At 30.8% G+C, this 105600-nt stretch overlaps 5 protein-coding genes across 12 annotated transcripts; 3 read left to right on the plus strand and 2 right to left on the minus strand.

Moving 5' to 3' along the window:
- Positions 1–29928: 29928 nt before the first annotated feature.
- LOC108331748 (uncharacterized) lies at positions 29929–35337 on the plus strand. Its single transcript, XM_017566657.2, has 21 exons — positions 29929–30300; positions 30668–30747; positions 30931–31017; positions 31106–31156; positions 31299–31416; positions 31525–31581; positions 31684–31748; positions 31839–31922; positions 32276–32326; positions 32428–32490; positions 32580–32626; positions 32752–32821; positions 32904–32966; positions 33408–33497; positions 33593–33631; positions 33715–33942; positions 34040–34125; positions 34295–34343; positions 34411–34491; positions 34569–34662; positions 34753–35337. The coding sequence occupies exons 1-21, from the start codon at positions 30183–30185 to the stop codon at positions 34941–34943; spliced, it is 1812 nt and encodes a 603-aa protein (XP_017422146.1). The 5' UTR covers positions 29929–30182; the 3' UTR covers positions 34944–35337.
- A 5205-nt stretch (positions 35338–40542) lies between these two features.
- On the minus strand, positions 40543–52710 carry LOC108344683 (phototropin-2). Of its 2 annotated transcripts, none has more exons than XM_017583146.2 (23): positions 52561–52710; positions 51578–52320; positions 51212–51394; positions 49667–49758; positions 49322–49592; positions 48915–49131; positions 48740–48810; positions 48150–48256; positions 47862–47911; positions 47636–47740; positions 46974–47033; positions 46728–46817; positions 46430–46506; positions 45961–46045; positions 45450–45530; positions 44693–44796; positions 44519–44568; positions 43126–43232; positions 42631–42753; positions 42418–42469; positions 41766–41878; positions 41312–41452; positions 40543–40928 (listed from the first exon to the last, which is right to left on the minus strand). In XM_017583146.2, the coding sequence occupies exons 2-23, from the start codon at positions 52252–52254 to the stop codon at positions 40812–40814; spliced, it is 2973 nt and encodes a 990-aa protein (XP_017438635.1). In that variant the 5' UTR covers positions 52255–52320; positions 52561–52710; the 3' UTR covers positions 40543–40811. The 2 variants fall into 2 exon arrangements, with proteins under 2 accessions (XP_017438635.1, XP_017438626.1); XM_017583137.2 differs by lacking the exon at positions 52561–52710 and adding an exon at positions 52417–52554.
- A 5664-nt stretch (positions 52711–58374) lies between these two features.
- Positions 58375–68746, minus strand: LOC108320246 (actin-related protein 8). The gene is made up of 13 exons (XM_052872054.1): positions 68314–68746; positions 68144–68232; positions 67977–68047; positions 67816–67883; positions 67469–67530; positions 66667–66764; positions 64136–64217; positions 63768–63910; positions 62667–62812; positions 59301–59434; positions 58947–59065; positions 58661–58734; positions 58375–58585 (listed from the first exon to the last, which is right to left on the minus strand). Exons 1-13 carry the CDS (start codon positions 68625–68627, stop codon positions 58489–58491), a joined length of 1497 nt encoding a protein of 498 aa, XP_052728014.1. The 5' UTR covers positions 68628–68746; the 3' UTR covers positions 58375–58488.
- A 6346-nt stretch (positions 68747–75092) lies between these two features.
- On the plus strand, positions 75093–78396 carry LOC108331643 (probable calcium-binding protein CML21). Of its 2 annotated transcripts, none has more exons than XM_017566473.2 (5): positions 75093–75449; positions 76068–76301; positions 76713–76915; positions 77311–77485; positions 78061–78396. In XM_017566473.2, the coding sequence occupies exons 2-5, from the start codon at positions 76103–76105 to the stop codon at positions 78162–78164; spliced, it is 681 nt and encodes a 226-aa protein (XP_017421962.1). In that variant the 5' UTR covers positions 75093–75449; positions 76068–76102; the 3' UTR covers positions 78165–78396. The 2 variants fall into 2 exon arrangements, with proteins under 2 accessions (XP_017421962.1, XP_017421972.1); XM_017566483.2 differs by having other exon boundaries at positions 75104–75425.
- A 6519-nt stretch (positions 78397–84915) lies between these two features.
- On the plus strand, positions 84916–102549 carry LOC108343061 (protein RRC1). 6 transcript variants are annotated; one of them, XM_017581107.2, is made up of 19 exons: positions 84916–85061; positions 85238–85344; positions 85808–85894; positions 85983–86118; positions 86302–86347; positions 95020–95080; positions 95172–95324; positions 95414–95533; positions 95621–95786; positions 95904–96016; positions 96905–96976; positions 97804–98025; positions 98182–98240; positions 98403–98487; positions 98595–98732; positions 99408–99632; positions 99719–100521; positions 100792–100958; positions 101816–102549. In XM_017581107.2, the coding sequence occupies exons 3-19, from the start codon at positions 85820–85822 to the stop codon at positions 102094–102096; spliced, it is 2922 nt and encodes a 973-aa protein (XP_017436596.1). In that variant the 5' UTR covers positions 84916–85061; positions 85238–85344; positions 85808–85819; the 3' UTR covers positions 102097–102549. The 6 variants fall into 6 exon arrangements, with proteins under 6 accessions (XP_017436596.1, XP_017436613.1, XP_017436604.1 ...); XM_017581124.2 differs by having other exon boundaries at positions 100792–100952; XM_017581115.2 differs by having other exon boundaries at positions 95417–95533.
- The last annotated feature ends 3051 nt before the right edge of the window (positions 102550–105600 follow it).

Raw genomic sequence — 105600 nt, forward strand, 5'->3', positions numbered from 1 at the left:
TACCCGCCTATAGACTTGACACGAGTGTGGGTTTTCTCTATCAAAGTTGAAGTTGACATTCAACACTCTTTACCACACAACCATGTCTTCATCAAAGCTTAACACAATCACATTTTTACAAATTTAAATATAAGTAAAAAATCTTACATAAATAAAAAAGTTGTATAATATGTAAAAACCACAAAAACTCATAAGTATTAAATTTTAAGATTTTATACTGAAAATAATCTCAAGTCTCTTACATAAACAATTCATAAATATTCAATTTCTCTCCATTCTAATTCAATAAAAAGTTCTATCACACACCAAATCAAGTCAGTCTTATTGTGTAATTGATATAATAACAATAATAATAATAATAATAATTTTTTGTGTATTGTTTATTAATACTCCTTTTTGAACCTAACGGTATAGAAAACGATGAAAACAAAACTGGTTTAGAAAAAGCAATGTAAGATACTAGAATGAGATGACGTAACAAAAATAGAAGATGAAATAAAAAGGAAGTATACAAGTTTCTTTGGAAATCTCTAACTTTTGAAAGAGTGTGGACCAAGGATATTGTAGAAATTGAAAAGGTGAAACTCAAAAAAGATTAAAAAAATATGAATTTACAAGGAAAATTTGATCTCAAAGAGTTTCTTTGAAAGAATAGTGTTTGAAAAGGAGTGATTGGACATTTCAAAATTTTGTGAATAGGATTTGAAAAAAAAAAGACACCATTAGGTCTAATTTGTTTCATACTATTCAAATAGTTGAATTGAAATTAAATTCAAATTTATATCCTTTCAAAAGTTTGAATTTTTGTGAATTTCAATTTGAATAATTAGATTGAAGTTCAAATTCATGTTTAAGAAAATAGTTATGATATTTATAAATTAGTTTACTATCAATTTTTATTTTTTTAAACCAATTTTAAATTTTAAAAAATTTATATTAATAATAATAGTACATTTAGTGTGAAACAGCTTTATATAATAAATATAATGGCTAATTAACTATTAATTAGAAATATATAAAATATGGTTTCATACAATATTATACTCTCCATAAAGTACACTCTCTATGCATATATTAGATAATTTAATTCATAGTTATTAGAACTTTAAAATTAAAAAATGAGAATCATAATTATTGTTTATATAATTTTAAATTAAAAAATATATTTTTTTGTTAATCATAAATATTTTGTTACCAATGGACGAAATATTCAAACATTTTAGATGGTAACATGGCATTTTGTTCATTATGGTTTAACTTGAAGTCCATTGATTGTACTAACATAATTTGGAAGAAAATGACATGTGTTTGAATAGATGGAAATTTATAACATATAAGTCAAATATGAAGTAATCAAAAGGAATAAAATTGATTACATATAAAATTGTTAATCTTATGTATCTAAAGCAAATACAAAATAAGTAAAGGACCGAGTAAAATTCAACATAAATGGATGTGAATATAAGTTAACTTATAATTATTTATATGTGCATGACTTAATATAAGTTTTGAAAGTACAAAATATTTGATTATTTTTATGATATTTAATTATTATTTTTTCATGCTCTCCATTAATGTTTTCCTCAAAGATTCACAAAAGTAAACTCAATTATAAACCACGTAGAATACTTAAATATGCACACTTATACATTTGGAACATGAATATACATTCATTTCATTAGTACTAAGCATGTGATAAAGCATTATTCAAGTTAACCAAAAGGAAAAGGAAAACTTCTTCGTATACTGTGTGCTTTAATCTTATATCTTGCTAAAGGAGTATAAGATAAAAACTAAAGTCTTCTAATATTTTCCTACCAACATAACATTAACACTTTGTTCACTTGAATTGATTTCGAGAGTGATTGAATCAATTTGAGATTATTTGAAGGTAAATTTTGTTGTTGTTTATTTGAGTGAATTTGAAGATAAGTGGGAGTGGATTTGAAAGTAAATTTTTTTAATTTGTCACATCAATCAAATCCTACACTAATGCTCACAAACTTTATTTCTAAATTCACTCTCACTTACCTCTAAATCAACTCAAATAAGCAACAAAAAATTTATCTTCAAATCCTCTCAAATTCATTCAATCACTCTCTCCCAAATCCATTCAAGTGAACAAAGTCTAAAACTTTCAAGGCAAATATCATTTTGGAATGTAGATAAAATTTATGAAACCATAAGCGGTTGTATAAAAATTGTCAAAAAAAAGTATTAAAAAAACATTTTCCATATTAAAATTCTCTAAAAACTCAATTTTCTATTGAATAATATTCTTCTAATTTCTTTACAACTCATTCAGGAAATAATACATCTATAATGTGTTATCTCTTTAATAATCTGTTGATCACCTAAGAATGTATGTATAACTAATTTCTTCTCCGCCTAATTATTTATTTTACATAATAAACATATACTGAGAGTTCCTAATGCATTGTATAACTAATTTTATGTTAACTTAAAGATTTATCTACAACTCATCCCCATTAATCTAACATACAGAGAAATAACTCATAATACAATTTAATTGATCCTATTATAAATTATTTCAAATAAAAAATCAATTAAAATTCGAATTGTTGAACATAATTAATACAGAGAATTTTGTTTTCTATTTCTTTTCTTTTGTTGAAACACAGATAAATCCACACTTGTATGATTGTTTCAAGTCAAGCCTTGCGTGTAACATTTAAAGTATCAAAACGTTAATCTCAATTAGATATTCCTTACTTTATTCTTCTCCTCTTTCATATATGCTATTTTGTGAGATGTGGAGTTCTTTTTGTTAGTTAATATAAACCATAAATGGCTTTAGGGAGTTTATTTAATGTATGTGATAGGTTCTTTAAAATAATGGGATCATGAGAAGGATATCGAACTTTCAATAATTTAACTTTTAAATGTTTACAAAAAAATCAAGAACAAAGTACCAACAACAACATTAATCAAAGTCCATGGAACTTCTTGAAGGGTTAATATCCTATCAAGTAAAAATATGTTAGTAAGAGATATTAAAAAAGTCACCTAAACTAACTTCAAAGCACCCACTCTAAAAGAACACTCACTTTCACTTATAAACACTTACCAAAAACGTGAAAGTTGAACTCCCACTTAAATTATTTCCAACAAATAACAATATTTTTAATCCAACATTTTAAGTTGATAAATTTATAATTATTTTTCTTTATGTTATTTTCTTATATATTTTTATTCAATATATAATCTGTTTAATATAAATATATTTCCTTTTTAGTACAGTAAAAAAATAGTTTTATTACAACAATTTTAATTTTATTAGTTCTATTTGAATCTATGGTATAATGGATATTATAATTGAGTATGTGTTTGATATCTAATAATTGTCAAATATCTTTAATAAAGGAAAGATTAATGTTAATACATAATTAATCGAAAAAACTATTGAGGATTTCAAATTTTCACAGCAAATAGTAAGATATCGGGTTTATTGTCTACTAACATAATTTTTTCTTTAGTAATAAACATGTGACAATTACTAATAACCAAATCCTTTTAACCATTAAAAAATTTCAAATAAAATTAACAAAATTAAAATTTATATACTAAAATATATTTTTTATTATACTAAAAGTAAAATAAATCAATATTCCTTGTATACTATTTACCCATATAAAATTCAACCAAATTTTTACAACAATAAAAATATAATTCAGAAGATATTATATGAACAGAGCATGACACTGATGAATAGACCCAGAACGTGTATTCTGTGAACAATTGAATTATGCTAACTAAAAGACGTCTCTAATCTTAAGTGATTGTATGTGACTTTGGTAATTGTCAAAGGTTTTAAACAAATAATAATAATATTTTTTACAACAATTTTTTTAACAATATTTTAAAATTATTTACGTATCATCTAAAATTATTCTAAAATTATTTTATAATTAATAATAATAATCATAACATCAATAGATCAATTATAAAATGATACTGGTATTAAAATGTTATAAAAAAAAATTGTGAAAGTATCGTTATTCTTAAACAAATCAAGAATTTCGGCTGAAAAAAAAAGTTAAGTTTTTGAAGCAACAGTCTGAGAATATGCAGTGAATGTATCTGACAAAAAAACATTAGGTAACATATTTTGGGAGGCATGGAGACTTGGGTGGCCATGATTATCGGAAGGAAGGTTGAAAGAAAGAGAGAGAGATACGTATTGATGTTTCCGAAGGCAGAGAAGAGAAGGTGTCGGCATGATTCCTGCTATCCTCATCAATGGTCATTGGTCAAATTATACTGCAACATTATTTCCTCTCACATCACCCTCTCTCTATTCTTCTTCTCTATTCTCAATTTTTTTTCATTTTTCTTTAACTGCTAATTATTAGCATCAGTATAGATAATAAGTGTGGTAACAATTTCAAGCAAAATAAATAAGTTTTTATACACGGATGTTGGTGAAACTGAGGATTACCTCACCTTCCAAACCTTTTAGATTTTGTATATTATAATCAAAATTTATTGGAATTAAATTAGATCAATTTTTTATTTTTGTATAAAGTATGTTAATGTAAAATATAAAATTAAAAATGATAAAAAATAAATTTATTAAGATATTTATTTTATTTTATTGTCTTTTAATTATTTATTGAAGAAAAAAAGTAATTACACTCTATCCTATTTTGTAGTAAAATATTATTTTTATAGTATAATTCTTTTATATACACGTAAATGAAAAAAAAAATACAAATTTAATGGTTTAATTTGAAGAGTCTTTTCTTAACATTTAAAAACAATAATATGTGAGGAGTTTTATGTTAATTTTTTATAACAAAATAAAAAAATGTCCTCAAATATGATAATATTTTAATGAGTGAAATATAAAAATGAGACTCATATTAATACAATTTCAAAATTATAATTTTTTAGATAAACATCTAACAAGATTCAAATACCAAATTGTGTATTTTTGTTGTATTAGTAACAATAGTAAAACATAAAACTTTTACATATATTATTTTGGCTCTCCAAAATTGTTGGTCAATAACCTCATTTAAATTATAGATAAAAATACATAGAAAATAAGAATGGTGACAATTTCACAATAAAACAAAAGATTTTCTATGACAGTTATACCTGTAATTGACATAAAAAGTGAATGTGTACATTATTTTAAATTAAAAAAATAGATACTATGTTAGTTGTTTATTATAATTGACGTACAATTTTTAATTTTCTTCTTTCTCCTTCTTTCTCTTGTCCTACACTTCACTGTTTTGGTGGCACATCTCCTCTCTCATACTAACTTTTGTCTTTTCTATAGAGGAAGTGACTTTTGTATTCTCCCTCTCATTCTCGCTTTCACTATGCAAGTTTCTTTCGTTTTAATTCTGGTTAGTCATAAATCCTAATTTGCTATTTTGTTTATTGACTCTGTTATTGGTGTTTATTAGGACAATATCACAATGTGTTTACTGTGTTTGTTATGTCATCGCCAGAGTCTCAGACCTCTTGGAAGTGAAGAAAAGGTCGATGAAAACATAAACCTTGCAAATGTGAAGAGATACAAGAAGTGGAGTAGAGCAGCGATGAGTAAAGGTTGAGATAAAATGTATTACTTATCATGGAATTAGGATTTTATGAAAAATTTAGGAATGAAATGGGAGTGAGATTTTCTATCTCAATTATAGCATAACTATAATAGAAATTAAAACCAAATATATATATATATATATATATATATATATATATATATATATATATATATATTCTAGAACTAATACAGATAACATTTTTTAACTGACAATTAAAAGCTTTCATTGCACTAAGATAACTCAAGTAACTACAATATAAATTTCCTACAAAAGGTTTTAAAACAGTAAAATTCTTTTATAAATATTGTTCAACTACTTTTTATTAAGTAGTTCTATTTATAAAATAAATAAATATCAATAATTATTCTTTACTAATGTATTTTAATAAAAACTATTTTAAAATATATGGTAATTTTATGAATAAACAAATTTATCAAAATTATTCTCTTATATTTACTAAAAAATTAGATATATGGATTTATGAGTATAAATAACTTTATATTATCATTAAATTATAAATTACAATATACAAAATAATTATTGTTTTATCACCATTTCTCAAACCAAAATTAAAATAACTTCTAATTGCATGATAGGGAATTTTTTTTTCAAAATCATTTAATCACCAACTGTTATATATGTAATAGATTTCATGAACTTTAATAATATTTTTTTAACCTATAGTAAGTGTTTTACATGGTTAACCCTAAAGCCGACTATGAATATAAAAGTTTGCATAAAGTAAATATAAATGTATTCCATTATATGTATGAGAGAGATATTTATGCATGGAATGCAATGAGAGTATTTAGGTAGAATAAGTGGAAAAGTGGGGCCTGGGAGAAGAGACGTAACGTTACATTTGACTAAAGAAAAAGAAAAGAGAGGGAAAGGGAAAGAGATTTGTCGGTGGGGTTAGTGGGCCTGGGCTAGGTTGGGCCCACGGGAAATAAGAGGAGCATGTGGGCGTTACGTGGCAAACTGCCATAACCGACAATAACCGTGACCTTGTCCTTGCCTCGAGTTCCGTGTTGCTTCCTCCTTTGCTTTGGGACCTCCACTTTTTCAGGTGTCACCACCGCATTTCTGTGCTCTCATCATCTATCACTTCCTATCTTTTAACCTCTCTTTTTTAATTACTTTTAAATTTATCTAAATTATATTTCTTTTTAGCATTAATCTAAATTATATTTTCTATTTTAGTAATTATTCTATAACATTCTGTATTTTTGTCGGTTTAAATACGTCTTTTTTTGTTAAATTCCCTGAAGAAAAAAAATGTATCCATGCAAATTTTATAGTTTACTTTTTATTGATGTTAATACAACACATTTTATGAGTGTAAAAATTTGTTAAACTAACAATGACATTGTGATTTGGAATCAATTCTTAATGGCGATGATGACAATGTGACATTAAATTTTCATTTGTTGAGCACACTTTTTTTGTTTTTCTGACTAGATTTAATAATAAATGTAATAAATGATTAAAATTAATCAACCATGATTTTTTTTGTTTACAGTAAACGGGAAAAAAAAATCAAAAATTCATTTAAAATATGAATTTTAGTCCTTCCAAAAAATGTAATGTGTTTTTAGTTTCTTTATTTATATTAAGAGTAGATAGTTTTGTATTGAGAAGTAAATAGTGTGGTTTTGAATAACCGTTCGAAACTTAAAATATCGTATAAAATTGTAATGAAGATAGTGGGTACGTAGCATTTAATATTTAGAGGAATTAAAAGGATAAATTAGCTTTTCATCTAAATGAAAGATTAAAATATATTTATGAATTTTGTTATGGATTGAGTTTCAAAAGCCCACAGCACAAACACTAATCGAGTGGTCCACAATCAAATAACCCAAACTCGCGAAAATAAATCATTAAACAATGGAACGAGAATGGTGTAATAAAAGATAACGGTAACACAGCCTACAAATTTCACTCCATAAATATTATTTAAAAAGAAAAAAAAAACTATGTGACCCATTACTTCACTTTTTGTTAGCATATGGTTTTTTAATAACTTATAATTTATTCTTAAATAAAAAACAACCGAACTGACAAGTGTGGCTGTTACATGTATTGATGATATTGGATAACCTTATTTAATACAGGATTACATTGAAAAACCCTACGAGGACAAAGTTTGCAATAAAGTTGATGTCAAGTGGTTACTTAAAAAGTCAATATTTTTGGTAAAAGATTTGACCGACGAAAACACATGTATACAACACACACATGTTGCAGATTTGAAGACTTGAAATCTTTGTAAGATTTTTGGATATAATATAAAATGTATTAAAATTTTGAATGTTTTTGTGATAAATAATAATATAATAGATTCAGAGTAGGAGAGAGAAGGTGAGTGATTACGAGAGAAGTTGTGTAAGAGGAAATGTTGATAGATATAAAAAAAAGGGATATTATTGTTTTTATATAGCTAACAAAAATTTAGACGTATTTATTTTTTGAATTTTTTGAATTTTTAAATGATGGAAATAGTTTTTAAAAAATATTGTATAGAATTAACAAGACAGGGAGTTGAATGGGTGGTTTTCTTTGTCAGATACAACACAGCACATTAGTTGTAGCTTTCATTCCAACGTAGCGCCACGTGTTTGTTCTCCATTTTTCAATCCTATGAAAGCCCCCTTTTCACGTTTTTTCTTTTCCCATTTAATTCATGACTGCATGCCACGTTAGCATGCCGGGAATTTGTTTTGAAAGGCAATCTGTTAAAAAAGGGATAATGTTTAAATTTTTGTGTGTGAGTGTCGTAAATAAAAAAGTATTTTGTGTATGTGCGTTGTGCGTGTATAAATAGAGAAAAATCAGTTAGCTTTCGCGATCTTTGAAAATGTGATGTAGCATAATGATTTGAGGGTATTAGAAAATTGTTTAGCCTGATTTGTTGAAGACTATTACCTTGGTGTGTATGGCGAATGTTGGAAAGATGAAAAAGAAGAAAAGGTTTTGATGGTGTGAATGATAATTATTGGATTTGATGAATGTTTAAAAGGGGAAAGAAAGGAGAGAAGAAAGTTGTTGTATTGCATAATGGTCCCATTGGGGAAGAAGAGCGTGATATTGGACTTTCTAACTACCATACCTAACCCTTATAAACAGTTCAACACTCTCTTTTGTATTCCTTGGCACACCATGTGGCTTTGTGCTCTGTGGTCCCTTTCACCTCTTCTTCCTTCTCATCCACACGTAAGCTCTACTCACGACACACACTTTTTTCTCTTTCTTCATTCTCATTTCCAACATCATCGTAATTGCAACTCATTTAACCATTTTTTCTACTACACACCGCTTTCTTTATTAACTCAATTTCAACTTCCTCTCCTGCTTTTTCCTTTCTCTATATTCAAAAATACACACATCAAATATATTTTAAGTTTAACTCTTTTTTATAAAATCAAAAATTTCAACTCATTCTTTAAAATTAACTCGATTCCACAAAATCGATTGGTAAAATAAACATTACACTCACTTATATATTTTAAATTAATTTTATCTTTAATTGATATGAGACTTCCAACACACCTCCTTCATATCGAGATATATATATATATATATATATATATATATATATATATATATATATATATATATATATATATATATATATATATATATATATCGAGTTTGAAACTAAACATTAATGGGTAATTAGATAATGGCTCGATAGCATATGAAACAATATGTCTAACAAATAACAAATATCATTAGAATAAAATCTAACCTAACTCTGATATTATGTTAAGAAGAGGACTTTAAATCGGTTTTGTAGAATTGAATTAAATTTAAAATTCACTTCTTAACATAGTGAAATATTAAATTTACCAAATAATAATTTTTATTGAAATAAACTGATTCATAATTCAACAACAAATAATTTAACATTTCAAAACCAGTTTACAAAATGATATTTACATGAAAAAAAACATGTACGAAAAATATGTATAATCTGGTTTATTAATTATGTGTAAAAATATTTTAACCCTAAAGTTAAATGGATGAAGTGGTAGAAAGGAAAGAGTGAGGTATTGATGTTTACTAGAATAAGTTTGTTGTTTTGTTGTTGATTTTTTTCATGAGTAGCTACCTACTAATGCCTATGGGCTATGGTTTATAGTTGATAGTTTCTCTGGAGCACATGCAGATGCAGATGCTGATACACCAAACAAAGCCCTAATAAATGCCACTTTTGTCTGCACTCATGGTGGGGGAACACTGTCGTGGTCAAACTTGAGAGTAATAAATTATATATAGTAACAGCAACTATAATGCCTTTTTTCTGTTCCGTAATGTTGGTCTTTCATTGCATCAATTTTAATTAATGCCCACCACAATCAAAGTAAAAAAAAAAAAAAGAATATTAGTATACGGTAATGGAAGAAGCTTTAGTCAGATCAGATTGTTCTGTTCTTCACGTGATGGCAGTTATCTTCAGAACACACACATGGTAGCATATCTTTCAGGACAAAACCAAATCTTTCTTGTTTTATCAATTTCTCATTTGCCCATCATCATACACAAAATCAAACTCCATTTTCCATACATATGTTCATCAAGTTTTCCAAATTTTTATAATCACGTTTAATTATATAATATATGTTCTTATAACGTTTCTTCAACTTATTAATAAGGTACGTCTCTTATCTCTCTCTGCATGCCAACGAAATATTTAAATTATTCTATATAATTTAACCAATAAAATATAGAATAAATTATCTTCCTTACTTGAATTAAGTATTTCAAAACAACATTTAACAAAATAGATGTGTTAATAGCAAGTAAAGGAAAAAAAAAAACAACTCAAGAATATGAATTAATAAGCATGAAACAGAAGAATGTAGCAAGAACATGTAAAACAAAAATGAAAAGATAAAAGTGGACAAGTCTTAGATGGACGAAGAACATGAGACTTAAAGTTGCAAAACTTTCTCCATAATAAGTGTAATGAAAAAACACCACTTTGACTTCTAAGAAATTAAGATAAGTCTAAAGAAGAACATCACTTTCTCAAGTGTTTCAAACTCTTTCAAATTTTCATACATGTCAACGTAAGTGTAGTGTAGCTATTCACAAGCCTCCTATGCTAGCTATATATCTATGAAAAAGGAAGGAAAATTAAAAAAAAAAACATGGATCTAGTCCAATTATCAAGATTAATATCATGTTTTCCACACTTATATTTCATGCATATCACCCGTATTTTTTTCTTCTATCTTTTGATTGAACTTTGATTATCTCATTTGAATTTGATTGGATATTCAACTAAAGCTTAATTACAACCTAAACTACAATTGCTATTTGCATCTAAAACTACAAAGAAATTAACGGAAACAAATCTAACAATTATTAGTCCAAAATAATAGTTGAGATATAACTCACCATGATGTCCGAGTTTAAAGCACAATGCTAGTCATATATATCTATAAGGTGTTTGATAATAATATTTTTGTGTGATAATCTGATACGTTATCATTTACGAATAATTAGGTTTGAGAGTGTTATTTATTTTACTGATATTATACAAAACTCGATCAATTTGATTAGACTATAAAATTATGAGACATAAAAGAATAAACAGATAACTTACCAAGGAGTCCTACACGTAGAAATTGTAGTTACCAAAATTAATAGTGTTTTAAAATTAAGTGATAATCTCACTTAACTAAAAATAAGTTTTTTATTATATAAAATGATGGTAAAATTAAAATTAATCAGTAATATATCCATGAATATTATTTATAAATAGAATTCAAATTTATTCAATCTAAACAACTAATTAATTATAATATATATTACTTATATTTTATAGTAAATCTGAAAATCTTGAGTATCTGTAAAACTTCTCCCCAAGATTTCAAGGACTTTATATCCATAAGAAAACTATAATCATTATGTCAGCAAGGGTGGTCCCAAACAATATTTTCCTTTAATAACCAACACATACCCCAAAATAGATCAAATAGATTTTAGTAGAGAAACTAGATTAAATATGTGAGCATTCTCATAAAATTAATGCATATTTATTCAGTATGATCGTATAAAAATGTATATTAAGCATCTACGTAAGATTGGTTCCGCAGATAATTGCGCCACTGGCTTTGACCATTTGTGCTCAAAACAAAATTCGAATGTTGGGCCAATTTAAGAAATAATTATTTTAAATACCCTATTGAAATATTTATTTGATAGCATATGATGACCCTAATTTGGAAGTCACACCACAATTTCTTGTTCTTAGTCGATGTAAAAAATGATATTATAAAAAGACTTGATACCAAATACATACTAAATTGATTTGTGATGTGAGCCATGAAAATTATTCTAGGAGAGAATCATATGACAGAAAAATTATTCCGAGATAATGAGTTAAAAGAATATATTCTTAAGCCAAAAAGAAGTCAAAAAAGGGCATGCCTCAAAAAAATATTGTAATTTTGCCTTTGAATAAGGACACGACTTAGACCCAATGGTCCACCATGTTATACGGATCAAGACATATTCTATTGTTGTTAAGTGTTACACTTAGTTTAATACAAACCTAACCACTTTTAAGAGGCCACTTCAATATAATTATCATATAATAAATAAATAATTAACATTTTTCTTTTCTTATTTATAAAATCTTCCTCATGTTACACATTCATCGTATTCATGGTCATAATACTGAGTATTTTTTGTTCTTCACACTGATAATATATCGTCCGCTTTAAGTCAAAGTCTCACGGATTTGCTTTTGATACTACTTTAAAAGGCCTTTACCAATAGATGTATTTTATGTACATATAGACTCATGTCCATCTTTTATTTTATCTTATGTATGACTTTGTTTGTATCTAAGAGAACTTGTATTTATCACATATATAGCTAATTTTAACAAGAAGGATATTCTATGTTAAGGTGAATATATTTGGCTTTGAGTAAGATATTAATTAATCTCTAAATCTTAATTAAGTTATATGTTGTGAGGATAATTAAGTTTAAAAAAAAATGGGTTATCTTTTCACCTAACGGGTGAGTGATACCCGGGACAATATGAAAGAAGCAGTTATGCAAATAAGATATATTTATTATAATGTTAATTTTGGTGGTGTTATTATTTAAAGATTGAAGCATGTGGATGATTGACATATCACCAATTCGTAGATCTGAGGTCTCTAAATTTTATATTTTTGTTGAACATGTAAAGTTAGGTCTGCGTTTAACTATGATCACAGTTCCTTCAATAGTGCTGCTACTAAAAATATGTCACAAATTTTATAGTAATAACACATTTTAAATCAAGATTATTATTGGTTTAAATTGATTGAGAATTATAAAATTATTAGTGAAATTTAATAAATAAGATTTTGTTTTGTAAATTCTGTGTTCCAGTGGCTTCGAGTAACATGCTTTAGAGTCAGCATATATGCCGACTCTATGTTTCCTTGCAGCTTGAATGCAAATTACCTACCCGACAACGGTGGGGCACTAACTTCATTGGTCTTTATTTGCTTAAACTGAACACATCAAACTTTAAAATGAAATAATTGATTTTTTTTTTTATAGAAAAGTAGCATGTGAAAATAAATTCAACCCAATTCAACTTATTAATTCTTTAAATTTAAATGAATCTTATTATAGAATCAGTTTCCTTCAATAAGTTAAAATCTATCTCTATTTATATCTATTATAATTTAGTTTTATATGACATTTTAAAAATATTATTTAAGTTGAAAGTATATAATATGAAGAGAAATTCAACGGTCTGTTGTTTCTATGAAATAAATAGTACTATGAAAGCTTGATCTCATTCTCATTTTTTAAAGCTTGTATTTGCTACCATGGTGTATCCTAAGGTGGGTGTGAAATGAAGAAGATGGATTGTATAATGTTTGCTTTTCTCTAAAAATATTTAAATGTAAGTCTTATTATTGTGCTCCCATGTGTTATGCACATTTCAACCATGTGAAGTGTAGCATGACTGAAATTATTTAAGTCTTCATTATGTAAATTTATATTTCTATCTTAGAGTTACTATTCTCTTTTTACTTGTAATAGTATGTGTCATTATAATTAGAGCACAACATTATTTTCTATTATATATTAATTTCAAGTTATTATTATAATTCAAAAATAAACTCATTACATTTTTTTTTCAATTCTTTTAAATAAGTAATATATGTATTTACAACATTTTAGTTATTTTTTTATTTCATTCAAATAATTTCATTTTTATTTTTATTTTTTTACCTTCCATCTCTGCATTTTTATTAAAAACTAATATTGTGTTTTTTTTTTAAAGAAATACTATTTTCACAATTTATGAGTCTTCATTTCCTTTTTATTTAAATATGTCCTTTTTTTACTCTCTCAAATCCAAACAAAGCGTAAGAGCGTTATTAATACAAAGAAAAGGTATAGAATCTAAAGAAGAAAATTTGTTTGTAAAGGTTGAAGAAGTTTTCACATCATAAAAACAATTGCTATTGGTAAGACAATATTTGCATTCTTTAATTCATTATGATCTTGATTTGTCTTTCATTATTGTTCCTTTAGGTTTGAAAGATTGAGAAAAATAATAAATATTTAAATAAAGATATCAAAAGTATCTCACGAAATATTAGATACCTCTAAATTCTAACTTTTTGAAGTATCGAAGAAACTATATGAAATATTTTAAATTAAGAATAATACCTCTAAAATTGAAGGATGATCATATGTATGATACAAATATAAGTTCTTTGAAAACAACTTTTTATAGAAATTTTAAGAAATGTTTTGAAATACTCGTACTCTGAAACATGAGATTGTTTCAATTTTAAGAAAATTTGAAAATGAATTTTAAATATTCAATTTTTATAAATGATTATTTTTATGAAGTTTTATTTTATGAAAATCAAAGAAAAAAAAACATTCATATTTGATCTTGTTATGAGATATTAATTTTTCTCTTCTTCAAATCTTTCCAAATTTGAAGTTGACTTCTATTATAAGTGGATAGACACATCTCCTTAAATTTGACCAACTAGCATCATCTCTACATCCAAAATTTAAACTTGAATTTTGGAAATTTATTTAAGCAAAAACAAATTGAAGAATTTTTAGGGTATTTGGTCATCGAAAGAGTTTTTTTCTTTTCCGTTTTTGACCTATTCTTTCCAATAATGATTATTTGATGCACTTATTATTTTAGTAATAAAAGATAAATTTTACAATAACATTATATCTTTCTTCTTCACTTTCTCCTTCACATTCTTAAATAGAAAGAATAAAAAATTTAAAACATTTTGACGTTGACATTTATATAGAGATATCAACTTGATTCATGGCCTATGAATCTTTCATAGCTCATCTTAAATAAACTTTTTTTTAAGGGACTTGAATTGAAAAGGTGAAAAAAATGTCTAAACCCCACTTTTAAGAGAGTTAAGGTCAAAATTACATTACATTGAGTTTGATCGTATTGCAAAACTTTAATTAATATATTCTTAAAAATAATATCATCAGCTTAAGTCATATATCTAGTCAAGTTATCTGGCTGAAGGCCAAGACAAGCTAGGCTAAATCAAATGACGAAATACATTGTTTTAAACAAATATTCAAGACGAGACACATTTTTAATATTAATAAAAATCAAGTCTTATTAAATAAATCAAATTGACATAAATAAAAAACAATATTTCCATCATACTCCAAACTTACTCAACATAGAAAAGAAGAAAATAAAGACTTTGAAGAGAATCTTTATGCTCTTTTTCAACATACCACTTTTTTTTTTTAATTTATTTATTATAATTTTAAAAAAGTACATATTCTAGGTGTATGACCACTTGATTCTCTCCATTTGATCATACCGTTACAAAATTGAAAGTCACTTTCTGGAAAAGTAAAATGTGCACGAATTTAAAAATGCAAATGGTGATGTTCACAAATAAAATTGTCATGGACATTTTGCATAAGTACAAAAAGTTTAGAGAAAAATAATGTAATATGTTTTTTTCCTATTTTGGTAAGAGACAGTAATGGTTTAGTTATGGATTTAGTTCCTAAAATTTGGAACAATATTTACTTTGCCCCCCAAATTTAATTTGTTTTAGTCCTTCCAAAATTGTTTGAAAAAAAAATGATTTTAGTGACCGACTATTAAATTTGAGGGACAAAAATGAGTTTGTCAAGGTTTAGAATTTAAAATTTAAGAATAGATTTTACAATATGATTTTTAGTCTATCAAATTTAGTGTTTAGTTTTTGTTTTTTTATTTTAGTTTTTAGAGTTTAAACAATTTTGAATTTAGAAAACAAAAATTAAAACTGAAAGACAATTTTTATTTTAATTTTCCTTTCCAGCGATCTCTGGAAGGCTGTTTCGTGTATTTTATTTTCTATTTTTATAACTACTGATAGCCCTGTCCCCTTTGTAGGAATTTCGATTATTAGGAAGTTTAAAGATGAATTAGTAATCCAAAAGAATTTAGTGCTATATAGTAAAAAGTAAGTCGAGTTTAATTTTGCTAACAAATATAAAATATAGAATTTTGTTAACGAAATGAGAATTTGGTACAGAGAAGCAGTTAAATTTGATTGGATATAATAATTAATATATTTTATTGGAGATATTGATTTTTTGTAAAAAAGAAAAAAAAAAGAAAAGTATTTTATATGTAGTGAGTTGGTTGGTCGTTAGGTGGTTTGCTTTCGGTTGAAGGATTCTTTGTTTCGTGGGTTGCTTGACTTATCGATATTTGCGGTCCTTTTCTGTTCAAAGGTTTGACCAAATTTTCACGATTAATTTTTTTATTATCTTTTCTTTTCTGTATTTTTTAAATATTTTCAAGAACTTTCGGAAAAGAAGCCAAATCAATTACTCCTCTTTTTGTGAATCCCATTAGCCACACCTCAGAATATCCTTTTCTTCCTCACCAAACTTCCCAGATACTCTTACCATCCACACTTCCTTTTCATTCTATTCTTCATTAAAACCTTATCTCATCTTTCTCTCAATTTCTTTTTTTTTTCAAAATATTTTCTATATCACTTCAAAAATATATTATTTCTTCTGTTCTTCTATACCATGGTTTCAAATAGATTAACGATTTTATTCCCTTTTAAAAATACATTGTAAATTCAGTCGTCATTTAGATCAATAAATATTTAGAATTGAACTAACATATAAGAGATAAAATTTAAGACATTTTTTATTTTTTCCAAATATAAGTTTTGTGTGAATTTATATTTCGAATCAGAGATAATATCAATTTTGTGTCTGACTCATTCATCTTAGTGATAGAATACTTTGTAGTTCCAGTTATGGCTTATACATGCCATATTCTTCTTTTATCTTGAATTTTCACTTATTATTATATTTATTTTTAGTTAGTAATATTTTGTTGGAGTTAAAAATACCTCTTCATTGCTTTCATAAAATTATTTTGATTATAGTTTAAAGATGAACCTTTTTCAAGTATTTGTTAATATATGTTTAGTACTTTAAACGTAGGAAACATGTTTATTTATTGATCGATTAAAGTATAGGATTGATAATTTTATTTAATAATTTAAGAATTACATATATTATCAGTCTCTTGAATTTAAAAATTATATTTATTTATTTTTAAAGTTTAGAACTCAAATTATATTAATTTAATAAAATTCACATAACGGTTTATAATGTATATCGGCTTTCCAAATAGAACATTTAGTATTATTGTGCTTTTTTGTCTATAAATTTGGTTGGTATGAAATCCATTGCATACATTGTATAGGACATTGATATTGACTTTTAAACTCATATATTGTGTTTGAAAATTAATTTTTTAGGAAAACCTTTTTCTTAATTTTTAATTTTTATATTGATGATTATTTTTTGTTTTTCATTTAGCTTATGTTGTTACGTGGTGAGTTCTTTTTTAATTTATCCATAATATTTTGAAACATTATTGTAAGACCTTGGAAATTTAACCCAAAAACTCACCTGTCAAATCTCATTTAATGCACCCAAAACCCTGCTCAGACCATTTAAAATGCACTCCCAAACTCTGCACACTGACGCTAGGTGTCAAGAACGAAAAGTTCGAAAATCAGTAGTGGAAGACAGGTGTCCGTATGAGAGTGCACGTTCGTTTTGCCTTGGGAAGAAAAATGATTTTTCTGAAACACTTCTTCCCACTCTCTCTGCATGCACCCTTCATCTTCCAAAAATCTGATCTTTCATTTTCCTCCTCCTTTTCTCTAGAAAACATTTTCTTCTCTCTACTGTAACTCACTACTCCCTTCTCCGATCCCATTTCAGAAACCATAGAAGAAGTCCCGGCGTCGTGAGCTTCATTCTGAATCGAACAGCTTCGGAATCTGAAACTGGTAAGTCGCTCGTCCCTAGTTGTTGTTCGTATGAACATGCGAACCAAGCCTGGTTGCATGCATTCACTTTGTCTGAATCAAATCTTGGTTCTGTAACTTGTTCTAGTTTGAAAGAGTTGAGTGATCTTGAGGGTAGAAGTTGTAGTTGGGCGAACCAAGAACCATACGTTAGGACATTTTCACTCACGAATCCAGGTAAGGGAAGCTTAATTAATTTAATTGACATTTGTATGTTGTTTTACTGTATGAACGTCTGTTGATTGAAGGAATGTATATGATGCATGCTGCTTGATATACATGATAATGGTTGATATGTATGATTGTGAATATGAGTAATCGTTTGGAGTATGAATCATAAATGTGAAATTCTATAAAGTCTGTAAATTGATATTTGATATGAATGTATAAGGTATGGACGGATATGTTGAAAACTTGAGTTGAAAATAGATGAAATTCTGAATATGATATCCTCATTATGATAATGTACGTTCGTTATCGAACGGTCCTCTACCGTTCGGTTTGTTCTAGTAAATTATTTTAAAATGGAACTCTTTCATTTGGAGAGAATTCTAGTCAAAAACGAGCATCCTCGTGTGAAAATACTATGTTTGAGCGTTCGGCTCAGCATAGTTGTACCCCGACATCTGAAATAGAGTAATACATATATATAAACCCTTTTATGTTAAGATTAGTAGCGTTCGGTCCTATACCTAGCGTTCGTAATAATTAGGGCTTGGTCTTACACCTAGCGTCCGTCCTAAGTAGTGTTCGGTCTTATACCAAACGCTCGCATCATTGTATAACCAGCCTTGATAAAATAGCGTTCGTTCAATTGTAATAATATTTCCCTTTTTCCATGTTCGGTCATTTACTGGCATTTGACTTCCGTATGTGAATTATTCTAAAGATAGTCCTTAACACCTTGATTTTCTTCTTGCATTGGATCCGGTCTAAAGTCTCCATACTTGACTTATTTCTTGAGTATTGGTTTGAATTCAAGAGAGTTAGTTCATTTAACTGACTCACGTGGTAATTACCATTCGTCACCGATTTCCTTAGTTTACTCAATCCATTTCTTAAATCTAAAAGATATTCTCTTAGTCTTCTTCTGTTCTGAACGGGAGAATTATTGGTCTTATTATTATCGTTCGTCCTCGTTCTGAAGAGGGCTGAACGTTCGTTATTTTATGTCCTTGTAACTGATGATGAAAATGATAATAAAGTGGAAGATTTTAAAGGATGAATATTATATGAGATGAATAAGCGATTATGGATTTTGAACGAGCGTTCCGGGGAGGAACGACTCCTGTATTGAATATTGGAATTGGTAAAGTATGACTGTGGTTATGCTAATGCTGGCAGTTCATTCTGATGTTCCGTGAGTACTCATCCTCACGTAGAGGGGGTAGGTCATGTGTGGGAATGGCAGGAGGTCCTAGTCCTTAGGGGTACTTTGGATAGGGCTAACCTCGGGTGGCAGCTGTTGAGTGTATCCCAGTTACTACATCACTCGGGTGCAAGAACGCCTGTAGCTACACAGATTCATACAGTCCGGACGGTCCGTCTAGTGATGTTTTTCATATGGTCATATACATGTTGAACTATTCTTGTGTTGTTGTAAATGTTTAATTTATATGTTGATGTGTGAATTAAATTACTTAAGCTTACCTTGTGTATTTCTTTGTGTTGTCCTGTATCTGTACGTCCGTCTTGTCATTGCAATGATCATCCGTGTGGATGTGAGCAGACGGCGATGCACTGTTGGAGGACGCGCTGGAAGAGGAAAACCTAATAGAAGTAGAAGTGAAGGCTGAGCAATAGAAGCGTTCGTCTTGTATTTCGTTTTGTATCGTTCAGCCGCTTATTTTTCTTTTCTTCTAATTGAACGTTCGATATTTGTTTTGGTTGTAAACCGTTCGTTCATGTTTTCTCGTATCTGTATTGTTTAAGTTGTAAATGACTTAAGTAAGGCCGTTCGGCCATAGACGTGCGTTACTTTTAGTATAAGATTGAACTGAATTATTATCAAATGTAATTGATTCTATTATATGGTAATTACTGTATTTTGGGATGTTACAATTATAAACATTATATGCACAAAACCTCACAAGTAATAAAGTGAAAGTTTGAAACATTGGTAAGAGAGATAAAAAAGGCAATCTATATCATGCTTAAATCTTAAGGAACAATTAATCAAAATGATGAATTATTTAAAAACTTTCATTAAAAAAAATGTTAAACGTGGAAGTTGTTTTTTTTTTTTTCAGTTTATTCTTTTCATATCTCCAATAATGCACGAGGATATATTGTTTGGTTCGTGAACAACTAGATAAGTATTCTAATAGTGTTTGATAGTGTAAGTACCTCGTGGGATGATATGTATGGCAAAGGCCATATAGGTTTAATTTATTTTTTCTTTTATTCTTCCTCCTTTTTCATTTTTATTATGTTTTAAATTTACTCAACTTTTACCTTTCTTCTCTTTCTAATTTTTTAGAATGATTTCTTATCTATTTTCACAAATAAATTCCACTGACTAGAAGGTGACTAATGATAGAATATTTTTAAGTTATCATATTTTTATTTAAGCTACATTCTCTTTTTAATTTGTTTTGGCTTTGTATGTGAGTATTTCTAAGTTTCATAAATTTTCTCAGTTCAAAAATGTTATCCTTTAACCTTGTTAATCTTTTTTATCACTATGATTTTATTGATTTCGTGGTATTTCTTTTACGAGTTTGGTACGATTTTTTTTTCTCTTTCTATTATTTGAGAAATAAATGACTGTATGACGAAAATTATTTTGAATTATAAATGAATTTGACTATAATTACGGATTGAATATTGAAAGTTATATATAAGATAGGTAGAAGTAAAAGTGATGTTTTATAAGATGAGCTTGAATATTTTATTATAAAAATGTAAAAATTATAAATAGAAAAATCAAATAGTCATGTTTCATTCTATAAAAATCATTATCTCTTTGTACATTATTTCTTTAACTTTTTTTTATATATTTTCTCTAATATTTTTACCAATTTATCAAATTTTTTTAATATTAGATTCTGTCTTAGAAATCTTAATGTAAAATACAACAATGTTTTTCCGTTCAACATTTTCATCATAGTATATTCATATTTTTTTTTCTTGAATTATATTAGAAATTTGACATACATGAGGTGTTTGATACTATATGTGACACTTTGGATTCAAAATAAATCTTTATTTAAATAGGATTATTAGGATTTGTTTAGATCATTAATATATATATATATATATATATATATATATATATATATATATATATATATATATATATATATATATATATATATATATATATATATATATATATATATATATATATATATATATATATATATATATATATATATATATATATATATATATATATATATTAGAACTGGAGCTCTTGAAACTCTTTAGAGTCAAGAAACCTAGAACAAGTGAAAGAAATTAGTTTATTTTCTAATTTATTCTAAGCTGAATGATTTGATTTAGGTGAATGTTGTAGTTACTATACTTTATTTTCTAAAATCATACAATTCTATCTTGTCAAATTGTGTTTTTAGGAGAGTGTAGGGTATTCGACCTTTGTATAGCTTATTAATGTTTTGTTTGATTAAAAATATTAAATTACAGTTATTATGATATCAGTATTAATTTGTAAAATTTGTTATTTTTCTTTATTCTATATAATTTGTTTAGTTGATGAGAATTATTTATCTAGCAAATCTCAATTAGAGAGAAATAAACTAATTTTTTTATTTAAATTTTCAAACATATTATACTTCACCTAGGGTCTGTTTAAGATTATTTGTTATATATGATGTGTATGATTTGTATATAATTGGAAGAACTCATGTATATATAATTGCAATGTGAGTTGAAATGAGATTTGATTAATAAATTGAATGGGAAACTAATATATGTTTATATTATATAAACTCATCAATTCAATTTGTATTTGTGTAATTATTTGACGACGATGTAATATTTGTGATTTTTAAACTTGTACATGTATAATATATGTAAGTATATTGAGTATGTTATTTTGTATTGAATAATCTGAATGAAATTGTATTCTATTGAGTATATTATATGAATTGTATAATTTAAGGTTAAGTACCGATACTATATATTAAACCTAAATATAATTTGTAGAATTAAGTACGAGATCACCCTGCTAAAAGTAATTTATGATATTAAGAATGAAATTTGATATTAAAATTATTTATATTTATTTTTTTAATGGTATAAATGACCGACCAAAATATGAAATAATAAAAAATATTGGATTATATAATTTGAAATACATATCCGTACGAGATCACATAGATAAAGGTAATCCATAATATTAGAAACAAAAAAATATTAAAATTGTACTGTGTGGTTCGGACGGCCACACAAGCACCCAATTACCAAGTCAATAGAACGGTCCTAAAGAGCAGGATACAACTAAAGAGTGACTGAACACAGCAGAATCAGTGAGTAAGACCGGACGACCATAGGTAGAATGTCTGGTCCTAGTCAATAATCAGTTTTCCATCCAAAGATTAAGGTAATCAGTGATTGAAAGTATTAGACTGAGATTGGACCGTGATTAAGATTTCACTAATCTCAAGCTCATGTCGAAAAATATAAATACAGGTCAAAGGTAAGAGATAGGGGTTCGCATTTACTGCATATTTATTATTATTGCATTGAACTTCTGTACAGACAGTCAACTGACTTAAACATCAGAGAACCTTTGGCATGTACACCTCCGGATGGTGGAGCGAAGAGAAGGACTAGAAGTGCAAATACCAGTGCAGATACCGGACGACTTTTCATAAAAAATTGTATAGATGTTAGTGACTCTATCTTATATCCGAAACAAAAATTATTTGTCTTTATTTTTCGAATGCTATAAATGACAAGATTAAAATACGAAATAATAAGAAGTTAATGAAATGTTATGTTGATTGTGTTTGTAAACCAAAATTGTTTACAATGAATATGGTAAGATATCCGTGTGATTCTATATTAATTGAAATTGATAATAATATTTCAAAACGAATCACATATTCGATACGAATAAACTGTTTTGAGATTATAGTTGTTATATTCCTGTATATTAATTTTAATTAAATTTTTGGTAGCTTATTTTTCTTATATTTTTTATATAAATTTGTTGTTGTTGTAATATACTTAATATATGGAGAACTTAGGCAGATACATGAAAGGGTTTTAACTGAGCATAATATTGTTTGTTAGTTGACATTTTGAAATCCTTTGAAAAGCTTCTGTTGAATATAATAATTGGAGTGTACAAATGACACATACAATCACATTACAATCTCTGAGGATAATTTTATCCTTATTAAAATTTATTAAACATAATTTTGTTACGAGAATTATATTATATAAATACATAATTAACTTTTATGTTTTACAAAATAAACTTGTTTTCTAGAAGAAAAAAAATATTTTAATATAGATAAAGCTTCTTTTTGAATAAAGATGTGCACTGTTTCTAATTTTAATTGACCAATTACCATTAATATAATTTTAATATGCAAAACTTCTTCAAAAATCACATCTAATTAGATTTTTTATCGTCAAAATTTTCAATATTTAAATTAAGAAAAATACGATGATTTCTTATATAGACATAATATGACAAAAGTTTTTTCTATTAATTAGTTTTAAGATAAATATTAATCATGTAGCTAGAGGTTTGTTTTAATTTGGTTTAGTGTATTGGTATTTTTAAAAGAAGTCGGAATGTATATGTAAATAGTTTTTCAACTTTTTTAAAAAAGTATATTTCTATTTGAGTTGAGTTTACGAGAATTGATTATATATATTTTAAAATTGGAAGATGATTTTTAAAGGCTTTAATGGAAAAATTATTATTTTTATTTTGTTATGATTTTTTGGATTAACGAATGATTCGCTAAAATTTTAGAGAAAGATGGATTATTAATTGTATAATACAACTCAAAATTTCTCATGCTTATTGAAATCATATTGATAAATTAGTTAATTTAGATTTTATTCATAGAAAATAATTCAAATGGTTTAACATTTTTATGTTTTTTAATCATAATAGATATAATTTGTCTAGATTTCATGAAATATAATTTTTATAATAGATTTTGTGTAATCCCATGTTTTTTATTTTTTTATTTTATTTTATTTTTTAATACATTTTTATGTAATAAAAATGATTGATAGACTTTAGAATTTAAAATATAAATATAGTTGAGATGTCAAAATTCATAATAATCCAATGTAGTCTTAATTAGAAACATGTAATTATCAAAATTAATATTTGATTTGAATCCAAGTTAAAACAAAACATCTTTCCTTAAAATGAAACTAAGATCAAATGTAAATTAACATCTTATACCAAGATTCTAAAATAAACAGCAAAATGTTTGCCCTATTATGTCAAAAGTTCTGATATTTTTTAATATATATAATTAAGCCGAGTAATAATATTTTAACACATATTACACTCATTTGACAATACTTAGAGTAATATAGTTATAAAAAAATGATTTTTTTTATTTGTAAAAAGAAAAGTGAAAGATAATATCCAATTAGTATAAAAAGAATTTGTGTATCAAAATATCATTACTCGATTAAGTTTACTAGAATAATTATATTTAATGTAGGATCAAAATTAAAAATCAAATGCCCTCGTGGTAAATATTCTAATTCATGGTTCTGGTAATTTTTTTTAAGAGAATATATTTTTGTATACTTTAAATTAAAATAATATAAATAATGTTTGAATATAAAATTACATGAAGATATGTTAATATTTATCATATATGTATATACGTATATGTACTAACATATTTAATAAATTTAAAAATATATAAACTGATATTTACAAACTTAATATAAGGTGTTATTATTACAATGGTTAAATAGTATGCCGACTGATGCGAAAAAAGAGTTAATTATAATTTAAATATGCTTAAGAATTTTACGTCAAATTACAATTTTATTCCTCTTATATATATAGAGAATTACATATTTTTGAAAATTTAAAAACTAAAATATAAAATAAACAAGGGATTAAAATCTCAAATAAGGAATTAAAGAATATAAAAGGCAATTTAGTCACTGTTCCAAAAACAAATACAAAATGTTACGTGTATTCGAATATAGTATAATGACAGCTTGCATTCTTAAACACGAAATTTGATCATAGTCTCTTCATTACAAATAATAACTTATCCAATAATTCACGATATTAATTAAAAATATTAAATTTTGAGTTTCGCATTAAAAAAAATAGCCATTTTAGTGTCGGCAACTTTAATTAATCTCCATCATTGGTCTTTTTAGTGTCACCAACACGCAATATTAGAATCTAAAAGAAAAATAAAATTTTCAAAATAATACTATTATTACCTAAAGTAGGGGTGAAAATGAGAATTGCCGTTATTTGTTCTTCGTGAAAAAAATATATTTTTGCCTACCCGTAAAAAGTCCCTATGATAGTTATTTACGGATTAAATACTAACAAACATTTATGGTATTTAAAAAAAATCATTTTCATTTCAATAAAAATAATAAATAGTAGTACAAAACATAAATTTAAACATGCTTTACTGATTTAATTCCAATAAAATTAATTTAAACAAAAATTTATCCTATACAAAAATAAAAAAAAGTAAGTACATTATGTAAAGTAAAACAAAACTATAATTTATAATTGATATTTTCCCTTACAACAACCTTACCGATCACACTTTAAATTTCAAAGAGAAAATAAAATAAAATAATAACAATAGTTATTAGTATTAATTTATATGGATAATAGATGTCTGTAAGGGCGTGGTTATGATCAGAAAAAAAAGAGATTTGATACTCCCATTTTTTTTTATTGTTGAATTCATCTTTAATAATTAAACCAAAAATTATAATTAAAACACAATATTTTATATTTTATAATGATTTAAATATTAGGATTGGATTCGATTTGTAATTTGATTTACATAATCTATATCAGATAATAATTGATACAGCACGTTAAATGTTAAATATGAATTAAGAAGAAACTACACCCTTAAATAAATGTGGCTATTTAGAAAACGTGTGAAATATCTCATAAATTTATTCATAAACATAAGCATGTAAAATGGTATGTCTACCAAATTCTGTTCTCCTTTTTTGAAAAAAGATTTTAAATATACATATATTTTTTGATTGAATATCTCAATGCAACTTGAACTTTTATTTTCAATATTTTGAAATAATAAGATGAAATTATTTTTTTTAAAAAAATAGTAATATAAAAAATGTAGCATATGATTAAAAATGTAATAATATATTTAATGAGATGGATAAAATGAAAAATGTTTGGAGAGGAATGGGTGGGTTTGGCCTACCAACCTGGTTCATGCTTGCTGCCGCCCCCACGCCAACCGTGTTAGCGAGTGTGTCCCAGGATTCTCACCTTTCATTTTCTCCCTCCTAATTTCTTCTATGACTTGGAGCTGACACGATGATGTGACCGTATCCATTTTTTATTTAATTCATCAAATTAATATTCTCAACTTCTTTCCCACACACCTCAACCCAAAACATTCCATATTTTTAATTCAATTATAAATTACTCACAGAAAATTACACATTTCTATTATTTATTTTTGTTATTTAAGTCTTTTATTTAATTTTTTTACTTGTTTTTATATGCGATTATATGAGTGATTTAAAAATAATATTGTAATTAATGTGAAATAACTTGTGACTTTTATTAAAAACATAATGGGTTATGATATGGTTATATTTTCTAATGATTTTTCTTTATTATCTATAATGACAAAAAGAAATAACTCTTATTATTAATATTAATGGAATTCTCTTTGTTATTCAACATAATCTTCATTAAAAACAATAAAAGTCATTTATTATCTTACACTGATAGTAATATAATTTTATATTAATATTCGAGTTTTCTATTAAATTTATTTTATTTTCTTCTGTTATACTTTTAACACTAAATTCTAATTTCAATATTTTAAAAAATATTAAAATCCATTTTAATACACCCAAAGCAGTATATTTTGAAGAGAAAACATAAACAACACAAAAACCACTCTTTTATATTAACCACAACAAAATTTATTGTTTCGGTGTACATTTTCCTGTGTGTCTCTGTTGCTCCTGGATGTCTGGGATGCTTGCATTTCTTCAACTGTTGTCCTTCGTATTCACCAAAGGAGGGGGAGGTACCTGCAAAGATACTCCGACGTTCAAGTCAGATATGAGTTATGGAGCTGAAGCTCAGAAGAGAGTAATTGGATACTGCTCTGAAATATTATTCAGGATCTCTAGAGCATAAAGAGAACGTACCTGGACTTGGGTCCTGTCACTGTATTTATAAAGAATAAAAATAACCACCTTACCTAAAAGTGTGGTTAGTGGCTTTGACTGATATTTTAACTGTCTAAAATATCTAAGATATTTATGTTATTACATAAATATCCTTACTACATAACACTTGTATTTCTTTAACACTTAATAAATCAAAAGAATCCTAAGATAGTAATTAGATAATAATAAATTAAATGATAGATAGTCAATTAAAAATATATATATTTTAAGTATTTTATAAAATAAAAAAATGATAAATATATTTTTATTTTCTAAATTTTGATTAAAATTATAATTTATTTTAATTTAAAAATTTAATATATTTTGATTCTCAAACCTTATAAACTAATATATAATTTTTCTAATCTAATTACGTTATATATTTTTTAATTACTTGTGAAACATATTTTTTAACTAATATTAAAACAAAAACGTATCAACCAATATAAATAAATTAAATATTATCTTGAAACATATTTAAAATATAATTGGGATTAAAAGAACTTAAAGTTTGAGAATACAAATAAAGATAAATTCTAATTTTATGTTAAAATTAAAAAATTTAAAAAATATATAATTAACAAAATTTAATAGAAACTTAATTAAAAGTATTCAATTTCACAAAGAATTTAAAACTTATTTATATATTTTAAAATTTTAAAAAATTAATAAATTTAATTTTAAAAATTTAATTTTGAAATTAAAATTGACAAAGAATTTAAAACTTAATTAAATATTTAAATTTTTTAAAATTTTAAAAAATTAATAAATTGAATTTTAAAATTTTAATTTTGAAATGAAAAAGAAATTATTATCGTACAAAACTTTAGTTTTGATAGTTTTTTAAAATTAACAAGTCTTATTCCACTTCTTTATATTTTTAATTAAAATTGTATTTTAAACCTTATACATACTCTCACACACACACACACACACACACACACATATATATATATATATATATATATATATATATATATATATATATATATATATATATATATATATATATATATATATATTATCTACTTCTTGTAATCATTTTTATAATATAAGTTTTTTTTCATACGCAACTTTCATTTTTTTCAAAATAAAAGTAATACACAGAAGTACAATTTCTAACCTTTTTTTATAGTATTATTAGGCGTGGCGACTAATATTTTTTATGTTATGCTTTTTTTTTCTGACAGTTTTTTTACATTATTTTTTCACAATATAATTTTTTTATTAAATTATATTTTTATTATTTAATTTTTTTAAAATAAACAAAAATAATCATATTAAACAACAATTAACATAAACACAGATAATTATTTAATTTACATAATATAGATAGTCTTTACTCAGATAAAAATATAAGTCATCGCACTCACAATATCTATTAAAATTTGTAGAAGTCTTTCCTAAACAAAATACGATTTTCATTAAAAGAATAAATAAAACAAAATTTTATTAAATACGATAAGTCATGACACCCACAATATAAATACGACTTCTAAACAAAAAATTAAAAATCATCAAAACACGTTTTTTTTATATAAAAAAGTCAATCAAAAATATCTATATGAATACAATTCTTTATTGTTTTTGACAACTCATTCTACAACAAATCTTTTAAAATTGACCTATTTTCTTAAAAACACCTTAAATTTCCTCATTTTGATAATCATCCTCGTTAAGAACTAATACTTATGTTAAAATTTAGCTTATGCTTGTAAAGAATTAAAATAGTTTTTATTTTAAAATATATTGATACATTTCTTTTAAATTGTTGCTTATACTAACTTTATTTTCAGTCCTAAATAAAAAACAAACCATTGCCTTTAATTCCTTATATTGTTAGTGGTAATTTTATAAAATTATCAAAAGTGAGTTTGAAATTATCAAAAAGTGATTATTCTAAAATTTAGATTCTTAACATTAATACTACAGTTTGGTGCTTCAACAATTTATTGTAACGGCAAAAACTGTTCAAATACACACACGTAAGCACTACATAGGTTGTCCTCAAATTATTTCTGGTGCATGAATTGTTCTCAAATTACACCTATATTTCTTTTTTAATAAATGTTGTTTGTTTAAGGTGTATGGTATTAAAATAGATAAATTATTTCAAGTATATGATATGTTGTCGTAAATTCCACATCATTGTATTCCTTAATATATAATAGATTAATATGCTTAATTACTATCTATCAGAAAAGAAATGTAAAGAAACAAAATAACTTTGTGGGGTTAAAAATTGACATGAGGTCAATTCCCTCAAAAATATATTTCTTAAAAAGTTGAATTTCCAAGCAATATTATCAATCAATTAAAAATTATGTTAAATATACATTTTAAAAATAACTATTATAAAAATAAATAAGTTTATTAATCAGTAGAAAGACAATTTATTTAGATGTAATGATTAATATTTTCACGCCTATACAAGAAAGTTAAAAATAATAAATTTTTGGATATGTTTTGAATAAAAAATTGAAAAGAGCAATTTATTAATTTATATTTTTGGAGTGAAGTTTTTTCCGTTATATTCTCTCTCTCATCTCTTTTATGTCTCACCCTTGGAATCAGAAGCAGATACTTTTTTGTATATAAAGCAACCAATATTAGCATCGGTTGCCATTCCCTGCTACTTTCCCTCCTCTTTCTTCAAACTCTGTTTCTTTTTCTACTCTGCATATTTTGGTTGCAACACACAGATTCTGTCTTGCTTGGGCTCTTCTAAGCCACCTGCTTCTGCTACACAGAGTGCAAAAGCAAAAACCATTTTTTCAGTGCTCTGTTTCTCATTGAAGAGAGTGAGGAATAGGAAGGAAAAAGAGACCCCACAATTCAGAAAATGAAGTACGTGCTGGTGACTGGTGGAGTTGTTAGTGGTCTTGGCAAAGGTGTTACGGCCAGTAGTATTGGCTTGCTTCTCAAAGCTTGTGGACTTAGAGTCACTGCCATTAAAATTGGTAAACTTTTCTTCATTTTCTTCCTTTTTTGTTTTTTTGTGGAAAAGCAAAGTGGATAAAGCATGCATGCTTTTTTATCCACCAAACTTTAAATACTCTCTCCCAGTTTTCTTGTCAAAAATTTGCTGTCTTCTTCTCAGCTTCCTTTTTTTTCCTTTTCTTTTCCGAGTGTAAACACCACCCAAATCATGTAAGGTTTCAAATTTACGGCAGTGACAGTTGATATTGCGGAAAAGATTGTATATAAATGTAACCACAATTGTGGTTGAAACAGTGGCTATTTAAAGCTTTTCATCTAAGCATGGACTGTTAATTTGAAGGGATGTTGCATTCTAATTCTGGTCTCACTTTTTTCTCTGCCGTTCAGATCCTTACTTAAACACAGATGCGGGAACAATGTCCCCCTTTGAGCATGGAGAAGTGTTTGTGTTGGATGATGGTGGTGAGGTACACAACTTGCTCTGATTCACTGATTCACCATCCTTTTTCATGCCCAAAAGAAAACCCCAAAAACGTAAAAAAGAAAAGAAAGTTAATTCAAGGAAAACAAGAGAAAAATAACAGTGCCAACCTTTCTAAAGTAGTAGTGTCTTGGAAAATAATGAAACTTGACCCTCTTTCTGTTGTAAGGTGGACCTGGATCTTGGAAACTATGAGCGTTTTATGGACGTCAAGTTGACCCGTGATAATAACATAACTACTGGGAAGATTTACCAGGCAGGTTCCTTAGATTATCACGCAGATTTTGAAGATCATTGCAAGTTTTTTTCCTAACTTTACTTTTCTTTTCCTGTTTTCATGACAGTCTGTCATTAATAGAGAGAGAAGAGGAGACTATTTGGGAAAAACTGTTCAGGTCTGGTTTAACCAATTTGTACTGTGTTTTTACTGTGATGATAATTTATCTATAAACAAAGGTTTTCATGTTGGTCCTTATATTATTATTATTAACACCATGATGACGATGATGGTGATGATGATGGCGTTTTCATCTTTAGGTTGTTCCTCATATCACTGATGATATTCAAGATTGGATTGAAAGGGTGGCCCACATACCGGTAGATGGAAAAATCGGTCCAGCTGATGTATGTGTCATAGAATTGGGTGGAACCATAGGTACAGTGTTGAAAACATTCTTCAGTCTTCTTCACAGTTGGATAATTGTTTCCATCTTATATGTGAATAATTAATTCATTCTATTTATAATAACTTTGATGGGTGCAGGAGATATAGAGTCCATGCCATTTATTCAGGCACTAGGACAATTCTCATACAGAGTAGGTGAGTGATGATACTTCTTTTTTGTTCACAGATTCTGTTTTTGTTGAATAATTAATGTGAGCTGTATATAAATATATAAATAATACACTTTATATTTTGCAGGTGCTGGAAACTTTTGCTTAGTTCATGTCAGCCTTGTTCCTGTTTTAAATGTTGTTGGTGAACAGGTTTGTAATGTCTCACATCTTTTAGATCCTTGTAGAAAATGATTTAGTTTCATCTAACATGGGAAATTACTTTATTATTATTTTGTTCAGAAAACAAAACCAACCCAGCATAGTGTTCGTGCACTGCGAGGTCAAGGGCTGACTCCACATATTTTAGCATGCCGCAGTACAATGGTTAATCTCTCTCTCTCTCTCTCTCTCTCTCTCTCTCTCTCTCTCTCTCTCTCTCTCTCTCTGCAACAGAGAACATGAAATAGGATTGGTGCAGACGAATTCATGTAGTCAGATAACAGGAATAGTTAGATGAAGATCGGATGACTCACATCTGTAATGCTTCAATTTACTAAGATGTGATGTGAGCCGTCTGATTTTTATCCGACAGTTCCAGTTCACCAACCGCTTGATTGCATGAAAATCTGAATGTAGGGACAAACACATACTATGATGCACAGAAGGAACATCCAAACTTTTCTTAACTGTAAAATTTTGTAAGGTTCTAACCGTAACTTGTTTGTAACTTGTTTCAGGTACTGGATGAAAATGCAAGGGGAAAACTCTCTCAATTTTGCCTAATTCCGGTATGAGTTTTTAAGGATAAGCATTCTGATGAATATGTTTGACTTCAAATCATTGTGTCTGCTTTGCAAGAGTTTTCTCTACTGAAGCTTCATGTTTACAGGCGCAAAACATTATTACCCTTTATGATGTTCCCAACATCTGGCACATTCCTTTGCTTTTAAGGGTATGTATTCCTCTAAAACTGCTGAACTCAAATCATCTTATATCTGTAGGAACCATTTCTTATGAACTATATTCTTCTGGCTTATATAGGACCAAAAGGCTCATGAAGCAATGTTTAAAGTGCTGAATCTTCAGGGGTTAGTCTCACAAACTCAAATGTTTGTTCTATTGCCTGGATCGGGCTTTTATGGATACAAAGAAGTTTCAATCCTTTATTACTCTTGTAGAAAGCTTAAGTTGCAGTTTTTTTTAATGTATACAGTGTAGCTAAAGAGCCTAATTTAGAGGAATGGACTTGCAGAGCTGAATCTAGTGATTTGCTTCATGAACCAGTGGGTTTCTATTCCAAAGCTGATCTATATTATCCTTGATTTTTGGCAATAACTATATTTTTTTTCTTCTTTTAATTGGCAGGTTCGTATAGCCTTAGTGGGGAAATATACATGCCTTTCAGATTCCTACCTCTCCGTTCTAAAGGTGGAGTTCAACTTCATGGCTGTGTTACTGTATTATAGTTTCAACATCTTTCAAAGAGTAAAAGACATAAGTTTCTTTTAACATCCCACCCTGCATAATTGTACCTATCTGTCTTCTTTATGATGTGCATTCCTATGCCCTTTTTGTTAACCATCCTCGTTTCACACACTCAGGTTATTTGATACTTTATTCATACTGATAAAAGTTGATTTGATATATAGTTTTGAAATATATTAAAATGTGAATAATTTGATTATCTTATTATTTAAAAAATCAGGATAATGTAAAATTATAACTCAACTGTTCGATTGATAAAACTTTTATTTTTTATAAGGTTATTAATAGTTTGCAAGATTTACATTACACCACTATAATTTAAATATAATTGTATAAGCATAAGTTTGCTAAGTTCGCTGATGTACCTTTAATTATTTACTTCAGGCCTTACTGCACGCTTCTGTTGATTGTAAAAAGAAGCTTGTTGTAGACTGGATTCCAGCTACCAACCTTGAAAGTGCAACTGCAAAAGAGGTAAGACCAATTATGATCATTATATCACAAGCATGTTTTGTTTATTATTGTTCATAATAGAAATTTCAACGACGTGTTATTGTTCAATTTTGCAGAATCCTGATGCATATAAGGCAGCATGGAAGTTATTGAAGGTTTTCCTCACAGTCATGAAATTAACCAGTCTTATATTGTCAATTTCTTCATTTTCAGTTATCTAACTAGTCTTTGCCTTCAGGGTGCAGATGGTGTGCTGGTTCCAGGAGGGTTTGGGGATAGAGGAGTGCAAGGAAAGATTATTGCAGCTAGATATGCCCGCGAAAACAGGATTCCATTCCTTGGCATTTGTCTTGGAATGCAAATTGCTGTCATAGAGTTTGCAAGATCTGTTCTTGGTGTGCAAGATGCTAACAGTACTGAATTTGATCCCCATACCAAAAGCCCATACATCATATTTATGCCTGAGGTGTCTATACTTGCTTATTTCACTCGAAAAATCAGAAAATAGATTAAAGAAACTGTCCTGTATCTTATTTTTTATTTACTTGGACTGTTTGCTACAGGGATCAAAAACACAAATGGGAGGTACCATGCGCCTTGGATCAAGGAGGACATATTTCCAGACCAAGGAATGCAAATCTTCAAAATTGTAAGCATTATCACTGCATTCAATTTTTTAGGACATTTTCTGTGCTTACAATAGGAAATATGAATGAGAGTAATTTGTGCATGTTATGACTGCACTACACATGACTTGCTACATTATTTGGCTCCCACGGTGAGATTTATTAGGTTTTTAACCCTTTGACCCTTCATAGATATGGCTGCAAAAGCTTCATTGATGAGAGACATCGGCATAGATATGAGGTATGAATGTTGAATAAAACTATCTTGTAAATGTCAGTAGAACAGAAAATGATCTTTTCATATGCAGGTGAACCCAGAATTGGTATCTCGCCTTGAAAATGCAGGTCTTTCTTTTACTGGGAAGGATGAAACAGGTCAACGCATGGAGGTATGAACAGTCTCATATGACTTTTTGAATTATTATTACATGCATATCCTTTGCTTATTTGCTTTGTCATGCTACAGATTGTTGAGCTACCTAACCACCCATATTTCATTGGAGCTCAATTTCATCCTGAATTCAAATCAAGACCGGGAAAACCTTCTCCTTTGTTCCTAGGTAATTCTCTGATACATGTCCGCATTGTGCGTGCACTTTCACATTTTGCAATGTAGCTTCTAAATTTCTTGTTGATCATGTCAAATTCAGGGTTCATTGGAGCAGCATGTGGACAATTTGATGCTGTCTTACAGAGGTCTTCAATTGTTGATAATAGTCTCTCAAAAGGAGTAGGCAGTGACATCTCTGCAGTGAACAAAACATACAAAAATAAAACTGCAACAAAGACAGGTTATAGGACTGAGTTTATATATGGGAGTTGCAACGGGTTGCATTTCTAAATGTTAACGGTGTTCCTTCATCTTTTAGAGTTTTCAAGTTAATTGGTTAAATGTTGAGGGCTTTGAGTTGTGTAGGAGAGATTGTTTGTACAGTGAATCAATTGAACCTTGGTAGGTATAGAGTTTTCAGAGGATACAGAGAAGAGCTTACTCCCGGTCTTTTTAATGGGACCAGCTCATCTAAGTTTATAATGGTTTGATTGGGGAACTATGAAGCTTGTCTTATGTTTCAGGCAATGGAAACTCTTGGTTTTGTAAAGATCTTAAGCAGACTATAGAGAAATTCTTGTGAGCTTCAACTATTTTCTTATATTTATTGTAATGTCAATTTTCTTGTCACAATGTTTTACAAAGTTGTTTAGTGAATGAAATCTCAATTATTTCTTCTTGATCATTTCATGGTTGTCTACTATGGCTAGACCAAAAAAATCTCACAAACATCTACAACTGCAAATTTTTGAATGATGACATATTGTTCATTGAAAATGACATCCTAACACTACAACATTTTAAAACATGGTTGTGTTAGGAATAAGGATCTTTAGAGTGCATATATTGACACTGAGTATGCATGATTCCAAAAAGGAATTCTCCTGTGTCACATGTCAGCATTTGTTCATCAAATGAAAGGGAACACATAAATAAGATTGCTTGTGCTTCGTAAGTGGGGTTATATCATATATGAAGATATCTCTTATGCCTTGAGCAAGATTGATGCTAGCTTCAGAGTTCAAAGTAGAAGACAATGGTCAATTCTACTATAAAAAGGGTCTTGAAGATTTTGATATTTCAAGTTATAGTCAAGAATGAAAAAACAAATAAATATTTAAATATTCCTATCCATAAACTGTTTTAGAATCACCTATTAATCAAATTCAACTAATTGAATTTATAGAAATATAAGTTATAAAGGAAGAATTGGGATGATTTAGAAATAAATTACAAACCTATTTTAAAAAAATAAAGAACACACAGAAGTTGATTAAGGAAATGAAAAAAAAAAACACAAAGAATGTGATTAGACTAAGAATCAAAGTGAAAAAAAAAACACAAGGAGACCAAGAATCAAAGTGAAAAACATGGATCAGATTCAAACTCAGATATGTGAAATGGGTTTCATACCCATTTTTTTAACCCTTCAAGAACACACTTAGTTGAATCAAGAAATAACATATATGATTCATGCTTGAAAATACATGAAAAGGAAACAGAGAGCTATTGCTTCTTGCACCCCAGTTTTCTTCATCCCACATCCCATGAAAGCAGTAATTCCCAAATTACCTCTCATTAAAATTATAATAAAAATCCCTTTTGTATCCTTATTTTTAATATTTTTCAGATTGAATGTTTTAAAAGGTATTTTTAAGTTCAAAAATATATTCCAAAATACTCAATTTGAAAAGTATAAAAATATAATTCTGAATGGATATTCTAAAAGGCATTTTCAAATTCAAAAATATCTTTCAGAATATTTGTTTTAATTCTTTTTGTTTAGATTTTGAAATAAATAAACACTTCTTTCAGATTTTTTTTTTCTATGTTTCAAAAAGTATTTTCATATTTAAAAAAATATTTTAAAACAGTTATTCCAAAATAAATAAAAAATTCTAGAACAAGTAATCCAAAAGACCTTTCTGAATAAAAAAGTAAAATGAAAAAGATTTAAGACAAGAATGTGAAGAAAATGGCCGCTAAACAACGGGTTCAACGTAAGTATAAGTGAAGAATGACTACATGAATGTAAAAAATTCAAAATAAAATTCACCAAACTCTTATCTTAAAGGTAAACTCTCCAAAATGTTTTTTTACATTAATGCTAGGTACCAAGTAGCTTCCAAGACAACTCTATATGCTTAAAAGCAAATATAAACATTGATATATAAAGATTTAAGTATGGATATAATCATTTGCAGAGACAAAATATTCATGGAACTCTGTTATGTTTGGGAGATACTAAAGCATGCATTGAAGGTATTTGCGGTAGTAATCCAGCAGGATTAAAATGAGATGGGTTTTACTAGAAAATGATATAAGTGACCAAGAATTTGAAAACATTGTATACATTATGCAAAATCTTCATGTCTTGTGAGTATGATACAAAATCTAGTGTTAATTAGAGAACACAATATTCAATCCACATACAATATTCTTCATACTTACATGTCATAACACTAGGCTCCTTTCTTCCTAAACTAAAATAAATTAATTTGGTATTGTTATGATTATCCAAAGCATTATAGATTTTGAGGCGTTAGTCAAGGGTATTTTGATGATTTTCTTATTTAAATTGTTCTTTCATTTAAAACATATGTATAGGTTATGTAAATAATTTAGACATTTTATTTAAATAACGAAATTAGCAAAATTCCTTAACGATAAAAGGTTTATTAAGCTTTAGAAAACTCACAATTGTAAGGACCCAGAAAATAAATGGTTAAGAGTAGATAGATGTATTAAAATAATGAGACTGAACAATTAATGTTATAATAAACTAACAGTATAAATAGAAGTTTTAAAACACTCAACTCATTATATCAGTACATTATATCTCTCTAAAAACTCTATTCTCTACCTTTTCTTCTCCTTCTCTCTAAAATTTCTCACCAATGGTTAGCCTGAAGATCGGCGATCAGGAGCTTCCTAGGTGATCCTGAGATCAAGGACTTCCTTTTCCACCGATCAATTTCAGGTTTAGAGCCGGTAAGTTTGTCTCTCTTTGATTCTTGAAATTTCTACAATTTATGGTACATGCAAACACTGTTCGATTTTGCATGTGTTCATCGGTTCTTCATCTGGGTTCTGATTCTGTTTCTAGTTCGGTGGTTGGTTTCCTTTCACCAATCCAAAGTCTGTAGGCTGTCCTAGGATCACTTGCGGCTTAGCAAAACTGTGAATAAGTTTAATTCTGTTAAGATGTGCGGTTCGATTAAGAGGTAAGGGGAGTTAGTTAATTTAATTGGTTGATGTGTTGTTGAACTATACTATTGTGTAATGTTGTTTGGAAGTTTGCATGAGTATATAATCGAATGAGATGATATAACCTGTGACCTTGTTAAACTATTCTGCTTTGAGTGGATGATGCTGTTCTTGAGTGTGTTTGAGGAAGTGGAGTAGAAAAAATGGGGAATTGGGGTTAGGTGTTCAATTGGTCACTGGGGAGAGCTTAGATAAGTTATTTAGGACTTGTTAAAATCCTTAAGTCACTCAAACCGTGCCAAAAACCAGTAGAATTGAATTTGAGTCCTTAGATTGATGATTATGCAGTTTTGGATCATGAATCTGGTAGCAGACCCTTTAGAAAGTGTTTATAAAGGTTTAGACATCCTTGGAATAATGTAAATTGGTATATGATTCATGTTTGGAAGATTGGAAGTTGGGAAACATGTTTCGTCTTGGTAAATGTTATCGTGTTCTTAATTCTACAGAAATTCTGCAGAATTATGCACAAAACTAAGTGTTCGGTATTGACCGCTCGGTCAGGTACTCGGTCATGAACTAGGGTTCGGTCTCATTAGAGTCTTACCCGCTCATGATCGTTTGGTATTAGGTGTGGGTGGTCTTCCTCTAGTGTTCGGTCTTAACTGAGTTCTACTTCTTGGAGTTTTCAGTTAATGACCGGACGGTCTTGTACTAGTACTCGGTCTGGTATTGATGTTTGGTCTTAATTTATGCTTTAGTGTTCGGCTATTTCCTTAACCTTACCGAGTATGGACCATTCGATCCTGTTCAGTGGATAGTGAAAGACCGCTCGTTCTTACACTAAGTGTTCAGTCTAAGTTCTTAGTATTTGGTCCAAGCTCTAAGTGTTCAGTTGTTATAGTGTTTGACCCTCAAATTGTATTTGGCTCATGTTTTGAGCCTTATTCTTCAAATTGACCGTTCGGTCATATTTATGGATGATAGCCGTTACCGATCGGTTTTATACTGAGATAGTGAGAAATTGTTCGGTATCTAACATTCACAGGGTGTTCGGCCTTGTCTATAGGTTGTGTTGATCTTTCACGTTCGAATGTGCTCAAGTGTGGTGGAGGTTCTCCTGTTCGGTTTGATTTTACTTAAATGTGTTACGAATGAAGAAATATGATGACATTAAAGTATGATGTTATTTAAAGTGTGGCATGAATTGAATAGTATGGATATGAAGGAGTATTCCAGGGAGGAATATCTCAGGATTGGTTATTGAATGGTATAGTATGAATGTGGTTATGCTTAACTGGCGTTTATCCTGATATTCTGTGATTACTCATTCTCAAGTAGAGAGGAGTAAGTCATGTGTGAGAATGGCAGGAGGTTCTAGTCCATAAGGTGAACTTGGGCGGAACGGACTAACTTCGGGTTGCAGCTGTTGAGGGAATCCTAGCTACTACATCACCCAGATGCAAAAACGTTGTAGCTACACAGAATTCATACAGTCCGGACAATCAGAGTAAAAGTGGTCGGTTATTGCATGTATTATACGTTCGGTCATTGCTGGAAATATATGTTTGGTTGTTGCATGATTGACTTGTTGATTTATCTCAAAATTGTGTGAATTATAAGTTTTACTGAATTAATTAAATTACACTAGCTTACCCTTATTTTCCTGTCTTGTCATGTTGTCTGTTCGGTCGTCCTTGTCATTGCAATGATCACCCGGTGGGTTTGAGCAGAAGATATTGAGGGTTCTTTGGAGCATGCACTGGCTGGAGAGGATGATTTCCGCTAAGAGTAAGACCGTTCGGTCTTGTGCTTGTTTTTGCAGTTAGTATAGGACCGTTCAGTCGATACACTTCTTGTATGACCGATCGGTTTGTTTTTATAATTTATATTAATGTAAGTTTCGGTAAAGTTTTTAATTTATGGTTATTTTAGGATAACTGTAAGTTAGCTTTATTTCTATTTTATTGTAAATGTGAGGATTCTTAAGTATAATTTACAACTATATTTTTGGGATGTTACAACAATGAGATCAACTTATTTTATTTTCTTTTTTTTAAAAAGAGTCTAATAGTCATATTGTACCACTTATATTTTTTCTAAAAATTAAAGGATTCACTCTGCTGAGTTGATATTTTATCCCACTCTGTATTCGTTGACACTAATAAAACGTGTATAATTAATTCAAACATTTCTGGACTTTATAATTAGTTAATATTAAACAATATCCCTCTAAGTAGAAAGACAAAGTTAATATCTTCACTTCTAAAAATATCGAAAATACATTATAATTTTCATGAAATTACATCTTGAATATATTAGTGATTGTTAAAACGATAAATTAAATCTTTTTCAATTTTAGAATCTTATTTAGTTTTTTCTTTTTCTTTTTTTGCCAAAACTAGGCCCATTTGTGTACATTTTGAACAATCTTCTGCTAAAAGTTGTATATCATCTGTTATAAAACCACATCTCCTCATATATAATAATGTTGAAGAATCATTTAAATTTTCACTTCATTATGTTTCTTTTTATTATTTATGCTTCACATCAAATAATCATTGCCATTATAGCTCTTGTGTGTGTAAAACACTACATGGTATTCTGAATTTTTTTTTTCCATTCTCTCTTTCTGACAGTCCTACAAAGGATTAGAGTGGCAATAAATAAATTAGTTTATATATAGATAATAAAAAAAGCAGTAACATTGATTTTTTTTAAGGCATCTACAGAAGTATATTATTGATGTATTGTCGACATGCATAACTAGATGCTTGTTCAATGTACATTGTACATTCTAATTTTCTGCTAATCCTACATAACTTAGATTTTGAACCATTACCAAATCAACAGATACTCTATATATTACACTTTAACATCACCCCGTTATTGTTGCAGCAGATACGATGATGCTGACATAACATCCATATCAGTAAAGTAAACACTGAGCCGTCAAAAAATATCCATATCAATGGAGCTAACTAGCACTCCATCATCTTCCCAATTTATATCCTTCGCCACTGGATCCTTTCCTATCAATTTTAGAGGAACATCTAATGGAGGTGGACTCTGCATCAAATACATAGGAACATAAGCAGGTAACAACTTCAACAAGTACTAAAAACATTATTTGACTGCCTGTTTTCTCTTTTTCTTTTTCTGGTTTAAAAGGCTTAGAGGGTAGTAGCTGTCGCATTCAATTCCACTACTTTAACCAACCCTAAATTGGCTTCTACAGAGATATGACATGTCACGTTGAGTGATACAGATTCATTGTTCTTGAGATCCTTGAATGTACATTTTGTCAGCCAAAGTAGTCCCCACATCAGGACCTTATGGACTGATTTGGATTATAAATTCAAAATTGACCAAGTAAATGGATATTTAGGGATATTTGTGGTAATCAATATTTTTCTAATCACTGACTTGAAAAGTAATGACAAGGATTTTACCATGTTGCGGATTAGAGGCCAATTGATTCCACGGAAAAAAGGGTGTTGCTTGATTTCATTTGCACCAGTGGTTGAACCTAGACGACTTGTTGGATCTCTCTGCAGTAGTGCATTAATCAACTGCCTGGCTGCAAGACTGGCCTGAAATTTTTTTGAACTGTATCAGTTGATGTAGTAAGATAAAAACAGTAGCACAGTGAATTATGATAATTTGCACACTTTTTGTGAAATGTATCTATGGATGTCAAAAGACCACTTCCTCTGTCAATACAATGTACTATTTTTCACACCTATAGAGGAATTTGAAATCAAGTACCTATGTATTTGAGTGGTTATGAACTTATGATTTTCTACATCAGTTTTACTACCCATTGTTTGAAGTTGGGAATTACATGTAATTTATGCAGAAAATTCTAAGTTTAACTAATAAAAATCAAGCACTATTTTTGTGTACCGGGATGCTGCTTGGGAAGGTAAGATCCTTGTGTAAGATGTTGGAAAATGTCCTCTGTCTATTCTTTCCTCTAAATGGTGTGCGACCATACAGCATCTCATACAATAAGATACCTAAACAGAAAGAAACAGAATTGTTAATGTCACAAATAAAGAAAAAAAAAAACCCTACTCTTTTGAATCCTTGTGTCTTTGTTAAGAACCATTTGGGACTAAAACTTATTAGGGGGATGCAAGGAATAGCTTTGACTTTTAATATGCCCCGTCAAGCAAAACCCCTCTATGCACAAAGCATCAATAAAGTAGGCTCTATCAAAATTTTCGAGAAGTAATTATTTTTGTTCCAGGTAACAGAAACTAAATTGGTCTTGTCTCTAGTAGGGGTAGGACTTCCAACACACTCCCTCGTACCGAAGTATATACATCTCACGTGTGGGACTAGATATTAATAGGTGGTTCAATGACTCTGATACCATGTGAAGAGGTGAACTTTAAACTTAACTCAACCCTATAAAATCAACTTTTAAAGTGAGGTTTACACCTATTTATATGCTCTAAATTGTCTTATCTCTAATCGACATGAGACTTCTTACAATTAGTAACAAAATAAAGCTTCATAGTTGGTATTCAATCATAAAGATAAAAGTGATTACCAAGAGTCCACCAATCTATAGCGCTGGTATGCCCAGCTCCAGTTATAATTTCCTGAAATCAAGTACCTTAAAAAGCTTAAAAGATGATAATGACAGTGATAATAACATATAACAACAAATGAATAACAAAATAATGTTATTATGATTTTAATGGACTACAATAAATGTCCTCATGTTTGATTGTGAATGAAGAAGAATTGAAAATCGCCATACAGGGGCAATATATTCTTCAGTTCCAACAAATGAGTTTGATTGTGTAATTGGCTCTGCAACAAGTATTGGTGGAGGTTCACTTCGTGATTTTCTTCTTTTACCAGGTAATGCTTGCTTCACAACCTGTAAAATTGAATTTTAATTTAAGCATCTGACAAATTATCAAGCTGAAAGGCAACCCTAGTACATCAGTTACTTTTCTTATCTAAGGGCAAGACATATTTTTCATGTAATGATGGTTAAGAAAAGTGCCACTACTAGAGATACCTGGTGACTCCAAAAGAAGACAACAATAACAAAATTGTTTTTAAAACATCAGTAAAAAAATGCATTATATTAAAAGTGGAGAGATTTAAAGCCTTGGGTAACACTTTTTTTCTACCACAACTAGATCATTGGAGAAGTGTAACACCAATTAATTTCACATATTAGTCAAGAATTTCCAATAACTTACAAAAAATTGACCATGTTTATACAGGAATAAAGGATACGTACCTGGGGTTTACACGATGTCATAGATGATAGATCAAAATCAGTTAATACAACATGACCATCCTTCTGAAGTAAGATATTTTCAGGCTTTAAGTCACGATAAATTATACCTAGACAGGTTCAATAAAAGAAAACAATATTCAGATAACCTAAGATTCAGTGTCTACCTTTTTCTCTCATTGTTGTGCATAATAAAAAAATTCTATCAGGACAGGTTGCTTCCAAAACAATCACATGGACTATATTGGCATAACATTCAAAATTAAAAAAAAAATGGTAACGGTATGATTAAACACAAAGATAAATACATGCAAAAATTGTAAGGAAAGAAAAACATCCCTAACCCCAAAACAGGCAAGACAGGAAAAATCCTGGGATACAACAAACCTGAAATTTTTTTTTATGATCTGTCTTTTTTACTAAAAACAAAGGCACTCTCTCATTCAAGATGAATGCAAGCTATGCACAGTGTCTCATTGGACTTAGTTTCCCTATCTTGTCACTAAAGGATATAACTCAGACATATATAGAAAGGTGGTCGAAAGTGAAAGGTGTCGTTAAGGTGTAACAGTTTTATTTTAAACCCTTTATGAGAGGAGCCATTGAAAAGCTACACTTCGCTTAAGAAAAGAATTAAAAACTATGTTGTCATTTTGCATTAATTCTAATTATTATGCAGATAAACAGAATCAAAATTAATGAAAGCAATTAAACTGTATAATCTGTTATATGCCGACTGTCTGTGACAAGTAACATAAAACAGAACTTGCCGCTATTAAACCATTAAACAAAAACTAACACAGCAACAAAATTAATTAGCCAAATCAATGCAGTATGTATCATGAAAAATGAAATAGAGCATACCATTCCAAAAACAGAATAAAATCAATTTAAAAAACACTAAGTGTGGACTGAAAGTGCCTTAGTTGGTTATAATAAAGAGAAAAGTAAATAAAAGTGTTTTATTGTTTAAATATTTTGAAAGCTCATTTACTAAAGTTCTATCACAGAGTTAGCAAAAATAAGATACAATATCTTCAAAATGTGTTGAACCTAACCAACACTGATAGTTACTTTTAGTTCAAGTGAAGCTGCTTTTTTCCTGATTTGCTTTACATAAATGATTACTTGCTGCCACTGTCTTCTAAATTCTAACCTTAGACTTTTCAGTGGTTCGGTTTTTTGCTAAATGATATTGCTAAGCTATCGATACATAGGTGGATCAACTGGCAATGCTGAAGGAATGAATTCTAACTTAACAGTCAACACCAAAAGTAGCATAGAAAATAATATGAACTTTACCTATGCCAGCTTAGAGATCAAAGATATATTGAATACAAAAGTGATTAAGAATATATATGAACTAATCAAAATGAAGATATACTGAGCAGCTTACCTAGAAAGTGGAGATATTCCAAACCAATGACAACCTCTGCCGCATAGAATCTGGATACATGATTGATAAAATTAACAAAAAAGATAACGGTCTGCGTTATAAAGATATAAATATATTCATCGTTTTGAATAGTTGTTAGCCTATTATGTGTGTTATTAGGAAACTAAAAAGTACCTTGCTGATTCTTCTTTGAAAATCTTCATTGGTTGTTTGTCAAGCAATGCAAACAATTCTCCCCCGTGGCAGAAGTCAGAAATCAAACATACATGTGTAGAAGTCTGTTGAGACAAAGAACTGTTAGAACAATTGGCAAGAGCCCACTCAGATAGGAACCCTAGTTATTAGAGATGTAGTTAGTGACTTTGTACTTGCCCTTCTCATTACCAATAATCTTATTTTTCAGTTTATTACTGTTGTAAATAGCAGTTTGTTAGTGGTTTCTTAGGTAATAATATCTTTAATATCTCCATATTCGTGTGTATTATACATCATAATGACCTCTACACTAAGCACTCCACCTTTTACACATTACAGGAAACAAATCCTTCAAGACTTTTCTAAAAGAAATATTTTGCTCAATATATTTCATAGTAATTTTGTAGGCAATAGTTTTAGCGTTTTATCGATTTATAGGTAGCTTTGAGAGTAACATTGGAAGAGAGTCATATTAAGATGAATAGGTGAGAGTCTTCGGAAGGATTTTATTTGCCAATCAAGTTTTGCTATAAATTTAACAGGCCTGATACAAATAAAAACAGGGTACAACTCTTCTCATGAATTAATATTTGTTCAAAAGGTTCTTCCCCATTTCCAGTGAATACCAGAGTTATGCTTAATAAATTATAGGTTGTCTGTTAGCACAATATCTTGATCAAACTTTACACATCACTTGTCTCTCAGTCCAACTTAATGACAGATGAGTTATATTTACCTGAAATGAGGTGTATAGTGTTGGAAGAAAAGGGTGATCCAATAATGATATAATCTCTCTCTCAATGCATGATCGGTGAACCTGTAATAGTAATCAGTTAATGACAGAAATATGTTGAGTGAGACAAGTTAACTATAACTTTCATGAACGGAAAGAGGAGTATTAGATTGTGAAGAAACATCAACACACAAGCCTAAATTAATATGTTTTACTTATATTTGAAAGACTAGGGTGCAAGGTTGGTGTTTTTCTTTTCAGATGCTGACAACCAAGACTACATCAGAGCCATGGCTTTTTGAGAACCATTAGTTCGATTCTCAAGCCTCAGCATTCATTATTGTGCTATGCATTTGTGGTTTTTCCTTTCAAGTTGAACATACGAAGTAAACAAACCCATGAATTCATAGCGTGATTCATAACTTATTCAACTTTTCATACAAAAAGCATGTATTTTCAAAGTAAAGAACATAGAATCTTTAAGAAGAAACTAGTGACTCTTACATATCCAGACCTTATTACGATTTAGCATGACAGACTTTTCCATTGCTTTCATTGCATATAGTTCACCAGTGCCTTTGAGTTCCACCAAATGAACACTGTAGCAAAAAAAACAGTGATGTCTAGATAAATTAAGAGATAACTTTTATTCTATGATACTGATAATTTTGGGACCACAAATTCTTGGGGTGATCTTAGAAATTGATTACTTGATAATCACATCACTGTCATTGTATTATGATGCGTTTGCATTGTCCAAGATCTTTTATAGGCTAACTTGCTATATTATTCACTATGAAGTCTAATTGTGCTAGATGTAAGAAAATGTTTGTGGAAAAAACTGAAATCTTGACCAAGTATATAATGGAAGGGCAACTCCTACTTTGGAACTGGTTTTGTATAGAGTTAGACCCTATAAATCAAAATATAAGGATTCTTTTTTTGAAAGCAAATATTTGATACAGGTTGATAACAAACTCTACCTGCCAGTATCTCCACAACCTAGTGGCCTTATGGGCACAAAATGTTGCAGACTAATTTTTTCGCCTCTTGCAGTAACCTGAAAAAGTCAAAGAAACAAATCAACGAAAATAGGGCATATTTCTACGACAAAACAAAACAGGCCAGCTAAATGATTTATTTAGAAAAAATCTTTATAAACTAACTTTCCCTTGACTAGAACTAATTTATACATTAACTAACGAGTAAAAAAATAATTTCTTATTCATCACTCTGGACAAAGTCATACAAAGGAAGTGAAATGCATGAATGGGTAGGTACCTTTTGTATTGCTATCCAAGAAGGATTATCCTTTCTGTGAGGTCGTGGATATACAGGTTGGGAATGAATTGCCCACAAATCTTCTGGCCTCTGCAACATAACAGATTCATTTGATATCAGCAAAAACATACCATATCACTCTTCTTCAAATGACACAACTATAATAAATATAAAATAATGCATTGCAGGAAATCTAAAAAATATGTACACAGGTGGGGTATTGCTAACCCAAATGGAATACCTTACCAAGTTGGCATCGGGAAGTTCTCGGACAGCTTCGTCCACATTTTCTGCAGTGGCTTTCACCTAATATCAAAGGCAAATGATGAAGATAGTCAAATAAAGCATGTAAAGAAATTTACATGAGCAACTCAATTTTATACTGGAATTCTAAGACAAACTCATGGTGAGCAACGTTTTATATTGATATCACAATACACGTTGAACTAATAACAGTGGCAAGAGTCACTAACAAATTCCGGCTATTTGCAGCTATTGCCATCATAAAATTAAGTAATTTCATATTTTCTTATGTCTCCCCTCTTACCAATCTAGAAAGGGTATTTGCTCAAACATTTTATAAAAAAAAAATCTTAAATAACAAGAACACTGCAGCTGAAATGTTTACAGGTTTGACACATCGTGTACATATTGTCTTTGATAATACATTGCAGAAATTTTTGCTATTGAATAATAGTTATGCTGAATTCAGGTTGATAATATTCAAGAAAACATCTCAATAAGGGAAGTTTTCAGTAACGGAAGTTTTGTTGACATATGGAATAATATACATAATCTTAGGTTTGCCCTGAAATAATAAGGGTAAGAGCATATAACAAAGTAAAATATAAAAACAAATCACCTTGAACCATTAAGTGAAAAGCTAAGACTAAAAAGACAATACTCACCAACTTAGCACTCTGTAGCTCAGTTGTCTCAGACAGGCGGTTTTTTAAGGGTTCTACATGATCACTTCCATCTAGTTGAACGCCAATGAAGTATTGAAGTTCACCCTAAATACAAATCATTCAAAACGACATAAAAACTAAAAAGAGGGAAAGACAATTTATTCTTTGATACTGAATGCTCGGGACTCAAATTATTTGTTTTCTTGCATAACAATATCACAATCACCTTTTGGTCACGCATGGGTTGCAAGTGAAACAAATTCCAAAACTTCTTTCCTGCATGATAGAAATTAGAAGAGGTAAACAATAAATAAACAAAAAAGAATGCTAGATTTGAAAAATGAAAACATATTATCTAAATCAGTTGCCACACAACTTTCAAAGTACAACTTTAAATAGAAAAAAAAATTGAATAAAGAAAGTGTAGGATTGAATTACAACTGCGGGGAAGACAAGTCATTCTCCAAGAAGAGAAAAAGTCAGAAATATAGATATAATTTGACCAGTCATTTACCACTCTTAGTGTAGTTGATCAACTGAACAGTGATTTCCCTCTGTTCTCTGATAGCATCCCTTATCCTGGAAACAGTTGCCTGATCTGTTTCTGGTCCTTGAAGAAACCTAAGCAATGAATGAAATGAACTATCACATTACTTGCACTGCAATCAAAAGCTTACATTAAGTTTATCAATCTAAAAATGTCAGAAACAGGACCTGTTATCCTGATGAATAAATTTCTCTAACTAAATTGATGATGTATTCTTCTTTGAAAGAGAAAAGTACAGGGACTACTCAAAGGACAAAGGTGATTGACACATTTCTTACTTATCACTACCCTGGTTTATGAAATTGTATGTCATGCATTCTTCTATTGACGTGAACTTCTAAATGATAGAAGAAAATGCTAGCAAACGACAGAGGAATACACAATCAGGAAAAACATAGACCAACTTCTCTAGTTGGTAAGAAACAGTGTGATACTGAAATGACAACCAATCTATTAAAAGTAGACAGAAATCCATCAGAAGAGTGTTTCTGAAAGAGAAGACAGCACTGAAGAAAAATGAAACTCTTTTGTATACAAAGATACAGAAAAGTTTATACCGACAATTTCGTCCCAGAATTTCTTCTCGTGTGTATTCCGTAAGCTCAAGAAAGCTATCAGATGCAAATATCTGCACAGAAAGCAATAGTATCACTTAAAAGCTATTTTCAACAAACACAACAAGTATATATTCAGCATACACATGCTGCACCAAAGAGAAAAAAACTGTCTTACAATTGGGTTATCTGGCAGTCTAGGATCAGAAATCACGAAGTTCTTTTCTATCCGCTCCAATGTGGTTGCTAGATCAATTCCTTGCCTCATGTCTCTCTCTCTTAGTGAGTTCTCCAAATTGTTCGACCACTCTATTTCTTTGGTCATCAAAACCTCAGGTTCAACAGTGTACTTCTCCTCATCTCTCCCACTATAACTCTGAGATTTCCCTTTAAAACTGTAATGAAAGGAAAAGCATTTCAAGAACATACAGTGAACTTCAATTTGAGGTAATAACCCAAATGGAGATAGCTAGTGAATCGAATGTAAGCAAAACAGAAAAGCTTTCAAAATATATTTTTTAGCAGCCAGTTAAGCATATGGAAAATGAGAATTGATTTTTGGCTAAACTATAAAGAAATTAATACCCCTTGAAAGAAATCCGTCCTGATCGTGATGTTCTGACCTTTTCCTGATTAGAACTCACTCGTTGGATGTTAAGTGGAGAAGGTTGTCTACCAGGTGTGCTTGTATTCCCAGCAACAGCAGACTTTGGCAAAGCAAAATCAAGATTCATTTTCTGTTCCACTTCTTGCATGGAGGCATTATCATCACTCCTATTTTTAATAATAGATTTTGGGTCCTTAACAGTTTGGACAACCTCGGAGATGGAACCCAAAGCTTTTTCCTTTTGACGAGCTGGTAAATGAAATTAAATGATTACATATAAACTCATAAATTCAGACATTACTAAAAATGGCTCCGCATATTACCATCATATCGAATTAATGACTTTGGTAATCCATTTGGTCGTAACGCCTTTTCATTCACTCCTTCAGTGTACTTGCTCACCTCAACCTGCATTCTGTAGTAATAAATAACTGTATTAAGCAGTAAGCATATTTCAGATGCTACTAACCAAAACTGTTAGATACTTAGAACTCACATTCCAGATACAACCATTTTCCCTGAAAGCACACTACTGGATTTGTTAATGTTAAAAAATGTAGAAGGATCATAACTGCTCCCTTAAATGCATTGCTTTTAGTTTGCTTTGGTGGCATGGCCAGCTTTTCCTTTCTTTCTTTTTTAATTTTCACTCAAATGTACTAAACCTCATTCTAGATCGTTTAAACCATTTCAACCAACAATTGATAGATATAAGATTAAAATAGCTTCTTTTACAGTCCAAAAACAGGCCACGGATGTTTTGCCTTGCAGCAAAGGATTTAATTTAAGTAAAGAAAACGGAAATGAGACAAATCATTGTTAAAGATTAAATTTGTTTGGTTTGTCATTTGAAACCTGCGAAGCCATGTTTTGGAAAAAAAATATTGCCTACTTCTTTTATCCTCCTACTTCTTATCTTTTTTATCACTAACAGGTTTTTTCCATGGTTGGATTTTACCTTATATATGTGTTAATAGCGCACCTTTTATACTCCTCCATTCTGAGAGATCTTAGGTGCTCAGGGACTGGTAGAGCATTTACTAATTTTGTCATTAATATCATGGTGAAATCCTTGTTCTCTTCTAGAGAAGAGATTTTTTATTCTAACCTCTCAGAAAGACAACTAAGATATTCTCCATTACACATTGATCACTTAGTTCTTCACCAATCCACCTTATACATGTGACCCTTTAAAAGACTGTCAGTGACATATTCATAGTCCTTCATTTTTACTGCTTCAAAATCTCTTCTGATATTTAAAACCTGCATTCTATTTTTTCTACCACTACTTTGAAAATCCTCCATCAACTGATCCCAAACTTCTTGTTGAAAATATTATCATGTAAAGTTGTTTTGTATGATAGCAAGTGTTTTTCCTTCTTTTACTATTTCATCAATATAACTTTTGAGTTGTACTATTGTTGGGTTTTCAGGTAATGGAGTTTGAATACTACCATCTTCAAATGTATTCCACATCCTTTGAGATTTCAGGTAACCCCTCATCTTTGCAGCCCAAAGATCAAAGTTCTCACTAGAAAAAATGGGAGGTGAAGGTAAAGAATTATTGAAAACCATTTTTGTTTCAAAGGATTTTTGGTGTGGTTTTCTCTTTGGCTTTTTTGGATTCTCTTTTTTCTCCCACAATCCCTCAAAAGAACATTTAGACTCTGGTACCATGTTAAAGCGCTAATAATAATGCTTCAGAATCACAGACTCATCATACAGAATCAACCTAAAGAGCTACTTCTGTAAATCTACAGAAAGTGTTCACATTTACATAACAAGTGAGCTTCAGTAGAAATGATACAAGTAATACACAAGTTGGTCATGAAAACAAGAAAAAACCAGATAGGAAAGGCAGAACTGACCCGATGAATTTGATAGTATTGCCTTGGTTATCTTTGATTGGGGTGACAGTGAGAAGATTCCAGAATGGAGTTCCATTTTTCTTGTAGTTTAATAATCTGCCACAATAACTTCTTCCGTTTCTAATAGCATCCCGAATTTTCGCCACTTCATTCTTGTCTGTATCAGCCCCCTGAAGAAACCGACTGAAACCAGAAATTGGATGCGTCATTAATAGCTATGCATTCTTTAGTTAAACATCTTAAATTGGCATAAATTTCCCATGTGCAGAGTATGTTTTCCTCAGTTAGCTACTTTTGGTGAAAATAGCTATCTATAAGGGTGATTGAAACAACATATATTGCTACTGTAAAGACAGGAATGCTCACCAATTCTTTCCAATAATCTCCTTTGAAGAATAGCCAGTCATAGTGAAAAAGCCACTACTGGCATACATAATTGGGCAGTCTGGTTTAGTTGCATCTGAGACAACAAATGTCTGTTGCAGCGTCGCCAATGCATCCTTCAACTCTTGTGACACCCTTAAAACCCCTGATGATGACTCAGATCCAAAATTTGAATCCCCAGATGTCCTTGTTGATTCAACAAATCTATCTGACAAGTTTCTGGTTCTGTCACCATCGAAAGAAGAACTGGTTTTGAAGTTCCCAGAGTTCACCACAACACCCCATTCTGCAGTTCTCTCAGCTATGGTTGCTTCAGTTAAAACTTGTTGATCAGAAGAAGACTTATCACTCAGATGATTCCTCAAGTAATTGTCTTCAGTTGTACTTTTATCATTTATTGCTGAGTTGCTATCAACTGCAGAACCAGGGTCCCTAGCAAATGCCATCCACTTGTTGGCAGATTCCTTACTGCTTGCAGAATTAGAGGAAGCAATTGCAGAAGCTCCATCGAATCTCACAGCTTTTGTATCATCTTCCTCTCTTCTATACCTCTGCTGTCCAACATTTTGACTCTCGCGCAATTCGAATATTGGAAATGAATCTGCCTGATCACTGCTGCCATCAGAATCATGCTTTGTCGACACTTTGAGTTTCTCCATTTATGAGTTATCTTATCTCTGTTGATGATTACTACAGAACAAGTACCACCACCACCACCTAAGGTTCTGTTGGAATGAGAAAGAATTAATGAGTGTAAGTACATAACGTACATGCAATAAATAACACACAGAAAAAGAACAACAAAGCTAGCCAAAATTCACCAAATTGTGCAGAAAGAGAGAGAGGGACAGAGTTTCCTCTGGTAAAAATAACCACACACAGTCTCTTTAGGAAAGAAACATCGAAACGTGAAAAGTTTGTAATGAAAACATGAAATGGTCTTGTGATTCGGTTGGACAATTAACCTTTCTCTCAAATGTCTTTCCGCTTTCACTTCATGTTGGACCTCAAATAGAAAAGATAACGTTGGAGGTTCACATAAACACGCCCAACACTTGCCAAATATTTCTCTTTAAAAAAACAAAATATTCTTGAGGCAACAGCAAATGTGTAATATCCATTTCATACACCATTTATTTTGTCCACCTTCTAGGTTGGAAATAAGTAAAAACAAAAGCTGGAATATCACATTTTTTAACGTTTGAAATTCACTACTATTGACGTAGACTTCATCGGATTCTACTTTCTTCATGTTCAGTGGTTTTCCCTTGAATCTCCAGTAACCGTAAATAGATATCAGTCCTTCTCTGTGTATAAAAAAAGAGCACAACAAGATAAAACTGTAACATTTAATCATCAATCTGACATGTAAGATTCAGACAACAATTTATATTTGTTTTACAGAGTTAAGGAAAAATGAGATGCATCCTTGAAGTGGTAAAAGTTGTGATGATCGCTGAAGTGGTAAAAATAATGAAAAGGCGAGGTGGGGTCAGGAAAAATTGTGAGGCCAGAACGTATTTGGCGTGGCACATTATTGGAGATAAATTTCACTATCAAAATTTAATATTTGGGTTCCCTTTAGAAAGATGACAAGTTAGAATAATAGAGGGGAAGGTGATATGTGGCATTGCGATGTGGTGGTAGAAACTTCCACGACAGCAGACGCAACAACGCTGAGTAACTCTGTCAGCCATGCATAGGCGCATTATCGTGTGATACAGATAGCACGTGGGAGTGATTAACCTTCGCCTTAAAACACAAACACATTTAGACAACAATTGATTGACAACATTCGGGACACAAGGTAATGTAACACTGTATCTACTCAGTTGTCTTCGATTCCTTCTAAGTTTTTTCTAATGTACCATGATCAAATCTTATTGTTTCTATTTAATGGATTTAAAATATATATATATATATATATATATATATATATATATATATATATATATTTGTAATATGAATTTAAGTTTATAAAAATATAATTATTTTATTTTGTAAATTGAAATCATGATATTTTTATTGTAAAACTGTATCTAAATTATTTATATAATTAATTAAAATAAAGAATTTAAATATATATTTGTATATTATGAACACAAATAATTAAATATTCTATTTCAGTATATAAAAATATATAATTTCTGTAAACTTTAAATAAATTTAATAATAAATTAAAAAACTTTTATAATTGTAATAATTGAAAGAATTTAATTATTATATTCTTAACTCTTTTTCAATAAAAACATGAACTTAAATTTACAACTCAATAGTTTATAATTTATTATAAACTTAAATTTCAATTTAAATTTCTTTAAGTTATTCTAATTAAGCACATGCAATTCATTACATAAAGAACTTATTAAAAAATAAAAAAGAAAGAAAAAAAATGAGGACCACAATAAACTCACGATAAGATTACATCTCACGAATATAGTCAAAGAATATTTACCATGAACAAAAAAAAGAAAAATCATGATTTTCTTCACAAAAGTCATTCTTTATTTTGAACTCCAAATACCTAAAAAAAGAAAATCTTGATTTCATTTGGATAAGCTATTATCAATAGTATTAATCGATTATCACATAGGTTTTATGAAAAATAAATCATTCGTTGAGTGATCTTTGCTTTAAATTTTCTCTCCCTTTTATCATAAACAAAAAAATGAACTATTGAGATAACTCCCTCTAAATAAGATAATTTAAAAAAGTTTAACTCTCATACAATACTATAAACAAAGGGAAAGTTATTTTATTATTTTAGAATTCAGCACTCATATCATCATTATCATCAACAAAATAATTATCAAATTTCTCTTCCAAGTGAGAAACTCTAGTGTCTAAATTCCTAAATAAACAACACACCTCTTCATGCTTAGTTCCTTAAAGATTTTACATTTCTTCCCACACATATTAGCAATATTTTCTTCCATGGAAGAGGAAGACCCAACAACAACACTAGAAGAACCAATATAAAAGCTCAGCTAATGCAAACAAGAGCTTGGCCAATGTGAATGGGAGCACAACAAATGGAAATGGAAGGAAGGAAGAAGTCCAGGATGATGAAAATACTGATGAAGATGAACCTTTTCGTCTTAGAAGTCGAACTCTTTGGCATATATACAATACTACTGACGAGGTACATGTTATATGTCTTTTAGCAGGTGTAGAGGATATAAACTTTTATTAGACTGTGTTCGATGACAGATGTAAGAAATTTATGGATGAGGAGATTAGCTCAATTAAGAAGAATGACACACGGGAACTGACAAGATCTACCTATGGGTTCCTGACCAATTATTGTGAAGTGGGTGTACAAGAAGAAAACAAATGCAAAAGGAGAGGTGGATCATTACAAAGTATGATTTGTGGTAAAAGGCTATAAACAGAAGAAATATATTGATTATGATGAAGTATTTTCTCCCGTGAGAAGAAGGAGACGATCTGGCTATTGTTCTCCTTAGCGGCTCAGCAAGGTTGGAAGATCCAGCATATGGATGTAAAGTCTGCATTTCTGAATAAGTGCTAGAATAAGATTTTTATGTGGAGCAACCTCTTAGCTACATGAGGAGAGGTGAAGAGAAAAAGGTCCTGAAGCTAAACAAGGCATAGCCTAAAGTAGGCTCCTCGAGCCTAGAATGAAAGGATCAACATCTACTTTAAGGAGAATGGTTATGAGTAGTGTCCATATGAAGACGTTCTATACTTAAAGAAACACAAAGGAGATTTGTTGATTGCTGCCTTAAACGTAGATGAATTACTCTTCATGGGAAAGCAAAGTCGAGCTAGTCAGAGATTTTAAAGAGGTAATCAAAAGGGAGTTTGAAATTATCAGTCTTTGTATTATGAAGCATTTCTTAGGTTTTAAGGAAGATCAAAGCATGAGAGGTATTTTTGCGAATCAAAAGAAATATGTTAGGGAGATATTGCACAAATCGAAGATGTTGAAATGCAATATGGTTTCTATGCCTATGGAACCGACACAAAGCTATCCAAGCACGAGGATGGGAACCGAATCGACGACAAAAGTTATCGCAACTTAGTTAGAAGTTTGAGGTACTTAACGAACATAAGGCCACACCTGATGCTAGCGTGGGAATCACAAGCCACTTTATGGAGAAGTCAAGATATTCTTGTTGGCAAGCACTAAAACAGATACTAAAGTACGTGAAAAAAAAAAAAAAAAAAAAACTATGTCGTTCAGACTATTTTATACCAAGTCAAACAATTACCGGCTTAGTGGATACTCAAATAGTGACTGGTGCGGAGATAGATTACCGAAAGAGTACGACAGGTTACGTCTTCTTTATGGGGAACATGGCCTTCACTTGGTTCTCAAAGAAGCAACACATTGTGGCATTGTCGACATGTGAGACCAAGTACATGGCATCATTCTTGAGTGTGTGGCATGCAATCTGACTTAAAAACCTGTTGAATAAACTAGAAATAAAGAAAGAATAGAAGGTGGTGATTCGAATAGATAATAGATCGACAATTGAGTTGGACAAAAACCCTGTCAACTACGAAAGGAGCACGCATATAGACGTCTTGTTTCATTTTCACTAGTGCAGAAAGGGCTTTAGACGTATGTTATTTTGGGATTTTAACGTCAGATCCCGATCCGACGTCTTTATGGGTGACGTTAATGGGACATCGGACCTATAGAGTCTGACATCTATAAAGACGTCAGATTACACCAAAACTGACGTCTAAGGGCACTATAGACGTCGAACATGGCATTAACCGACGTCTACTGAGTTTTCGTTGTGTTTTGGTGCAGTTTTTCTCGTGTCTTTGGGTAGCGTAGTAGCACATTCTCCCTTTGCTAGTTTCCTCGTAAGAAAAACTTGCGTCTTTTGGATCTCTTATGGCATTTCAACCCAAAACCGAACCTGGGTCCTAGCCTAGTTCCATTCCAATCGCCAATAAAAAAAATACAGTGACATGAGAACTAGGCAAGGACCCAGGTTCGATTTTGGGTTGAAATGCCATAAGAGATCCAAAAGACGCAAGTTTTTCTTACGAGGAAACTAGCAAAGGGAGAATGTGCTACTACGCTACCCAAAGACACGAGAAAAACTGCACCAAAACACAACGAAAACTCATTTTAATTGGTTCAAATGGAAGATAATCCATCAAAGACTAATTTAATCGGAGTAAAAGTAAGTTTAAACGGTTCAAAAGAGATAAAACGCACCTGGAAATGCAATGCCGCGGAGAGAAAAGGCGAGGAGAAAGACGATGAAGTGCGCGTAACCGCGGGTTCGCAATTTCTAATTTAAGAGGAATCAAGACGTCAGTGCCCCCAGTGTCCGACGTCTATTCTCGACTATACGTCGGGGACCTCACTAATATGACGTCAATTCGATTTAAAAATTAATATTTACGGTGTATATAGACGTCGGATGTAAGGGGAGCCGACGTCCAAAACAACTTTTCACCTACCCTATCAGGCCATTTGGATGTCGCATGTACTATTTAGACGTCGGAGATGCGGGATCTGACGTCGCATGTACTATTTAGCCTTATCAATACAAGAAAAGCACGTTTAAAAGAAGAGGTCTTTTATACATAATAAATTGGGTGTCACAAAATATGTTGTCGGCTATCAATCCTTGATAAAACTATAGCATGCAAATAGAAGACATGATAACAATTTTATTGAAAATGTTTATAAATAGATGTTCCAACGTGCAAAATAACTAATGCTCTTCCTTAGAATCACTTGTTATGGATGTTGACATGCTTTCTCATAATGGTAAGTTCCTTGACTAAGTGATAGACAAATGTGAGAAAGTATAAATTTATTTTGTAAATTATTTCCTTTTATGTGTTGTCTCAAGCAACTTTTTATTTCACTTTTTAGAGAGTTGTCCTTCAAATTTTAAACAGCATCTTTCTTAGTTGTAACTAAAAATGATAGCTACAAAATACTACTAAAAATTATGACTTATTGTCAAATAGAACTTGTATTCTTTTTCTCGGAAGATAAAAGATTATAGTAAAGAGTTACTTTGTCTACTTATTATAATCCATAAATGGTAATAAAAAAATATTTGTATAATCTTGTAATTATAATAAAATCAATTAAAAGCTCATTGGATTTAACCAATATAAGAAACATTTTTTTATTGTCTCTGTTATTCCATTTTTACTTGCATGTGTTGTCCTCTCAAGATTGCAAAAATATTTTGAATTGTTTCCCGAATCAGTAAACATTTTTACTAAATTATCTACTAACAGCATCTTCCAAAAATGTTTCAAACTCGGTTCAACTTTATTTTTCTAGACATAACTTGTTCTTTTCATGAGGTTCAAAATCTTCTATAATCCTAAAAGAATCTAAACATTTTTCTCATCATTTGTCTCATTTTTCCATCCGATATCTTGTTTATTTCCCAAAGCATCTTTAGTATCTTTAGTTTTACTTTTAGCAACTGGGGATGCAGTTCATTGCAAGTTGTCTAAATTACATGGTTTGTAGCTCAATAAATTGCAACCTTCTAGAATTGATAGTCAATGTCCCAAAAGAAGATACTTGTTGAAAGGGTAACCAAAAGATTGACTGAAATTTAGTAGAATGTAGTCACAAGGACGTCGTCTCAAGTTAAGACATCTTAAATCGACTAAAACTTATGATGTAAGTAAAGAAGACAGTGAGAGCTTTCCTCCAAGTTTCGTGAAACTAAGTTTCAAATCTAACATGAACAATGACCAAGTCTTAAGAAAGAATTAAATAAACCTCAGAATGCATTCTAAATTCATAATTCTTTTGATAAATAAAACCCCTCAGCATGTGCATTGAATCTTAAACTGCATTAACAATTTCTTCATACGCTGGTAGTACAACACATACTGAAAGCTGGGAAACTTTTTCTCCAAACTTTCTGCTATAAGGGTTTTCTATTACCAAACATATGTATACAAGTATTGTTACTAAAATACAAGTTAACAGTAAATTCAATTCTTTCGTGTTGCTGCCCCGTGCTGTAAAATAATGAAACAGCATCTGTTATACAATTTACACCATTTAGAAAAGAAAATCTAGATTCAAGTAATCACCAAATGCGGTTAAGTTTAGACTTCTGACGGAATTGCTTTTTTGTGGTACACCATGGACCAGGAAAGGTGCTCAACTGTACATCAGAGAAAACAATTACCCTTAGAGACACGTACTCTTGTGTAACCGACAATCAAGTTGGCACAAGATTATTAAGAAAAAAATCAATTTATCTGAAAGTCCATGCAGTTTTATAGAAGGTTTCAATACTTGGTAATTGATATTAAAATTGGCATCCTCTGCAGCAGAAAAAATTTGAACATTAATCAGACTAAGTGGATAACTCACACTGCCAATAATCGTTCCACCAAACCATGCAGTATCCACGCCGAATGGAGGAGGTATGACCCTAATTCCATTGGATATATAAGGAGGAAGTGCCGAATGAAGCTCCTTTTCTAACCTTTCTGAAACGGAACAATCCCAAAAGTCTAATTAACAATCTTAAGTAGTTCCATTTCATCATTCTGCTTTGTTGCAAAGATGTAAATGGCTTATATATATATATATACATATATATATATATATATATATATACATATATATATATATATATATATATATATATATATATATATATATATATATATATATATATATATATATAGAGAGAGAGAGAGAGAGAGAGAGAGAGAGAGAAACCTGCTAAACCAGGTAAACAGGCAGTTCCCCCTGATAAGACAACAGTCTTGTACCAATCGTTGTTAACTGCTAATTCTGCAGAATAGCAGTGATCCATACAAAGTGCGACGGCCTGATGCAAACCCATTGCTCGCCTATACCAAGAAATAAAAAATACATCAAGATTCAATTCTGAAAAATATAAGCAACTAAAGCCCAGTGTTTGTGTTCATGTTACACATTTACAAACTCCTAACACGTGTTGTGTATACCTCCCACTCTTTTTTAATCTCATGTTACCAACAATTTGTAGTTGGAGTGGGCTCGTTCATTTTTCCATTTGTCAAATACACTAATTCTTTTTATTTACCAGATTGAAAAAGAGAAGTAGAATTACGATAAGACATAAATCTCTAAATACAATAATAATTCATCAAACATCCATCTAAATCTAAAAAAGACTAACACAACTTAAATCATTGAAAAAATTTAGAAGTTGGAAAAACAAAACTGAAATGAAAAATGTCTAGTCAATTATCAAGATAAAATGTGATAGGTTTAGCGGTAAAGTATATGTTAGGAGAAATTAGGATAACAGGCAGTTATAACTGCCTGAGAGGAATTGTTGTAAACAGACTCCTATATATAGTCTGTATGTGGGTTGCTTTGGGTAGATTTTGAAAAGATATGGAAGTGAGAGACCAGTCCTCTCAAAAGACCTGGCCTTTGTTGCGTGTTCTCAGTTCTTAGAAAAGACCAAGCTGTCTGGTTTTCTTAAGAGATCATCCAAGAACCTGTCTTGGAGTTCTTACAGTTTGAATAAACGTCTGGATACCTATCAATTGATATTCAGAGCCTCTTTCCTGGTGCTGTGGTAGCTGTTGGGGCATGGTGAATACAAGAATGAAATCATGATTGGATGGATTTAAAAAAATTGTGCAAGAACAGGACAATGAGTATCATAGGAGGTTCCAACTATTGGAAGATATGATTAAGAGGCTTACGGTGGTGGTGGAAAAGTTAGCTTCAACTGCAAAACAATAAGATAACGCTTTTGTTGCCAATGGAGGCAGTGATGACAGTACGGAGAATGAGGGAGGAGTGTCCATGTCGCTTCTTCAAAATGGAGGAAGTTGGACATCCCTGTTTTTTGCTGGAGAGGAGGCCTATGGCTGGACTAACAGGTTGGAGAGGTACTTTCGTTTGAAAGAAGTCAGTGAGGAGGAAAGAATGCAAGTTGTTATGGTTGCCTTGGAAGGGAAAGCCCTGAATTAGTTTCAATGGTGGGAAACCTGCAATCCGAATCCCATGTGGGAGGCTTTCAAAGGGGCTGTTGTCCGCAGATTTCAGCCAACAATGCTTCAAAACCTTTTGAAATATTGATTGGTCTTAGGCAAAAAGGGCTGGTGGGAGAGTATATTGAGCAGTTTGAACAATATGCTGGATTCTTGAAGGGAATTCAGCAAGATTATTTGATTGGCATCTTCTTGAATGGGTTGAAGGAAGATATAAAGGCTGAGGTTAAATTGTATGAGCCCAAGAATCTTGCCGAGTTAATGATGAAGGCTCAAATGGTGGAGCAAAAGGTTAGAGTCGCCTCCAAGGGAGGATCTTTCACGGTGCAGCGTCAAAATACTACTTACAGGCAGCTGCCATCTACTAGGAGTTACTCTAAGGAAGGGGAAAGTTCAGTGGGGTTTCCTAACTCAACCAGAGGAAGTGGAGAAAGCTGTGGCTCTGTGAGCACTGTCAACATCTCTCCTGCTGGGCCTCAACAAAGGGGAGCACCATTTAGGAAATTGTCCCAAGAAGAGTTGCAAGATAAGATTAAAAAAGGCTTGTGCTTCAGGTATGATGAAAAATTTGGACCAAACTAGACCTCCAGAAATAAACAGCTCCGTATGCTGCTTATTTTGGTCGAGGAAATTAAAGAATTAGGGGACTGCCAGGTCAGTACACCCTTACACGAGGAAGTGGAGGTAGAAACAGCACAAGTCTTGCAATTATCCCAATATACCATGGCTGGGCTCACTACAAAGAAATCGTGGAAACTTTGGGGAACAATTGGCAAAGAAAAAGTGGTGGTCTTGTTAGATTGTGGAGCATCACACAATTTTCTTTCCCAGGAATTAATAAAAAGATGTGGGCTGCAACAGGAAGCAACCCAACCTTATGTGGTTGAAGTAGGGGATGGGTACAAGATGCATAGCCAAGGGAAGTGCCAAGGGTTTATTTTGGAAGAACAAGGCCTACAAATTCAGCAAGAACTCTTTGTGTTCTCGTTGGGTGGAGCTGATATTGTGTTGGGTTTGGAAGGGCTGGCATCCCTTTGGGAAGTCAGGGCTGACTTTGGAAATCTAAGATTGGCCATAGGAAAAGGGCAGGAGGAGCATGTTTTAATGGGAGATCCCACATTATCCAAATCTGAATCCTCTTTGAAAACCTTGGGGCATGATTTCAAACAGGAGGGATCGTGTTTCATTATTATATGGGGGCATTTTGAGGAACCTGTGGATGGTCTGGTGCGAGAGAAAGTCTAGCAACCTTGGAAGAGAATGATGAGGTCTTTCAAGATCCAGAGGGATTATCCCCTAATAGACAGTATGATCACTCCATACACCTCCAAGAAGAAGCTGCTATTCCTGATTTGAGGCCCTACAAGTACTCCCATCAACAAAAAAATGAGATTGAAAGATTAGTACAACAGATGTTACAAGCTGGAATTATTAGGCCTAGGTTTAGTGGTAAAGTATATGTTAGGAGAAATAAGGATAACAGGCAGTTATAATTGCCTGTGGGAGGAATTGTTGTAAACAGACTCCTATATATAATCTGTATGTGGGTTGTTTTAGGTAGTTTGTGAAAAGATTGTAAGTGGAAGTAAGGGAGAGACGGTCCTCTCAAAAGACCTGGCCTTTGTTGCGTGTTCTCAGTTCTTAGAAAAGACCAAGTTATCTGGTTTTCCTAAGAGATCATCCAAGAACCTGTCTTGGAGTTCTTACAGTTTGAATAAACGTATGGATACCTATCAAAATGTCAGTCTATCCAAAATATCGTCACTCTTTTCTGATAGCAAACTGAAAAACCAAATCAATGTCTTTATTCATTACTTTTTTTCAAAAAAAAAATGGTTCCTTGTTATGATTAAAAATAATTACAGTTCAAACAAATGCAAAGAAAAAAAATCAAGTTTATTACAACAAAAGATCAAGAGAAAATTGTAATTGGTAAGCACTGATTTTAATCTGTCATTCAACTACGGTAATAATAAGATGTTAATTTATTGGATCGCATCATAGTCACTGTAGATATGAGCAAAATTTCTGAACTAATATTTATAGTAGTATACTGAATCTAACCATACAGCAAAAATGTACAAAAACTTACACCCCAGCAAGTCGTGGCTGGAATAATATCTCCCCTGTTTGAAACCGCTCTTTTGAGAGTGTAAACAACCCTTCTACAGCTTCAAATGATGCTTCTGTATCTTTCAATAGCTCAGCTTCATAGTCAGCAGCAACATAACATAACTTCTGTTGCCATGCAACTAATGAAATATCAGACAACTTAATTCAGATGACTTTGAACGAAAAGAAAAATGTATGGTACCAATCACTCTCACCAAACTTAAATGGAGAACCAGAAAAAGGAAAGGAGACAAACACAATATATACATACATACATACATATTTACATATATATATATATATATATATAGAGAGAGAGAGAGAGAGAGAGAGAAAACACAAAGGATTTGATCAAATTTCATCATCAAATTCTGAAAAGTCCAAGGAATATATCTCTTCAAGCTCCTTTGTTGAATCCTTGTCACAAAAAAAGTCATTTGCTTCACTGTATATAATTAATGATTTGATATATGATTTAGAGGAAACTGAATATCTATCTGTATTCTCTCCTTAAGCGTGCATAACCTCTAGAAGGATTTGATAAAACTGAATAACTATCCTTTACATGCATGTTTCAGCCTAATTATGACTCCATATTCTCTCATTTGACACAAATTAACTGTAACTTCATTTATCTCTTTCTAAAAGTTGAGCCTGTTTCAACCGTTTGAATTTGAAATTGCTTGGTCAGCTAAATGGGATTTCTTTAGTAATAATTTCACAGTAGTAAGGTGTGATACCTGGACTTATGGGTCCATTCTTACTGCTGCATAGGATATGTTTTCCCTAAAGAACATATTTTCATGCATCGAGAGGAAAGGAGAGAGAATTTGAAATTCATCTGTTCCTTCCAGCGTATTAGGATGAAAAAGGTGTGAAGTGGAAATTTAAAACTTAAAGAGAACATAGAAGTAAAAGTGTTCTGACTAGATTAAAGATGTTTAGGTGGATCATGTATTGTAAATTTAATAATAAATATTGGGGATCCAATTTTATCTTCTCAACAGCATTGAAACATCAAATGTAAGTAAAAATCTTAAATCAAAATAACTATTTCAAACAGGAAAGACAACAATAATACCTCTTTCAGAGTGCGGACAGTGTATAAAGATTCAAAACTTATGTTGTTCTCTTGCATTTGTTTTCTAAGAAATCCAGTAAGCTTTAGTGCTCCCAGCCCCACAACTTCCACACCCACTTTTCGCATCACTTTACCATTTAAAACTGCAAAACAATAGTGCACATGCACTCACGATGAGAGGGAGAAAGAAGATACTGTCCATGAACTCATTTTCTTTAGACAAAGAACAACGTATGAATTAGAAGAGAAAACGTAACCTTAAATCATAACTACCTCTGAACCCAACAAAGAAAGCAGACTAAGGCATTTCCAGGAATTTATTGTTGTGTAAATTAAGAAACATCAGAGAATAAAACTGTAGAGCATACTTGGAACAATGGATGTCACTTGAAAGCCTATATTAACAGCAATCCCAGAAGTTTGTTTTGAAGCATACAGAGCTAAAGTCCCCTGGATTTATAAAGTAGAAAAAGAAATAAATAATAATGGTGCAGAAAAAATAATGTATTTGAAATAAACACCCAGACCTGACTGAACAAAAGGAGTAGGCAGTTACCTGGGAAAACATAAAAATCTACTCTTGACTAATTGCAGTTCATTTTACACTTTTAGGTTGATTGAAAACCAAGTCCTTTGCACCAAGGCTCTTAAGGTGAAATAGAACTACAACTATATTCCACTCAACTCCTCAGTTCTTTGGAACTTTCACATCTAACCTAACAACTATGTAGCCAAGACATGGGTACTATACTGGTTACCCAGTACCTATATGGATATGAATTTCTAAATGTCAAAAATATGGAACATCAATGTAAATCTAAAATTAAATTGAGTGTAAGCTAAAATTTCATATAATAGAATTCATAAAAGATAGGAACTCAAAATTTAGAACATAGCATAATGTAGAAGAAGCCAAACTGTAATAAACTTTGTGAAGATATCTGGAGAAAATAATTTAGCATATATTGTCAATAGACCAAGTAATACCAATGATAGAGGAATAACAATCCTAGAGCAGGGAAAGACCTGACCAGTACAGAAAAAAAGAAGCAATTATTGTTTTTCTGTGTTATTTTCTTTCTTAATATTCATCCTCTGCGAGGGAGATTATTGATTGTAAATCCTAAACAATTAAAATTAACATACAAATTCCTTTTCTTTCAAATCCTAGCAAACACTGTTCATTTTCAAGAGCATAAACAAATAAGCATGAACTAAAAGACTCCCCTACCATTCATACAAATACCGCATCACACCTTAGTTGTCAATAGCTCATTATATAGTGATGCAACAGTTCAAAGCAGCCCCTGGCTGCTACATGCACCACCAAGTGTCATACTGTAATGGCCACAATACTGGTATTTCATGGAGACACAGCACTGCTTAGTTTATGGTGTCAAAACTCCTAATAATTCCCTACAGTATGTCTATGAAAACCCATCTGGCAGGCATTTTTCTAGGTTTTATATTCTAGTTCTCTTGCAAAATTTGTTTTCATTATCTTATTCCCATTTATTTTTGTTTTCTGTTAATTTATTTTCCATGTTGTTGTCTCTCAATTCTGAGTTTTTTTCTCTGTTCTCTCTGTTCCATCAGCCCATGATCTCAGTTTGTTGCCTGTCTAGTCTGATTTTCAAGTCTTTTATTATTTGGTCATCTATCTCCAAAAGACCCAAACTCATTAACTCCTTTGTTCTCTATCTCTTAGGTTATGCCATCCTATGTTACTATAATACAATTTTCTTGTATGTTAGATCAAAGCAAAGATCTATAAACTTTTAGTTGCTTAAGAACATGACATCCTTTGTTACCATTTAATATGCACAATACCCAGCTAAAGCATTTTTTAGGTCAGACACTGTGAGCTGCTACCCAGTATACCAACTGTGCATCACACCATGTCGGAATTAGAAAGGGTAATCCAAATCACATTATTATGATGATACCATCAATATTATGAGAAGGACAAACATCTAGAATTTACAGTGCCATTTGGCAGATGTGTTACAATGGAATAAAACATGTTAAATGATTTGTGAGCATCTTACAAACAGAGCAGAACAAGAGACATGAGGAATACCAATATATTTTGATTCCTGTTAAAAAGATATAAAGCAGGGGAATAGAGTTCAATGATCTATTTATTTTACATTCTAAATGCCTTCATGAACCTGATTGATCATGATAAGTTCAATTGACGTGAAAAACAGGAATAAGCTATAAATTATTTTCTAAAAGATATCAAGTGCCAGGGCACTTGTTGTCTTTATTTAAAGGGGTGGTAAAATAAGATGGGTTAACTTGCATATGACCACTTTAAAGAGGTGATACACAGACACACACACACATATATAACCGAGAGAGAGAGAGAGAAAGAGAGAGAGATTAAAACAAATTGAAGTGATAACTAGAATACACTTATTTAGAATAGGTAAAATAGTAATTGGATTGTTCTTTATTCTTATTAAAATTGTTGAAGATCTCATACAAATTAAAGAACAAGCTAAATTATTCAAAATAAGTTGGTGCAAATTTTGCCTTATAAGTTGAATTTGAGGTTAAGTTTAAAGTTCAATATCTAAAATAGTATTAAAGTTTATACTAGCATTGTTTGTTAGATTTATCATGTTATCCACTATTGGCCTACTTTCTAACCACTTGCAAATATTTCGTCCCGCACTCAAGATATTCAATACTCAATACGAGAGAGTGTGTTAGAAATCTCACATTGACTAAAGATAAAGTCAACTTATAATATATATATATATATATATATATATATATATATATATATATATATAGAGAGAGAGAGAGAGAGAGAGAAACAAATCTCACCTTACAAACAGATTTTGTAAAATTGAGTTAGATTTAAACTCCTCTTTCTAATGAAAAATGTTACCTGATTGAGAGCACAAACAGCAGGAACATTCATGTCAAACAGAGCAGCATAGATTGCTTCTTTAAGCTGCTGTCTTGATGCCTTGGCTGATTCAGTATCTGCAAGTATGAAATGACACATAACATTATACAGGTAGAATATCATGTATGGTGAGAGAATAAGAGACTATAATCTTCACCACATAACTAAAATGGATGGTTAAGAAAGATCAAAATTTAAGCAAAACAATTTTGATCATCCATGCATGGTTATAGTCAAAACTTACTTGCCTCTCACCAAATAGTAGACACATCCTATGTGTGTAGATCTAATCAACAACTTGACCCTTCTATTTGAAAAAAATTCGCATTTTGGTCCCTACGAAAAGCTTTACATTTTGGTACCCGTTTGAAAAAGTATTTCAACTCAGTCTGTAGCGTTTGCTTTAGTTATGATGCTGTTAGATTTTACCACATCAAAACATTAGCTAACTGCGAAAAATCTAATACCATTATTACTCCAGCAAACAACATGGACCTGTATGTAAGAATTCTTCTATAAGGATCAAAGAAAATAATTAATTAAACCATGAGTGCATAAAAACCTTTATCACCACATTTGTCCTTGTGGAAGACTGAAGTTGTCACGCAAAAGTACAAACTTAATAGCTGGTTTGTATCTTTGAAAGACTAATTCGGTGACAAATATTCAAATGGCTAAAACATTGTGGCACTAATCTTCACAAGACCGATTTAAGGCTTTACTAAATATTGATCCACATTTTAACAACAGCAGTAAAACAATAAAATTTAACTTAACTAACCATCATAGTGACAAATTGGTATAGAAACAACAGCTGGTTGAGAACTTGGTTTCACCTGCATCCTACAGAGCAAGTAACCCAATATATTATCACCAACAGAACTAAGCAAACAATCAATAAATACTACTCCATCTTCCACAACTAGATTGTTCGTGTTTCATGACGAAACATCTATCTTCAGCAAACAACCTTCAAGTTCTACTTTATTTCCTATTTATTTTAATTCCACACCTTATTTCCATTCAACCGATTTTCTCTTCTCCAACAAACAGAGCATAAATGACAAATCAGAGGTAGTGAACTCTTCCACCAACAAGAAGCAAAACGCGCAACACACACACACACACCTGTTATAGATAGTCCCGAAAAAATGTCGAAGTCTAGTGTACATGGGCGTTTCAACGTTACCAAATTCCTGCACAAAAAAAAAAACACTCAGTCAACACACGAAACACTTCAATTCCAAACTTTGGCCCCAAACAGAAAATCAAGAAACGAAGCAAGTCACCAGAAAGGTCGCGAATCGCCCAGAAGGAGAAGAGCCTTTGCTCCAACCGAATTTGCAATAGCCAGAGCCCCCTGAAGACGAAGAAAAACAAAAGCACTAAACACAAAAACACAAAAGAGTCTCCAAAGATAACGAATAAATAAAAAAGAACAGTCGTAAAAACGAACCGTCGATAACAACGGACGAAGGGAGGCGTTCACGGAGGGCATAAACATGCTGGAGAGAGCCACGTGGTGAGCTCTGAGCAGATAAGGTCCTGCAGTTTTCAATTAGGGCAGAATCGAAAAAGCAAGCGGTGATGGAAACTTGGAAAAGAGTGGTTAGTTAAGTAACTTACGGAAGAGGGTATCCGGAGCTGAGAGCGGTTTCCGCGAAGAGCGCTGAGAGAGGGTGGTGGGTGTGGAGGAAGTGCACCCAGAGGTCGTTGTCGGAGACAAGGGATCGCCACGACTTGCTGAGGAGGCTGAGTCTGGCGGCGTGTTTGGGGCCCACGAGTCGCACGATTTGCATGAGTATGTCGGCAGGGAGAGTGTCGAAGGCGCCCAGAGGAGATGGCGCGCGTTCCGATGATGGGTTCGGATTCGGGTTCGGATTGGAACCCGATCGCTTCAGCGACGCGGATTCGCACAGTTTTCTCAGCAGTGTAGCCATGCGATAACGCGCCACGAGTCTCTTTCGTAGTTGCTGGTTGAAAACTGACAACCGTATTGTGTCTGGATGGGAGCGCTTCTTCTGCTTTACTAACACTGGTCCATGGTATTCTTGGTTGGCTTCTTTTCTTATAGTAGACTAAATCATTCTTATTATTATGTTGCAATTTTAAAATTTTATTCTGATATTTAAAAAAGCTAAAAAATTTAAAACATTTTATAATAAGATAATGAATTGTAAAAAAAAATCAAAAATTCGTTTTCCATCGAGATTTAATCATAAGAATAAGAATTCACTACATTTTTAAATGAATTTATAAGACTTAAAATAGTTTTATGAATTTCTAATAGTTTGGATGAAAAATAAATTAAACTATTACATTTTTTTAATATTTAAATAACTAAATTGATTATAAATTTATGCTCTCTTAGGTATGAAGAGAGTAGAGGAAAGATGTTAGGTAGGTCATTTTATCACATATAATAAAGCATTAGTTTATCATTCAAGTTGGTATGAAAGACTTTCAAATAGTCAGAATATATCACATCCATTTCAACAATTCTTGACTATTTAGAGATCGAGTAATTTCTTTGAAATTCTCTTTATCTAACTGTACGGTTGAAAATTGTCGGTAACATGATACTTGAACTTTTAAATTATAAATATAGTATGTACTTTTATCTTAAACTAGAAGATAGAATTCTTAGTAAGAATTATGACATTGGTTTTACAATATGTTTATAAGTATAAATTATAATCTGAGTTGTTTCATAAGTTACAATATTTGTGTACAAATTTTTAAACTAGGATATACTCAAATGTAATTGTAAATAAAGTTATTTATGTTAAATCTTGTTGTTGTTAGAAAGTAATCAATTTCTAATGAATAGATATGTAAGTTTAATAGGTATTTTGATTTCAATTTTTTAAATTTATTAAATGTGATCCTTTCATTTTTATTTTTTTTATTCTTCGGTTCCTATTTTATATAAAATGATTCAATGTGTTTTCTTATATTAAATTGGTATAAAAAGTTACCATGTGTTACTAATTTAATTTCTTTTAGTTTTCTTCTTCCTCTACCTTCTATCACCATTTTCTCCTTTTTTCTATTTCTTATCCATTATTCATTTTTTACTAATTATTTTTCCTTTCTCTCTCCCCTTCTTCATTCCCATCTTCCAACTTGCATTACAAGACCACCTTATACACAACATAACTCACTTTTTCCCCGAATAACCCATCAAGTTCAAAGTTAAAATCCTTACCAATGTCACCAAATCACCTTCTTCTCTACCGCTCTTTCAATTGTAATGGGTACTAAAACCCTTATAAATGGCTATCAAATCTCAAATTGTGGCTCAACCCATTTGCAAATCAACGCATCACTAGTCCATAAGAATTGGGACGATGCCCCAATTTGCTTAGTGTCAAACCTATGCACAAAACAAGGTTGTTTTGTTTTGTCAAGGACTCACCAATGAATAATTTGTTGCAAAAGAAGATTAAGTTGAAGGTAGGAATTGTTGAAAATATTTAATATAATTTTAAAAATAAATAATTAAAATAAAATCCTAATGTTACTAATGCTTTTATCCCTTATTAATTTTAAAGGTAAATGTTATTTATGGATTGATATATGTGATAATTATCAATTATTCACTCTTGTTATAACTTCTTATTTGTCTTTATATCAAGTGTTTTGGGTTCAATTCCATAAAAAAATTTAAGATTTGTATATACTCTTCATAGATAAAAATTTAATTTTCATTATGTGAATTATTTTTGTAGGAAAATGGAAGATTGGAGATTATGTTTTGTTTTATTTTATCTTTTAAATTATGTGGGAGATTGTTGGAAATTTAATATAATTTAAAAAATAATTAGTTAAAATAAAATCCTACTCTTACTAATTTGTTATACAATATTGATTTTAGAGATAAATGTTATTTATGGATAAACAATTTTTTACATTTATTTTATTGAATACAAATTATTTTATTTTAAAATCAAACTTATTACAATATCAAAGATGGGAGTCAAGTTAAGTAAAAAGCATATTGTACCTTATATTTTAAAAAAAAAAAGTTAATATATTTATCATTTTCATCTTAGAAAATACAACAATATATATATATATATATATATATATATATATATATATATATATATATATATATATATATATATATATATATATATATATATATATGTAGAGACCACTAATTTTATTTTATTACATTTTTCATGTCAAACTTCTTTAACATTCCATGATAATATTTTTATTAGTTCATATGTCATCCTTAGTCCATAAGTTATTTTATTTACAGATATAGTATAGATATTTCAAACTCTCTCAACGTAGGTTTAACAAATTGTTCTGTAGAGTTATTAATTGTCTAAAAAATTATATCATCGGTGGTATACTTGAATTCGAATAAGTTTACGTAAATTCTTTCCACAAATTTTATCTTTTAAAAATGTTTTCTCTCGGAATTCTTATAAAATAAAAAAAGATATTAAATCTTTTATATCATTGTTTAAGCTTTTTGATTAAGCTTGTAGGAAATATTCTTAGATCAACTTGCTTGGAAACTTATGTAAACGTAAGAAGTTGTAAAACATAATTTTTCTCATCTATATTTATGGTTATTTATGGTAGAAGTACCACGTTGAAAAGTTAATGTCAATTTATAAAAGGTTAAGGTTAATCTATAATATTTAAATAGATATAAATGTATATTTTATAAATTAATTTTATAAAATTGAATTAAATTTAAAGTTTATTTTTTAATTTATTAATTATAAGCATATTTTACATTCATAAAATTTAAATTAACTGAATAAATAAAGACTAACTAGAGTATTGAATTACAACACAATAGTCTAATTACAGTATCTAATGTTTTGGCTACCATCAAACCTTATTTTTAATTATAACTCAAATACATATATTATATTTCTGAAAATATATTTGATATGTATAACATTAATTAAAGCACTTTTATAATAACAACTCTAATTAGAAAAACGATATTATCAAGGTTTTGTATGTTTTAAAAAGATTCTCATAATTTAAATAATGTGTATTATTTTCATAAGTATATGAAAATTAATTTCCCTAAATTGAAAAGATATTTTTTTGCTTGATTTTTCTAAAAAAATAACTTACTCTTAAAAAAAATAAGTATAGTTAACAAAAGTTTTTATTTGTTATCAAATTTTATTTGTGCATTAGGCACTTTTAGGAGAGACAAATAAAAAAATTAAATAAGTTTTCTATTTCTGTAAATTAAGATTAACTTTTATATATAATTAAAAAAAAAGTCTTCAAATTAACTCATGTAGGAACTATTTTTAACTTAGAAAGAAGTTAAATTTATTTTTTCTTCTTATTTCATCCTATAATCTCAAACGAAGAAGCTCACTTAAGAATATCCCCAGAATCATCGCAAAAGTTAATTAACTCTTGAAATTATTCAATTTAAGTTATGAATCTTTGAAAATTAATAATAACTAAATATGTCTCCCATCCATTATTTGGTAAAGTGGATGAAGAAAAATAAGGGAGGAAAGAATTAATATTGAGAGGAGAATTCTTTTATACAGTTCTATTTCTTATTTATTTTCATTCATTTACATCAATCAAATTACACACTTTTTAAAACAATTTTTTATATATCGTTTACTTTTTATGTACTAAACAAAAAAATTATTTTATTTTTCACCAGCTTTAATTTTTTTTTATGTATTTCTCTACTTAAAACCAAACATGAACTAGGTATTTTAATTATTGGTTAAATATGTCTTTTGATCCTCGTATTTGTTTGCGAATCTCAATTGGGTCCTCGTTTTTTTGTTGTCCCAATTGAATCCAAATACTTGTTAATTTGAGGCAATAAAGCCCTCTCCGTTAATTTTTCACTGACGGCGTCTAACTATCTAACTGTGATGACGTGGATGCAGACATTAGTAGCTCATTTATAGTGATTCAATTACGTGAAAATTTGATTTTAAAAAATTAGTTTTGACATGGATATTTGTATTTAGGGATTTTTTTTACTGAAGTTGCATTAGGGGATTAGGGATTTCTATCTGGTGTGAGTTAGGGATTTAACTTGGGGAGTGAGTGAAAATTAGGGATTTCATTTCGCAAGAAGGAAGAAGTAGACGAAGACAATCACATGGAGGTGGAGGAACCGAAGTGAAAGTTTACGCTAGTTCAGGTTAATATGATGTGTGCTATCTTTATGCGTTGTGGTCCCGATTTTGTTGTTCTATCTTTATAACATGTGTGTGCTATCTTCTTGCTTTGTTTAATCACTATAAATGAACTAGTAATGTCTGCATCCACGTCATCGCAATTAGACGGCGTCAGTCGAAAATTAACGGATAGAGCTTGCCTCAAATTAATAAGTATTTGGATTCAATAGAGACAAAAAAAAAACAAGAATCCAGTTAAGATTATATGAGAACCAAAAGACATATTTAACCTTAATTATTTAAAAAAGTAAAATTTATTCGTATAAGTACCATATGGAATAAAATAGAATATTCTAATCGAAGGAGGTGGTTGACTAGTTGCTTCCACAGTACAACTGTAATGAAAAGTGAAACCAATGAAATAGGGATTTTTTTAATGATAATGAGACATAATTTATAAAATTGATCGTTGGGCATATTCTTTCTACGTCATTTTCAGTTATTACTTTTCAAACATAAGAGGGTTGTTATTTGCCACTCATATTTAATAATTTTTTAATGAAACCTTTGGTCTATACAAAAGTAAGTAGCTTTTCCTTTGAAGATACGGAAATGTTACCGGCGACTTAACTTTCAGTTTTCCACCACGTGTCTTTGACATTTTTTAGATTAATTATAATCAAACAAAACTTAAATCAAATTTCAATTAACTTTAAAAATTATAATAAATTATTTTGTTCCGTAAGTATGCGCAATCTCCTAATTGAAATTTTAAAAAAAAATTATCGAGAGAATCGGTAATTATTTAACATTGTAGTATATCATTACAAGTTGAGAGTATAACATCCTATATGAATAATATATAATTATTAAAAAGAGATATCACTTAAAAAAAATAAGAGGACAAATTTCACAAAAGATAATGCAGACAAAAGTCTATTACTGTTTTACAAAATTTGATAATATGCAAAATTTAACAATCTAACTCTAATTTTAGCCATCTTTACCTGCGATTAATTAGAATATTTTCAAGAAAAAAACATAAAAAAAAAGTTAATGTACAAAAAATAATTATATTTCACCTTAATATTTCACTTCAATCTCATGCAGTCAGACTATCTAGTAGCAAATTTTCAATAAGCTCACGTATACCAATTTATTCATTTTCAAACCAAATCAAACATGTAACACAGTCTACCAAAACATCAGCAACATTAAAAAGTGGTAGTTAGCTTCTCATACCTATTAAACAAGTGAACGATCCTATAAAACTCCAAACATCTATCACATGTCAAATGATACTATTTGCACCTATAAACAATGGAATCATGATCAGAATATGTCGTTAAAATCATTGATCAAGAAAGAGTCACATAGGAAAGTCAAATTACACATGCAAAGAAAAAAAAAACACACCAATAAAAAAAGTAGAAACCAACTTATTCTTTTGTAGAAACTGACTAGTTAGACTTGAAGATTTCGTCGCGATAATCACTAAAACGATATCTGATTTTTAAACAGATTAACAAAAAACAAAAACCTTTAGAAAGAAGTGAGTTAACTTAAAATAATTTATAAAATAAGACTCATTAATAATTAAACTATTTATATTAAAATAATTTAACATTAAAATAATTGAATTTCATTATTTTAAACCACCACCACTCGTTAGGATTTTACATTGAAAAAATTAATTAGGAAATATATCATATTTTTAATAAAAAAATCTTTAGGAATTTCTTTATAAGGTTTAACTTTATCAGTTTTATAACTTTTATATCATACGAGACTTAAATTGGCACTCAAACTTTTTAACAAACCTTCTGTACAAGTCTTTTCCTGTAATAGAAGCATTTCAAACCACATATATCTCTTTATATGAAAATACTTCAAAATTATTTTCAACAAACTCGTCTTTTAAATGAATATATAAAAAGCAAATATTAAAATAAAGTAGTGTAATAAAATATTAAAGCTAGTGAAATATAATAATTATTCTATCTTCATGTTACCTGGGAGACACAACCTTTGTAAAAGAGAAAAACATGTCTGGTTCACGTCATGTTTCAGTAATATATAAATAATAATAATCATACAAATCATAATAATAATAATAATAATCAATTTTGGAGTAGTTGACCAATACCATATGTGTAAAAATAATATTCAGATTTTAAATTTTGTAAAGAAAATTAAAAAAATAATGGAGAAGAAAGCAAAATTTAAATTGGATAAAAAACTGAGTATAATGTAGTAAAACGTAGAAAATGGAGCGCGAAGAGTAAGAGGAAGGAGAATACGTGGTGGGAGAAGCACAAACCTAGGCTAAGACACATGAAGACCCACAATTCTGTGTTAAATTTTCTTCGCTTGTTGTCTCTTTCCTTTTTTTCTTTCTCTCTCTTTCTCTCTCTCTCTCTCTGTTTCTGTCTTCGTGCATCTCACTTTTCTGCAACAACCCCAAAGCTCTTTCATTTCTTCATCCTTCTGAATTTTCAGTTTCAGTTATTGGATCTCCCTTGCTTTTCCTGATCATCTTCACTTTCAATCCCTGGAGCTTCAGAACTCCTGCTCCTTCTTCTCCCTCGTCTTAGGGTACACTTTTTGCTTCCATTTCAAGTAATCCTTCCTTCTTTTTTTTATTTATGTGTTTATTTCGTTTGTTGTTATTGTTCCTTTTAGAATTTATGGTGTCGCAATTTATGTTGCCTCTCATGGAATATTCCTTTGTTCAAGCATCCCAATTGTTAGGGCCTTGAAATATTTTACTGAATTACCAGATTACGTCTTGAATTCTTTATTGGCATGTACGTCTCGTGTTGGTTGGTTCAATCTATTAATTTGTCTTTTCAGTTTGGTCTCTGTCAAGCATATACTATATACTATTTATGCTTGAAAGAATCGAATCTAATAACATGTCCAAAACTGATTCTCTCTCTAAGAAAAAAGATTTGTTTTATTTCATTTGTTAGTTTCATTACAATTTGAGACGCTTTAAAACTGGCTATGATGAAAGATTCTATAAGCGGTGATGTACTTCATGGGAAGTGTTGATTTCAAGAAAAGTTTTCTTTTTGGGTCAAAGGATCGAGAAAAGGGTCTAACCATAATTCTGATTTGTGAAATAACTTATGTGTGATTGATGATCACTCTAAGACATCATATGCATAGGGACCGTGAGTGAGAACTTTTTATTTTTTTTACTTTTGTTCTAAATATTTCCATCTTACATGTCAGTTACCAGAGGCGCATTTCTGGTTTATTGATTGGCAATGGGAGCTACACTGGGGAAGAGTGACTCGCCAAAAAAGGGTTGGATGCCAGAAACCAAGCTAGAAGCTAGGATGGTCGAAGCAATGCAGCGGAGGGAGTCCCATGGAAGTTCTGTGAAATCATTCAACACTATAATTTTGAAATTCCCGAAGATTGACGAGAGTCTTAGAAAATGCAAAGCCATATTTGAGCAGTTTGGTAGGTTTCCACTTCCAATTTACAGTTTTTTAAATTGTGCTTTTATTCAACAATATATTTGGTTTGAAAGCAGTTGCCATAAATTTCACTTCAGAGCGAGAGTAAGCGGTAGATGTCTTCTCGGAATCATTTTTATTATGCCTCTGTCATGAAAGACTGCAGCTAATCCTATGTTCAAACACTTCAATACTGATTGAAATTCAATTAGATTGTATGCACTAAAACTGAAAAAATTTGCTCATTTTTGTGGTCTGACCTGTTATCTATTGAGCACATTCATAGGCTTTAGCTGTGAAGCAAAAATTTCTAACACATTGTTTTTGTCAGCACTAATGGCCACTCAAATTGACTCATTTGCATTTAGATCTGTTATAACTCTTATCAGCTGTGTGTTTATACCTTTTCTTGTAGATGAGGACTCTAATGGGACAATAGATCAAGAGGAGTTGAAAAAGAGTTTCAGTAAGCTGGAAATATCTTTTACTGAGGAGGAGATAAATGATCTTTTTGAAGCATGTGATATTAACGAGGATCTGGGAATGAAGTTCAATGAGTTTATTGTGCTTCTTTGCCTTGTGTACCTTCTCAAGGATGACCCAGCTGCTGTTCACGCTGTATCCTAACACACATTATCTTGTTATATTAATTTCATTAGTATGAGTCTATTTATTAATGTAGTTAGAAATTCTTAAAGAAATCAATTTTGGAAGACAAACTAACTAGTAACCTGCTCTTATGTGCTGATTCATATTTGAATTTGTCGGGGGTTTTACATGTTTATCTACTGAAATTGAATCTGGATTCTTGTCTTTTTTTCAACTTGTGCTGCTGATGTTTTACGCTTAATGAACAATTCGGTTCTATATGTTTAATCATTTTTTCTGTTATGGTCTTGCTTTTCTCTTTCATGCATTTCTTCATACTGGTCTTCATGGTTGGTTTGATAACATTAATCCTTGAATTTTCATGTTTTGCTGCCTCTTTAAATTGTTTATCATAACTTCCCTAGAAATCACAAATTGGGATGCCAAATCTGGAGGCAACATTCGAGACTTTGGTTGATACATTTGTATTCTTAGATAAGAACAAGGATGGCTATGTCAGCAAAAATGAGATGGTCCAAGCTATAAATGAAACTACAACAGGGGAACGTTCTTCCGGAAGAATAGCCATGAAAAGATTTGGTCAGTTTTCTCTCCCTCTCCCTTTGTGTGAAAATAACGTGCACACAAACTCATAAAAGGCATTCAAGCATGCTTAAACACCGACATACTCATGCTATCAGGGGGTGTTATGTATTTTTATTTTGAAATATAATGTAACATTCTTACACAAGAAAAGTCAGTGCCTCTTCAATGATCACAAACGAAAGAACATCATTACATATAGTTTTCAAGCTAGATCATAACACAACACACTTATTGGAAAACATTAGCAGATGGAAACATTTAAGGAACTCACAGGTCATGATAGGTACCATGAGTTGTTTCTGTTGCAGAGAGTTTGTCTATTTATCTATTATATCATTCTGTTTCTAATCGTGAGTATTGCATGAAATATAGAACTATCATTCCAAGACTTTCTATACAAAGGTCTTGGTATCTCAGTTTTTACTTTACATACTGAAAAATGAAAAACCTATCATTCCAAGACTTTCTATACAGTAACAACCCAAAAGCAATCTTGTCTGTTTTGTTTCTTCCTAAAGTAGTATTTTATTTACTAATAAGTATTTTTGTTTTCTCTGCAAAATGGACAGAAGAAATGGATTGGGATAAAAATGGAATGGTAAACTTCAAGGAGTTTCTTTTTGCTTTTACAAGTTGGGTTGGAATTGAGGATGAGGAAAATGAAGAGGCCTAAATCATGTCATCTAAATATCTGACTTCCTCTCAGCCCAAACAAGCAAAAGGGCTTTTCCAGTTTTCCCTTGCAATAAAGGCCTAGTTGCTACATGTTGAATTTTGTTGAAACTACCATTCGTGAACCTTCACAATGTAAATAGTAAGTGTAGAACTAGGTGAGTATTGAAGAAATATTCAAATTTACATGTTAACTGTTACCATAGTGAATGTATTGGTTGCTGCTGCTTTCTCTTTCTCGCGCATATTTCTCAGTTGAGCTTAGTATTCTACTATGAGCATCCTTTGGTAGTACACCAATGAGAGGCAAACAGGGAAACTGCATAACTACACATGGATTTATTAAATTATTTGGCAATAGCATGCTAGTGCTTGTGGTAAAATTCAAACAGTAAAATATAAAGAGAATTATTTAACAATATTTTAACATATTGAAAAGATGAAATCCAAAGATCGACTCATCTACTTAGTAGTCCTTCAATTCCTCGTACTCCCAACACATGGTAAACCTTCTCTTTGTCGCCTTTTCAGTTTCGATAATATTCAATATTATAATGAATGATGCACAAAAGAAATGCTAAGAACAAAATATTAGGAGCTAATCCATCACAATAAATTTTCATAATTCTTTGTTATTATTGTGTTGCTATTAGTAGGTTATGTGCTTACTCAATGTTCACCATTACTTGAGACATTTTGTCCATATCTTATACTAGAGGTATCTATAAATGTACGAAAATTAAAACTTTGTTAGAAGTTAAAATTTTTCATACCATATGAAATTCAACTACGAATTTTATCTTTTTAGTGACAAAATATATAACATTTTTTTAAAGCACCATGTGATGAGATATAATTGATTTAAATCAATTTTAGTACTAGAAAAAATTGACAAGTGACTTGTTTCTATATTTATGGGATATCTAATCATTGGGTTGTTTTCAATTGACTAAGTCTCATTTCCTTTAATGTTTTTAAAACTATGTTTAGGAATTTCATTAAATGATATGCTAAATTTTGTTTTGACTTAACATAAATAATGAAAATTGTTTCATTAACTTGTTTTATCAAACTATATCTGAACTGTATTTTTTGTTGTTGTAAGCATTGTTTATAATTATAACTACTACCGACTAGCAATTATAATGCATTAACACTATGTGGTTTGTTTAATTTTCAATGCTTGTTAATTAACCACTCAACTTCGTTTTCAAGAACAATAAACTTTATTTTATAGTTGATATTTTAATAATTGTTTGTTTGACTAATTTTTATATAACAACACCACCCTTAAATACACATAATCATTTTCTAATTTTGTTTCTTTTGTCTCATAAATCATCAATCGAATTAACATCCTTGTATCTTTCTAGTGTGAAATGAACTTTATTATATAATCTATAATATCTGTTAAATTTCATTAGTCATACAAGTCACTCAAATTATCTTCCACAAAATCTGTTGTAGTTCAATGACAGTGTCATTTATAACAAGTGATACTTGTTGTTTATAAACAATATTAACTAACAACTAGTGATATCACTGTTCATAAAGAATGAAGAGCTCTTTGGGTGGAGAGGAATTCTGTAAGAACACTTGCATATTTGTTTGATTAATGCAAGAACTTTGAGTAAGAATGAGATTTCCCTTGGTGTGGTTTTCTTTAATGTTTTTATCTTATAATCTTTCTTCAAGTTTATATGAGCACATGTATTTTTTATTTATTAGAACTCTAAGTGCTTGTTTACTTGTAATGTGTAAATATGCTCAAATTAAAAAATATATATTAATAAAATAAAGCAAGAGATCTCAATGTATCGAAAAATTATTGGCTAACAAAAATAAATCAAAAAGTAACATACCAATACTATACAATTAAAAAATTATAGGAATTAAAGAAGAACTCAATTATACTTAAAAATTGAGACAACCTGGTAAAAGTTAAATAACAACCTTGGACTTTACAAATTAAGATATGGAATTATGTAGAAGGGTCTGAAAATCATCAAAATTGTTTGGAAAGATTGTGCATGAATGAGAATAATTTTCTTCAAATGAAACGTGCAAACACGAAAGAAGGAGTTAACAACACAATAAACCTTCAAACACCACAAAAACTCATCGAGGAAAGTGTAGATAAAACAATTTATCAAAGAATAAATGTGATTCCACTTAGAAAGTATGATTTCCTTAGATAAATTCTAAAATTAAAGGTGGATAGAAACAAATATATTTCTTACGTTAATTAACAACAATAATTTTCAATGTGAAAAATTGTACGTTTTTGCTAATATTTAACTTTTATTTAACATATTTATATTACTTTCCTTCTTCTTGTCAGCACTATAATTTATTTATAAGCATTTATTATTATTTTTCATACAATTATATTGCGCAGGTTCTTGTTATTTCCATATTTACAAAATTAGCTTAGTATAAATCTTATGTCTCCAAGACTAAATTTTATTCAAATTAATAATATTCAAATTACTGTTGTTTTCAAACTATTTGCCAAAATCTTCGATCAACGATACTTCTTTCAGAAAAAAAGTGTATATATGAACATTCCTTTTTGCAGGTGTTCCTTATCATGGTGTTGTGGTTTCGTATGATTATTTGCAAGTTATATTTTATCTTTTAATTTTCATCTTAAGGCCTTGTGTGAATACAATATGTCTAGCATGATGGAGAATAGTGATTCAAAAATAAATTAGCAAGAAGTAAAGGAGATGATGTTAGATGTTGGATTAATCGTTGAATTGAAGTGTGGATTTGTCCATGTTGTTGTATGACTAATATGGATGAAAACTAATAATGTATGGGTTTAATATATGATAAATGCAATGTTGTTATATTATTCTCTTGTTTTTTAGTTCTTTCTAACGTTCTTAATTGTTACTAGTAAAAATGTAAAGTTAATAGTTAATTGTATGACTATTCTCAACAATCCTGATAGCATAATTCTTTTAGGGATAAAAATATAATAATTCTATATTTTATATTATAGTAGACCTTAATTATAAAGAAAAATATCATCACAAAATAATAAATACAACTATGCATGAGATTAATTGAAACCAACATATTTAAAATTATAGTTTAAAGATAAGTGCTTATTTTACTTATAATTTATAATTTATATGCATTTTAATATTTATATTGATTTTATTTTGTTATATATAACATTATCTCCACTAATATTTAAGAATTTAGCCAAAACATTGGATGTGAATGTGTGGTAAATTAAGACATTATTGATGAATTTAGGCAAATTTAGGATAGAAAAAGCCACACAACTTGAGTCTTAGAATCAAATCTTGAGCATTGAAATACGATTTAAAATAAAATCATATTTTGCTCCATAACTTAAGCAGAGAATATGGTATCTTAACTACACGATGAAAACTTCACCATGAAGCAATATGAAACACTAAGTTTTGGAACTCAACCATGGAGGAAACTCGCTATTGAAGAAAGCTTTGTTATTGAACTGTAAGAATATGATCTAAGCTATAAGGAAACCCTTCATGGAAGGAAAACTCACAAGATGGGCCACCATGTTTGAGTTACAACCAACATTCCAATTTCTATAAATTAAGGGGTAAACCCAATTTTTTATATCCAGAATTCAATATCTAGGCTTTTAGTCTCTCTTTAAAGTCTCTCTTTCACTTCACTTGTAATATATTTTATATTAGAGGAGACATGAGGAAAAGACAACAACTCCTATGAATAATGGTTAGAATTATCATGAGTTGTTGAACATCAAAGTGTTGGGATTAGATGTAGCACTTTGAACTTTTGTATTGGTATTGTTTTATTGCTTTATATAAGTATTCATTCATATATTAGTGATTCAATTTACATTTCACGTGTGATGAACTGATCAATTTTATGTTGCATATATAACTCGAGTTAAATGAAAGTTAATGATCAAATTGAGTTATCTAACATTGTTAGGTGGTAGACATGCACCAATATGTTTTAATTGGTGATAAAGTCTTATTCAAATTAATGTAAAGAGTTCATTCATCAGGAGTGGTGAAATCGCACTGAGTTTGAATGTCTTTAGGTCCTAGGCTGTAAACATGGATCCAAAATTACATTTACTTTTAGGAACAATGAATGAAACTTGTTAATTCAATGAAACACTAACCACACTTGAGAACAAATTCGTGACATCCAATTCCCAACAAACTTTATTTTATTGAGTTATCCATTTTAATTTGAAGTTATGGATCATCATATTTTACAATCAAATCGTTTTAGTGTTGTAAATGCAAATATTATCATGAGTTCTACTAAAAGTTTATCAAATACCTGTGGATACGACACTTTACAATACAATTGAACTAGTGCACTTGCTAGTGTGGTTGCTCCCAACCCGGGGGATCATCAAGTTTTTTACACCGTTGGCAAATATTTGATTCTAAATTTTTATCAAAATTTGTGACCAATTTAGATTTGTTGTGAATTTGTTCATATTTTGTAAAGTTCATTTTAATGTTATAGGTTAATATGTTATGCTTGCATATTGTCTTATAAAACTATGTCATCGCTCTTGCTTATTTAAATCTCTACATTTCTTTTTAATGTTGTATCTAGTTGATGATAAGTAAAATTTTTTTTTATTGTAGGATCAATTGGCTGTGGAATATTTTCATATATACATTACTTGTAGATTGTTTTCGACTATGATTGATTTATTTGCTTTAGTTGCTTTGGTACTATAACTTTTTTTTATTGATGGAGTTATACATTTGTCCCTAATTCTACTAGTTTTGGTTGTTTTGTACATGGAAATAGTTTGTTGATGATAAACTTATAATACACTCCATGGATATGTTTCAAATTACTGCATATATTTCACATTTCTTATGCATTTTTGGTTTTGCTTTGGTTAATTGGTTCAAGTATGTTGTTGCTTTTGTTCAAGTTCATCCATCACATGTTTTTGTTTCTTGTTTATGGTTTGGACGATCTTTACTAAGGTAGGGTGGGCTTGTTAGTATCGTAAGTTGGTTGTTATATTGGTTTAGTCCTTGGTTGGTATGTTAATTCAAGTTTATATTAATGTTTTGTTACTCATTTGTGGCCTGATATTGGTTGGCTACATAGACCATTTTAGGTTAGATGCTTGATTTGATGTTGGTTGCTAGGCTTTTTTTGTAGATACAACACTAAAATAAGAAAGAATGAATGAAAAACTATAAAAAAATAATTGAACCAATACAGAGTGCTTGTTTGAGAAAACATATCTATTGAAGTAAATTTAAAGTGCTTGTGTTATGAGAAAACATTGTCTATCAAAGAAAAAATAGAGACCACTTGTTGTAAAAAGCACTATCTTTTGGATAATAGATAAATATTGCTTGTGTCTTATCGCAACCAGAATCGCGACGGGACGACGATCTGAAAAATAAAACAGGTTTGAAAAAGAGATTGGAGTTGCCACCATAGTTTATTCTGAAAAACTACAGAAAAATCATAAAATGATAAGGCATGGTCTGCGAAAACCAGATTCTGGGTTCGGGAGTCGATTACGTGTAGGGAAGGTATTAGCACTCTACAACGTCTGCCCGAAGGCAGTACCCTTAATTAAATACGCGAATGTGATGTGGTTTTCAAAATGTTTAACTATCCCCAAAAATAAAACTCTAAATAAACAAAATATATTTTTTAGTTTTTTGGGGGCCCGACAAGGATTGACCTTGCTCCTACGTATTCTCATAAGAATGAGAAATCAGGGTTACGTAGTTCTTTATCAAAGGTTCTTTATTGATTAGAAGTATTTATAATTTGGTATTTTTTATATAAGAAAGGGTTATAACCATTAATTTTTAATGTTTGGATACTAAAATATATCAAAGTTTCAAACATGAAACACTAAAATGTGTCAAAGTTTCAAACATGAATCAATTTCAATTTTGTATCAAAGTTAAGTTTAGGGATTAAAAACATATTTAACGATAATTTTTGTCATAAATTTGATATAGTTTCCATTTATTCTTTTATTTTAATTTTTGGTTATAATAAATTTTCATATAATCACAAATTATTATCGATGAACTTTGTGTGAGATGTAAAAATTATAATTATGTGTAAGAGAACCTTATATTATAATTAATCTGGCTGTTCCTTTTTTTTAAAGAATATGTTTTATAAAGACTAGGTACAATGAATCATGTCATTTATAAATCACTCGTGTTTTGTTGAAATATTCATTAATGTATTGCTTCTTTTACCTTTAATACTTTCTATATTCTATTGCTTAAAACACTATTCTTTCTGATTCCTTTCTTTTATATTCTTCCATTTATATATATATATATATATATATATATATATATATATATATATATATATAATCATATAAATGATAAATAGCATGATAATTGTAAGAAATATAAAATATTAACTTATAAATGGTAAACATTTTATTGTACCAAATATTATTATTAAGAACTCACAAAATTTTAAATTAATTAAGAAAATTAGACACTAATTGTGAGATGTGTCAAATAGTCACTACATTACATTTCATTAACAAAAAAATAAAAAAAGTTATAGAAAATAGATAATTAAAAATCTTCAAAATCTAATTTTTAAAACATACCGGAGACTAAACCAACCTAGTCTGTAAACATGGTTTGCTCTAATATACAAATATATTGATTTATTTTGATAAAAGATAATGAATTCTATTTAAATTAAAAAACATAGAATAATTGTAAAAATATAATAATGCAATCCCTTAGTTTTGTTATTTGGGTGAGTTAATCGGAAAAGAAAACAATACACCAATACCCTTCCCTGTCGCGTGCCCTTGTATCACTGTTACTGCGCCTCGTTTCGTTTCTACTAGCGACTCCGTGGAAGGAGTGAAAACCAAAGCCAGGTAAGTTGTGCTGAGTTCAGGTTCCGCTTTTTCTTTCCCCTCGCTATTTTTCTATTTTATGCTTCTCTCGTAATCAAGCCCCAAAAGCGGGTTTCCAATTCGATTACCTTGTTTTGTTTTTCTGTGTTTATAATCATAATTATTTGATACTATGAGGTGATGTATTTGCCCTTCAGTGAAGTCACTATTTCTGATTCTGCTCAATTGGGATTGGGAGGAAGGACTCGCATTATCTGACCGTGGATTTCCTCTTTTAGCTTCTCCTCACTCTCTTTTTGGGAAGGTAGCTTCGATTTCCTCTACACTTTGATGTTTCGTGTTATTTCAATTTTTTTGAGGCAGAGTTTAGTGTGGTAATGTTGTCGTTAGGTTATGTTAGATTAGAGTGAGAGTCTATTGGGTTATTACTGTTAATTTTGGTGGTTGAGTTGAGAAGTTGGGCTCTGCATTTTCCAATTATTTTCCATTTGTGATTATTTTGTTTCTTGGGTTTTGAGGATAGCGTGAATTCGATAGGTTAGAGTACAGTTTGATGGGGATTTGTATTTGATATGTTTTCTCTGCGTTCTGTGATTTTGTTTTTAATTTTATTTTGGAGGACTGGATGTGAAGTTGAACTTGAAACTTGAGATTGCTTTTGAGAATGAGAAATGGTGGAGCAAAGAGTTTAGGATCGTTTCAAGATGTGTAATTTCTGGGTGAATGTCTTACTTGAGGATATGAAGTATTTTTATTGTTTTTGGCAGTCTGATGCAAGGATGAGTTCATTCTCCATCACACGGAAAAAAACGCCATTCCAGAAGCATAGAGAAGAAGAGGAGGCAAAGAAGAAGGTAGGGTTGATATGCCCAAGTTAGTTAGTTCTTCGTTGAATTCGGTAAAATTCTTATTTTTTATTATGTTGGAATTTTTCTCATGCAGAGAGCCGAGGATGAGACTGCTCGCTTGTATGCTGAGTTTGTAGAGTCATTTCAAGGAGACACTACTCCGGGGTCAAAAACTTTTGTTCGAGGAGGAACAATTAATCCCAATGATAGATTTAAAGATGATTCTGAGGGTTAGTATGACTCATGAATTCTGTATTTCTTGCTCCTCTTTGTTTATATTCCTTTTGCCTCAGCTCTTAGAAGTCATGTTCCTGTATGCTTTTTATGTTATGGATATACATAGTTTTTGCTATTATTTTGTATAACAATGTTAATAAAAGTATGGACCTTTTTTATTCCTTCGCGGATGACAGGTGAAAAGTCCAAAGATGGGGTATCTGTTCCAAAGAAGGGAAGTAGGTAAATAAATGCTTTTGATTGACCAAGTTTCTGTGCTCTTTAATTAGGCATCAATAAGTAGGGAAAATACATGTTATTAAGGTATAGCTTTATTTAGGTTGTACTTATAGCCATAACGAATTGAATATTGTAATTTTGTTATTATGATGCATGTTTTTGTGACATTTAATGATTTGATCACATGATTAACATTTGCGGGTGGGGGTTGTATAATTCTGGTATTTCAGGATGAGCTACAGTATTTCCAACTCACCTAATTTTGGCTTGTTCTGTTTGCATAGCAGAAGAACTTGTTTGAATAAATAACTCAAGATCCTTGATTCTTATGCTTTGAATGTCATCTCATTTTATAAATCTAAAACAAGAGCTACTTCTCAATCTAATAATATAAAAATCAGAAGTTGTCTGTGCAAACTGAGAAGTATATAATATAACTATTCTGTGCTTATAGAGACATTTTTAATTGCTCAATTAAATTCTGTGTAATTTTAGTGAATGTATTTTTAATTGTTTAAAGCAAACCTGCCTAAGAATATCCCAGTCAAGTTATAATAAATCGGTATTCTTGCATTGCATCCTTCATGGACATCTGATGAAAATTGGAAATAATATTATAGTATTAGTATATAAATCAGTATGCATGAAAACTATGCAAGTAACTTTCTTGTAATTTGTTAAGAAACTTTTGAGTTATGAATACTTAGTCACACAGTGAAATGGTTGATCTTATGTGCAGTTTCGTTTCAATTTCCTTGCAATTCTGAGTTGTTTTGTAGTCTTTTTTTTTTTAAATAGCTAAAACATATGCTACTTATGATTTTGTATTTGTACATTCATGTGTAAAGCTGTTGATGTGAGATACTTGAAGGGTACCCTGTATTACTGTTTGACAGTGCCCTTTAGTTTGGTTTATTCCTTTGGTGCCTTGGGTGCACCTTTCTGGTTTTGGTGAGGTGTGCCTTTAGCACCTTACCGATAAAATTAAAGACACTTCAAACCTAGTTGCTAATGGTGATTAATGGAGCAAAATAACATTGAGATATTTTTCTTTTCTGCAATGTCTATTTGTATTAGAGTTTCACTATTAACATTATGCGGAAAATATATTGGTCTTTCCTGGCTGGTCATAATGTAGGAAATTAGAGAGAGAAGTGTGTGGATGTATACACATCATGAAACTTTTTAAGAATATAGTCAACTGGGATTTTTTTTTTGCTTACATGACTGAGTGGACCTTCAATTGACATTGGTGATTGTGTTATTAGTGTTAAACATTGACTAGAGATAAGGTCAAATTATAGTATATAAGTGGGGAAAATCTCATCTTACAAGTTGGTTTGTTGGGATTGAGTTAGACTTAAAGTTCACTTTCTAAGATGGTATAGAAACCTATCCTATTGAGATATTTTGGTCTATTTGGGCCACTTACTATTTGGCAGCTATCAAACCACCCCCAAATATCTAATCCTATACTTGAGATGTCTAGTCTTCGGTGTGGGACAATGTTTGTGTGTTGGAGATTTCATATTGACTAAAGATAAAGCTAAATTATAGTAGAGAAGTAGGTGCAAATCTTGCCTTACAAGCAAATTTTGTAGGGTCGAGTTAGGTTTAAAGTTTACTTTCTAAGAGTTAGGGACATGTCTTTTTAGCTAGAGTGGTAGACAATTATATTTTCTACACCATCTTAGAGAATGAAATATTCTTTAATTTTCTCCACATGTATTGTGTCTTCAGGGTGTATTTAAGAGCTTGGTTCTACCCCCTTCATGGATAGCTTATAAGAGAAGGTTCCCAAGTGCTTGAATTCTTATCAAAATGCTATAGAACTTTAAGGGTTTAGGGTTTGCGATGAATAGGGTGAGCAATACCCTATCACTATGTTCTTCTCTAGTAATCTCCACATCGTCAAATGTGTTGCCAAATATTGTTGCATGTGCCACTATCATTATTACCCTTATGTGGCGACCCTTTTCTAGTACATTGAGTTCAGACGCATTCTCTTTTTCAATGTTAGGTGCTTTTTTTATGACACTTCTTGACTGACCACCCTTCCTTGATCCTTGTTTGTCTCTAGTGAGCCTACCAAGCCCTTGTTTTCTCATGGCCTCATCTAGAACCCCTTTGGAGTTTGCTTCAACTATGACATTGACAAACATCTCTCTAATCCTATGAGAAAAATAAATTATAATAGATTTACCAATTACAATACTGTGCAATCATTGTCCAACTATAGTTCCAAGGTCAAGGTTGGGTCGACCACTTAGGCTATGAATCTTCTTGTCAAGGATCGAGCTAGTTGGTACAGTGTTGTTGCCTCTTTGTGCAACGTTTGTAGGTTATCTCTTGCTCCTAACATTCAACCTCTCTGACTGTTATAGGTTTGGGGCAAAGCCCAAAAGGTCTACTCCAATGATGTCCACTGTCTCTAGCATTGTGACCTCTAATCTATCAACCAAGCTTGAGAATATGGATACACAAACGTATCTTGGTTAGCTCAATCATTTGATTGCTGATTATAACAATATGATGGCTTTCAATACTGACCCTCAGTTGAAGAGTTTATGAACAAATTATCTAGAGATATTTTCTATTATAAGTAAGAATGTTGGGCAAAACTTGGAATAATATCTTTTGAATATCTATAAGATGTTTTGAACTTATTTCAAAAGTTGTATGTAATAGCTTATCTACAATTACTTACACTGGGACTTTTTATATAACCCAACTATGATTTCGGTATTTCACAATACTAAGCTTAACATATTTATTTATTTTCGTTATGGCCTTCATATTGATTTTGTTTTATCTTTTTCTGTTCCTTCTTGTGCTCTTCATATTGATTTCTGAACGCTCTCACCTTGTATTTTGACTTTCATTATCTTTCTATTGCTTGAAGCAATCTCCATTTCCTTAGTTTGGTGCTTTAGCACACTACCTTAGTCTAGTTTGGTATAAGTTATTCAAGGGTGATCACTTAGTTTTTTTCCCTTTACTCTCCGTTTGGCTTGTGTATGTATTTGGTGGTGCATGGTGTTGACATTGTCATTACTGGTGATGAACTTGATGAATGGCTCAATGCTTACGTTCACATTCAGTTTCAAATGAAAGATTTGGATACACTCAAATATGTTTTAGGGATTGGTATTGCTCAATCTACCTCTAACATTGTCATTTCCCAGAGGAAATATGCTCTGGATATTCTCATCCTGGTGTCATTTCTATGGAGCCCCTCACTAAAGTAGTCATATTAAACATGTAAATGTAAAGATTATTTTAGTGTTGTCCCTTGTAGTAGGAAACCATGTTTCCAATACTCATTTCATGGTGTAGGGAAGGCTTGCAGCCTTGTAATCAATAGCCAAAAATGTTTCTGACGGATGCTTCTGAAAAAGAGAGAACAAAGGATTTAAGGGATAATCTCTATTCCATATTGGCTCATATTTCAGATGTATGATGAGCTCTAAGGGTGAGTTGGGAGTTATATTGTTGCAAGAACGTAGGGTTTGTTTCTTTAGTAATTTGGTGTATAAGATCAATGCTCTAGTGGGTAAAATGGCTATGACATTTTCCTTTGGAACCTCGTTCTCCTAGTTCATTACCCTTCTGGGATGTTTTCATGCAAATTGTTTTTTCCTATTCTTACTCATTCCTTGAATAAGGCTAATTTAATGAAAAATTCCTTTTGGGGTCTAAAGCTCCCTCTAACATCACATCATTTATTTAGACCGTGGCTTTATATAATCAATACCAATGAAATATTTGCAGGTTACTAGGATACCTATGGTGTCTAAGCAGTTCCATATTTTTTGCTGCATGCTTTATCTTTTGAGTTCCTTATTTGTCCTTTTTGATAAATGTGTTGCCTACCGCTTTTTGATCACAAGCTAATGGTGTCTTTGGTACAAGTCACGATGCAATTTTTTTGTGTGGTGATGTGCAACTAATGCTATTTGTTGATGCCTTTAGTTGGAGCCAGGCTAGTTAAATTGCGTGTACATTGGAAGGTTAGGGAACGTGTCAATCGAATAATCATAAAATGCAATTGAGATCCTACCTAAACTACAAAATTGTATTTAAATATATGCATATGCATAAAAAATAGCATAAATCTTGCAAATTACCTTATAGTAACTACTAACACAATCACAAAGATAAAGTGACAAGTTAACAATTCCAAATATAGAAGACATAGATTATTTGACAAGATATAGAACCAAATATGTTGGAGACATCCAGAACAGTGAGAGCATCGCATACCAAAATAACAAAAGAGAGTGAGAAGTGGAGAAACACATAGCACGGTAGTAACAATTAAACAAGCACACCGCCAAAACAGAAGAAAAAAACCATTTTGAACTCTAAAATAAGCAAATAATTTGAATTAAGAAACTTGAATGTAGAAGACACGAATTACAAGAGCAGGGAAAGAAAACAGGACACAAGTGAACATGAATAAGTGGGGCTCTATTGTTGACGTGTAATGGGCTTCAGAAAATAAGGGTTGTTGTTTCTCTCTATACTTTGTAAAGTGGGTTATTAGCTGCACGGCGTGATTGGTAAATCTAGCCAATCCTACTGGTCAGACCCTGTGATCTTGTGATTCCGCTAAAATGAGTCACACATAAAGATCAATATTGTTCATGATGGTGGCATAAATCATACAATTCTATGATTTTACGAGTAATATTGATTTTAACTACCGTGATTGGATGAAGTGCAGATTTCCTGTTAGATCTGCACGACACATTTTATTCGGGATAGGATTATGCACTTTTCTTTGTTTCAGTACAAGCTACTGCTTTTTTATGGTTCCTGACATCATTTGGGCAGTTTTGCTCCATTGATTTTTCTGTGTATCTTTGTTGTTTTGTTTCTTCAGCTTATGTTAATGAGAATTCTCTTTCTCATGATTCTCATGTTCATTTCCTCTTCATCTTAATGGGTTTATTCTTTTACCAAAAACTGAATACGTATACATTTGTATCGAGAAGTTTTATTTTAGTTGAAAACCTTTTTAGATGTAAACGATGCGTGATGAGACTTTTCAATTAGCATTTGAGTGGTAGGGGTTTTTTTAAGTGGCAACTCAGTACACACTGTTGGAGATAGAATTTGATTGTTATAGATATGATTTGATTACATTTGGGATTATGATACGATTTGATAGGGAAATATCTTACCAATTTTTTCTCATCATCAAGTATTGATTTGGTTCTTTATTACTATATTTCTTGATTATAAATAGGAATACTCGTTTGTACAAAACATGCAAAATTCATTATATTCCTTTTTGAATTCTCTCTTCTCAACGTGGTACTAAATTGTTATCATCCTCCATGGCCCTTTTTGTCATTTATCCTTTCAACATGGTGTCAAAACTCTAATGAGAAGGGAGGTCAAATTCATGCTTTCCTATTGTGGCCACTACTTATGACTGGGCATGCCAATACACTGTTCCCCATTGCTTTCATAGTTTATCGCCTACCGTTATTATCATAGTTTATTGCCTGCTTCATTATTCACCATCACTGACATTTTCTGGCGAGTCCTGTTTACCGCCAGCTTTCTTTGGTGAATACTGTTTGTTGTCAATATATTTTTGGTAAATAGTATTTACGTTGAATTATTTTTCGGGAAGTACTACTTACGACCAACATTTTCTCAGTGTATATGGTTTACTGCCAAGGTTTATCAGGTGAATACTGTTTACAAACATTTTACTGACAAGTACAGTTTACCACTGATATCTTTTTCGGTGAGTTCTATTTACTGTCCATGTTTTTCAAGCGAATTTTGTGTACTGCTGACATTTTTTGTGTCCTCCAACCTTTTTTAACGAGCTTCTCTCATGTGATACCTATTATCCACCTTATGGGGGCTAGTTAAAGATATGATTTGAAAGAAGGTAGCATATTGAGGATTGACTGTTGTTGGAGATATGAGTTGATTATGTTAGAGATATGATTTGATTACATCATATAAGGATATATGTTATGATACTAGGGAATTATCTATTTCCCATTATTAGATATTGATTTTTTTCATTATTTGTTTGAAGTCTAACATTGACTAGATATAAAGTCAATTTACAATATATAAGTGAGTGAAAATCTCACCTTACAAGTGATTTTGTGGTGTTGAGTTAGACTTAAAGTCCACTACTTAACATGGTATCAGAGCCATGAGTTAGAGCTTATTTTATCGAAATTTGATACTTGTTGGATCTATTGTTCCACCAGCTATTGAACCGCTATCGAATCACTTATTAATGTCTAGTCCCAACCACTTATTAATGTCTAGTCCCATGCTCGAGATGTATATGTCTCTGCACTAGGAAAATGTTGGAAGTTGCACATCAACTAGAAATAAAATCAATTTACAATATATAAGTGGGGGTAAACCTTATCTTACAAGTTGATTTTGTGGAGTTGAGTTAGGTTTAAAATTCGCTACTTAACATTATTATAAATAAGAATATTCATTTGTTTACTCAAACACATGAAATTCATTATATTCATTCTCAGTTTCTCTCTTCTAAACATGGAACCAAAGTGGTACCAACCTCGGTGACCTATTTTTTCTCTAATTCTTTTAACATGGTATTAGAGCCTAATGAGAAGGGAACTTAAATCTGTGTTTTCCATATGGGCCCACTGCTCACAGGAGTAAATATTTTTCTGGTTTTTATATTTTTTGTTTGTTGTCGCTGTCACAATTCACCTCTTGTGTCATTGTTCACCATGCGGCAACTTTTTGACGAGCCTTTTCCAGAATGTTACTGCTTATAGCCTGTGGTTTTTCAGCAACTACTACTTATGACTGATGTTTTGTGACAGATATTGTTTTCCACCAATTTTTTTCTTGTGAGTTTTTTTTTGAGCCTTTTTCAGCTGACATTTTTAATTGCTGATGTTTTTTGGGTGAATTTTTTTTCTTTAAACAAGATTTTTCTGGCCAAAAACCGTCACTGGCATTGCCTTGTTGTGCGATGACTATGTTTGCTGTCCAGTAGCCGTTGTGCCTTTTAAGCACTTTTGCATCCCTATGACGTGTACTTTCAGTGTTTATTGCTTTTCAAAAGTGTTGTACTTTCAGTGTTTATTTCTTTTCAAAAGTGTTGGGTCTTTTGAGGCGGGATTTGTAAGAGAGAATCAACAACAATGAGACTTCAGGCAAACCGATATAAGGGATTCACACAACCTCCAATCTAAAAATCTTATATGTTGCTCAACTTTTTCATTTCTTTCCAATGTGAGACTGAAACTCACACTTGGATTCTTAAACTCTTTGGTAATCCTCATTATCTTTTGACCTTTTTTAACAAGCTTGACTATATGTGATTCATGTGTTCCAACCTGAGAAAGAGTGTTGAAGATATGATTTGAAGGATTTAACATATTGAAGATTGATTGTCACTTTGACAGAGAGAAAGTCATGTTTTTTGGAAAATATCCACTAGCTTTGTCATTATTTACTTTGTCAGCTGGTTTGCATGTTTACTAAGTCTCTCGAGGTCTTGTGTTGAGGTTTTACAAGCTTGTCTTGTATGATGCATATGCTCTAGTGAGAGGGGGAGTGTTAGACGTATGAGTTGATTACGTTAGAGATATGATTTGATTACATTAAATAGATAGATATAATATGTTTTCATAGGGAAATATTTGATATTTCCTGTTATTAGATACTGTTTTTGTTCATTATTATTCTATGTCTTCTTCATTATAAATAAGAATACTCATGTGGACCCAACAAGAAATTCATTGTATTGCTTCAACATGGTATTAGAGCAATGCCATCCTCCGAGACTTATTTTGTATCTAATCCTTTCAATGGTTGTCACTTTGACAAAGAGAATGTCATGTCCAGGAAATGTCTACTATTTTTATCATTATTTACTTTGTTAGCTTCAACAGCCAACTGATTGACATGGTTACCAAGTCTCTCAATGGGTCTTGTATTGATGACATATGTAAAAAGCTTGTCTCGTATGATACATTTGCTCTAATTTGAGGGGAATGTTAGTATGATATTATTTGATAGGGAAATATCTTGCTAAATATTTCCCATGATTAAATATTTATTTTGGTAATTGTTGAGTTTCTTCATTATAAATAAGAATACTCCTGCACGTTTACAAAACACGAAATTCATTTTATTCCTTCTAGGTTTCTCTTTTATCAACATGGTACCAGAGCAGTACCAACCTACATGACTTGTTTTGTCACTAACCTTTCAACACACTCCATTCCAGAATAATTAAATGAGTTGTTCTGACAACTCAAAATTTATTAAACCTAAAGACATTAGAAAATATGTATCCATTTTCAGTTTTAGTGACATCAGGTTCCATGAAAGCAATCAGTTAGTTAAGAAAAACTTGGAATCTCTCGTCTTGCTGCCTCATAATTGGCAATTGGTTCCTCTACTTGTTTGATGGGTGTTGAGGGAAATTTATTCAAATTTACAGTTTAGATTTTGTTGACACTTAGAGTGTAATGAAAGATTTTTGCTGGATTATCCAGTGGTTATCCCTGAAGTTTAGTTAGGTGATATTACCCCTATCGACTGTTTTGAAAATGATGAGTCAGATAATTCTAAATATTTTTATTTAGTTCAAATGTGTACTTAGTCAATTAAGATGGAAGTTTATCATTTATTTTTATTTGCAGGTATGTACCATCTTTTATTCCACCTCCAATGGCAACCAAGGGGAAAGAATCTGAAAGGAAAGTCTGTATCTTAATTGATGCTTTGACCTCTAGTTTTTTGCTTTCCAGTTCTGATGTATCCAGATATAATGCTTGTTTGCTGAAATTTGTAGAAAGAGGAGGAAAAGCCAAAGGAGAAAGAGAAAGGGAAGTCAAGAAATATTGATCATTTTATGGAGGAGCTAAAGCATGAGCAAGAGATGAGGGAGAGGCGAAATCAAGAACGTGAGCATTGGCGTGACGGTCGTCATGCAGAACATTCTGCTGTGAGTGATGCTGTTAAGCTGTTGTACTTATAGTTTTCTCACATTCACTAAATTTTAGGCCGTTGTACTTATAGTTTTTCCTCTTAAAGCAGCCCAGTCGCTTTGATGAGCTGCCTGATGACTTTGACCCTAGTGGAAAACTTCCAGGATCATTTGATGATGGTGATCCTCAGACTACAAATCTTTATGTTGGAAATCTCTCACCCAAGGTTTGGGGTCCCCTCAATAACTGGCCTTTGTTTTTCTTTGAGAATTAAGTACCTGTTAGTCTTATCTTAGCAGTTTAATGATTGTAGGTTGATGAAAATTTTCTTCTCCGTACTTTTGGAAGATTTGGACCTATTGCTAGTGTGAAGATTATGTGGCCAAGGACAGAGGAGGAGCGAAGGCGGCAAAGGAACTGTGGCTTTGTAGCTTTCATGAACAGGGCCGATGGACAGGCAGCAAAAGACGAGATGCAAGGTCTGGTACATTTGTCAGAAATCAGAACACAAACTCTTTTAGCATAGCATGTATATTAATTGAGTTTATGCTTCAGAAAATATGTTAATGCATGACGTAGTATGAATGTTTGTGCAGGAGTTGTGGTTTATGAATATGAATTGAAAATTGGATGGGGAAGGTCTGTTGCCCTACCATCGCAAGCACTACCTGCACCTCCACCAGGGCATATGGCTATTAGGAGTAAGGAGGTATTACTGTTAACTTGTTGAAAAACAGAAGAGTTAGGGTCTGTTATCTATATTTGGAAACTATTTTCAAAAACTAATAAAAAATATTGTTTTATGAGAATAGTTTTTGTAACAGTTTTGGAAGTTAGCTATTTTCTATCATTTGCTATCTTCTTAGTGTTGTGACATCTCCCCCTACTCCTCCATATAGAGTAGTTTATGAAATTTATTTTATAGGGTAGTTTTTAAAAACTGAAGACTCCACAAACCCTACTATAAAGAATTTCTTAGAACAATTACCATTTTCAAGTGGTTATAAGAGAATATAAACAAATGTCAACTTCATTAATTTTTTTCTGTTTTGACAGCTGTCTGTTAGGCTGTTATAAACTGACACTGCTGTAACCTCATGGTTATATCATTCTACGAGGATGTTTATTTATAATTCTTGTACAATGAAAGCTTAGCATCATTGTAATCTTTCAATATCAGTAATGCAATAATATAGTTTCCTCTTCTTGTGTCTATCTCTTCTCTGTTTGTTCAATATTATTTAATTTAAAATAAGCAACCACTTCCAAGGGTTTATTTGTTTTTGTCATCATCATTACTACTCCAATTGTCCAATAATTCCTAATCTAGATCACTCCTCCTTCATCTGTGTGTCCTTCTCACTCAAAAATAAAATTAAAAATCTCAAGCCAAATGAACTTGCCATGCTATCTGCTCTGTTTTCTAGCACCTAAATGAGATGATGAAATATTATGAAGGATAAATATCTCGATGATTTATTTCGACTTTAACATATTAAAATGTCAAGACTATCTTGGGAATTCAAGTTTCCTATTGACTGTCCAGACTGCTCTTCTCGTTGGATATACAACATGTTTTACTTGTTTTTATTTGCAGGGTAGTACTGTGATATTGTCTGGTCCTTCAGGTCCACCATTAACATCCGTGCCTAATCAGAATTCTGAGCTGGTAAGTTCTCAGTTTTATATTGTCTTAAATTCTTTATATTTGTCACATATTGTACTGTCATGCAGTGATTCCAGCAGAAATCATTATCGAAATTGTAATTGAATGTGAAACACTAATTTAATGCATCTACTTTTTTGGAAACTGTAGTATTGTAAGATAACAGTTCTCTGACTCCTGGGTGAAACACTTATTTGCTGTTATTCAATTGATCTCTTACAATAAATTTCATCTTCTCTAGTTCTGTCTACAAACTTAACAGAAACATGGATGTATATCTTTCTGTTTATCATATAAAGTATCATTTGTTTTTTGTGTCTCTGTGGATAAATATTCTTAGTACCACGCAGCAGGAACCAAGTTTCCAAGACACGAACCACCAAAAAACTTTGGTGTTGCACAGTCTTGGGTATTTTTTTTGTATATGGTTGGTTAGAAATGCTAAAAATTTCTCTGGCCGGTAGTCTTGAGTTCATTTGGGATAGAGTAGCATTTTAATCCTTTTAGCTTCTTTATAGTGTTCCAATTTAGGGGTTTTGTTCTATCTTTAATGTGACTAACTGTGTTGCGTGGTTTTTTATCTTTATTTTGCTGTCTTTTATCCTTTTTTGCTTTATTTTGTTGTCTTTTTCTCCTCTAGTATTTTTTTCCCTCAACTTTTTCATGTTTCTAAATATTTCTTTTTCTTCTGTCTAAAAACAGATGGTAGTAATATATATACATATAAAAGATACAAGCACACTAGGTGTAGAGTTACTTATTGGTTCACATCCTAATGTTTTTGATGTAATGGTTCTTGATCCTAATATTCCTGCTATAATTGATTGTAGGTTCTGACTCCTAATGTTCCTGATATAATGGTTACACCTCCTGAGGATGAACATTTAAGGCATGTAATTGATACAATGGCTTTGTATGTCCTGGATGGAGGATGTGCTTTTGAACAGGCTATCATGGAGAGGGGTCGTGGCAATCCTCTTTTCAACTTCTTGTTTGTCCTAGGCTCAAAGGAACATACCTACTACGTTTGGAGACTCTACTCATTTGCCCAGGTACAACAATTTCGTTTGTGATGGTGGAATTTTCCTTTTTGGGAATGTTTTGACTAAACAATTGAAGAATCCATAAAAGAAAAAAGTTTCTTTGACGTAATAGTGATGTAATGTTTTGGAGGGTGACATATTATGTGTTGCTTGCCTGTAATGCAGGGTGATACCCTTCAAAGATGGAGGACCGAACCTTTTATCATGATAACGGGTAGCGGAAGGTACTCTATTTATTATTTTTCCCTTGTATTATGTTTTTGATTACTGTAACAAATTAGAAAAGAAAGACTGGTGGGTTGTTTTGTTTGCCGATGTTGGGAATGGATTGAATGGGTCATTAGTAATAAAGTGTAACCTAGACAAAGATAATTTTCTTTTTTCAGATGGATTCCTCCCTCATTACCAACGTCAAAAAGTCCAGAACATGAAAAGGAGTCTGGTTCCACACATGCTGGAGGAAGAAGCAGGGTACTTTCATTGTTGTATTTTATATTAGGTTGAATGTAATTTCTCAACAACACTCTCTCCTGATCTACACACATTATAACTTTCTGTGTTTTGATTGAATTTTCTAGCGTGTTGAGCCAGAAAGAACACTGACTGATGCACAGAGGGATGAATTTGAGGATATGCTGCGTGCTTTAACTCTAGAGAGGAGCCAAATAAAAGAGGCTATGGGGTTTTCTTTAGATAATGCTGATGCAGCTGGGGAGGTAGAACTGTTTTTCTGCTCATTGGCTATTGAAATACCCTCAATATAATTGAAATTGCTGGTTTAAAGTCAGTAAATTTTTCTTCAGCTAATCCATTTTAGCCCACTTGCTTACTCAATCCATTTATGGCATTTATTATTCCTTTTTAGTAAATCTAACTCTCTTTCAAATCTTCGCACTGGGCTTACAACCTTATGCAGAGGGAACTTTGACCTGGGCTATCTCATCTCTAAATAATCAATCCATTCACAACTTTATACCATAACAAAAGATACTAATTTATCTTGAATTGATCTCTGCTCATTTTTTATCAGGAAAGTATTTATTTATAAGTAACCAAGCACTGTTACCAAAAACCCATAGTTGACATGGTTCTGGCTGTAGAATTCCTGAAAAGCTATATGAATATAGTATTTTTACTAAAATGTACTCAGCCTATGCTACAATAAACACACGTGTCCCTTTCAGTTAGCATAAGATTGGAATGTATGTACTATTTACCATAAAAATTAAGTTAAAATGATGAGTAAAACAAATTAACTGATTTCATAGACAGAAAAGATGCAGAATTGTCTATTGTTATCACTCTCTTGCTATCATTTACTATTCAATTATCCTTTCATTTTATATAATTGGGATAATGCTTCCTTGATGATTTTTAAATCTTAACTGCAGATAGTTGAAGTCTTGACTGAATCCTTGACACTTAAAGAAACCCCCATTCCTACTAAAATTGCAAGGCTTATGCTTGTCTCTGATATTCTTCATAATAGTAGTGCTCCTGTAAGAAATGCATCAGCATATCGCACCAAGTTTGAAGCAACATTACCGGACATAATGGAGAGTTTTAATGACTTGTACCGTAGCATAATGGGGCGTATTACTGCTGAAGCCCTAAAGGTAGACTGAACAATAGTAGATAGCTGTGATATAATTTTAGTTTTCTTTCTTTTTCTGGTCGGTGATCTTTGTCTGAAATGTTCCAGGAACGTGTGCTGAAAGTTTTGCAAGTTTGGGCAGACTGGTTTCTATTTTCAGATTCTTATGTGAATGGCTTAAGAGCTACTTTTCTTCGACCTGGGAACTCTGGTGTAATTCCATTCCATTCTATATGTGGCGATGCACCTGAGATTGAACAGAAGACCACTTCTGAAGATATAGTTGTTGGTGGCAAGACCAACCAAGATGCGGCATTGGCAATGGGTCGAGGGGCTGCAATGAAGGAGCTAATGAGTCTTCCTATTGCTGAGCTGGAAAGAAGATGCCGACACAATGGATTGTCACTTGTTGGTGGTAGAGAAATGATGGTTGCACGGTTGTTAAGTCTTGAAGAGGCAGAAAAGCAGAGAGGTTATGAACTAGATGATGAACTGAAATATGCCCACAACCAAGTGAGTTCTGGGAAGTATTCAAGTAATCGGCAAGAAACAAGTGCAGAGCCTGAACCAGTAGGACTTTCTTCATGGAACCACTATGGAGATGAAGATTTGCCGTCACAGAGCAGAAGTTCTGTATCTTTAGCTTCTACACTTCCTATTCAACAACCTGAACTTAAGGCATTCACAAAAAAGGAAAAGAGTGATCCAGTTCTTCCAGCCTCAAAATGGGCTCGGGAGGATGATGAGAGTGACGATGAACAAAGGAGAGGTGGAAAAAATCTCGGCTTAAGTTACTCATCTTCTGGTAGTGATAATGTGGATGATGGTCTTATTAAAGCTGATGAATCAGAGTCTGCAGCTGGTACAAGTTTTCCAGCTCATGCTGACAGTGGAATGAATGAAGAGCAGAGGTTGTAATATATTTTGCCTTAATTTCTCACTTTCATTCTTTAAGTAAGATTGCCTATGGAACTGAAGACCGATAATGTCTTTTTTGTTCAGCTTGCATTTACTGACATTTGACTGTTCTATCTGTGTTTTCTTTTATATTTGATCGTGGTTATAATTTTCTATCCCCAAAAGCTATTCAAAATCATTATCGTTTTTTGGGATGGGGAGTGTACAACCTGTACAAGGTTTTTATATTATATATGTCTGCTTATGGAGCTTACCATGGACAGGCAAAAGCTAAGACGCTTGGAGGTTGCTTTAATTGAATACCGTGAATCTCTTGAAGAAAGGGGAATTAAAAATTTGGAGGAAATTGACAAGAAAGTGGAGTCACATCGAAAACGGCTGCAAGCAGAATATGGATTATCAGATTCTGGTGAAGATGGTAAAAGTAATAGTAAGTTCTTTCTATTTGTCTTTTTCTTTTGAATGTTGTACAGAAGGAATTGAATTTTCATTTGAATGACTTGCACATTGGTTTAGATGAATTATTGCATTGTAATTACTCAACAATTGTCTCGAAAATTCAATAATTTGACAGTCATCTGCTCAAGTATGAATCACATTCTGCAATGACGCTAAGTTTTAAGTTTGGATTTTTATTTATTGGCTACTGAACCTCAGTGATGGTAACCTAACTGTAGTTGCATGTGATCCTATTTGAGATGGTACTTTTTGAGTGGCTTTATGAGGGATTTGTTCTTAGAGTATGATTTGATAACAATTATTCAATTTATGGTGTCTATCATTTTCTTTTTCTTCTGGGCCATTGAATAAAATTTTCATGTTATGTTTCAGAAAGTGTTAATTAATAATAAAGCAGGATAGTAAATTATACAATGAAGTCTATTTGCATTTTAAATGAGGACGATCGACCTGATCTGTTTTTATTACATTTAATGTCTTCGGTGCTACCTGGCATCATAGGCTCAGCTCCCTATTCCTGATCTCCACCCTATGAAAGAAAGAGAAAACAGAATTGTTAAGCAGATGTCTGGAATTTTTTGGTAGGAAACAAAAATGAAGAAATCAAATGCTTGGAGTAAAGTGCATAATGTATCTAGTCATAACCGTTGTCATATGCATGCTTTCATTCGTTTCAGTTTTTAATTCCTTCCTGTAACCCTTTCACCTTTCCCATGCATTCTACTAATTTCTTTAAATGTCATTAAAATGAGAAAAATCACATCTTTGTGTTATTCTCCTTGTTATTCTGCATCAAGCTTTCAAATGATGTAAAAATTTAAATCGCAGGAAGAACTACAGAGAAGAGGGATAGGCATGATGTCTCAAGGAAACGGCACCGAAGCCGAAGTCCAAGTGATAGTCCACAACCAAAATTATCTGGAAAAGACAAGGACAGGGAACATGATTTAGAAAGGGATCGAGACAGACAAAAGGAAAGAAGTTATGATTTTGATATTGAAAGAGGAAAGGACCGACACCGGGAAAAGAGTGGAAGCAGAGAGAGGGACGATCATGATAAGGATAGAAGCAGGGATAGGGACAGAGACAGAAGAAGACGGACCAAATAAGAACATTTCAGGTGTTTCAACACTGAGATATGTTACCTTACTGATTTGCAGATTGCAGTCTGGAGGACAGTTGGCTTTTTGTCATCGTAGGGGGATATATTGGCAATGTGATTAGTACCTGCAGGAAGATAGGGATGAAACGTCTGTCAGGAAATTGTTATCGTAGACAATCTGTTGAAGTGCCAAGTGGTAACTGGCTCTTGATACCCCCATATTTTTAACAATGTAATTTAAGACTTCAAATCTTTAATTTTGCCCGTGAATTGCTGCTGCACAATGCATATTAGATCAAGAGGGTTCTGTTTATACTAATTGAGAGTTAACTGGGAGATTCGGCTGATTATGTGTTTGTACTGCGTGTTGGGTAAGTTGTAGTTTTAAACATTACTGCGTAATGGCACATGTTAGTAACGTGGACGAAATTTGAATTTCCACAATTGTTATTTGATAAAATCAATAATTTTGTTTACACATTGAATGTTTTTGACGATTGTATAACATTTCTATAGCTAATTTATTTTTGTTTTGGTTCCGGTACCCAAGTGTGTAGCTTTTATTGAGCTACTTTTTCTTAGTGTAAAAACCAACAAAAAGGGGTCGGGATTGTGCTTTTAAAACTTTTGGTAAATATCACGTAGGAAAATACTGTATTGGAAAAACACTTTTATAAAACGAAATAGTAAAATGTGGGATGGAAAAGTTTTATATAGATTTGTGTAAATTTGGATTCTCTCTTTTGGTATTGTTATTTTTTGAGCTTTCAGAATATTGATTTATACTAATTTTTGATATTTTAATATATATTAATTTTTTAATATATTAAAATTAATGCATTTTGAAGATACAATAGAAAGATAAAACTAAAAATTAAAAAAGAAAGATATAAACTCTCGAGCAATTTTTTACAAAGAACTGATTTTAACTAATTTACCTGAAGACAATTATGTTTTAAGGGCTACCGTTTGTATAACCTGAATTCTGACAATGGGATCTTCAAGTTATAGTTTAAATATTTCTATAAATATTCTCCCAAGACTCTCTTCACACTATTGGACGAACAAACATTAAATATTCTCTAGTATAGATATTTGAATACTACAGAGGGTATGCAATTTTTTCTTAAGTTTGTTGTTAGTCCTCACACTTGATGCTTGGGAGAATCACAGCATGATAATCATGTTTCAGAAAATGATTATTGAACGTATGTAATAAGCTTTTTTTACTTTTATTGTTTATCTTTTTATATTTTTTTTATCTTAAAAAATATAGTAATTGTGGTGGTTTGTTGAAAGTGTAAGAAAAATGCTTTCAACATCTAAGAAAAACATTTAAGATTTTGTTAGGAAAGATAATTTGATTTGATAACATAAGAAAATTTGATTAAAGTGAAATATTTTAGGCTTAAACGAATATTATATGATGAGAAGAAATAAATAACAATTTAGGTTTAAAGTGTAATTTTTATTTAAGGGTTAAATATGTTTTTGATATCTAAACTATTATGCGATTTTAATTTCCGTTTCTCTCTAAAATTTTGATTTATTTTTATTCATTTTTCTAAAAAGTGTCATATTTAGTCATAAGTCACAAAGGACTAAATATGACACTTTTTAAAAGAAGATAGATAAAAATGGATTGAAGTTTTGGAGATGGACGAAAACTAAAATCGTATAATAGTTTAGGGATTAAAAACATATTTAACTGTTTGTTCAATTATATAAAATCTTATTAACCTCACTTAAAACCATGTATAATATTAACTCAAATAGACTTATGATAATGAAAATCTTTTATAATATATATATATATATATATATATATATATATATATATATATATTAATTTTGCTTTATATTAAGACGAGAGAGGTTTTATAAATATTTTTGGTGGATAGAAAATATTTTAAAATATCTAAGCGAGGTATAGAAAACATATTTTAAAGCATTACCACAAATAAACTTTCAATTATAAGAAATTATTCTCTAGTGAGAGCACGAGTATTTGATTTTCGTTTTTGATATAATTTGATGTAATTAAATTCAAATTCATGTAAACACATAATTTTGAATTTATAATTTTCTCAATTTTATTGTTTTTTTTATGTTTAATGCTTGTATTATTTTTATATTTTCTTATTTGGATATGGTGAGCATAAAACAATCTTCTAATCCTATAATATTGGCAATAACATTTAATTGGAATTAATGTTAGGAATATAGTGATTTTATTTAAGTGTCTTTAAAAACTCATGTTCTGTAATGCTATTTGATTAATTATAATTGGTAAGAATTTGAGATTATAATAAATCAATTTAGGCTTATTTGTTTAAGGAGTTAACATTTTAATACTTTGATGAGTTCATGATACAATTCGGATTAATGAATAAAAGTTTTAAATAAGTAAATATATGAAAGTTGGCTTTTGGAAATTCAAACGGTATCAACTTTGTGATATAATAGTTTTATGGTAAATTATCAATATTTTGACTTTTTTGAGGACTAAGAAAACGATAATTTCAATAGTTTTGGAGATTCAGGACTTATATTTGTAATTTCGTTTTTTTTCATACATTAAACGTTAATAAGTCTGGAATCTCGTTTTTGTTTTTGTTTTTATTAATAGAGTTAATGTTTTGATTATAAATCTGTTGGGATAATTTTATTAGAGTGGATAACTATATTTAAGATATTTTTTACTTTCGAGTTCAAAGTTTTATTACGATTTTGTTTCTAGGAGGTTATTCGAAAGGTTAAAGAATAAAAATGTAATTAAATTTTTCTTGACCTCAATTTCTAAATGATGTGGTTATTAAGTGTGCTGATAAATCACCACATTTAAGATATATTGTCTATTTTGGAGGTTGAAACTATGTTACAATTTTGCTCTTTAAAGGTCTCTTAGGGATTTGGAGATATGTGTATTTAAATTGTCTTTGACCTTAACTCCTAAGCAATGTGAGACTATTGAATGTACAAAACAAGCTCCTTAGTTGAGGTATAAGAGAATAATGGTTCATATTTGGAACTACTTTTCCATACTCCTAGTTGGGAGCTAAGAGAATAAGTGTTTCAATTCCCTTCAAGAATAAGGGTTTGTGTTTGGAACCCTGGTTTTGTTTTCACAGACAACACCAATGTTTCAATCTCAAGTTCCTTAAGATAACATTGTCATAATTAATCACCACATCTAAGGTATTGTCCATTTTGAAGCTTGAAATTTTATCACGATTTTTTCCTTAAAAGACACCTCAAAAGGTTAAGAAAGGAAAAAGTATTAGATTATCCTTAGTATCGACTTCTAAACAATGTGTGACAATTAGACATATTAGAACAAACCCCCTAATTGAGGGTTAAGGGAACAAGGTTTCAATTCCATCGTAAAACAAGAGTTTGTGTTGGGAACCCCATTTTTATCTCCATAGATGACACTAGTGTTTCAACCCCTAGTTCATTGAGATAACTTCATTATAATTAATTGTCACATCTAAGATATTGTTCGCTTCGA

This window comes from Vigna angularis, chromosome 1 (genome assembly GCF_016808095.1).
Source record: "Vigna angularis cultivar LongXiaoDou No.4 chromosome 1, ASM1680809v1, whole genome shotgun sequence".
Taxonomy (NCBI): Eukaryota; Viridiplantae; Streptophyta; class Magnoliopsida; order Fabales; family Fabaceae; genus Vigna; species Vigna angularis.

Excerpts from the sequence above, each read along its gene's own strand:
- LOC108344683 (XM_017583146.2), bottom strand. The coding sequence starts at position 52,254 with ATGGAGAAACTCAAAGTGTCGACAAAGCATGATTCTGATGGCAGCAGT. Across the intron at positions 46,818-46,973 it reads AACTTCCCGATGCCAACTTG|AGGCCAGAAGATTTGTGGGC; the intron begins GTAAGGTATTCC and ends GTTATGTTGCAG. Across the intron at positions 46,507-46,727 it reads CTTGGATAGCAATACAAAAG|GTTACTGCAAGAGGCGAAAA; the intron begins GTACCTACCCAT and ends TGACTTTTTCAG.
- LOC108343061 (XM_017581107.2), top strand. The coding sequence starts at position 85,820 with ATGAGTTCATTCTCCATCACACGGAAAAAAACGCCATTCCAGAAGCAT. Across the intron at positions 98,488-98,594 it reads ATGCTGGAGGAAGAAGCAGG|CGTGTTGAGCCAGAAAGAAC; the intron begins GTACTTTCATTG and ends TGAATTTTCTAG. Across the intron at positions 100,522-100,791 it reads GGAATGAATGAAGAGCAGAG|GCAAAAGCTAAGACGCTTGG; the intron begins GTTGTAATATAT and ends TACCATGGACAG.
- LOC108331643 (XM_017566473.2), top strand. The coding sequence starts at position 76,103 with ATGGGAGCTACACTGGGGAAGAGTGACTCGCCAAAAAAGGGTTGGATG. Across the intron at positions 76,302-76,712 it reads AGCCATATTTGAGCAGTTTG|ATGAGGACTCTAATGGGACA; the intron begins GTAGGTTTCCAC and ends CTTTTCTTGTAG. Across the intron at positions 77,486-78,060 it reads AATAGCCATGAAAAGATTTG|AAGAAATGGATTGGGATAAA; the intron begins GTCAGTTTTCTC and ends CAAAATGGACAG.
- LOC108331748 (XM_017566657.2), top strand. The coding sequence starts at position 30,183 with ATGAAGTACGTGCTGGTGACTGGTGGAGTTGTTAGTGGTCTTGGCAAA. Across the intron at positions 31,582-31,683 it reads ACAATTCTCATACAGAGTAG|GTGCTGGAAACTTTTGCTTA; the intron begins GTGAGTGATGAT and ends TATATTTTGCAG. Across the intron at positions 31,923-32,275 it reads TAGCATGCCGCAGTACAATG|GTACTGGATGAAAATGCAAG; the intron begins GTTAATCTCTCT and ends AACTTGTTTCAG.
- LOC108320246 (XM_052872054.1), bottom strand. The coding sequence starts at position 68,627 with ATGGCTACACTGCTGAGAAAACTGTGCGAATCCGCGTCGCTGAAGCGA. Across the intron at positions 64,218-66,666 it reads CTGTTTGTGCTCTCAATCAG|GGGACTTTAGCTCTGTATGC; the intron begins GTAACATTTTTC and ends TTATAAATCCAG. Across the intron at positions 62,813-63,767 it reads CTGTCCGCACTCTGAAAGAG|AAGTTATGTTATGTTGCTGC; the intron begins GTATTATTGTTG and ends GCATGGCAACAG.